The sequence below is a fragment of the Phyllobates terribilis genome, unplaced genomic scaffold (assembly GCF_046119375.1).
Source record: "Phyllobates terribilis strain yellow unplaced genomic scaffold, ASM4611937v1 Scaffold_5__5_contigs__length_657084704, whole genome shotgun sequence".
NCBI classification, from domain to species: domain Eukaryota; kingdom Metazoa; phylum Chordata; class Amphibia; order Anura; family Dendrobatidae; genus Phyllobates; species Phyllobates terribilis.
Window position 1 is genome coordinate 5,515,839 of NW_027362765.1, and position 122,761 is coordinate 5,638,599.

The window sequence follows — 122,761 nt, forward strand, 5'->3', positions numbered from 1 at the left end:
ACAATTTTTTACTGCATCTAGCCCAGTAAATCCTTTTGGGCCTGTAGCAGTGTCTGTTAGTCATTGGAGTAGCCCATCTGAACCAAGCTACATCACCTGTGTATCTAATAACAATTATTTACTGCATCTAGCCAAGTAAATCCTTTGGGGCCTGTAGCAGTGTCTGTTAGTCATTGGAGTAGCCCATCTGAACCAAGCTACACCACCTGTGTATCTAATAACAATTTTTTACTGCATCTAGCCCAGTAAATCCTTTTGGACATAGTAGCAGTGTCTCGTAGTCAGCGGAGTAGCCCACCTGTGAAGCAAGCTACACCTCCTGTGTATCTAATGAAATTGTTTTACTGCATCTAACCCAGCCAATCCTTTTGGGCTAGTACCACAGTTTGGCCACTCAGCTCTGCTCGGTTTCCATCCATCGTTTTTTGTGCAAACAACTACAGAGTTGCCAATTAGTTAACCACCAAAATGAGTGGCAAAAGGCCTGCTGCTGGTGGAAAGGGGAATAGGTGTGTTGGAAAGTGAAAAAAAACTTGTGTCCATGGGGTAGGTGTTAAAGCAACAGTAACATCTGCAGAAGAAAGACCATCTTCCAGCCAAACTAAGATGTCTACTTCTTTTCGTGGACAATGTGATACGATCCCTTTCTTACGAACACGCCCATCGCTACAAATTCCAGATGAGGCACAAAAACAGCTGGTGCTTCAACGGATATCAAGTGCTCCTTCAAGTGGGCTCTCCTCCACCTCAACTTCAACATCACAAATACTCCAGTCCTCAGAGGTGTCACCCCAATCGAACTTGCTTCCTCACAGCTCCCAAATCTACAGCTGCCCGTCTGAGTATGGGGTAACACAGATGGTTGAGTCTGCAGAGCTGTTTACTCATACTATAGCCTGGGAATCAGAGGTCTGCTCCAGAGCTTCTGTGAATCCAGACGAGGAAATGATCTGCACTGATGCCCAGAATGTTTGAGTCGGATCCAGGCCCAGATGAAGAAGGTTCTGAGCATAATGTAGACCCTCGTTCCCAAACTGTAACTCCTGTTGGTGGAGACAATGAGGGAAATGATGATGAGACTCAGATACCTGATTGGAGTGACAACTTGACTTTTCGGTCAGGGCAGGAAGAGGTTGGCTCTGAGGACGACGGGTGTGAGAACACGCAGGGTGATGATGACGAGGTTGGAGATCCCACTTACTGTCAACCCACAGTCAGCCAGTCGATGAGGTCAGCAGAGGAGGTGGAGGAGTATGCTATTGACGATGAGGTTAGGTTGCGCCTTCCTGGACAGAGACGGAGTACTGGAAGCACGTCAACAACTGCATCCTCAACCACAACTCTGCCTCTGACCTCAAGTCGTGGTGGCTCTTCAGATCGCATGAGCTCTAAGCCTTGCATAGCCTGGGCATTTTTTCAGATCGATAAGGATGACCCAACTCATGTTATCTGTAACAGTTGTCACCAAAAGCTAAGTAGAGGCCAAAAAATCCATAGTTTGAGTACTTCATGCATGAACCGTCACATGGATATGAAGCATAAGTTGCAGTGGGAAGCTCACTGTGCTACAATGCGGCCTAGCGAGCCGGGCCAACCACCGTCTGCCCCATCTTGTGCATCTGCGGCCTCTTCATCCTCTGTGACTGGGGGGACAGCAGTCACACATGTGTTTGGACGCAGACCTGCCACCTCTTTACCCGCAACATCCAGTGTGATTGGCAGGTCATCAGTTCATTTGGAAGTGGAAACACCAGCTGGTGTTGAGCCCTCTCCGACATCAAGAGCACCACCTTTGGATCAAGGCAACCTAACATGTCCGCCTGCATCTTCCTCACAGACCGGCAGTTTGCCGGGGACACCCTACTCAACCCCGTCTAATCACAACAGCCAGCCCTCGGTCCCTCATCTGTGGACAAGTAAAAGACCATTTCCTCCTAGCCATGACAAAGCTAAGAGGTTCAATTTCACCATCTGCAAGCTGTTGGCTACAGAAATACTGCCTTTCCGCCTGGTGGACACAGAGGATTTTCGAGACCTTATGTCCGTCGCAGTGCCCCAGTACCAGATGCCCAGTCGCCACTACTTCTCAAAGAAAGGTGTGCCTGTGCTACACCAGCATGTCGCACACAACATCACGGCTTCTTTGAGAAACTCTGTGTGTGACAGGGTGCATTTCACCACACACTTGGACGAGTAGGCATGGACAGGGGCGTTACATGTCGCTGACTGGGCACTGGGTAACTATGGTGACAGCAGGACAAGGGGCTGCTGTCCAAGTCTTGCCATCCCCACGAGTTGTGCGTCAATCCTTTTTCTCTAGAAGTTCCTCCACTGCTTCTGCCTCCTCAACCTCCTCTCGGTCCTCCACCTGCACCCAAAGCCTATCTGGTAATGCTGCCCGTGTTCTAACTGCGCAGAAGGAATCCTGAACACCTCCTTACTATGCTGGCAGCAGGGCTCAACGGCATCAGGCGGTGTTTACTTTGAAATGTCTGGGAAGTGTGAGTCACACAGCTGAGAGAGTTGTGGTCAGCTCTGGAGACCGAGTTTTATGAATGGTTAGCTCCACTGGACATGCAGCCAGGGAAGGCCATGTGCGACAATGCTGCAAACCTGGGTGTGGCCCTTCGCCGGGGCAATGTCACACACGTGCCTTGTATGGCTCATGTGTTGAACCTGGTTGTCCAGCAATTTTTAGCCCACTATCCCGGACTAGATGGCCTTCTGCAGAGGGCACGGTCGCTGTGTGCTCACTTCCGCCGTTCGCATCTCGCAGCTCTACAGAAGTTGTTGGGCCTGCCAGTTCACTGGCTGAAATGCAACGTGCCGACGCGGTGGAATTCAACTCTGCACATGTTGCAGCGATTGTGGCAGCACCAGCGATGAAGATGTTTAGTGCTGAGGATGCCATTATCAACATGACTATTCTGGTCATTTACATGCTGGAGAACACGTTAAACAGAATTCGGAGTCAGGTAGTGGGATAAGAGGAGGGGGAGGAAGTAGAGGAGGAGTCGTATGCGGAAGGGATAACATCTCCAAGGTCCAGACGGTCGGCAGCACCAAGGCAACAGGCATGGGAGGGTGGGGGAGAGGGATTAACGAGGGCGCATGGTAGCAGCCAAACTGTTGAGAAAGGTGCAGGAGCTGAGGAAGAAGTAGAGGACGAACTGGCGATGGGCATGGAAGACTCATCAGATGAAGGAGACCTTGATCACATTTCTGTTGTGTGAGGTTGGGGGGAGAGGGTAGAGGAAGGAAGCATGATTCTTACCTCGCCACCAACACAACAAGGACTTGGTCCTCCTGGATGCGCAAGACACATGAGTGCTTTCTTGCTGCAGTACCTGCAATATGACCCTCGGATTGTCAGAATTCGAAGTAATCCCGACTACTGGGTTGCCACACTCTTAGATCCACGGTACAAAAGTAAATTTGCCGAAATAATTCCTGCCATAGAGAGGGATTCACGCATGCAGGAGTATCAGCAGAGGCTGTTACAAAATCTTACATGCCCTTTTCCACAAAACACCAGTGGTGCACGTAGTGAATCTCACAGTTCTAACTTGCCAACCGTGGGACTGTCGAGTCTTCATCACTCAAACCGTAACAGTAACACCGTATCTGCTGGTAACAGCAATTTTGCGGAATCGTTTCACCAATTTTTTTAGACCATCCTTTGCAAGGCCACAGGAGACAAGAAGTCTGACACGTAGTCAACGCCTAGAGAGGATGGTATAGGAGTATCTCCAAGTGAACATCGAAGCCATAACTGTGTCACTGGACCCTTGCTCATTTTGGGCTTCCAATCTGGAAAAATGGCCTGAACTCGCCACTCACGCCTTGGAGATCTTGTCATGCCCCGCAGCCAGCGTTCTCTCTGAACGTGTGTTCAGCGCTGCTGGTGGTGTGCTGACAGATAAGCGCACGCGGCTGTCCACTGACAATGTAGACAGACTCACGTTCATAAAGATGAACAAATCATGGATCCGCAAGGACTTTTCTACCCCTGTGTCATCCTGTGGAGACTAAAAGCTTGAGGATTTGTGAAAATCACCTCACCAACCATTTTAAGCAACTCTGGGGCAATTGATGCCACTTAAGTGGTGTCTGTGCCACAATTTTTGGAAAAAATGGAGACTCTTTTTGGAGTCCCCTTGCTGTGTTTTACATGACGTTGGCATCGTCAATTCCAGGTGGGTCGGGTCGCCCCCCCCCCCCCTTTTAACCGTAAGAAACTACATACACTATGGCTTGTGGTAACACAGATGGTTGAGTCTGAAGAGCTGTTTACTCATACTATAGCCTGGGAATCAGAGGTCTGCTCCAAAGCTTCAGTGTCTGCTAGTCAGCGTAGTAGCCCAGCTGTGAAGCAAGCTACACCGTCTGTGTATCTAATAACAATTTTTTACTGCATCTAACCCAGCCAATCATTTTGGGATAGTAGCAGTGTCTCGTAGTCAGCGGAGTAGCCCATCTGAAGCAAGCTACACCGCCTTTGTATCTAATAACAATTTTTAACTGCATCTAGCCCAGGCAATACTTTGGGCGTAGTAGCAGTGTCTGCTAGTCAGCGGAATAGCCCAGCTGTTTTGCAAGCTACACTGCCTGTAGATCTAATTAAAATTTTTTAACTGCATCTAGCCCAGGCAATACTTTGGGCCTAGTAGCAGTGTCTGCTAGTCAGCGGATGTGATGAACCTGTAGCCGCCATCTTGGTAATGATAAATCATATCCAGGGATGGCCACACTTCAGCAGCCCCCACCCTTGGGACCTTCTGTTAACACGTCAACTAGATAGTTTCCCCCCATCCAGGCTCCTGTAAGATAAGAAGCCTACTTAACACTTGAATGCTAGGAGCTTCAAAGACTTCGAGAGGAAACACAGCCAGCAGGGGGGGGTGCTTCGTCTATCTGTACCTGACCATTTGTCCCATAGGACTAGTTTCTTTGTCTGTCACAAGCATGGAGGCATAAGATATAGAAACATGAATAGTACACGCATGTTGCGTGGGATGGGCCAATAAAAAAATATCACGGTGTCCCGGAGCCATTGCGCACACAAGCCTCCGCGGTAGACGTTTGTACGTGCTCTGGAAGCCAAGATATAGCGCTGAGCCATTCCTGAGGACCGTATGGTATCATAATTGATATCAAAAGGTCGGTTACGGCGGCCCGAATCCGTGGGAACCCCTGTGGGTATCCTGAGACCATCCCAGAAGAAGTTATTGGGTTCCTTAGAATTTGGGCTTCTGATCGAAGTTAGACCTGAGGGTGGAGACTGAGTCAGCTGACCTCACCAGCAGTGGGCGGGACAGGGCAGGTAAGATAGCAGGACAGACAAGAGACAAGTCAGTTTTTGACCCAAGAGTGGTGTGCTGAACATCTGAGCACCAGCTGAGGCCACCAAGGGGAGGAGCAGTTTGACCATGCGGTGGTAGGCCTCAGCCTGTAACAAAGAACCGTGCCTGCGACCGCAGAATCCTCTCCCTGCGTCACAAGAAAATCAAGAAACCGGTAACTGATATGCTGTGGTGATTCTGTGTGTTGTATTCCATTGTTGTATAGTTTAGCCTGACCTTATACCTGTGTATATTTAGTTGTATATCGTGTATCTAGTGTATTATTATAATCAATTACCTCAAGTAATTGTGGGCCTGCCTTTTATTCTGCATAACGAACGCACGTCCGTGTGAGCTCGGCTCAAGCCAAAAACGCTACCCAGGGTTGGTTCCTGACCCGATATAGGCCCATTCACGGACTGGGCGTATATCTAAAATAGGGACTGGTGGCAGCATACCAACTGGGGATTGGGGAAGGCTGGTAGTGACGGTCGGAGGTTCAGATATATATATTCCTGGCGCGGCCAAGGAAGATATATATACCGCCCTCACTACAGAGGGCCCCGATACCCAGTAGGTTACAGGACAGTCTCCCTGGCGACCGCTTATCCTAGGTGCAGTTCCTTGACTGACCTGAGGCTAAGAGGGCGCTAGCGAGTTGTGCGGTGTAGTGACGTTACGGTTTAGTGACGTTGAAGGGATAACACACTACCGTGTTCCCTGCGCTGGTTGCAGCTTCCTGGCACTACTTTCTCTAGGTGCAGTACCTTGACTGACCTGAGAGGTAAGGGGGCGCCAGAGAGCTGCACCCACCGGCCGGCTTTCATCACATTGGTGGCAGAGCGGTGGGATTGCAGAATAATAGTGTTGTGGGACCCCTACTCCCAGGCACTAAAGACTGCCAGTGGTAACTTCCACTGCTGGAGTCTTAAGGTCAGCCCAACGTTAGACGGTCAGGCTAAAAGTATAACAAGGTGTGTGCAAACTCAGGGTTGCAGCGGTGTCGGTTACCAAGATGGCAGACGGCACCAGGAGCAAGACCCTGCAAGAGGCTAATGCTACGGTCCGTGTGGCAGGAGGGGAGGACATTGTTACTCATGGCGAGGAGGAGTCCAGCCCGGGCACCTCAGGGAGCCAGTCCCCAGTATACGGTCCCGCAGTGGGCTGCCCACCACCTACCCAGCCCAGCCTGTCCAGATCACAAGCCCTTTTACAAGCGGCTATGGCAAGTCTCCAGTCTCATGGCGATGCCGTCTACAAAACCCTCCTGGCAGCATCAGAGAAGGCAGCGGAGGAGGAGCGTGCAGAGCGGGCTGCGGAGCGGGCTGCGGAGCGTGAAGCTGCAGAGCGCCGGGAGGCTGCGGAGCGTGAAGCTGCAGAGCGCCGGGAGGCTGCGGAGCGTGCAGAGCGAGCTGCGGAGCGCCAGCACCAACTGGACCTGGCCCAGCGGGGGCTTCCGCTAGAGCAACCAACCCATCAGGAGACCAAGTCGTCCAAAGTCCGAGCTGAGGACTTCCCTCTACTGGAGAAGGATGGGGACCTGGACTCCTTTCTGGTGGCATTTGAACGGACCTGTCTTCAGCACCATCTGGCCCGGGATCAGTGGGCCAGATACCTGACCCCCCGTTTGAGGGGTAAGTCCCTGGATGCCTTGGGGGACTTACCTGCCGGGGAGGTACAGAACTACGACTGCATCAAGCGGGCCCTGATCCGGCAGTACAACCTCACTCCCGAGTCGTACCGCCAGAAGTTCCGGAGCCTGCTGCGTGGCCCCAAGGACACCTGGACCGATCATATGCGGGCGCTGTTGAGAGCCGCAGAGCACTGGACCTCGGGTCTAGCGCTTACTACCCGCCAGGAGGTCCAGGAACTGTTCGTCACGGAGCAGTTCTTGTGGAACTGCCCAGAGGACCTCCGACAGTTCCTCCGTGACCGAAAACCAACAGGGGCTTCTGCTACAGCCGCCCTGGCAGACGAGTATGCCAATAACAGGGCGCCTGAGCTGAAGAAGTCTGCCAGCAGCACCTGGAGAGGGGGTAAGCCCAGTCATGCCCCTGTTTCCCCGGCCCCTAGAACACAAGGGGTGTATCCCCCTGTTGCCCTCTCCAGGCAAGGACCAGACGTAAGACGTTGTCATCTATGCAACAAACCAGGACACTTTAGGGCTGAGTGTCCCCAGCGCCAAAAGACCCCATCCCAGTCCCAGAGAGCGCCCAATGTTTTGTGTGTGGGAGGGGGTGGTGGTAGGTCCCTGGACAACATCCAACCCGTCACCATAGGCCGTTCTGCGGTCATGGGACTGCGGGACACGGGCGCTGAACGAACACTGGTACGGCCTGAGGTGGTGTCCCCCCAGGACTTGGTACCAGGAAAGACTCTTTCCGTCTCCGGGGTTGGAGGCGTGGAGCCGGCACTTCCCGTTGCCATGGTGTATTTGGACTGGGGTGCCGGAAGGGGGATGCGGGAGGTGGGAGTAACGCCAAATATTCCCGCAAATGTTTTATTAGGGACCGACTTGGGGCGTCTAGTATCGCAGTATGTACCCTCTGAACCCCCAAGTTCGGCCCCCCAAGAGTGTATTGATTTGTCTGCTGCTAATGCCAACCATGTTGTATGTAGTGTGTGTCCTGCTGAGGAGGAGGGAGTGAAACCTGAGGGTAACACCTGCACAGACACAACACAAACAGGGTTAGTGAAAGCAGGTGGGGAGTGTGGGGATGCCCGCAGAGGTGCTCAGCCGGCGTGCCGTGACCTCTTGTCCTCCGGTGAGGGAGGGGGCGGGCAGGATTCTGTAGAGGGAAGCTCAGGGATGGAGAGGGGGGCAGCTACCGGCAGTGTAGGGCTCCCAGGGGTATCCAGGCTGCTGAGTATAGGCCCACTGCAGGGGGAGGAACAGGCCATGGGAGGTGGGGGTGTCCCAAGAGAGGAGCCGCCAGGTAAGACCCCAGGGCAGGAGTTCCCCACATCCGAGATGTCCAAAGGCCTAGGAAGCCTGCCTGATCGGGCGGCTTGGTCAGAAACAGAGGGGATGCAGGCACTACCCACGGTCACAGCGGTCATAGCCGCTGTCACCAGGAGTGGGAGCGCCGGAGCCCAAGGAGCCTTGCAGAGGTCCGACGGCTTCCCCACTTCTGACCAAGTGTCTGCCGGGTCAGACAGCGGCCAGGTGACATGCCCGGAGGGGCTGACGGAGGATGTGGCAGTTTCGTCGATTCTGGCCACATCAAGTCAGGAATTTCAGGCTGCGTTGGAAGCAGACGACAGCCTGAAAGCTCTCAAGGAACAGGCGGCACAGCCTCCCATGGAGTCAGACTGCGAGCGTGTGGTCTGGGACCAGGGACGGCTGTACCGGGTAACGGTCCAGCAGGGTTCACCGGAGGCGTGGCCCAGGGACCGACAGTTAGTGGTACCCTATCCGTTCAGGGCGGAATTGTTGCGGATCGCACACGAGATTCCGATGGCCGGACACCTAGGGATCGCTAAAACCAAGGCCAGGATAGCTCAGCATTTCTACTGGCCTGGGATGGGAGCCGCGGTGGGTGCCTACTGCCGTTCGTGTGACACCTGTCAGAGGGTGGGGAAGGCGGGGCCGCGCCCCAAAGCCCCACTGGTAACTCTGCCAATCATCGAAGAGCCTTTCTCGAGGGTCGCTGTGGATCTTATTGGACCTCTGTCCACTCCCAGCCACTCCGGGAAATGCTTCATACTCACGGTAGTGGACTATGCCACCCGGTACCCGGAAGCGGTAGCTTTGTCGTCCATTCGGGCCGACAAGGTGGCTACCGCCTTACTGGAGATCTTCTCCAGAGTGGGTTTCCCCCAAGAAATGCTCACCGACCGAGGGACCCAGTTCATGTCGCGGCTGATGGAGTCCCTCTGTAAGCAAATGCAGGTGCAACATCTGGTGGCCAGCCCGTATCACCCACAGACTAATGGCCTGTGTGAGCGGTTCAATGGCACCTTAAAGCAGATGCTTAAGATGTTGGTCGACTCCCACGGGAGAGACTGGGAGCGTTACCTCCCACACCTCCTATTTGCTTACCGGGAGGTTCCGCAGGCCTCAACGGGGTTCTCCCCCTTTGAGCTCCTGTACGGGCGACGGGTACGGGGCCCCCTGGCTCTGGTGAAGGAAGCATGGGAAGGGGATTTGGCCACCCCCGAGGTGTCGGTCATCGAGTATGTCGTGCGCCACCGGGACAGGATGATGGCCTTGGCAAAGCTGGTGCAGGACAATATGGCCCAGGCCCAGGCCGACCAGAAGCGGTGGTACGACCAGAATGCTTGTGAGAGGACCTACCAGGTGGGTCAAAAGGTGTGGGTACTGGTCCCCGTACCACAGAACAAGCTTCAGGCAGCCTGGGAAGGTCCCTACTTCGTGCACCAGAAACTCAATGCCGTCACCTATCTGGTCACCCTGGATCACGCCCGTGGAAGGAGGAAGGCCTTCCACGTGAACATGATGAAGGCTCATCATGAGCGGGAAGCGACTGCCCACCCAGTGTGCAACCTTCCCGAGGAAGGAGAGGTAGAAACCCTCCTGGATCTGCTCACCCAAGCCAAGGCGGGTGGGTCCATCGAGGATGTGGGGGTTGGCCACCAGCTCACGGAGGACCAACGGTCCCAGCTGGGGACCACCCTGCACCCCTTCCGGGGGCTGTTCAGCAGCCTGCCCGGAAGGACTGAGATGGCTGTCCACGACGTGGACACTGGCGATCACCCGCCGATCCGGCGTTCAGCATATCGGGTCTCTTTCGAGGTGCAGGGAAACATGCGCCAAGAGATAGACGAGATGCTGAAGCTGGGGGTGATCCAGGCATCCAGCAGCGCGTGGGCCTCGCCTGTAGTCCTCGTACCAAAGAAGGACCGAACTACACGGTTCCGCGTGGACTACCGGGGGCTCAACGCTGTAACGGCCACCGATGCGTTCCCCATACCACGCATCGATGACCTGCTCGATCGGATGGCCGGGGCTAAGTACCTGACCATCATGGATCTGAGCCGGGGGTACTGGCAGATTCCTCTGACCCCCGCGGCAAGGGAACGCTCTGCCTTTATCACCCCTTTTGGACTGTACGAGTCCACAGTGATGCCATTCGGCATGAAGAATGCCCCTGCCACTTTTCAGCGGATGGTCAATACGCTGCTTGAGGGACTTGAAGGGTACGCGGCTGCGTACTTGGACGATATTGCAGTCTTCAGTCCCACTTGGGAGGATCACCTAGAGCACCTGCGGCAGGTGCTCGGTCGGATCCACCGGGCAGGCTTGACCATCAAGCCGGAAAAGTGCCAGCTGGGCATGAGTGAGGTCCTCTACCTGGGTCACCGGGTAGGCGGGGGGGTTCTGAAGCCAGAACCGGGGAAAGTGGATGCCATCGCATCCTGGCCCACTCCTAGGACCAAAAAGCAGGTGATGTCCTTCTTGGGGACCGCCGGGTACTATAGGAGGTTCGTCCCACACTATAGCACCCTGGCCAAGCCCCTGACGGACCTCACCAAGAAGAAGCTGCCCGTCGCAGTCGACTGGACAGTCGCCTGCGAGACAGCTTTCGGGGCACTCAAGGCCGCCCTAAGTAGCTCCCCTGTACTGCAAGCTGCCGACTTCGACCGGCCGTTTGTGGTACAGACCGACGCCAGTGACTTTGGCCTCGGTGCTGTGCTAAGTCAGGTCAACACGACAGGCCAGGAACATCCTGTCTTGTACCTGAGCAGGAAGCTACTGCCCCGGGAGGTGGCTTACTCCACGGTGGAAAAAGAATGCCTGGCAATTGTATGGGCCCTGCAGCGTCTGCAGCCCTACTTGTACGGGAGCCATTTCACCGTGGAGACGGACCACAACCCCCTCAGCTGGTTACACACGGTCTCTGGGTCGAATGGCAGGTTGCTACGCTGGAGCCTCGCTCTCCAGCAGTACCACTTCTCCATTCGCCACAGAAGAGGCCGTGACCACGGTAACGCTGACGGGTTATCCCGGCAAGGGGAGGGTGCAGAAGGACGCACGGGGGAACACAGGAATGTGCTACCCCCTCGCGCCCTCGTATAGGGGGAGGTGTGATGAACCTGTAGCCGCCATCTTGGTAATGATAAATCATATCCAGGGATGGCCACACTTCAGCAGCCCCCACCCTTGGGACCTTCTGTTAACACGTCAACTAGATAGTTTCCCCCCATCCAGGCTCCTGTAAGATAAGAAGCCTACTTAACACTTGAATGCTAGGAGCTTCAAAGACTTCGAGAGGAAACACAGCCAGCAGGGGGGGGTGCTTCGTCTATCTGTACCTGACCATTTGTCCCATAGGACTAGTTTCTTTGTCTGTCACAAGCATGGAGGCATAAGATATAGAAACATGAATAGTACACGCATGTTGCGTGGGATGGGCCAATAAAAAAATATCACGGTGTCCCGGAGCCATTGCGCACACAAGCCTCCGCGGTAGACGTTTGTACGTGCTCTGGAAGCCAAGATATAGCGCTGAGCCATTCCTGAGGACCGTATGGTATCATAATTGATATCAAAAGGTCGGTTACGGCGGCCCGAATCCGTGGGAACCCCTGTGGGTATCCTGAGACCATCCCAGAAGAAGTTATTGGGTTCCTTAGAATTTGGGCTTCTGATCGAAGTTAGACCTGAGGGTGGAGACTGAGTCAGCTGACCTCACCAGCAGTGGGCGGGACAGGGCAGGTAAGATAGCAGGACAGACAAGAGACAAGTCAGTTTTTGACCCAAGAGTGGTGTGCTGAACATCTGAGCACCAGCTGAGGCCACCAAGGGGAGGAGCAGTTTGACCATGCGGTGGTAGGCCTCAGCCTGTAACAAAGAACCGTGCCTGCGACCGCAGAATCCTCTCCCTGCGTCACAAGAAAATCAAGAAACCGGTAACTGATATGCTGTGGTGATTCTGTGTGTTGTATTCCATTGTTGTATAGTTTAGCCTGACCTTATACCTGTGTATATTTAGTTGTATATCGTGTATCTAGTGTATTATTATAATCAATTACCTCAAGTAATTGTGGGCCTGCCTTTTATTCTGCATAACGAACGCACGTCCGTGTGAGCTCGGCTCAAGCCAAAAACGCTACCCAGGGTTGGTTCCTGACCCGATATAGGCCCATTCACGGACTGGGCGTATATCTAAAATAGGGACTGGTGGCAGCATACCAACTGGGGATTGGGGAAGGCTGGTAGTGACGGTCGGAGGTTCAGATATATATATTCCTGGCGCGGCCAAGGAAGATATATATACCGCCCTCACTACAGAGGGCCCCGATACCCAGTAGGTTACAGGACAGTCTCCCTGGCGACCGCTTATCCTAGGTGCAGTTCCTTGACTGACCTGAGGCTAAGAGGGCGCTAGCGAGTTGTGCTGTGTAGTGACGTTACGGTTTAGTGACGTTGAAGGGATAACACACTACCGTGTTCCCTGCGCTGGTTGCAGCTTCCTGGCACTACTTTCTCTAGGTGCAGTACCTTGACTGACCTGAGAGGTAAGGGGGCGCCAGAGAGCTGCACCCACCGGCCGGCTTTCATCACAGCGGAGTAGCCCAGCTGTTAAGCAAGCTACACCACCTGTGGTTTGGACACTTAATTTTCTCAAAGGAAATGCTTCGGGCCCCGGGACACTCAGTGAAGAGCATCGGGGAGGTGCCCGAAGGAAAAGGGGCTGGGACTGGCGGTAGCATGCCTTGCGGCGGACCGCCAAGCTCGATCCTTATAAAAGCTTTTTAACTGCAGCAGCTTTAGTGGACGCTACTGGAGCTGGAATTACCGCGGTTGCTGGCACCAGACTTGCCCGCCAATAGATCCTTGTAAAAGGATTTAAAGTGTACTCATTCATATTACAGAGCTTAGACCTGCCTCCACCGCAGGGGGTCTTGACCCACCAGTGGACAGGCACCAGTATTAGGAGAGTGGGACTGGCCGTCAGGGTCCACCGCGGCTCTGGCACAAACCCAGCGACACGGAGGTCGCACGGGCAGGCGTGTCGGCTTCGCACTCCAGCGTAGTCCCTCTGCCCCCTCTTGCCCGTAACCTCAAAGGGATGCGCAAGCGGCTTTTCTTCCCAGGGCTGTTCCCCGCACAGTAGGAGGAACGTGGGGGAGCTCAGGTCGGCCTTCCACCGTACTCCCTTACCTCCTTTGCCCTCTTTCCTTCTTCCGCTCTCCATCTAACCCCTCGGCTCTGTGGTGTCCGCTCTCCCTCCAGCTCTCTCCTTCTCACAGGTGGACTACCACGTGTATTTACACTGTGGCAAATCTTTTGGGCCCAGGCACAAGAAGTCATCGAGCTAATGGATAATATATGCCCCCTTAGAAACGTCCATGACGACCCATTCGAGGAAGCAACTAAGCCCCTCAAATATTGAGCAGGTTCTGGAGCACCCCATGGGCAAACAGCGATCTATATAGTATGCTCCTTCCCAGAAGCAGCCCAATAGGCGGACACTATTCATAGGCACAGGTAGTAAGTAACCAGAACGCCCCCTCAATGTCTGTTTTGGCCATTAGGGTGCCCCTTCCCAACTTCTTGACCCACCTGATTGCCTTGTGAAAGGATGTACAGTATATACTACTGTACTTGGTTCTGCGTCGATGTTGTCGTTTACTGACCTGCCCCTTGGATATGACAAATGGTGGATTAGTCCGAATGTATTGGGTTCCGTTTTTGGCACAACTCTCAACGGGGATACCACTACGTCTTGTAAGGAAAGTGTTCTGAATGGAGCCGCCATTCTACCTAAAGATATTTATTTTTTTAATTTTCTTGTCACGACGTTTGGGTGTTGGTAGGCTGATTTTAGATTTTTAATCCAGCCTTTCTTGATTTTAGAAGGGCATGACATGCCTATATCTGTGTCACCTCCTCCTTTTACTCCTCCACCTCTTTTCTTTTCGCATGACTATATGTACTTGTCACTTTTTCATGTGTTAGTTGTGTCTTCTGAGCAGTTTGTCAGCTTTTGGAGGTGTTTTCTATGTGTTTCTATGTCTTTTTGTTTGCCTGCCATTGGGTTTAATGGTGTTCGACGAACAGTTCGGCGAACATACCGGTGTTCGACGAACCGAACCCGAACACTACAGGGGTGGCTCAACTCTAATAAAGACCCCTTAAAGTGACTTCAAATGTGTTGTGGTCCCTAAAAAAATGGTTTTGTAAATTTTGTTGGAAAAATGAGAAATCGCTGGTCAACTTTTAACCCTTATAACTCCCTAATTAAAAAAAAATTTTGGTTCCAAAATTGTGCTGATGTAAAGTAGACATGTGGGAAATGTTATTTATTAACTATTTTGTGTGACATATCTCTCTTTCTCTTATTTAAGGGCATAAAAATTAAAATTTTGAAAATTGAAAAATTTTCAAAATTTTTGCCAAATTTCTGTTTTTTTCACAAATAATCGCAAGTGATATCGAAGAAATTTTACCACAATCATGAATTACAATATGTCATGAAAAAAACAGTCTAAGAATCAGGGGGATCCGTTGAAGCATTCCAGAGTTATTGCATCATAAAGTGACAGTGGTCAGAATTGTAAAAATTGGCCTGGTCATTAACGTGCAAACCACTTTGGGTTGTAAAGGGGTTAATGAGAAAAAAAAAGAACTTTTTTGAATTTACCAAATGGCTGCAATGAAACAAAGAGTGAAAAATTTAAAGGGGTCTGAATACTTTCCCTACCCACTGTATATGTATGTCCCTTATCCTTGACCCCAACCTGGTATATGTCCTCCGTTCTGCCTCTGTTCTTTAGTGTACAGAAAAAAATAAACTATTACACTCACCAGGGGCGAACATAGAAGTGATGGGGCCCCATAACAGAAGTATAATGCACTCCCCATAATCCTCCATACAGTATAATGCACAGCCTATAGTCATCCATGTAGTATAATGCACAGCCCATAGTCATCCATGTAGTATAATGCACAGCCCATGGTCCATACATGTAGTGTAATGCACAGCCCATAGTCCATACATGTAGTGTAATGCACAGCCCATAGTCCATACATGTAGTATAATGCACAACCCATACATGTAGCATAATGCACAGCCCATACATGTAGTATAATGCACAGCCCATAGTCCACACATCTAGTATAATGCACAGCCCATAGTCATACATGTCGTATAATGCACAGCCCACAGTCATCCATGTAGTATAATGCACAGCCCATACTCTTACATGTAGTAGTGTGGCCAAGGGCAGGTGTACTCGCTGATTTAAAAAAAAACAAAAAAAACATTATACTCAGCTTCTCTCCACTCCCTCGCCTCACGGTGTCTTTTTGCTGGAGCTGCCAGCTGACTTCAGCCCCTAATGACGTACATGCCGATGTCAGCTGCTGGCCTCTGATAGGTCAGCAGCGTGTATTGTGGCACTTCAGCGGAATGTCAGTCCGAGAACACACATCCAGCTGAAGCAGGGGTTGGTGTTGGCTGGGCCCGGTCGCAGGAGCGACTGCGGTCATTAAGCCTCTCAATATAATGCTCTCATACATAGGCGGATTATAATGAGGGCAATCCAGGCTCTTCGGCCAGGCCAGCACTGCAGCAGTTAACTTCCCTGTGCTGGCCCGGCCGCGTCACAGCTAGGAGACACAGCCCTGTGCGCGGCTGTGTCTCCTAGCTGTGACGTCACGCAGTGCGCGCCCGGCCTGCACTGCTACTTACCACTGGAGAGGAGCAGGAGCCAGGAGGGCTGGAGCCGAGCCGGGGGATGGTGAGTGTGTGTGTCTGTGTGTGTGTATGTGTGTCTGTCTGTGTGTGTGTCTGTCTCTGTGTGTGTGTGTGTGTGTGTGTGTGCAGGCAGATATCATTGTGTGATGTCTGTTTATATGTATTTTTGTGTTTCAAATGTGTTTATGCGTGTATGTATATGTTTGTGTGTGTGTGTGTGCGTGACTGCGTGCGGCCTCCTGCTGAGTATAGATGGCGCCGTGCGGCCTCCTGCTGTCTCTGGGGGGGCGCCCTTGCGGCCTCCCGCCGTGTATAGATGGCTACGTGCGGCCTCCCGCCGTGTATAGATGGCTACGTGCGGCCTCCCGCCGTGTATAGATGGCTACATGCGGCCTCCCGCCGTGTATAGATGGCTACGTGCGGCTTCCCGCCGTGTATAGATGGCTACGTGCGGCCTCCCGCCGTGTATAGATGGCTACGTGCGGCCTCCCGCCGTGTATAGATGGCTACGTGCGGCCTCCCGCCGTGTATAGATGGCTACGTGCGGCCTCCCGCCGTGTATAGATGGCTACGTGCGGCCTCCCGTCGTGTATAGATGGCTACGTGTGGCCTCCCGCCGTGTATAGATGGGTACGTGCGGCCTCCCGCCGTGTATAGATGGCTATGTGCGGCCTCCTGCTGTGTATAGATGGCTACGTGTGCTCAATATTGAGACATACAATTAATGTAAGGCTATGTGCCCACGATGCAGAAATGCTCCGGATTTTTTTTGAGCATTTCTCTTCTCCCTGGCAGAAAAAACGCATGCGGATTGTACATGCTGATTGTACATGCGTTTTTCCTGCCAGGGACATGCAGATGTGAAGCGTTCTTCACATGCATTTCCGCATGCGGGTTATCAAGCGATTTTAGCATCACTTGGAAAGTGCTTGACAACTTGGTCACACTATATAAATCAATGCAACCGGCATGGATTTATATAGTGTGACCGTAAAAGAATGGTAAAACATAAATATACAATTACCTTCTGATAGCCTGCCGACGTCAGCGGTCGCGTGACCCATCACATGACTAAATGACGTCACGGCGGGTCCTTTTCAGACCATCGTGAGCTGCCGGCAAGCCAGGACACATCGGATAAAGACACCGGGGGCCATCAGAAGGTAAGTATGATATTTATTTTTTATTTTATTCTTTTTTTACAGGTTCCATGGTACCCGGGTCCAGAGGACAGTCTCCTCTTCTCCAAACCTGGGTACCATCCGCACATTGAAACGCATGGATTCTGCATGTACAGATGCAGTGATGCGGATTCCATGTGTTCCAATGCACGTCAATGGCAGTGAAAGCGCCGCGCTTCCGCAAAATAATTGGTAGTGCTGCGGATTTTTCCACAGTGATAATCCGCAGCGGAAATTTCCGCAGCATGTGCACAGCACATGTGGATTATCATTGGGGAACATGGCAGACCTTCTACCAAGCGTTTTTTAAGCATTTCTGCAGCGGAATTGCCGCTGCGGAAATGCTTGAAAAGCGCGTAGTGGGCACACAGCCTAAAAAAAATTATTGTAATTAATATTGTGCCAAATTAATTTCACGTGAACTATCACATGGGCCCTTGCTACTCTTAATCCACCCCTGCTCTCATAGTACCTCTATTTCCCCACACCGTATAATGTTCTCACAGTACCGCCATCTTCCCACATACAGTATAATGTACCCACAGTGCCGCAATCTTCCCACATACAGTATAATGTTGTCACAGTCCCGCCAACCCCCCATATACAATAATAATATTCCCATAATACCACCATCCCCCCCACATACAATATAATGATCCCACAGTACCACCATCCCCCCACATACAATATAATGATCCACAGTGCCGCCATCCCTTAATTTTATTTTATGTTTTTACACTTGGTTTTCTTTTTTTAGTGTTTTTCATGTAATATATGGAAGCCAACATAAAAATGCTAAAAGAAACATAATATCCAGGAAAAAAAACACTGTACAAGGAGACATTAGCATCAAATAACTCCTGTCTTGGTGTTCTTACAAACAAGCTCTTATAAATGAGATGTAACGTGATAAAAGATTACAACCTGGGAAAGACGGGAAACATTCATCCAGACAGCCGGTGATGATGTAGTTAGTGACGGACTCTGGTCAAATTTGTTTCTAGAGCCGTATTAGAAGATGAAGATCTCATCCTCATCATGAAGTTGTTATTTCTCATGCCATGTGTAATGTACAGTGGTGGCTAAAAGTATTGGCACCCCTGCAATTATGTCAGATAATACTCAGTTTCTTCCTGAAAATGATTGCAATCACAAATTCTTTGGCATTATTATCTTCATTTAATTTGTCTTCAATGAAAAAAACACAAAAAGAATTGTCCTAAAGCCAAATTGGATACAATTCCACACCAAACCTAACAAAAGGGGGTGGACAAAAGTATTGGCACTGTTTGAAAAATCATGTGATGCTTCTCTAATTTGTGTAATTAACAGCACCTGTAACTTACCTGTGGCACCTAACAGGTGTTGGCAATAACTAAATCACACTTGCAGCCAGTTAACATGGATTAAAGTTGACTCAACCTCTGTCCTGTGTCCTTGTGTGTATCACATTGAGCATGGAGAAAAGAAAGAAGACCAAAGAACTGTCTGAGGACTTGAGAAACCAAATTGTGAGGAAGCATGAGCAATCTCAAGGCTACAAGTCCATCTCCAAAGACCTGAATGTTCCTGTGTCTTCCGACTAAAGAACCTCGACTAACATCCAAACAAGTTCAAGCTGCCCTGCAGTCCGAGGGTACAACAGTGTCAACCCGTACTATCCGTCGGCGTCTGAATGAAAAGGGACTGTATGGTAGGATACCCAGGAAGACCCCACTTCTTACCCCGAGACATAAAAAAGCCAGGCTGGAGTTTGCCAAAACTTACCTGAGAAAGCCTAAAACGTTTTGGAAGAATGTTCTCTGGTCAGATGAGACAAAAGTAGAGCTTTTTGGCAAAAAGCATCAACATAGAGTGTACAGGAAAAAAAAAGAGGCATTCAAAGAAAAGAACACGGTCCCTACAGTCAAACATGGCGGAGGTTCCCTGATGTTTTGGGGTTGCTTTGCTGCCTCTGGCAATGGACTGCTTGACAGTGTGCATGGCATAATGAAGTCTGAAGACTACCAACAAATTTTGCAGCATAATGTAGGGCCCAGTGTGAGAAAGCTGGGTCTCCCTCAGAGGTCATGGGTCTTCCAGCAGGACAATGACCCAAAACACACTTCCAAAAGCACTATAAAATGGTTTGAGAGAAAGCACTGGAGACTTCTAAGGTGGCCAGCAATGAGTCCAGACCTGAATCCCATAGAACACCTGTGGAGAGATCTCAAAATGGCAGTTTGGAGAAGGCACCCTTCAAATATCAGGGACCTGGAGCAGTTTGCCAAAGAAGAATGGCCTACAATTCCAGCAGAGCATTGTAAGAAATTCATTGATGGTTACCAGAAGCGGTTGTTCGCAGTTATTTTGGCTAAAGGTTGTGCAACCAAGTATTAGGCTGAGGGTGCCAATACTTTTGTCTGGCCCATTTTTGGAGTTTTGTGTGAAATGATCAATGATTTGATTTTTGCTTCATTCTCTTTTGTGTTTTTCCCTTGCAAGCAAATTAAATGAAGATAATAATACCAAAGAATTTGTGATTGCAATCATTTTCAGGAAGAAACTGAGTATTATCTGACAGAATTGCAGGGGTGCCAATACTTTTGGCCACCACTGTATATGACGAGAATTAGCTTTCTGGAAGATGAGTCTATAAGAAATGTATTCAGCTGCAGACTCCGAGGAACAAACTGCTTGTTGTCTGTGGCCTAAAATATATAGGTTTTATTAGTATGTCAGGGACAAAAGCAGAATGTTGTAAAATAATAAAAATACCATTGCTGATTGGGTTTCTGGGTGATTCTTACTGAAGCAGTGGCCAACTTAGTCAGTGATTGGAAGTATGGAGGAGATGTCTAAGTCAGCCAATCAACTTATATTCCACTCCATAAAAGATTAGAGAATACAACACCTACACATTCTATCTTCTGATATATTTCCCTTATTGTCTCCAGTAATTGTATTAATACACAGAATTCTTTACGATGTTCCATCGGCTCATCTTCTCCTCATTCAGGTCTCTACAATATCGGATCCTCTCAGTGAAGATATTCTATATTAAGAGAATTTTTCTGAATCACCTATCAAGGATGGATATGGACAGAGACAAGATGGCGGAGCGGATATTACACCTCACCCTAGAGATCCTCTTCCGGCTTACTGGAGAGGTGAGAGATTCTGATGATGTCACATTACATCATTCTTATCTATGGGAATAACAGATGGACAGAACTGGAGAGGTGAGGACTCTAGAAATGTCTGGAGGGAGATTTATTAATGTGTCTCTCCATAACCAGGATTACACAGTAGTGAAGAAGACCTCTAGTGATCGCTATCAGGACCCTGTGTCTGAGGGATGGGGAAGACCCCTGAGCTCAATCACAGGGCCCCCACGTCACCCCCTGATACATGAGGACATCAATGACCAGAAGATCCTAGAACTCGCCTACAAGATGATTGAGCTGCTGACTGGAGAGGTGACACTGCTGGGAATGCTGGGACATTATACAATAACACTATGAAGGGATCGGGGGGGTGACGATATCATTGTATGTGTCAGGTTCCTATAAGGTGTCAGGATGTCGCTGTCTATTTCTCCATGGAGGAGTGGGAGTATTTAGAAGGACACAAAGATCTGTACAAGGACGTCATGATGGAGGTTCCCCAGCCCCTCACATCTCCAGGTAATAGACAGGACTAAATACACACAGCCAATAATTATCTTATCTAATTATGTGTAAAAAATTAATTCAGTCCCTGTATGTTTCCTCCAGATATATCCAGTAAGAGGACAACACCAGAGAGATGTCCCCGTCCTCTTCTTCCACAGGACTGTAAACAAGAAGATCCCAATGTTCCTCAGGATCATCAGGTAGATGGAGAGGTGTCATGAGATCTCCCCTATGATGTGTAGACGGCTGTAAAGGTCTTGTGCTCAGTCTTGTTTTATCCACCAGTATTATATGTTTTATATTTGTGTAATGAGAATGGTGGAGATGGCAGGATTAGAGCTGATCATAGATGGGACTTCTCCATCTGTCTGTGAGTTTTACAATATTTGTTTCAGGGTGAAGATCTGACCCATATTAATACTACAGAGACATATGTGAGGGGTGATGAGCGGTGTAAAGAGGAGATTCCTACATATGACTACCCAGGTGAGTAGTGACCACTAAATGCAGAGAAGTCACAGATTCTTCTCAGTCCCCGTCTGTGGCTGTTTTATCGGTGGTGTAGTCCGGCCGTTTCACAATCGTGTGACCACCATTTTACTTCTAGATCACAACATTTTAGTCCATCCAAAAATGTTCACATTACTTTGTGTAATTGTAAAAGACCTTTTCTGTAGAACTTACAACCTGGAGGATCCACCTACCCCCTGGGATTAGGAGACGCTGACCGTTACCTGCCCAGATCTGTAAACTACAAAGCCAAATGGCAGCGTACGTAGAATGTGCTGACAAAAATCACTTGAAGAAAAATTATAATGGACCTCTTAGAGAAAGCGGAGGGTAATGATGGTGTTGGCTTCCTAGATCCCTGATATCTTATTGGATGAATCTACCTTCTCTCCCTTCTGTGCTGCTGAATGTCCTCATATGGTCCCTACAAGACCAGGTCCAGTCTTTCTGGCCAAACTTCACTTTTATTATCGACAACATTAAATGTGCAGTGAGGGCCAAGTGTGAATTTCTGTACAATAACAACAGACCTTCCCTTTATTCTGACTTTTCAGTTTCTTATCAAACCAACTAACTTCAAATAGTATTGCGATAAACTACATAAAAAACATTACACCTGTGCCATGATACATATCTAAGCTGTGCGTGGCTGACGGCTGTAATATACATTTATTCACGCCTGCAGGAGATGTGTTGGCATGGCTCCAGCCCTGGTTTCATGGATTCACTTCACGCCATAAATTCCATTATGTTTTCAGTCCTAAAGAATTCAGATTACTGCACAATCTCTCCTGAAATGGGGGCGCTAATACTTTCTCTACTCCTCTGCTCAGGACTCATAGTAGCTCCAATGGTCCACCATAAATGAGTGCAATTCCGGTTTAGATCTGAAGTTCTCTCCCCTGATAAATACGTTGTTGTTAGGGATGTAACATATCTTTTATTCTGTATTTTTTTCCAGGTTCATTTTGTATGATAGCTTTAATGTGGTGGGATTGGCCTCTGTAACTCCCTGGTAGTCTTTAAAAGAAGGTCTCCATTACGTCTTCTCAATACCCGAGGGCTAAATTTAAGACACCTCGGCTCTGCACTATTATAAAAAGTTCTCCTTCAATGTCTAATATTTCTTCTTGAAACTCGTTGGCCATTATCATAGTTTAGATTGCCAAGAGCCACCAAGCCCCATACTCTAATTACCCCAGAGAGGTTTCACCACTAGTTACTCATTTTTTACTGATGGAGACTGTTGAGTTTGATCATTTCAGTAGATGTGTTATTGTCTATACTCATAGTTTTTGACTACAGTAGTTAGTGCCCAAAATACTCTGATTTAACCCCTTCCTGCAGTTTTGTGTTCCTAATCAGGCCCCATTTTTTAAATCTGACGTGTGTCACTTTATATGGTGATAACTTTGGAAATCTTCACAAAGGATAATAGGAAACAAATGGACCTTACAGATTATTTTCCAACTTCTCTTGAATCCGACAATCCCCTATATACGGTTGTACACTACTGTCTGGGCACAAGGCAGGTTAAGAAGGGAAGGAGCGACATTTAGCTATTTGAATGCAGATCTTGCTGGAATAGTTTGCGGACACAATGTATTGGGGGCACTGTTCATGGTCACCTGGCAACGCAAAAGATGGCCACCACGAACAGGCTTGGCTCTATCTACTCCAGATCCCAGGGATTGCCTTGCTCATCACCCTTTAACGTCAAGAAGAATAGTCAGATAGCCGGGTCAGAACCAGGAGGGCAGAGAAAATACAAAATCAGAAGACACCAGTAGTCAGTAAACGGGCCGATGTCACAACTGGAAACAAATACACAAGCCGGGAGCTGAGCACAGAGGACTGAACCAGAGGAGAACAAGGCTGTATCTGGCAGCCCCCGGCAATATGCTTCCAGCTTTAGTAGGGTGCGGTGCTCTCCAAATGGCTGAAGCAGGGAGCAGATTACTCCAGCTGGACAGCACACACACCCATACTGCCAGACTGGAGGGTACTACTGGTCCCAGGAACCCTAATCTTAGTGGCTGGACAGAACCTGCGCTGCCCAGAGCTTCTGATTCTGACGTCTCCTCCATCACCAGCGCCGCCTGCAGAATGAATAAGACGCTTCCTGGTGACAGAAGCAGATGTCTCAGGAGCAGATCCCACAGGAGATGGGACCCACCATTTGCGGAAGCCCTAATATAACAAAATGGTAGAAAACCAGAGCAGTAGAAATCCTCATAAAGTGACTCCATTTTGGAAATTATAACCCTCAGTGAATTAATCTATAGACGTAGCGATTATTTTGATTCCACAGGCACTTTCCAGAAATTAGCACCCAGTGGATGTTAGAGAGTGAAAATTGCACATTTGCCATTTCATTACCCTACACATAGTGCCCAGATTGTGCTCCAGGAGACACACACCGTAAATTAAGTGGGTTCTTCTCACTATAGTAATGCCAAATACATGGATGCTAAATGTGTTTTGGGCACACTGCAAGGCTCAGAAGTGAGGGGGAGATCTGACTTTGGGAGAGCGGATATTGCTGGATTGGTTTATGGAAGTGACGCGCCCCCTGGGCCGTAGGCTACTAGGTAGCCGTCCTGGTCGATGCTGGGAGAGGTCACGGTGGTGGTGACCCGGTCCGTGACCCAGGGTGGTCAATTAAAGGGGAAAAGTAAAAGGGGAATAAAGTTTTTAGAGATAATGTTCGTGACGCCACCTGTGGTATGCGGCTATATGGAGCCGCCGCTGCGGTGCAGATCCTCTGGAGCTGATGGTGACGCAGCAGAGTTGGTTCAGCTCTCCACAGGCAGAGCTTAGCTCCAGGGCAGTAGATGGGGATTTTATGAGGTAGATGTTTGTTGGTGCAGTGTAGTGCAGGGCTGGTGATGGCGCAGCAATTATTCAAGGACACAGTGGGGTGCAGTCTTCAGATTTTACTCACAGTTGTTAAGTTCCTCAGGTTGCACTTTCCGGATTATAACCGCCCATACCGTCCTGTGTCCTCCGGGGTAGTGATCCAGCAAACTCTCAGGTATTTCAGGATAACTTGCACGGGACCCCGTTCTATGTACCTTTCCCGGTTGTCTCACTGCTCTGGCTCTCACCCTCCTGCCCTGCGCCTCACAATCAGTGTCCCAAGCCAGTAGCCTCGGGTCTTGTCGGGCGACGTGCAATCCCCTGGACCCTATGTGGCCACCTTTTCGGCGATGTAATTGTGGTTGTTGGCTGCAGCACCTTGAAAATGCAGCAGCCTCCGGTTATCTAGCTGAGCCTGGTTGTTCTCTACTAGTTTAGGGGCCAGTCCCCTCTCTGCGGCCTGATCCCTCCACGTCCGTGTAGATTCGGGTGCACAGGTGGCATCCGCACTCTCCGTGCCCCTGGGATCCCCTCACTTCCTCTTGGAGCCCTCCTCACCGCTCCTCTCTTCTCTTCAGTCTCTCCTCCTGGGCCTCTCAGACTGGGCCCTGCTCCTTTCTCCACTCCTCTGACCTGAGCTCCTGCTCCCAACTCTCTCTCCTCTGAACTGGACTGACTGAACTCCTAGATGGTTCCCCTACTTCTTATACTCCTTCTGTCGGTGCTCCCTTGATCTACTTCCTCTTCCCATACCCACTACATGGTTCCACCCTCCAGCTAGGGACCAGGGACTGTACTCTCCCTTAGGAGCAATCTCGCCCTTCCCTACTGAAGTGGAGTGTATTGGATGCGTGTGTGTGGGTCCCGGGTAGTACTCCCACCTTACCTGAGAGTGGAGTACCACACCTCTGGGTGAGATTCAGTACCTCTGTGGCAACTGAACCCGCAGGGGCGCCACAGAAGCCATGTTGATTCTCAAGACCCTTTGAGAATCTAATAATGTGGAATTTTTATTGGTATCATTTTTGCCTACTGTAAGAGGGCCGCCGGACATGTCCTTGAGGGAAGATATGTGTCGCTGAAGTTGGCAGCTTCAGTGATGTGAAACCGGGAAAGCATGCTCCAGCACACATAGTGCTGATAGTTTTAATAGGGCGTATCAGGGCCTTTTTTTTCGAGCAGTCATAAGAGATGGGGGGATTGGCTGCTCACATATCCCCGCCCCAGGGCGTGTGTATAAAATGGAGACCAAGTGTCTCATTCAGTGTCTGTGGCTGGAGGTGTGGAGACCTCCAGAGTGTTTGAGGGTAAAAAGACACTGATTGTGAGCGGGTGAATCCGCCATATTGGATGGACTGTTTCCTTTCTGTTTTGTTACACTGTGCTGAACAAAGTTTTCTTTTGTTTACTTCTGGAAGTGCGGTTTATGCAGCATAATAAACCTGCCTTGGACATTTTTAAAGAGACAGTGTCCCGTGCCTACCTCTAACGTGGCTAAGTGAGTACCGAACCCTACACTACATAACATTGTTTGGCTTTTTATTCCAGATTTTGGAGGCAGAATGAGCAAACAGTTGGACACCACGCTCTACTGGTTCATCCTATGAGGTTTTCTATTAGACTGTGAAATGTCATTCGGTCAATAACTTCCCATTTCTACAGACATTTTAAGTACAATTAACACAAGAATCCCATAGAAAAATAAATAAAGATTTCATACCACTTCTAAATCAATCTAAACAAACACATCCCTGGGCTACATGCTAGTCCAGGAAAATGAAGAGATATATGCTCAAGTTTAAAAATGTATTTAATTAGACACAAATCTAAAAAATAGAGGAATATTTAAACTTGAGCATATATCTCTTCATTTCCCTGGATTAGCATGTAGCCCAGGGATGTGTTTGTTTAGACATTTTAAGTAGAAATGTTCAAAAATATAAATTTCAAGGATATTTTATTCAAAATTAATAATTGTTTTTTTTCTTGGCAGATGACTGTACCAGAAGATCAGAGGGACAGGAGATTTTTAAATCTGACGATCTTGAGATCCCACAAGATACAATTGAAGTGAATGCCATTACTCCAGATATACCATCATCCCTTCACAGCAAACATCAATCATCTAATTCTATGAAACACATCCTGTCTTCTGATTCATTACCGACTACTAAGGAAAATCAAAATAAAATAAGCATTAAAGAACAAACTGCTCCTAAAACAAAGAAATCATTTTCACGTTCAGAAAATGGAAATAGTTTTACCCTCGAAAAGTCTATTCTAAAACATAAAATACACACAGCGGACAATAGATTGTTTTGTTCCAAATGTGGAAAATGTTTTAACCAGAAATCAGTTTTTGTTAATCACCAGAGATCCCACACAGGGGAGAAGCCTTTTTCATGTTCAGAATGTGGGAAATGTTTTAACCAGAAATCAGCTTTGGTTAAGCACCACAGAACCCACACAGGGAAGAAGCCTTTTTCATGTTCAGAATGTGGGAAATGTTTTAACCAGAAAGCATATCTAAATAACCACCAGAGAACCCACACAGGGGAGAAGCCCTTTTCCTGTTCAGAATGTGGGAAATGTTTTAACCAGAAATCAACTTTGGTTAAGCACCACAGAACCCACACAGGGGAGAAGCCTTTTTCATGTTCAGAATGTGGGAAATGTTTTAACCAGAAAGCGTGTCTAAATAACCACCAGAGAACCCACACAGGGGAGAAGCCCTTTTCCTGTTCAGAATGTGGGAAATGTTTTAACCAGAAATCAGCTTTGGTTAAGCACAACAGAACCCACACAGGGAAGAAGCCTTTTTCATGTTCAGAATGTGGGAAATCTTTTAACCAGAAAGCATATCTAAATAACCACCAGAGAACCCACACTGGGGAGAAGCCTTTTTCATGTTCAGAATGTGGGAAATGTTTTAACCAGAAAGCGTATCTAAATAGCCACCAGAGAACCCACACAGGGGAGAAGCCCTTTTCCTGTTCAGAATGTGGGAAATGTTTTAACCAGAAATCAGCTTTGGTTAAGCACCACAGAACCCACACAGGGAAGAAGCCTTTTTCATGTTCAGAATGTGGGAAATGTTTTAACCTGAAAGCATATCTCAATAACCACCAGAGAACCCACACAGGGGAGAAGCCCTTTTCCTGTTCAGAATGTGGGAAATGTTTTAACCAGAAATCAACTTTGGTTAAGCACCACAGAACCCACATAGGGGAGAAGCCTTTTTCATGTTCAGAATGCGGGAAATGTTTTAACCGGAAAGCGAATCTTGATAGCCACCAGAGAACCCACACAGGGGAGAAGCCCTTTTCCTGTTCAGAATGTGGGAAATGTTTTAATCGTAAAATGATTCTTGATAGTCACAAGAGAACTCACACAGGGGAGAAGCCTTTTTCTTGTTCAGAATGTGGAAAATGTTTTAATCGTAAAATGAATCTTGATAGTCACAAGAGAATTCACACAGGGGAGAAGCCTTTTTCTTGTTCAGAATGTGGGAAATGTTTTAATCGTAAAATGATTCTTGAAAGTCACAAGAGAACCCACACAGGGGAGAAACCCTTTTCCTGTTCAGAATGTGGGAAATGTTTTAACCAGAAATCAGGCTTGATTAAGCACCAGAGAACCCACACAGGGGAGAAGCCCTTTTCCTGTTCAGAATGTGGGAAATGTTTTAATCGTAAAATGATTCTTGATAGCCACAAGAGAACTCACACAGGAGAGAAGCCTTTTCCTGTTCAGAATGTGGGAAATGTTTTAACCAAAAATCAGCTTTGATTAAGCACCAGAGAACCCACACAGGGGAGAAGCCTTTTTCATGTTCAGAATGTGGGAAATGTTTTAACCAAACACCAGCTTTGATTAAGCACCAGAGAACTCACACAGGGGAGAAGCTTTTTTCCTATTCTATTTTTTTTTTTAATCCAATAAATTTTTATTGAGATTTTTTTCATTTTTTTTTTTTACAAAACAAGAAACAAGGACATACAATAATAAAATAACATACCATAGGATGACATACATGCATCTCTCCTGTATATCCTTTCAGCTTGCCCATTACCGTCTGATAACTTGCAATTACTATATCTTACAATTAACATTCCACATTCTTGAAATCTTTTATATAACCATAATATTGTAATAAACATTATAATCCTATACACATATAGGTGTGCTATATTACCCATACCACATGTTAAGGAATTCCAATGCACATTACAATGAAACATTAGACCTCCCAATACCCCCCTCCCCCATAAGTCATTGTCTCTCCAACAATAACCCCCTTGATGGCATTCCAGGTGTATCCAATCATAAGCCCCATATTTTCTCAAATGTATTCATTCAGTTTTGTTTTTTATATGCCCCTTTTTCTAATCTAATAATATTATTTATCTTATTTTTGAGTTCACTCATTTCTGGAGGTGAGGGGTTAATCCATTTGGATGCAATATGTTTCCTAGCTTGAAATAAAATATGTGAAATCCCTATAGAAATTGGGTCAAATTCCATATCATCTTCTAATATACCTGATAGGCATTTTTTTGGGTCTGGTTGAGTATCTATTTTTATATACCCTCTTTATATTAGACAAAACTCCTTTCCAGTATTTACCGTATTTTTCGGACTATAAGACGCACCTTTTTCCTCCAAAAGTTTGGAGGAAAATGGGTGCGTCTTATAGTCCGAATGTTGCTGGGGGGTGGGGGGGGGTATAGTGTGTATGTGTGTGTGTGTATATATATATATATATATATATATATAATACTGTGGTGGAGGAGCGGGGCACAGGAGGCAGCAGCCGCCTGCTGCAGCCTGCACTGTCCCCGCTGCTGAAGAAAATGAAAATTCACTGCTCCCCACGCCCATAGGCGCTCCTTAATAGCGGCACACAGTATATCAACAGCTCAGTGTCTATTCCCCTTTTTTCTCCCTTTCCAAAGTTTTTTTCTATTTTAAGGGTCCAGATCTTATTATATGACACCACAAGTGGGTTATAAACTTTTCCCCTGTTTTTCCTTTTTGCATTTTTTTCTCTTTTGATATAATGATTCTCCGGCTCCCTATGGAGTATTTTCGGGTACACCATATTTACTTACACCTTTGCTTTTGATGAGGCTTGATCATCACGCTGCATTGTACTATATCATTGAATATTGTATTACATTGTGATTATAGTAGAGATTATCCTCCACATGCTCTAATGAAATGATTTATTGTCCGTCTTTCCTGTATGATGTTTTTGAATTCTACCCTTTCCCTTATTTTTTTATCCACATAATGTTTCTGTACATATATTTTGTTTTTTTGTATGCATTAGAGTCTGATGAAGGTCGTGGCTGAACGACCGAAACGTCACATGTTGTGGATTGCATTTTTCATGAATCTCTAAAGGAACTTTAATTATTTGATTAAGAATTATATTTCATACTACTGAATGAGTGCCGGATTCTATATTCACAGTGTATCAGCAGCCCGGCTCCTGCTGCTGAGCGATCGCGTGTGCCCGCTATTAAAGGGCATGAATATTCACCCCCTCTGCACGCCCATGATGGAAGGAGGTTTGCACTCAAAATCTCACGATACATGGTCCCATTCATTCTTTCATGTACACGGATCAGTCGTCCTTGTCCCTTGGCAGAGAAACCGCTCCAAAGCATGATGCTGCCACCCCCATGCTTCATAGTAGGTATGGTGTTATTTGGATGCAACTCAGCATTCTTTCTCCTCCAAATACGACGAGTTGTGTTTCTACCAAACAGTTCTACTTTGGTTGCATCTGACCATATGACATTCTCCCAATACTCTTCTGAATCATCCAAATGCTCTCTAGCAAACGTTAGAGGGGCCCGGACATGTAATGGCTTAAGCAGGGGGACACGTCTGGCACTGCAGGATCTGAGTCCCTGGCAGCGTAGTGTGTTACTGATGGTAGCCTGTGTAACATTGGTCCCCGCTCTCTCATTCACTAGGTCCCCCGCGTGTGGTTCTGGGATTTTTGCTCACCGTTCTTGAGATCACTTTGACCCCACGGGGAGAGATCTTGTGTGGAGCCCCAGATCGAGGGAGATTATCAGTGGTCTTGTATGTCTTCCATTTTCTAATTATTGCTCCCACAGTTGATTTCTTCACACCAAGCTGCTTGCCTATTGCAGATTCAGTCTTCCCAGCCTTGTGTGGGGCTACAATTTTGTTTCTGGTGTCATTCAACAGCTCTTTGGTCTTCACCATAGTGGAGTTTGGAGTGTGGCTGTTTGAGGTTGCAGACTGGTGTCTTTTATACTGATAACAAGTTCAAACAGGTGCCAGTACTACAGGTAATGAGTGGAGGACAGAGGAGCCCCTTAAAGAAGAAGTTACAGGTCTGTGAGAGCCAGAAATCTTGCTTGTTTGTAATTGACCAAATACTTATTTTACTCCAAAATTTGAAAAAAAATTCTTTCCAAATCAGACAATGTGATTTTCAGGATTTGTTTTCTCATTTTGTCTCTCATAGTTGAGGTCTACCTATGAAGTCAATTACAGGCCTCTCTCATCTTTTTAAGTGGGAGAACTTGCACAATTGGTGGCTGTCTAAATACTTTTTTTCCCCACTGTACATTAGTGCATTAGGAATCGCCAAAACACCAGATTCCTTGTCACTTTGTAGATACTCACATTTTATCCTAGCCTATCCATATAAGAGAACGAACTTGCTATGAATTTTCTGAAAATGGGAATTATAGATTCACATAGGGGCATTATGCAGAATGTATAAGAGTTGGGGCACCAATATCATTTTTAATAAGTTTCCCTCTTCCTACAGACGATAATGGTAATCTGCACCACACATCTATTTTCTTTTTATACTTTTCCAGAAGAAGATATAGATTCAGTGCAATGTAATCCGGAGTTCTTTTTGTTATATTTATACCAAGGTATTAGAATTTCTCAACCCTTTGTATTCGTGTATGTTCTAATATGCTCTAATTAGGGATATCATCAAATGGTAGAATAACCGATTTATCCCAAATAATGGACAGTCCTGACCATTCACCAAACTCTCCAATAATGTTCAGAATAGGATCAATAGACTTCTGGATATCACCTACTGTACATATAACGGTTTGTGTATTATACAATCACTGTATTTTATGTAGTGTGGGCCCCCGCTTCTGAGGTGCCACCATGTAACCAATTGCTTGTGAAATAAAGGTTTTTGACCAAACTCATGTTTGGTGTTTCTGATTATTCCCAAATGTTCTGCCATTCATATCCTAGTGTAGATATGTCACCATCTTATTGGTACTAGACAATTGTCTGATACTTTTGATACTTTCCTTTGGTTTAATATATATTATTTGCTCCATTTAATTTTTGTTTTTGTTGTGTTAACCCCTTTACCCCCAAAAGTGGTTTGCACGTTAATGACCAGGCCAATTTTTGCAATTTTACAATTCTGACCACTGTCACTTTATGATGTAATAACTTTGGAACGCTTCAACGGATCCCACTGATTCTGAGATTGTTTTTTCGTGACATATAGTACTTCATGATAGTGTTAAAATTTCTTCGATGTGACTTGTGTTACTTTGTGAAAAAATCTGAAATTTGGCGAAATTTTAATTTTCATTCAGTTAAATCAGAGCGATATGTCACTCAAAATAGTTAATAAATAACATTTCTCACATATCTACTTTACATAGTTCCTAAATAACAATTCCCACATGTCTACTTTACATCAGCACAATTTTTGAACCAAATTTTTTTTTTGTTAAGAAGTTATAAGGGTTAAAAGTTGACCAGCGATTTTTCATTTTTCCAACATAATTTAAAAAGAATTTTTTAGGGACCACATCACATTTGAAGTGACTTTAAGGAGCCTTTATGACAGAAAATACCCAGAAGTGACACCTTTCAGGTGCTTCACGGGAAGTTTTGGAATGTGGAAGAAAACAATAAACATTTAACTTTTTTTCACAAAAATGTTACTTTAGAAATTATTTTTTTTTATTTTTGAAAGAGTAACAGGAAAAAATGGACCACAAAATTTGTTGTGCAATTTCTCCTGAGCACACCGATACCCCATATGTGGGGGAAAACCACTGTTTGGGCACATGGCAGGGTCCGGAAGAGAAGGAGCGCCATTTGACTTTTTGAATGTAAAATTTGCTTGAATAATTAGCAGACGGCATGTCACGTTCTGGGAGCCCCTGATGTGCCTAAACAGTGAAAAAACCCCATAAGTGACATCATTTTGGAAAAAGAACCCCTCAGGAAACTTATCTAGATGTGTGGTGAACATCTTGAACCTCCAGGTGCTTCACAGAAGTTTATAACATTGAGCCATAAAAATAACATTTTCACATTTTTCGCACAAAAATGTTTTTTATCCCCCAATTTTACATTTTCATAAAGGTAACAGGAGAAATTGTACAATACCATTTGTTGTGTAATTTCTCCTGAGTAAGCTGATGCCCCATATGTGGGGCAAAACCATGGATTGAGCGCATGGCTGGGTTCGGATGGGAAGAAGCACCATTTGACTTTCTGAATGTAAAATTTGCTTGAATAATTAGCTGATGCAATGTCGTGTTTGGGGAGCCCCTGATATGCCTAAACAGTGGAAACCGCCCCATTTTGGAAACTAGACTCCTCAATGAACTTATCTAGATGTGTGGTGAGCACCCTGAACCCCTAGGTGCTTCACAGAAGTTTATAACATAGAGCCGTGAAAATAAACAAAACTTTTTCCACAAAAATGATCTTTTAGCTCCAAATTTTTTATTTTCACAAGGGTAAGAGGAGAAAATGGACCTCAAAAACTGTTGTGCAATTTCTTCTGAGTACGCTGATACCCCAAATGTGGGGAAAAACCACTGTTTGGACGCATGGAAGGTTCAGAAAGGAAGGAGCACTGTGTGACTTTATGAACGCAAAATTGGCTGGAATCGAGAGCGGACGCCATGTCGCATTTGGAGAGCTCCTGATGTGCCTAAACAGCGGAAACCCCGCACAAGTGACCCCATTTTGGAAACTAGACCCCTCAGGGATTTTATCAAGGGGTATAGTGAACATTTTGAACCCAGACATGCGACACAGAATTTTGATAACATTAGGTCATCATATTGAATAAGTTGTCATTAGTCTTGAGCACAAGTACTTGCTACTAGAGTTTGCATCGGGTACCTGGGTATGCACCAAGTATTGTGGGTGCGCAAGTGACATGATCGAATCCTCGCCCCGCATGTTTCACGGTTGTTAAACACCCAAATAAAACATGCGGGGATTGCTCATGTATGGCAGGCACCCACGATACTCGGAGCATACCCAAGCACCCGATGCAAACTCAAGTAGCGAGCACTTGCGCTCAACACTAGTCGCTATATCGTCATCATATTTTTCTTTACTTTTGAAAAAATCCCAGCCCTAACACAACCCTAACCTTAAAACAACCCTAATCCTAACTGTAACTCTAATCCTAACCCTAACCCTACCCCGAAGTATCCATTCACTATAAAGAGGCAGCAGAGTTACTCTGGACTCTATCTGGCCTCTGTTTAGCGGTGTCCTTTTTTTCAGAGGTTCACAAAACTGTGGCTAACGGCACTTTTATGCACATCTAATTAAAAGACAGACACCGTGGGATCACAGGCCAGACTGCGTCCACGGTGCCTCCATCTCACTCATTACAGGGAGTCTTCCGCCGGGGGTTCCGTCTCACATATTTCAGAGATTTACACAGAAACCCCAGTGTAAGAACTCAGTGCGGAAAGCAGGATAAATGTGAGCCGAGCCTTACTTCGATCTTTGGGAGGCAGAATGAACAAATCAGCAGCAGGTGAAGAATTGATTTTATTTATTTTTTATGCCGTTCTTCATGATTAGACTACTTTATTCTTTGGGTCGGTGCGATTACAGTGATACCAGACTTATATCGGGTTTTTATGTTTGGCTGCTGTCACACACTAAAATACACTTATTTTTGCAAAGACTAGTTTTTGCATCGCCATATTTTGATGGCTATAATTTTTCCATATTTCGACCGACAAAGTCATGTGAAGGTTTGTTTTTTGCACGACAAGTTGACGTTTTCATTGGTACCATTTTCGGGCACACGACATTGTTTGATTGCTTTCTATTCCAATTTTTGGGAGGCAGAATAAACAAAAACTAACAGCTCAGGAATTGTTTTTTTTTGCACTGTTCCGCATGTAGGGTAACACCACTGAATTTAAATTTTTGGTGATACTGAACTTTTTTTGATATATTAATTATTTCTGTTGTTACAGAGTGTCCAAGTAAAAAATTGTTTGATTAAATCCAAAATGGATCATAACCCCTTAACAACATCTGATGTACTAATACGCGTCTGTGCCCTGGGACTTAAGAGCCAGACCCGTATTAGTACGTCATGGCGATCGCGCACGCACACAGGCTGTGCGGGCGCCATCGCCGCCGGGTGTCAGCTGATTGTCACAGCTGACACCCGATACTATGTGCAGGGAGCGATCCTGCACCGCTCCCAGCACATTAACCCCCTCAATGCTGCGATCGAAGTCAATCGAAGTCGATCGCAGCATTGCGGGGGCAAGGGGAGGTGATCGCAGATACTCACCTCCTCTTCCGGCTTCCAGCGCTGTCTGCAAAGGCTTCCCGGGTGTTGCCATGACGACCCGATGTCATCATGACAACATCCGGGTCACCAGACAGCAGGAAGATTGTTTGGACATGCGCAGTGCATCTCCAAACAATCATCTCCCTGTCCAACGCTGATAGCCTGCATGGCACAGGGATGGTGCTGCATTCCTGTGCCATGCAGGCGATCAGAGAAAAAAAAGTGAAAGTCCCAGAGTGGGACAGAGTAAAAAAGTGTAAAAAGTGTCAGAAAGTGAAAAAAAAAAATAAAAAAAAAATTGCAAAAATATAAAAAAAAAATAAAAAAAAATAATCCACCAAAAATAAAAATATAATGTACCCATCAATAAATATTATTATTAAAAAAAAACAAAAAAAACAATAAAAGTACACATATTTGGTATCGCCGCGTCCGGAACAACCTGACCTATAAAACTGTCCCACTAGTTAACCCCTTCAGTGAACACGGTAAAAAAAAAAAAAAAAAAACGAAGCAAAAAACAATGCTTTATCACCATACCGCCAAACAAAAAATGGAATAACACGCGATCAAAAAGACAAATATAAATAAAAATGGTACCGCTGAAAACGTCATCTCGTCCCGCAAAAAACAAACCAACATACAGCTCCATCAGCCGAAAAATAAAAAAGTTATAGCTCTCAGAATAAAGCTATGCTAAAAAATAATTTTTTCTATAAAATTGCTTTTATTATGTAAAAGTGCAAAACATAGAAAAACGATATAAATGTGGTACCGCTGTAAACGTACTGACCCGAAGAATAAAGCTGCCTTATCAATTTTACCACACGTGGAACAGAATAAAAAAAAAAAAATTCCTGAATTGTTGGTTTTTGTTTATTCTGCCTCCCAAAAATCGGAATAGAAAGCGATCAAAAAATGTCACGTGCCTGAAAATGGCACCAATAACAACGTCAACTCATCCCGCAAAAAACGAGCCGTCAAGTGACTGTCTGCCAAAATCTGGAAAAATTATAGCTCTCAAAATATGGCGATGCAAAAACTAGATTTTACAAAAAATGCGTCTTTTAGTGTGTGACAGCTGTCAGTCATAAAAACCCCATATGATTCTGGTATTGCTGTAATCACACCGACCCGAAGAATAAAGTCGTCTAATCACTTATACCGCACGAGGAACGGCATCAAAAATAAACTCTTGGGTTAGGATTGGGCTAGGGTTAGGGCTGGGTTTGGGGTTAGGGTTGTGCTAGGGTTAGGGTTGTGCTAGGGTTAGGGTTGTGCTACGGTTAGGGTTGTGCTACGGTTTGGGTTGTGCTACGGTTAGGGCTGGGGTTGGGGTTGTGATGGGGTTGTGATTTTTTTCAAAAGTAAGAAAAAAAGATGACGATATGGCAACCAGTGTTGAGCGCAAGTGCTCGCTACTTGAGTTTGCATCGGTGCTCTGGTATGCATTGAGTATCGTGGGTATTTGAGTGACATGCTCGAGTCTCTGCCCCATATGCTTCGCGGCCAAAAAAACTTTACGGGGATTGCCTGCCATGCACGAGTGATCCCCGCATGTTTTTTTGGGGGTGTCTAATAACCGTGAAACATGCGGAGCAGGGACTCGAGCATGTCACTCGAGCACACGCTGTACATGGTGCATACCTGAATACCCGATGCAAACTCAAGTAGCGAGCACTTGCGCTCAAGACTAATGACAACTTATTCAATATGATGACCTAATGTAAACAAATTCTGTGTCGTACCTCTGGGTTCAAAATGTTCACTATACACCTTAATAAAATCCTTGAGGGGTATAGTTTCCAAAATGGGGTCACTTGTGGGGGAGCTCCACTGTTTAGGCACATCACGGGCTCTCCAAACGCGACATGGTGTCCGCTAACAAATTGAATGGAAAATCGGCTCAAATTGTTAGCGGACGCCATGTTGCGTTTGGAGAGCTACTGCGTGCCCAAACATTGGAGCTCCCCCACAAGTGACCCCATTTTGGAAACTAGACCCCCAAAGGCATCTATCTAGATGCATAGTGAGCACTTGGAACCCCCAGGTGCTTCACAAATTGATTCATAAAAATGAAAAAGTGCTTTTTTTTTCACTTTTTCATTTTTACGAATCAATTTGTGAAGCACCTGGGGGTTCCAAGTGCTCACTATGCATCTAGATAGGTGCCTGTGGGGGGTCTAGTTTCCAAAATGGGGTCACTTGTGGGGGAGCTCCAATGTTTGGGCACACAGGGGCTCTCCAAACGCAACATGATGTCCGCTAACAATTTGAGCCAACAATTTGTTAGCGGATACCATGTTGCATTTGGAGAGTCCCTGTGTGCCCAAACATTGGAGATCCCCCACAAGTGACCCCATTTTGGAAACTAGACCCCCCAAGGCACCTATCTAGATGCATAATGAGCACTTGGAACCCCCAGGTGTTTCACAAATTGATTCATAAATATGAAAAAGTGTTTTTTTTCACTTTTTCATTTTTACGAATCAATTTGTGAAGCACCTGGGGGTTCCAAGTGCTCACTATGCATCTAGATAGGTGCCTTGGGGTGTCCAGTTTCCAAAATGGGGTCACTTGTGGGGGAGCTCCAATGTTTGGGCACACAGAGGCTCTCCAAACGTGACATGGTGTCCGCTAACAAATTGAATGGAAAATCGGCTCAAATTGTTAGCGGACGCCATGTTGCATTTGGAGAGCTACTGTGTGCCCAAACATTGGAGCTCCCCCACAAGTGACCCCATTTTGGAAACTAGACCCACAAGGCACCTATCTAGATGCACAGTGAGCACTTGGAACCCCCAGGTGCTTCACAAATTGATTCATAAAAATGAAAAAGTGGGGTTTTTTTTCACTTTTTCATTTTTACGAATCAATTTGTGAAGCACCTGGGGGTTCCAAGTGCTCACTATGCATCTAGATAGGTGCCTTGGGGGGTCTAGTTTCCAAAATGGGGTCACTTGTGGGGGAGCTCCAATGTTTGGGCACACAGGGGCTCTCCAAACACAACATGGCGTCCGCTAATTATTCAAGCAAATTTTACAATCAAAAAGTCAAATGGCGCTCCTTCCCTTCCGAGCCCTGCCGTGCGCCCAAACAGTGTTTTTTCCCCACATATTGGGTATCTGTGTGCCCAGGGGAAATTGCACAACAAATTTTGGGGTCCATTTTTTCTTGTTACCCCTGTGAAAATAAAAACAATTGGGTCTAAAGTAACATTTTTGTGAAAAAAGTTAAATGTTCATTTTTTTCTTCCACATTCAAAAAATTCCTGTGAAGCACCTGAAGGGTTAATAAACTTCTTGAATGTGGTTTTGAGCACCTTGAGGGGTGCAGTTTTTAGAATGGTGTCACTTTTGGGTATTTTCTGTCATAAAGACCTCTCAAAGTGACTTCAAATGTGATGTGGTCCCTAAAAAAATGGTTTTGTAAATTTTGTTGGAAAAATGAGAAATCGCTGGTCAACTTTTAACCCTTATAGCTTCCTAACAAAAAAAAATTTTGGTTCCAAAATTGTGCTGATGTAAAGTAGACATGTGGGAAATGTTATTTATTAACTCTTTTGTGTGACATATCTCTCTGATTTAAGGGCATAAAAATAAAAATTTTGAAAATTGCAAAATTTTCAAAATTTTCGCCAAATTTCCATTTTTTTCACAAATAAACGCAAGTGATATCAAAGAAATTTTACCACAATCATGAAGTACAATATGTCACGAAAAAACAGTCTCAGAATCAGGGGGATCCGTTGAAGCATTCCAGAGTAATTACCTCATAAAGTGACAGTGGTCAGAATTGTAAAAATTGGCCTGGTCATTAACATGCAAACCACCCTCGGGGCTTAAGGGGCTAAAGCCAGAGAACTGGTCTGGCAATCTAAGGCTATAGAAATTTTTTAAGAAGGTAGTACATGTGGTTTTAGTGACACCTCCACTTCAAATAAAGAAACCATACGTCAATACAAAAATCTATTATTCAAGAAAACCAAACTTTGGTGGACCAAAACTTCACTTGAGATCTAGATCAAAAAATAATTCCTAGGAGTCTGAGAATCCAGCTTTTTCCCACTTTTGAACTTGAAGATGAAACCCTTGTTAGTAAATGGATCACAGTAGCAACTACATGTTCCATTTTGTTCATTAAGATCAAAGTGGACAAAAATACCTCTCTATTGGTGGAAATGGATAATGAGATTGAAAAAATAGAAAAAGTCATGCATAAAGATATGTCAACTAAGAATCTTGAAAAATGCCAAAAAGATACTGAGAAGGACTTGGAAAAATGGGAACATAATATAAGTCAAGGCAAATTGAAAAAATTCGCCAGAGATCAGGCGGATTATGAATCCAATAAAGTATACAGATGGCAATTCAAGAAATTGAATAGAAAAACATCCTTGACGCGAAGTATATCCTCAAATTCGCTGTCCTCAGCAGCAGAAAGCACATCATCCAATAGGGACTAGGATGGACCGGATGGTGCCAGTTATAATGGTCAGAAAACGAGATTTTTTGATAAGAAAAAGAAATTTGGAGCACCTACCTAGGAGGAGGTAGAAACCAAAGGAATGATAAACTTAAGGTGATTAATCTCTTGACCTATATTCTCACAGAGGCACAAATAAATGTGTTAGAAAAATGATTAACCTTTTCTCCGTCTCAACCCTTAGACCCATTTCTAGCAATCAAAGATGTTCATTTCTTCGCCAGAAAACTTATATTGAAAAAACTTCATCATAAAACCAATAATGAAGAAATTTTTACCACTAAAGAAGAAATTGAGGCTTTATGTATCTTGGAATCACTAGCAGAAGAAAACACGACTATTGCAGCAGAGGTAAGTACTTTCCCCATACAACTTTTCAATAAATCCAAAAAATTTTCGGCTCTAAATTTATGTCCAGCAGTAGACATTTTCACCAAACTTGTATCAGCAGAAATTAGGCAACTTAACACTAAAAATACTTTCTCAAATTTGAGCAATGCAGACAGAACAGCATTAAAAGAAATGCAAGATTGGAGAGATGTTGTATTTAAGGGGGCAGATAAAGGTGGTAACTTAGTTATCTGGCCTAATACTGTGCATGAAAAACAGGCATATAAATTGTTGAATGATACCAACTGTTACAGGAAATTACCAGCTGAACCTATGTCGGCCTTTCAGATGGAATTGATCAACATTCTAGAGAGATCTTACCAAGAAGGAATGATCCCTAAAAAAATGGCCGATGTGATCAAAAAACTAAATCCCAGATTGCCAACTCTATATCTAACTCCGAAAATTCATAAGGATCCAATGGATCCCCCTGGAAAACCCATTGTAGCGGGCAGTGGAGGCCTTTGTGATCTAATTGGGCAAACCATTGATTATTTTTAAAACCTCTGGTAACCACTTTACCGTCTTATATTAAAGACACCACAGCGGCTTTACGGAGATTAGACAACATGCATCTGACTGAGAACATGATTATGGTAACAGCAGATATTGAATCTCTGTATACCTCCATTAGGCATACCGACGGGCTAACTGCAGTTACTTAGTTTCTGAGAGGGAGTAACATTGAATCTGACATGGCGGAACTAATCTTGATTCTCATTGATTTCGTTTTAACCCATAAATGTTTCATTTTTAATAATAAAGTGCATTTAAAACTGCAAGGAATAGCTACGGGGGCCACATGTGCCCCTTCATATGTGAACTTATTTTTAGGGGCATGGGAGCGAGAGATTTTTTTGGACGACTTGATACCGTGAATAGAAAATATACATCACTGGATGCGTTTTATTGACGATGTGTGGTTTATTTGGGAAGGGTCATTGTCCGCCCTGATTGAAGTAATGTCCAGACTCAACAAAAACAAATTTAAATTTAAAACTTTACTTTTAAAACAGGTCGAGATGTGGAGTTTCTGGACATCAAAATCCACACTGAATCAGATGGAAATTTGTCAACGGAAGATTACAGAAAGAGTACTGCTACAAATTCATTACTTCGTGCCAGTTCATCTCATCCTAGTTCTACCATTAGGGGAATCCCAGTAGGCCAGTTTTTACGGATTAAAAGAATTTGTTCTGAAGAGAAAGCCTTTAAGGAAAAATCAAGATATCTACGATGTAGATTCCAGGCGAGAGGTTAAAGTCGGAGAAAAATTAACCAAGGCTATTTAAGAGCTAAGAAAATCTCTAGAAACTAACTTTTGTACCAAAATCAGAAAGTTAAGGATAGTGACATGGACAAAAAACAGGTACGATTGATTGCTAACTATAGTAAGAAATGGTTTGAATTTGTAGTAATTATTATAGGGAAAATATATATTCTTGTACTGTGTTAGCCAGTAGATAGAAAAATATTTAGATTTGAGAGTCCTCAGTGGTTGATACCTTTTAATGGCTAACTGAAAAGATGGTAACAAATTGCAAGCTTTCGAGACTACTCAGGTCTCTTCATCAGGCATAGTATACCACAAAATCTGAAGAGTCACATATCTTTACGCAATATTTTGTATAAATATGTGACTCTTCAGATTTTGTGGTATACTATGCCTGATGAAGAGACCTGAGTAGTCTCGAAAGCTTGCAATTTGTTACCATCTTTTCAGTTAGCCATTAAAAGGCATCAACCACTGAGGACTCTCAAATCTAAATATTTTAGTGATTATTAAAAAACATTGGCGAGTACTACAAGTTGATCCCGTTCTGAAGAATTAATTACCTGCAAACCCTGCAATAACAGCACGACGTTCCAAGAACTTGAGAGACCTACTAGTACACAGCCATTATGAGAGGGATCAGAGGAAAAAGAGTGCAACCGGCATGGATTTATATAGCGTGACCAAGTAATAGTTAAAAAAAAAAGAATAAGAATGGTAAAAAATAAATATTATACTCACCTTCCGATGGCCCCCGGTGTTTTTTCCGGTGCGTCCGGTGTTTTTTACTGCTCGCGGTAGTCTAAAAGGACCTGCGGTGACGGCATTTAGTCATGTGACAGGTCACGCGAGCGCTGACGTCGGCAGTCAAATGACGTCACCGCAGGTCCTTTTAGACCACCGCGAGCCGTACAAAAGACCAGACGCACTGGAGAAAACACCGGGGGGCATCGGAAGGTGAGTATATGTTTCTTTTTTATTTTAAATTCTTTTTTTACTGGTACTAAGGTACCTGGGTCTGGAGGAGAGTCTCCTCTTCTCCAGACCCAGGTACCATCCGCACATTGAATCGCTTAATATCCGCATGTGCACATGTAGTCATGCGGATATTAAGCGATTCAATGCAAGTCAATGGCGGCAATTACGTTGCGTGTCCGCAAAATTTATGGACATGCTGCGTATTTTTCCGCAATGATAATCAACAGCAGAAATTTCTGCAGCATGTGCACAGCACATGCGGATTATCATTGGGGACTATGGGGCACATATTACCAAGCATTTTTTAAGCGTTTTTGCAACGGAAATTCCGCGGCAAAAAAGCTTGAAAAACGCATAGTGGGCACACAGCCTTAGGGTAAATAAAATGCCAAATTTGGTATTGATTTATTATTTCTAATGCAGGCTACATAAATTTGATTGAAAGACTCTGACTGTGTGTACAAACAAAGAGGAGCACAATTATGATAATATAGTACATTTTTATATTTTTTCAGTTTTTTTTGTGTTTTATAACAATTCTTAATGATGACATTTACTCACTATATGGCATCAAAATACACAAGACCGGTAATCTAACAATAGACTGCAATGCATACAAAACAGAGGTTTAGACAATGATTCAAAATCAGCGGGATAAGAAAAAACTCCTATTAGAACAACATGTGTGGAAGCCGCACGCTAACAATCGCTGGGTATCTAAGGTGGAGACAAGTTGGCGTGTTAGCCATATGCTGGGAAGGAGAACAGATCATTCGGGGAGAGACAGACTTGTCACAGCGTGGATTTACGGGCCGTCTTTTCAGTAAACTTGTATACGGCCCCCATAAAGAACTGAGTTTTTCCGTATATAAAGATCCGAGGCCGCAGTGTTTCAAGGCAGATGGAGAGACTAATGGAGGCTCTAATCCTGGTGATCAAGAGATGGAGAACAGCAAATGATGATAAGAAGTGTGAGAGGAAGAGCAGGGTGGAGATGGAGATGTAATGGAAAAGCATGATGTCCCTTCTCAGATTTACACCATGCGGTACCCCGGTGTTTCGCTGACAGACCACCATGCCTCCCTGGTTCTCAGTATCTTCTCCGTATCACTACCTCTAAGGGGTTCATGTGTTTTCTCAATTACATAAATGATTAATGTGCCGAGATGACTTTGATGTTCCTGTATAAAATGTTTGGAGATTTGTGATATATTTCTATTTGTACCTTTGTTCTCGATATCATTAATACGCTCTCTGATTCCAGCCTGTAACCGGCGTTTTGTGCTGCCGACATATTGTAGATTGCAGGCCGTGCGTCCATCATGTATATTACACTGCTCGTGTTGCAATTAAGAACATTTTGATCTGATCGGTGTTTTTGTTACTTGAGGCAGTAAAATTCTGACGTTTGTGGGAGTATTTGCATGTTTTGCCGGATGTTGTTCCACACTTGATAAAACCCTTAAAGTGTAGAAAACTAGAGGAAGCGGCTTGTGTAGTTGTCAAAACTAGAGGAGAGGCTCGATCCAAAGATGGTGCTTTTCTGGATACTACTACACCCACCTTTGATTATTTTAGCTATATCTGGGACCTCTTTCAAAATGGATAAATTATTATAATATATTCTTTTAATTGTGAAAACTGACTGCTGTATTGCAGGACAAGTGTAGCGGAGACGTCCTTTTGATTTTGTCCTCAACTATTTTTTCGGCTCTATTTAGCCTCTAATTCCTATAACCTCTCTCGGATAGTCTATTTCTGATGTTTCTTACTTCTCTAATAGTCGCTTTCCATGCTACAATTACGTTTTGTCCGGATTATCTCCCCTACAGGTATACCTCTAGTTGTGTGTCTTCTATGATGACTCTTTGTGTGCAGGATTGTATTACCTGCTGTACTTTTCTGAAAGTTGAGGTGATCACAGTTTTATAGGGAATGCCAACCAGATTTAAATCTAAAAAATCTATGTGTGTTCGTTCTTGATGGAAAGTAAATCTTAAGTTAAATGGGTTGCAATTGAAATTATCAAATTTTGTATGGCAGATACATCGGAATTCCATATGATAATCATATCATCAATGTATCTGCCGCACCACCATATAAAGTCTCTATATGGATTGTCCACGCTGTATACATACGACTCCTCCCACCAGCTCATAACTAAGTTGGCTAAAGAGGGGGAGTATTTTGCCCCCATTGAAACTCCATTGATTTGCATGTAATGTTTCATTAAATGAAAAATAATTGTTTTGTATGAGCAAATGTACAACATCCAAAACAAATAATTGTAAATCTGGTGAAAAATTACTGTATTTTTTCATGTGAAAAGTGAAAATTTAGAGCATAAGGAGCTATTTTGTGGGGGATCGATGTATACAGTGAGAAGCTAACCAAGAGAGAAAGTCCGCACCTGTGCAACTGGTGAACAAATACCCTGGACCGCAATCCAAATGAGAGACAAAGAGAGTCCACAACTTCCAACAAGACCAGGTGCTTACCAATAGTAGAGTAAATATCCAAAGCAATGAAAAAAGAAAAAAAGGTAGCACTCACCGGTCTTCTTGTTAAAAAGCCATAAATTTATTATTCCATTAAAAATGGTACAGGGGGAGAATGGAATAATACATTTATGGCCTTTTAACAAGAAGACCGGTGAGTGCTACGTTTTTTTCTTTTTTCATTGCTTTAGCTATCCAAGAAATATTTGGACCGCTCCTTCACTGTGTCTTTTGCCGCCTCATCTTCCCTTCCCCTTATTGTCGGGGTCCCTCAAGGATCAGTCCTAGGCCCCATTCTTTTCCCCTTATACACTGCTCCTATTGGACAATCAACAGATTCGGTTTTCAGTAGCATTTCTATTCTGATGACACCCAATTATACACCTCTTCTCCAGACATCACCCCCACTCTAATACAAAATACCAGTGAATGTCTTTCCGCTGTCTCTAACATTATGTCCTCCCTCTATCTAAAATTGAGTCTGTCAAAAACTGAACTGCTCATATTTCCTCCCTCCACTAACCTACCTGTGCCCGATATTGCCATCTCCGTTTCTGTCTCTATCATTACTCGCCAGCAACATGCCCGCTGTCTTGGGGTCATACTCGATTCAGATATTTGCTTCACTCCTCACATCAAATCACTCGCTCGTGTCTTCTACACCTCAAAAACATCTCTAGAATCAGAACTTTGCTTACCTTTGACTCGGCAAAAACTCTTACTGTAGCTCTTATTCTTTCTGTCTGGACTATTGCAACTCTTTACTTATCGGTCTCCCTCTTTCTAAACTTTCCCCTCTCCAATCTATCCTGAATGCAGCAGCCAGAATCATATTCGTCTCCGATACACCGATGCCTCTTCCCTGTGCCAGTCATTGCACTGGTTGCCCATCCAATACATAGTTCAATATAAACTTATCACTCTTACCCACAAAGCTCTCCACGATTCAGCACCACTCTACATCTCCTCCCTCAGCTCAGTCTACCACCCTTCCCATGCCCTCCATTCTGCCAATGACTTAAAGCTAAAATCCTCCTTAAACCGAACCTCCCACTCCCGTCTCAAAAATTTCTCACGTGCTGCGCCAATTCTTTGGAATGCACTACCCAGGACAATTCAATTAATTCCCAATACCCACAGTTTTATGCGTGCCCTAAAAACCCATTTCTTTAGACTGGTCTATCGTATTATCACACTTGTCTAACTGTCCCAGTTTGGCCCATATCAAAATTTTCTTCAAAATCATGTTCATACCATCCATGCACTGATTAGCCTCTGTCTGTACTGTACACATACTGGCTGGCGACCAGTTCATGTAGTGTTATGTATTTACCCTACTTAGCATCTAATGGCTGTATTATACGAAGTATGTACATTTTACCTTTTGTGTCTCCCCTATTTCCTCATAGACTGTAAGCTTGCGAGCAGGGCCCTCACTCCTTTTAATATCTGAGTTATGCTTATTTGGTAATGTCTTTTTGTCTGTTCAAGCCCCCCCTAAAATTGTAAAGTGCTGCGGAATATGTTGGCGCTATAAAAATAAAAATTATTATGGTTGCCATATGATGTCACTCATGCCCTGCAACATGTCAGTACTATCCTGAAGGAAACCAGGTGCCCTCTGGACGAGGGACTGGAGGAGCCAGTCAACCCACTCCTCAAACCTCTCACCCAGAGAGACAATGCCAGACACGATTGGTCTCATGGGGGGTGGATATATTTCTTTGTGGGCTTTGGGCAGAGCATACAATATTGGCATGACAGGAGTTTCTATTTTGAGATACTCCATTTTCTTTCTTTGAAAAAAACCCTAAACTGAAACCTTGTTCCAACAAAGTAAAAAGTTTAGTTTTAACAGACTGAGTTGGATTACCTGATAAACGCCTTTACACATTATTGTCAAACAGCATATCTTCAACCCAGTTCACATAATCCTTTTATCCGTGACAACCACTGATCCTCCTCTCTGAGGTTTTGATAAGTTGTTCTTGGTTCTGAGTTGTTGTAAGGCGCACTGTAAACTGGGTTGGATATTGCTGGTATAAATTCATCCATCTTGGAATTTTTCAGAAAGCGTCTTCAGCTCTGATTCTCTTATTTTGTAATTGATCCACAGCTGGTTTTACGTTTTTGTACTGGATATAAATTTGGATTTGGTACACTGGTGACATCTTGTTGAGATTATCAGCAGTACTGTTATGAGTATTTTCTTTTTTCCAAGCAGAACAGTGAAAGTTGCTCCGTAAAGCGTAAAGACCTGAAGGCGTTTTCTGGATTCAATTCACCACAATGTACATTAATTCGATCATTGTCAGAATGCTTTCTAACAGGGATATTCCTGATGAATTTGTTGACATCACAAATTGTGGAAAAAAGGTCGAAATTGTAAGTGGGTACACAGTTCATACCATATGACGAGAGTCTGTGTTAGTCATCAGTTAAGGCTGTAGTAGATAAGTTACAGGGAATCTGTCACCCGCTGGGACTTATCTGACCTCTAAAATGGTGTAAAGGTGATAGAAATGTAAATCTATACCTACCTGTATGCCTCATATTAGAGGTCTTGTTGTAGTAATAAAAAAACATTTCACAGCAAGTTTCTGATGCGTTCCCGTCCCGGGGCCCGCAAGAAATCCTTTCTCCTGCGTGAATTACAATGTCCCCCCCTGCACGTCCGTGCCCTCTGACGTGCAGTTGCCGCGACCAAATCCAGCGCCTGCGCACTTCTTCTTTCACCCAAGGTGCACTTCTTCCTGCCATCTATGTTTACTGTACTGCAGGGATCTTGTGCGCAGGCGCCATGAAGTCAGAGTGACTCGTTAAATGGCGCCTACGTATTATTACGACATGGCGATCAAGATCGCATAGAGGCTGTGGGGGCGCGATCACGCCCTATGGGAAAAGGTAGTTGAACTGTATAACACAGGAAAGGGATACAAAAAAATATCCAAGGAATTAATAATGCCAGTCAGCAGCGTTCAAACTGTGATTAACAAATGGAAAATCAGATGCTCTGTAAAAACCAAACCACGGTCTGGTAAACCAACAAAAATTTCGGCCACAATTGCCAGGAAAACTGTTCGAGATGCGAAGAAAAACCCACAAATAGCATCAGCTGAAATTCAGGAGTCGCTGAAAACTAGCAGTGTGGCTGTTTCAAGATGCACAATAAGGAAGCACTTGAAGAAAAATGGGCTGCATGGTCGAGTCGCCAGAAGAAAGCCATTACTGCACAAATGCCACAAAGTATCTTGTCTACAATACGCCAAACTGCACAGAGACAAGCCTCAAAACTTCTGGGGCAAGGTAATTTGGAGTGATGAGACCAAAATTGAACTTTTTGGCCACAACCATAAACGTTACATTTGGAGAGAGGTCAACAAGGCCTATGATGTATAGGAACACCATTCCTACTGTAAAGCACGGAGAATGCCAAGAGTGTGCAAAGCAGTCATCAAAGCAAAAGGTGGCTACTTTGAAGAACCTAGAATATAAGACATATTTTCAGTTGTTTCACACTTTTTTGTTAAGTATATAATTCCATATGTGTTAATTCATAGTTTTGATGCCTTCAGTGTGAATGTACTATTTTCATAGTCATGAAAATACAGAAAAATCTTAAAATGAGAAGGTGTGTCCAAACTTTTGGTCTGTACTGTATATTGTACCCATAAATAAATATTTTTTATGAGAAAAAAATATAGAAAAAGTACACACATTTGGTATCGTCGCGTCCAGAACGACCCGACCTATAAAACTGTCCCACTAGTTAACACCTTCAGTGAACATCGTAAAAAAAATACTAAAAAAACAAGGTACTGGCTGTGGCCTGAGGCTTTATGTGAGCTCCCGCTCATAATCCTGTAATCCCAGCCTGTACCGACTAAAAGATTTATACCGCTAATCCTACCTCCTAACACACTCCGCTACCTGTGAGGAGTTGATATCGGGGGTCCCCAAGGAGACTGACCCGTCAAAAGAGCCGCACTGGCAAGGAGGACAGCCAGTCCAACATGGCGCCGGCCGAAGAAGCACAACAGGGGAGATAAGATGTCGGAGGCCGCATCTCATCTGAGATGCTTTGCCTGTGTGACAAAGGCAGCCGTAGAGGATTCTCTTTTAGGCTGCGTGCACACGATGCGTTTTTCATGCGTTTCCGCTGCGGAATTTCCGCAGCGGAAACGCATCAAAAACGCATGGTAATCCGCACCCCATGGTCCCCAATGGCATTCCACAATGTCAATGCACATGCTGCGGATTTTTCCGCAGCGTTTCTGCAGCGCTCATAAATCCGCAGTATGTTCATTAATTTTGCGGAATTGCCGCCATTGACTTGCATTGAGACGCATAGAATCCGTGTCTGTACATTTGTACAAGCGGATAATATGCGTTTCAATGTGCGGATGGTACCCAGTTCTGGAGGAGAGAAGACTCTCATCCAGACCTGGGTACCATTGTACCTGTAAAAAAAAGAACAAAATAATAAATAAAGTTTATATTCACCTGTCCGGCGGCCCCTGCAGCGCTTCTCCTTCCAGGACCTGAGATGACGTCTCGGTCATGTGACCGCAGGCTGTCTCGCGAGATGCCGGCAACCTGGAAGAAGCCAGGAAGGAGCGCGACAGCTCACGCGGCGGGGCATTGGAGGTGAGTATAGCTTTATTTTTTTATTTTTACGGTCACACTGTTTAAATCCATGCCGTTTGCATGGATTTATACAGTGTGACCTAGTTGTCAAGCACTTTCCAAGTGATTCTATCGCCTGGAAAGTGCTTGTCAGTCCGCATGCGGAAACACATGCGTTAACGCATGTGAATCCGCATGTATTCTGCAGGAAAAACACATGCACAATCTGCATGCGTTTTTTCTGCCAGGGAGATGCAGAAATGCTGCAGAAATTTTCTGCTTCATTTCTGCATCGTGGACACATAGCCTAAGGTCAGCCGGGGGAGGAACAGGAGGAGCAGGGAGAACCGTGTGCTCCTGATAAAGAGCAAATGATGCAGCAAAAATATTCAGCAGCAACTGTCCTGGGCATAAAGTGAAGGAATTTACTTGGTGCCGGCAGTAAACCTAGAGCATACCACAGACCAGGAACCCACCATGAGGGATGTGCTAACTGTGGTCAATATGTCCAACAAGTCCCTGCAAAGGGCGTTTGAAAGAATTAAAGAAACAGAGGGCAGAATTAGTAATATTGAGGATCAATTGTCTCCTATGCAAAGGATATGAAAACATACAAGCAAAATCTGATTACCCTGCTTAATAAAACAGATGATTGGAGAAGAGACCCTGTAGAAAAAATCTACTCCTATAAGGAGTCCCAGAAAGAGCTGAAGGCAAAAACCCAGTTGAATATATGGCGACCTGGCTCAGGGATGTGTTTGGAAGAGAGGTTCTGTCTCCCATGTTGGCAATAGAGCGTGCTCATAGGGTGCCTTTCAGACCCCCTCCACCAGGAGCTCCGCCAAGGCCCTTTGTATTGAAGTTACTGCACTATAGAGACACAATCCTTCGCAAAGCACGTGACTGTCCTAACTTATCCATTGAAAAGACCAAGGTGGCCATCTTTCCTGACTTCTCTGCTGAAGTGCAGAAACGCAGAGCACAATTTACACCTGTAAAGAAAAGACTGCGAGACTTACTACTCCCATATTCTGTGATGTATCCGGCACACCTGAGGATCGTTGTCTCAGGAAAGGTGCTCATCCATGAATCTCCCCGGGAAACTACACAATGGCTGGACATCAACGACGCCAAATTGAAAGCGGAAAAATCCGGACCTCCATAAACATCAACACTTTCGCTTTGGCCTTAATGCCATTTGATATGGACAGCGGGAATCTCTGAAAAGGTTTTGAAGAAGAGCTTTTCTTTTTATGTCAGGTTTTGGACTTATAAAGGCTCCCAATCTCCTCTCCGGTAAGAAATGTCTGGAATGTTTGATTGGTTGTATTGCAATGTTAGAAGTTATTTATGTTATGTGTTAAAAAGGGGTGCATGCAAAAAAGAAGGGAGGGTGGAGGAACAGCTCAAAACGGTCTACTGGTTATTCTGTTTCCTTGCGCACATAAGGCTAAGCATGTAAATATTATAGTGTGGAAGGTGCGGGGCATGAGAGACCCAACCAAGAGGTGGCTGTATATACTTGTTACATCAATACCAACCAGCTATTGTCTGCTTGTTAGAAACACATTTGACCTATGAAACAAAACAAATTCATAGGTCGTGGATAGGCTATGCTTTTCATTCGGTATTTTCTTCTCATGCCAGAGCGGTATCTGTTTTAATTCATAAATCAATCCCATTTAAATGCCTTAAAACTGTCATGGATACTGAAGGGGGGTATATTGGTATAATAGGCTATATATACTGAATTAAAATAATTTTAGAAGCTTTATATAAACCTCCTACATATAAGGATAAAATTATTAAAAACGTATTATACTTTACATTGGAATCTCCTACGACTCCAGTTTTGTTGATGGGAGATTTCAATAATTATTTCCACCCGCATTGGGATAGGCTGCATATGGGTAACATACCTGACTCGGCCTCCTCTACGGGGATGGCTAGATTATTTTCAGAAATTGGGTACGTGGATATTTGGAGACAGAGAAATCCTTCAATTAGACAATATTCATGCTACTCAATGTCACACCATTCCTTGTCAAGGATTGACTTGGCAATTGGAACAGAATCTCTGAACCCATTAATTCATGAAGTGAAATAGTTACCCAGGGGAATCTCAGACCATTCTCCAATATGTGCGCAATTGAGAACGGGGGAATAGAGGGGGCAATGAAATGCCCGTGATAATTGAACCATATTGGCTAATGTTGGTGGGTAATTCTTCAAAAGAGGATATCATAGACTTTTTTTAAATAAACGAGGGATCGACATCAAAAATCAAGATGGATGAGTGAATTGAGAAATTTCATCTAAGCCCTAATCAGACATTACAATTGGAACAAATTAGACACTATCATGAGTCATCTGAAAGACACCTCCCTAGAAATTACTACTAATGACTTTGATTGCTTTGTGAGGGCCACGGGGACGTCATCATCTATCTCTTTCTTATACAATGCAATGAGGGATGTGATGCTGGGAGTAAATACTGAATTTTTTTTCAAACACTGGGAGAAACAATTTAATGATCAAGACATTGGAGTTAAGGATAAGAGAAGGTTGGGGAAAACCTGTAAAGCAATAACTAATGAGATGTGGAGGGAAACCCAATTTAAGATCATTCATAAAGCAAGATACCTTTGATCTCCCCAAAACGCACATTAAACCTGATAGAATTACTTATTGTCCTAAATGTAAAACCCCTTCTACGGACTTGTTACATGGACTTTTGGCTGTGTCCAAAACTACGCATCTTCTGGGGGCTATTCTAGATTGCATTAAAGAAATGTGGAACTTTAAAACACAACTCCCTCTTACGATGATATTGTTTTACTACTGGCCTAGAGAGAAAACGAAAGTAGGAAGTTCCTCGTTTAAGAACCCTCCATTATTCTATGCTTTGGTTCTATTGGCAAAGCGTATGTTACTAGGCTGCTAGTTAGAACCTTCAATCCCAACTTTACAGGATTTCACCTTACAATTAAAAAATCTATTATATTTAGAAAGAATAGAAGCAGAAAAAATAAACTCATGAGCAAATACTTTGTTAAATGGAAAACTTTTATTGAAAAACACTGTAATCAAGGAGAAATCACATATTGATTTCCTACAAGACCCAACAGATGATTCATAGAATCATAGAATGGTAGAGTTGGAAGGGACCTCCTAGGTCATCTGGTCCAACCCCCTGCTCATAGCAGGATTAACTAAATCATCTCAGACAGATGTACAGTACAGACCAAAGGTTTGGACACACCTTCTCATTTAAAGATTTTTCTGTATTTTCATGACTATGAAAATTGTACATTCACACTGAAGGCATCAAAACTATGAATTAACAAATGTGGAATTACATACTTAACAAAAAAGTGTGAAACAACTGAAAATATGTTATATTCTAGGTTCTTCAAAGTAGCCACCTTTTCCTTTGATGACTGCTTTGCACACTCTTGGCATTCTCTTGATGAGCTTCAAGAGGTAGTCACCGGAAATGGTCTTCCGACAATCTTGAAGGAGTTCTCAGAGATGCTTAGCACTTGTTGGCCCTTTTGCCTTCACTCTGCGGTCCAGCTCACCCCAAACAATCTCGATTGGGTTCAGGTCTGGTGACTGTGGAGGCCAGGTCATCTAGCGTAGCACCCCATCACTCTCCTTCTTGGTCAAATAGCCCTTACACAGCCTGGAGGTGTGTTTGGGGTCATTGTCCTGTTGAAAAATAAATGATGGTCCAACTAAACGCAAACCGGATGGAATAGCATGCCGCTGCAAGATGCTGTGGTAGCCAAGCTGGTTCAGTATGCCTTCAATTTTGAATAAATCCCCAACAGTGTCACCAGCAAAGCACCCCCACACCATCACACCTCCTCTTCCATGCTTCACGGTGGGAACCAGGCATGTAGAGTCCATCCGTTCACCTTTTCTGCGTCGCACAAAGACATGGTGGTTGGAACCAAAGATCTCAAATTTGAACTCATCAGTAGTGTTGAGCCACCCCCGTAGTGTTCGGGTTCGGTTCGGTTCGTCGAACACCGGGATGTTCGAGGAACTGTTCGTCGAACTGTTCGTCGAACACCTTAGAACACCGTCGAACACCGTTAAAACCAATGGCAGGCAAAAAAAAACACATAGAAACACATAGAAAACACCTGCAAAGGTGTCCAAAAGCTGACAAACTGCTCAGAAGACACTCTCTTTAAAAAAGCCGGCCGGCAAATTCAGCAGCGGCATACACCGGTACCCGACAATTTAGACAAGAAGGAATAGAGCATCACACATAGATTAGATAGATAGAAACATGTCAGTCACACATATAAGAAGCACAGTGACAGTGTTGGTTACTGCACTTGTCATTTAGTGTAAAGGATTTATTAAAAAAAATATTAGTGTTTTCATGCACCGTCTCTTTAAAAAAGCCGGCCGGCAATTCAGCATCTGTACCCGACAATTTAGAACAGAAAGAATAGAGCATCACACATAGATTAGATAGATAGAAACATGTCAGTCACATATATAATAAGTACAGTGATAGTGTTGCTTACTGTACTTGTCATTTAGTGTAAAGGATTTATTTAAAAAAATAATAGTGTTTTCATGCACTGTCTCTTTAAAAAAGCCGGCCGGCAATTCAGCAGCGGTACCCGACAATTTAGAACAGAAAGATAGAGCATCACACATAGATTAGATAGATAGAAACATGTCAGTCACATATATATGAAGTACAGTGATAGTGTTGGTTACTGTACTTGTCATTTAGTATTAAAATAAAGGATTTATTATTAAAAAAATTGGCGTGGGGTTCCCCTTAATTTTAGGCTCTAGCGGAGGTTAAGCAGACGGCTGGGGCAGATGTTTGAAGCCTGGGAAGGGGGTAATACCCACGGAGCTTCCCAGGCTGGGGGCTGGAATCCGCTGGGGGCTGGAATCCGCAGCGCAGGGAGGCCCAAGCTTTCTGGGCCACCCCCGCTGCAAATTGCAGTCCGCAGCCACCCCGGAAAATGGCGCGTTCATAGAAGCGCCATCTTCTGGCGCTGTACCCAACTCATCCAGGGCCCTGATGCGGTGGCTCACTGGGTAATAAAGGGGTTAGGGCCAGCTTGGCATTATCAGCTGGCCCTAAGCCCGAAATTCATGGGGTCACGCCAATATTAGACATGACCACCATGAATTTCTAGTAAAGTATTTAAAAAAAACACAACACCCAGAAAAAAGTCCTTTAATTGAAATAAACACACAATTCTGTATTGTTCTAAATTAAACCATACTTACCATCACGCCCATTCCAGCTGAAGCCAACGATCTCCTGAAATAAAAGAAAAATAATAAAGCAACATCATCCTTACCTTTCCATGGTTCCCACGACAGCTTCAGCTCTGCTACATCGAGATGACTGGCTGGACCGCAGCAGAACGCTGCCATCCAGTCTGTCATCCCGCAGACACTGAGAAGCGCAGGCTTGCTTGCGCTCCACAGTGTCTCTCTGTGAGGGCATCCAGATGAGCCGAGTTAATGTCCAATGAACTCGGCTCACCTCATGCACGTCACTGACAGCGTGGGAAAATTCTCCTGCACTCAGCGCTTCAGCGTGGGAGAATTCTCACACTGAAGCGCTGAGTGCAAGAGAATTCTCCCACGCTGTCAGTGACGTGCAGGAGGTGAGCTGAGTTCATTGGACATGAGCTCACCTTATGCACGTCACTGACAGCGTGGGAAAATTCTCCTGCACTCAGCGCTTCAGCGTGGGAGAATTCTCACGCTGAAGCGCTGAGTGCAGGAGAATTCTCCCACGCTGTCAGTGACGTGCAGGAGGTGAGCTGAGTTCATTGGACATGAGCTCACCTTATGCACGTCACTGACAGCGTGGGAGAATTCTCCTGCACTCACCGCTTCAGCGTGAGAATTTTCCCACGCTGTCAGTGACGTGCATGAGGTGAGCCGAGTTCATTGGACATGAACTCGGCTCATCTGGATGTCGTCACAGAGAGACGCTGAGCAGCGCAAGCAAGCCTGCGCTTCTCAGTGTCTGCGGGATGAGAGGCTGGATGGCAGCGTTCTGCTGCGGTCCAGCCTGTCATCTCGATGTAGCAGAGCTGAAGCTGTCGTGGGAACCATGGAAAGGTAAGGATGATGTTGCTTTATTATTTTTCTTTTATTTCAGGAGATCGTTGGCTTCAGCTGGAATGGGCGTGACGGTAAGTATGGTTTAATTTAGAACAATAAAGGATTGTGTCTTTATTTCAATTAAAGGACTTTATTCTGGGTGTTTGTGTTTTTTTTAACTTTGACTATGGGGTTAGTAATGGGGGTGTCTTATAGACGCCTCTCCATTACTAACCTGGGCTTGATGTCAGCTGGCATTATAAGCTGACATCAACCCCAACCCTATTACCCCCTGCCACCGCACCAGGGCAGCGTGGAAGAGCGAGGCTAAGTGCCAGAATTGGCGCATCCTATGAATGCGCCATTTCTGGGGCGGCTGACGGCTGGTGTTTCTAGCCTGGGAGGGGGCCAATATTCATGGCTCCCTTCCTGGGCTATTAATATCAGCCCCCAGCTGTCTGCCTAGCCTTTGCTAGCTATTAAATTAAGGGGGACCCCACGTCATCTTTTTGGGGGGGTCCCCCATTTTAATAGCTAGTAAAGGCTATGTATTCAGCTGGGGGCTGATATTAGTAGCCTGGGAAGCTCCGTGGGTATTACCCCCTTCCCAGGCTTCAAACATCTGCCCCAGCCGTCTGCTTAACCTCCGCTAGAGCCTAAAATTAAGGGGAACCCCACGCCAATTTTTTTAATAATAAATCCTTTATTTTAACACTAAATGACAAGTACAGTAATCAACACTATCACTGTACTTCATATATATGTGACTGACATGTTTCTATCTATCTAATCTATGTGTGAAGCTCTATTCTGTCTGTTATAAATTGTCGGGTACCGCTGCTGAATTGCCGGCTGGCTTTTTTAAAGAGACGGTGCATGAAAACACTATTATTTTTTTTGATAAATCCTTTACGCTAAATGACAAGTACAGTAAGCAACACTGTCACTGTACTTCTTATATATGTGGCTGACATGTTTCTATCTATCTAATCTATGTGTGATGCTCTATTCTTTCTGTTATAAATTGTCGGGTACCGCTGCTGAATTGCCGGCCGGCTTTTTTAAAGAGACGGTGCATGAAAACACTATTATTTTTTTTGATAAATCCTTTACACTAAATGACAAGTACAGTAAGCAGCACTTTCACTGTACTTCGTATATATGTGGCTGACATGTTTCTATCTATCTAATCTACGTGTGAAGCTCTATTCTTTTGGTTCTAAATTGTCGGGTACAGGTGTATGCCGCTGCTGAATTGCCGGCTTTTCATGTTTCACTGTGAGCACTGTTCCCATCGATTTGGGCAATCACTGTAATGCCACAACCACCATGGCTGTGGCATTACAGTGAGTGGCAGACAATCCCTGCATGATTGGTGTTCTAAATAGCGCCAGACATGCAGGACACGCTTTTGGTGCACGAACAGTTATCGAACATAACCTCGAACAGCCGAATTTTTTGCAAATCGTTCGGGTTCGTCGAACAACTCGAACACCGCCCAAAACAGCTCGAATTTGAGATTGGCGAACAGTTCTAGTCGAACACCGCTCATCTCTACTCATCAGACCAAAGCACAGATTTCCACTGGTCTAATGTCCATTCCTTGTGTTCTTTAGCCCAAACAAGTCTCTTCTGCTTGTTGCCTGTCCTTACAAGGAATTATATCATCGTACACTCGTAGATTTAGTTGCAGTGTTCATTTATTAATATAGGCATAACATCAAACCAGTATCATGTAGTGGCGACAGTAAGTAGACGTTTCGGCCTAATCCAGGCCTTATTCATTAAGTCGCGCTACTTATATAGGTTGAGATGTGGATATGTGCCGGAAGGAATTTAGTGGAAGGATTATAAGAAATCCTAAATGACACTGTAATGGCAAGGGATGTGCATTAGAAACATGCCAGAGTCCCAAGTAGGAGGGGGAAGTTTTGAAGACCAGTACCTCATTCATATGCCTTGTGCTTAACAGCCTATAGGGGACTTCACTTATGGTGCGGTGCAGTGCTCCTGCGTTTCCGTTTGGTGCTGTGGTCCCAGGTATGGCCGTTCATATGGAGGCGGAGGACAGCGTGTCTAACTCCCTGTTGCCTGTCCTTAGCAGTGGTTTCCTAGCAGCTATTTTACCATGAAGACCTGCTGCACAAAGTCTCCTCTTAACAGTTGTTATAGAGATGTGTCTGCTGCTAGAACTCTGTGTGGCATTGACCTGGTCTCTAATCTGAGCTGCTGTTAACCTGCGATTTCTGAGGCTGGTGACTCGGATAAACTTATCCTCAGAAGCAGAGGTGACTCTTGGTCTTCCTTTCCTGGGCGGTCCTCATGTGAGCCAGTTTCTTTGTAGTGCTTGATGGTTTTTGCAACTGCACTTGGGGACACTTTCAAAGTTTGCCCAATTTTTCGGACTGACTGACCTTCACTTCTTAAAGTAATGATGGCCACTCGTTTTTCTTTACTTAGAATTTGTATTATGGCAAGAAAAAAGCAGCTAACTGTCTATTCAGTAGGACTATCAGCTGTGTATCCACCTGACTTCTGCACAACACAACTGATGGTCCCAACCTGAAATTCCACTTATTAAACCTGACAGGGCACACCTGTGAAGTGAAAACCATTTCCGGTGACTACATCTTGAAGCTCATCAAGAGAATGCCAAGAGTGTACAAAGCAGTTATCAAAGCAAAAGGTGGCTACTTTGAATAACCTAGAATATAAGACATATTTTCAGTTGTTTCACACTTTTTTGTTAAGTATATAATTCCACATGTGTTAATTCATAGTTTTGATGCCTTCAGTGTGAATGTACAATTTTCAAAGTCATGAAAATACAGAAAAATCTTTAAATGAGAAGGTGTGTCCAAACTTTTGGTCTGTACTGTATGTCCAGCCTCTGTTTGAAGACGTCCATTGAAGGAGAACTCACCACCTCTCGTGGCAGCCTGTTCCACTCATTGATCACCCTAACTGTCAAAAAGTTTTTTCTAATATCTAATCTGTGTCTCCTCCCATTCAGTTTCCTCCCATTGCTTCTAGTCTTTCCTTGTGCAAATGACAATAAAGATGATCCTTCTACAATGTGACAGCCCTTGAGATATTTGTAGACAGCTATTAAGTCTCCTCTCAGTCTTCTTTTTTGCAAGCTAAACATTCCCAAATCCTGTAACCATTCCTCATAGGACATGGTTTGCAGACCGGTCACCATTCTGGTCGCTCTTCTCTGAACTTGCTCCAGTTTGTCAATGTCTTTTTTAAAATGTGGTGCCCAAAACTGGACACAGTATTCCAGATGAGGTCTGACCAAAGAGGAGTAAAGTGCGATAATGACTTCACGTGATCTAGACTGTATGCTTCTGTTAATACATCCCAGAATTGTAATTGCCTTTTTTGCTGCTGCATCACACTGTTGACTCATGTTCAGTCTATGATCTATTAGTATACCTAAGTCTTTTTGTATTCTTGTTCTGCAAATATTGTTTGATACATAAGAATCTATTGGGAAAAGTAACAGATATTAGAACATAATGAGAAACCAACTTGCATAAAGGTGTGAAATGGTTAGACAAAGATTAATAATCAATAGCATGTAGATCAGGGAAAGGAAGGAGGATGAGAATAAGAACAAATTAGAAAGGAAGGATTGGTCTATGCCACAACGTATGGCTGAAAGCTCAAGAATCAACAGCAAGACCCATTTGGATTGATTTCTTCTTGTGTTTATGTTTGGATGTGTTTTGTATTATCTTTACAATAAAACCATTAAAATGTTAAAAAAATAATAATAATAATAATAATACTATGGGATACCATGAAGGCCTATGGTAGAGGAACACTTATAAGAGATATTATTAGATACAAAGCTAAAATTAAAGAATTCACACAAGATCTCCAAAATGGGGTACAACAGGCTGAGGTGCAATACACCCTAAACCCGTCAGATGGTAATGGGTGGGAGTAAGAGGCAGCTCAGAGATTATTTCATGATCACTTTATCTCTAAGGTGGAAAACAAGCAGTTCTTTACAAAGCAAAAATATTTTGAACAGGGGGAAAGTGTGAGGCATCTTCTCTCTACCGTAGATAAATCACAGGAGGGTCCATCTTATGTCACGGAAAATGGAGACACCACAACAGGAAACAATAATGTGCTAAATGCCTTTCATACTTACTATTCTAGTATTTATGAATCAAGATTTAGAGGAAATGAGGACGAACTTGGATTGTTTCTTGAGGATATAAAATTACCTAAGTTTAAAGAGGAAAGTAGCTCCTACCTAGGAAACCCACTGACAATGCCTGATCTTGAGGATACATTACAGTCCCTTGCCTATGAAAAGGCACCGGCTCTGATCGACTGCTATGTAAGAATATAAGGATCTCCTAATCCCTAAACTATTAGATACTTTTAATGAAGCTTTAGAATCTGGTCACATGCCAAAATCTATACTGTCATATCGTCCCATTTTTCTTCTATCGGTAGACACTAAAATTATTGCAAAGGCCCTGGCAAATAGATTATTTCACATTATTAGGTAGATTATTCATCAGGATCAATCAGGATTTATGCCAAACTTGTCCACAGCAATAAATTTACAAAGGCTTTTTTTGAATATTCAGAAATCAGATGTAATAATAGGACATAAAGCTATTCTTTCTTTCTTTCTCTCGATGCAGCTAAAGTATTCAATGGCGTAGAATGGAAATACCTGTGGGAGGTTCTGAAAAGGTTTGGGTGGGTCCCAAATTCCTATCATACATACAGGTTTTGTACTCTGTACCTCAGACTAAAATAAGAACTAACGGTCTCTTATCTGCTACAATCACGTTGGGGAGGGGCACACGGCAGGGATGCCCCCTGTATCCCCTCCTTTCCGCGATGGCCATTGAACTTGTGGCCTGTATGTTGAGTGCTAGTCCGGATATTGGAGGCTTTAAATATGGTATCTTAGATGAACGAGTTTCACTCTATGCTGACGATTTACTGATATATACAGGGTGGGCCATTTATTTGGATACACCTAAATTTAATGGGAATGGTTGGTGATATCAACCTCCTGTTTGTGGCACATTAGTATATGGGAGGGGGAAAACTTTTCCAGATGGGTGGTGACCATGGCGGCCAGTTTGAATTCTGCCATTTTGGATCCAACTTTATTTTTTTCAATGGGAAGAGGGTCATGTGACACATCAAACTTATTGATAATTTCATAAGAAAAACAATGGTGAGCTTGGTTTTAACATAACTTTATTCTTTCATGAATTTTTTACAAGTTTATGACCACTTATAAAATGTGTTCAAAGTGCTGCCCATTGTGTTGGAATGTCAATGCAACCCTCTTATCCCACTCTTGACACACTGACAGCAACACCGCAGAAGAAATGCTAGCACAGGCTTCCAGTATCCGTTGTTTCAAATGCTGCATATTTTATTTCAAGCTGGGAAACATATTGCATCCAAATGGATTGCACCCCTCACCTCCAGAAATTAGTGAACTCAAAAATAGGATAAATAATATTATCAGATTAGAAAAAGGGGTATATAAAAAACATAACTGAATGAATACGTTTGAGAAAATATGGGGCTTATGGTTGGATAAACCTGGAATACCATCAAGGGGGTTATTGTTGGAGAGACAATGACTTTTGGGAGAAGTATTGGCGAGGTCTAATGTTTCATTGTAATGTTAAGGAATTCCAATATACATGTGGTATGGGTAATATAGCACACCTATATGTGTATAGGATTATAATGTTTATTACAATACTATGGTTATATAAGAGATTTCAAGAATGTGGAATGTTAATTGTAAGATATAGTGACTGAAAGTTATCAGACGGTAATGGGCAAGCTGAAAGGATATACAGGAGAGATGCATGTATGTCATCCCTATGGTATGTTATTTTATTATTGTATGAACTGGTTTCTTGTTTTGTAAAAAAAAAAAAAGCTAATGAAAAAAATCTCAAATGTATTGGATTAAAAAGAAAAAGATTAGGAAAAAGGCTTCTCCCCTGTGTGAGTTCTCTGGTGATTAACCAAAGCTGATTTCTGATTAAAACATTTCCCACATTCTGAACATGAAAAAGGCTTCTCCCCTGTGTGGGTTCTCTGGTGCTTAATCAAATCTGATTTCTGGTTACAACATTTCCCACATTCTGAACATGAAAAAGGCTTCTCCCCTGTGTGAATTCTCTGGTGATTAACCAAAGTTGATTTCTGGATAAAACATTTCCCACATTCTGAACATGAAAAAGGCTTCTCCCCTGTGTGGGTTCTCTGGTGATTAACCAAAGCTGATTTATGGTTAAAACATTTCCCACATTCTGAACATGAAAAAGGCTTCTCACCTGTGTGGGTTCTCTGGTGATTAACCAAAGCTGATTTATGGTTAAAACATTTCCCACATTCTGAACATGAAAAAGGCTTCTCCCCTGTGTGAGTTCTCTGGTGCTTAATAAAATCTGATTTATGGTTAAAACATTTCCCACATTCTGAACATGAAAAAGGCTTCTCCCCTGTGTGGGTTCTCTGGTGGTTAATCAAATCTGATTTCTGGTTACAACATTTCCCACATTCTGAACATGAAAAAGGCTTCTCCCCTGTGTGGGTTCTCTGGTGATTAACCAAAACCGATTTATTGTTAAAACATTTCCCACATTCTGAACAAGAAAAAGGCTTCTCCCCTGTGTGGGTTCTCTGGTGGTTAACCAAAACTGATTTATGGCTAAAACATTTCCCACATTCTGAACATGAAAAAGGCTTCTCCCCTGTGTGGGTTCTCAGGTGTATAACAACAGCTGATTTCTGGTTAAAACATTTCCCACATTCTGAACATGAAAAAGGCTTCTCCCCTGTGTGAGTTCTCTTGTGGCTATCAAGAATCATTTTACGATTAAAATATTTTCCACATTCTGAACATGAAAAAGGCTTCTCCCCTGTGTGAGTTCTCTGGTGCTTAACCAAAGCTGATTTCTGGTTTAAACATTTCCCATATTCTGAACAGGAAAAAGGCTTCTCCCCTGTGTGAAGTCTCTGGTGTGTAACAAGACTTGTTTTATGGTTAAAATATTTCCCACATTCTGAACATGAAAAAGGCTTCTCCCCTGTGTGGGTTTTCTGGTGCTTCACAAAATTTGATTTCTGGTTAAAACATCTCCCACATTTGGAACAAAAAAATCTATTGTCCACTGTGTGAATTTTTTGATGTTTAAGAATAGACTTTTCGAGGGTAAAACTATTTCCATTTTCTGAAAATGTCTTCTTTGCTTTAGGAGCAGCTCGTTTTTTAATGCTTATTTTTTTATTTTGACTTTCCTTAGTAGTCGGAAATGAATCAGAAGATAGGACCTGTTTCATAGGATCAGATGACAGATCTTTGCTGTGAAGGGATGATGGTAAACCTGGAGTAATGATATTCACTTCAATTGTATCCTGTGGGATCTCAAGATCATCCGATTTAAAAATCTCCTGTCCCTCTGATCTCCTGGTACAGTCGTCTGCCAAGAAAAAAAAACAATTATTAACTTTGAATAAAATATCCTTGAAATTTATATTTTTTACCATTTCTACTTAAAATTGTTGGTAGAAATGACAAGTTATTGACAGAATGACAGTTCACAGTCTAATAGAAAACCTCATAGAATAAACCAGTGGAGCGTAGTGTTGAACTGTTTGTTCATTCAGCCTCCAAAATATGGAATAAGAAGCCACCAAAAAATGTTATGTAGGTGAAAATTATACCAATAAAAACTTCTACTCATCAATAAACCAATCCAGCAATATCCGCTCTGCCAAAGTCAAATCTCCCGCTCGTTCTGAGCCTTGCAGTGCGCCCAAAACACATTCAGCCTCCATGTATTTGGCATTACTATAGTGAGAAGAACCCACTTAATTTACGGTGTGTGTCTCCTGGAGCACAATCTGGACACTATGTGTTGGGTATTAAAATAGTATATTTGCAATTTTCACTCTCCACCATCCACTGCGTGCTAATTTCCAGAAGGTGCCTGAAGTCAATATAATCGCTACTCCTATAGATTAATTCACTCACGGTTATAATTTCCAAAATGAAGTCAATTTATGGTGATTTCTATTGCTCTGGTTTTCTGACATTTTGTCATATTAAGGTTTCTGTAAATGGTGGGTCCCATCTCCTCTGGGACCTGCTCCTGGGACATCTGCTTCTGTCACCAGGCGCCGCCTTATTCATCCTGCAGGCGGCGCTGGTGATGGAGGAGACGTCAGAAGCTCTGGGCAGCGCTGGTTCTGTCCAGCCACTAAGATTAGGTAGCCTGGGACCTGTAGTACCATCCAGTCTGGCAGTATGGGTGTGTGTGCTGTCCAGCTGGAGTAATCTGCTCCCTGCATCAGCCAACTGGAAAGCACCGCACCCTACTAAAGCTGGAAGCATATTGCCGGAAGCTGCCAGATACAGCCTTGTTCTCCTCTGGTTCAGTCCTCTGTGCTCAGCTCCCGGCTTGTGTATTTGTTTCCTGTTGTGACCTCGGCCCGTTTACTGACTACTCTTGTGTCTTCTGATTTTGTATTTTCTCTGACCTCCATGTTCTGACCCGGCTACCTGACTATTCTTCTTCCCATCTCACACTACAGAGCAGCAGGTAACTCCATGGCCCAAGCCTAGGGGACTCTGTGTAAGAACAGATCCATGTAGTGGGGTTAAATGGTGATGAGCAAGGCAATCCCTGGGATCTGGAAAATGGAGTAGATAGCGCCAAGCCTGTTCGTGGTAGCCATCTTTTGAGCTGCCAGGTGACCATGAACAGTGCCCCCAATACATTGTGTCTGCAAACTATTCCAGCAAGATCTGCATTCAAATAGCTAAATGTCGCTCCTGCCCTTCTTAACCTGCCATGCGCCCAGATAGTAGTGTACAACCGTATATAGGGGTTTGTCAGATTCAAAAAAAGATTGAAAATAATTTGTAAGGTCCATTTGTTTCCTATTATCATTTGAGAAGAATTCCAAAGTTATCACCACAAAGTGACACACGTCAGAATTGAAAATGGGTCCTGATTAGCAACAGAAAACTGGCTGCAGTAAGGGGTTAAATCAGAGTATTTTGGGCACTAACTACTGTAGTCAAAAACTGACTATAGATAATAACACATCTACTGAAATGATCAAACTCAACAGTCTTCATCAGTAAAAAATGAGTAACTAGTGGTGAAACCTCTCTGGGGTAATAATAATAATAATAATAATGTTTATTTTTATAGCGCCAACATATTCCGCAGCACTTTACAAATTTTAGGGGGGACTTATACAACAATACAAAATAAGCATATCTCATATCGAAAGGAGTGAGGGCCCTGCTCGCAAGCTTACAGTCTATGAGGAAATGGGGGAGACACAAAAGGTAGAATGTACATATATTGTATAATGCAGCCTTAATATACTAAATAGGATAAATAATACATGGACTGGTCGCCTGCCAGTATGTGTGCAGTCCTGACCGAGGCTATTAAGCGCATGGTTGGTATGATCCTGAAATTGAAGAAGATTTTAATATGGGGGAAAACTGGGACGGACAAGTGGGATGGACAGATAGTGTGTGGAGGCGATACGCCAGTCCAATGAAATGGGTTTTTAGGGTCCACTTGAAACTGTGGGTATTGGGAATTATAGTATGGGACTCGGTGGTTCTTCATTATTTAAACTATGATAAGGGCCAATATTTTCTGTCAGATGACTTTCAAGAAAAAATATTAGACATTGAAAGAGAACTTTTCATAATAGTGCAGAGCTGAGGTGTCTTAAATTTAGACCTCGGGCACTGGGAAGAGGTAATGGAGACCTACTTTTAAAGACTAACAAGGAGTTACAGAGAAACATAAGTGAGTCAGGCCAATCCCACCACAATAAAGCTATCATACAAAATGAACATGGAAAAAAATACAGAATAAAAGATATGTTACATCCCTAACAACAACGTATTTATCAGGGGAGAGAACTTCAGATCTAAACCGGAGTCGCACTCATTTATGGTGGACCACTGGAGCTACTATGAGTCCTGAGCAGAAGAGTAAAGAAAGTATTAGCGCCCCCATTTCAGGAGAGATTGTGCAGTAATCTGAATTCCTTAGGATTGAAAACATAATGGAATTTATGACGCGGAGTGAAGCCATGAAACCAGGACTCGAGCCAACACATCTCCTGTAGGCGTGAATAAATGTATATTACAGCCATCAGCCACGCACAGCTTAGAGATATATCATGGCACAGGTGTAATGTTTTCTGTATAGTTTATCACAATCCTGTTTGAAGTTAGTCGGTTTGAAAAGAAATTGAAAACTCAGGATAAAGGGAAACTCTGTTGTTATTGGACAGAAATTCACACTTGGCCTCACTGCACATTTAATGTTGTCGATCATAAAAGTGAAGTTTGGTCAGAAAGACTGGACCTGGTCTTGTAGGGACCATATGAGCACATTCAGCAGCACAGAAGGGAGAGAAGGGAGATTCATCCAAGAAGATATCAGGGTTCTAGGAAGCCAACACCATCATTACCCTCCGCTTTCTCTTACAGGTCCATCATAATTTTTCTTCAAGTAATTTTCTCACTTGTCAGCACATTCTACGTATGCTGTCATTTGGCTTTGTAGTTTACAGATCTGGGCAGGTAATGGTCAGCGTTTACTAAACCCAGGGGGTAGGTGGATCCTCCAGGTTGTAAATTCTACAGAAAAGTTCTTTCACAATTACACAAAGTAATGTGAACATTTTTGGATGGCGGAAAATGTTGTGGTCTAGAGGTAAAATGGTGATCACACGATTATAACAAGGCTGGACTACACCACCGATAAAGCAGCCACAGCCGGTGACTGAGAAGAATCTGTGACTTCTCTGTATTTAGTGGTTACTACTCACCTGGGTAGTCATATGTAGGAATCTCCTCTTTACACCACTCATCACCCCTCACATATGTCTCTGTAGTATTAATATGGGTCATATGTTCACCCTGAAACAAATATTGTAAAAGTCACAGACGGAGAAGTCACATCTATGATCAGCTCTAATCCTGCCATCTCCACTGTTCTCATTACACAAGTATAAAACACATAATACTGGTGGATAAAACAAGACTGAACACAAGACCTTCACAGCCGTCTACACATCATAGGGCTAGATCTCATGACACCTTCAATCCATCTACCTGATGATCCTGAGGAACATTGGGGTCTTCTTGTTTACAGTCCTGTGGAAGAAGAGGATGGGGACATCTCTCTGGTGTTGTCCTCTTACCGGATAGATCTGGAGGAAACACATACAGGGACTGAATTCATTCTTTACATACAGATTGTAATGCACACGCCCGGGCTGAGTGGCGTGTGCGTGTGATTGTAGTGATTCCACTGGACCGTGCCGGAGAGTGAATGCCTGGAGGGGCTTAACTAGGTATTCACCCGATCCGACCAGGGTCGCACGACGGCATACGACGCCAGTGCACCAAGGAGGAACCGAGCAGAGGGACCAGGTGCTACTCCAGGACAGACCCCGGACACAGCTGTTGACCCACACAGGGGAATACAGGAACAGACTGGTAGGCTGGCACACAGACTGGTGGGTATAGGCAGGCACGACTGGTATGCAGGCAGGCGGGTATGCAGGCAGGGGGGTACAGGCAAGCACAGCTAGAGTGCAGACAGGGAGGCACTAGCAGGTAGGAACACAGGCGGGATAGGACCCAGTACACACTGGGACTCAGGAACAATACAGGCAGAGGGGTACAGGCAAGCACAGCTAGAGTGCAGACAGGGAGGCACTAGCAGGTAGGGACACTGGCGGGATAGGACCCAGTACACACTGGGACTCAGGAACAGAACCACAGATGTGGCGGACAAACACAGCAGAGTGAGGCCGCCCAGAGAGGTGAGCGAGAACAGGGCAGGACAAGACCGCCTGGAGCGGTGAGCAAGAGTAGAGCAGGACAAGGCCGCCAGGAGCGGTGAACAAAGGATCAGAGCTGAGCGAGACTGCCGGAGCAGTGAGCAAGAGTAAAGCAGGACGAGGCCGCCTGGAGCGGTGAGCAAGAGTGGAGCGAGACTGCCGGAGCAGCGAGCAAAAGGGTCAGAGCGGAGCAAGGCTGCCGGAGCAGCGAGCAAAGGAGTCAGAGCAGGCTAGAACCGCCGGAGCGGTAAGCAAAGGAGTCAGAGCAGACTAGAACCGCCAGAGCGGTGAGCAAAGGAGTCAGAGCAGGCTAGAACCGCCGGAGCGGTGAGCAAAGGAGTCAGAGCAGGCTAGAACCGCCGGAGCAGTGAGCAAAGGAGTCAGAGCAGGCAAGGCTGAGTAGGGGGGACAGGGCTCTGTTCACACGAAACAGACAGGAAGGGAAAGGCAGAGCCAGACACCCACAGGGTACTTGCAGTGAAGTAGCGAGTGGACCACAAACTCACAAACGGGAGTACAGAGACAACAGGCAGGAATTAGGTACGAGTTCAGACTCTGCAGAAAAAGGAAAGGAACGGACATAGAGAAAAGACAGATGAAAGATAGGAGAGAGTACAGACTGGAACTGAGTGTACGGACGAGACCGACACTGCAGCGGGACACAGGAGCGGGTCTGGGAATACGGCCCCCAGAGAGGCGGGACGAACAGGCAAGGAGCGTGTTCAGACAGAACAGACAAGATACAGGAGCAGGTCTGGGTAATCGGCCCCCAGAGAGGCGGGACGAACAGGCAAGGAGCGTGTTCAGAGAGGACAGACAAGATACAGGAACGGATCTAGGTAATCGGCCCCTAGAAGGCGGGAGGAACAGGCAAGGAGCGTGTTCAGACAGGCCTGGAAATACAGCCTCCAGGAAAGGCAGCAGGCAAGAGTACACAGACAGGACTCAGTTCAGACACGGGAACTGATACCGCAAGGCAGGAGACAAAGACAGGACTCAGCTCAGACATGGGAACTGATACCGCAAGGCAGGAGACATAGACAGGACTCAGTTCAGACACGGGAACTGATACCGCAAGACAGGAGACAAAGAATGGGACCTGGCACCTTCAGAGTGCAAGCACACACTGAATGAAACACTATGCTCAGGCAGGGATAGATGGGAGCAGCTGAGCTATATACCAGGTGACAGACAGCAATAGGCTGAGGACGCACAAGGGGTGTGACCCACAGCAGGTACAAAAAGCAGGAAGTGATCGGGCGCCGCCCTTAAGCAGCAGAAACAGACACAAACAGACAGCATGGAGGGAAGCCAGAGAGACATTCTGGACTGGAGATCAAGTGCGCGCTCTTGCACAGTGGGAGATGGACCACCATGCAAGGACGCCGCCAGGTATGTTACAGTACCCCCCCCCCTTACGCCCCCTCTTCTTCAGGCCTGCCAGAATCTTCCGCAGGGAATTCGAGGACCAGTCGTTCACTTCAAGGAGATCACTTCCACTGTCCACAGGAAAAACTGATCTCATCTGGTTAGCTAGGATGCTACCTCCTATCCAGCCATCCTCAGCAACAGACGAAACGGGTGGAGTACCAGGAACAGCAGACAAGGAAGTCTCTCTCCACATATTTTCAGGTGGCACCCCAGAGGGTACAGGAGACAACTGGAAGTCCTTCACCGGGTTGGAGGGGGACAGAGACTTGGGGGTAATCTCTGCTTCGAGGTACATCTTGTCAAGCTCACAGGAAGAAATAGACGGGTTATCAGGTACATAATGAGGAAAAGTCACTGTCTCTTTGTTATCTGGTGGTACCCCGGAGGATTCAGGAAACAACTGGAGGTCCTCCGCCGGGTCAGAAGAGTGCAGAGGCTCAGAGAAAACATCTGCTTCAGAGTACACTAGGTCGGACTCACTGGACGAAGCAGGCGAGGTATCGGGTACCGAGTATAGGAAAGTCTCTGTCCATTCACCACCAGGTGGCACCCCGAAGGGTTCTGGAGACAACTGGCGGTCCTCCGCCTGGTCAGAGGGGTGTAGAGACTCACGGGTAACCTCTGCTTCAGAGTACACTAGGTCGGACTCACTGGACGAAGCAAGCGAGGTATCAGATCTAGGATATAGGAAAGTCTCTGTCCATTCACCACCAGGTGGCACCCAGAAGTGTTCTGGAGACAACTGGAGGTCCTCCGCCTGGTCGGAGGGGTGTAGAGACTCGGGAGTAACCACTGCTTCGGAGTACACTAGGTTGGACTCAGTGGACGAAGCGAGCGAGGTATCAGGTACAGAGTATAGGAGAGTCTCTGTCCTTTCGCTACCAGGTAGCACCCCGAAGGGTTCAGGAGACAACTGGAGGTCCTCCGCCTGGTCGGAGGGGTGTAGAGACTCGGGGGTAACTACCACTTTGGGGTACCCATTGTCAGGCTCACAGGACGAAGCGGACAAAGTATCGAGTACTGGGTGTAGAGAAGTCTCTCTCCATTTGTCATCGAGTGGTATCCCGGAGGATTCAGGAGGCAACAGGGGGTCCTCCACCAGGTAGTAGAGGTGCACAGACTCTGAGGTAACCACAGCTTTGGAGCATCCTTGGACATGCACACCGGTTAAAGTGGGTGAAGCATCTGATGCCGGGTGCAGGAAGTTCTCCTGTGTGGAGTCTGGATGGGCAGAAGTCTCTTCGGGCAGGAGAACTGGTGCACTACCCACGCACATTACCCGTTGGGGCTTCTCCGGGATACAGGGAGATGAAGCTTCAGTAGGGACTTCAAGGTTGGGGTCAGGAGGTCTCAGGGAGGACAGACCCTGGCGTGACAGCTTGCCTCTACGTCTAGCATGTCTGGACTGCCTCTTGAGGTTGGGAGAAGTATTCCGGAAAGCGTAGTCACCCTGTGAGGATTCTGGGTGGGCAGTAGTCTCATTGGGCTGGAGGACTATTGCGCTACCCACACACATTACACGTCGGGGCTGCTCCGGGATATTGGGAAGTGAAGCTTCAGCAGGGGCTTCAGGGTTAGGGTCCTCGAAGACCATACGAAAGGCCACCAGGAAGGCCTGCAGGTCAAGGACGACAGGATCCCATGCTTCCCATAGGGGGGTGACCCATTTCAAGGCATCACCCGCTAGGTAGTCAATCATAAAGACCACTTTAGCCCAATCGGAAGGAAAATAGAGAGGGTAGGCCTTAAAGTGTAGCATGCATTGCTCCACAAATGCACGACACTGTCTTGGATCCCCATAGTAACGTGGCGGATCCGCAGGAATGAGAGCTGATAGATCCATCTGGACGGTTCGTAATTCGCCTGGAACTCAGCTAAGGAAAAAAAAAAAAATTATTTATTTATTTTAATGCATGTATTCGCTGGAAAACTTCTCAGAGAGCGAAGGCCGTGGGGCTCAATGGGAACCATGGCCTGAGCATGCTGTAATGCACACGCCCGGGCTGAGTGGCGTGTGCGTGTGATTGTAGTGATTCCACTGGACCGTGCCGGAGAGTGAATGCCTGGAGGGGCTTAACTAGGTATTCACCCGATCCGACCAGGGTCGCACGACGGCATACGACGCCAGTGCACCAAGGAGGAACCGAGCAGAGGGACCAGGTGCTACTCCAGGACAGACCCCGGACACAGCTGTTGACCCACACAGGGGAATACAGGAACAGACTGGTAGGCTGGCACACAGACTGGTGGGTATAGGCAGGCACGACTGGTATGCAGGCAGGCGGGTATGCAGGCAGGGGGGTACAGGCAAGCACAGCTAGAGTGCAGACAGGGAGGCACTAGCAGGTAGGAACACAGGCGGGATAGGACCCAGTACACACTGGGACTCAGGAACAATACAGGCAGAGGGGTACAGGCAAGCACAGCTAGAGTGCAGACAGGGAGGCACTAGCAGGTAGGGACACTGGCGGGATAGGACCCAGTACACACTGGGACTCAGGAACAGAACCACAGATGTGGCGGACAAACACAGCAGAGTGAGGCCGCCCAGAGAGGTGAGCGAGAACAGGGCAGGACAAGACCGCCTGGAGCGGTGAGCAAGAGTAGAGCAGGACAAGGCCGCCAGGAGCGGTGAACAAAGGATCAGAGCTGAGCGAGACTGCCGGAGCAGTGAGCAAGAGTAAAGCAGGACGAGGCCGCCTGGAGCGGTGAGCAAGAGTGGAGCGAGACTGCCGGAGCAGCGAGCAAAAGGGTCAGAGCGGAGCAAGGCTGCCGGAGCAGCGAGCAAAGGAGTCAGAGCAGGCTAGAACCGCCGGAGCGGTAAGCAAAGGAGTCAGAGCAGACTAGAACCGCCAGAGCGGTGAGCAAAGGAGTCAGAGCAGGCTAGAACCGCCGGAGCGGTGAGCAAAGGAGTCAGAGCAGGCTAGAACCGCCGGAGCAGTGAGCAAAGGAGTCAGAGCAGGCAAGGCTGAGTAGGGGGGACAGGGCTCTGTTCACACGGAACAGACAGGAAGGGAAAGGCAGAGCCAGACACCCACAGGGTACTTGCAGTGAAGTAGCGAGTGGACCACAAACTCACAAACGGGAGTACAGAGACAACAGGCAGGAATTAGGTACGAGTTCAGACTCTGCAGAAAAAGGAAAGGAACGGACATAGAGAAAAGACAGATGAAAGATAGGAGAGAGTACAGACTGGAACTGAGTGTACGGACGAGACCGACACTGCAGCGGGACACAGGAGCGGGTCTGGGAATACGGCCCCCAGAGAGGCGGGACGAACAGGCAAGGAGCGTGTTCAGACAGGACAGACAAGATACAGGAGCAGGTCTGGGTAATCGGCCCCCAGAGAGGCGGGACGAACAGGCAAGGAGCGTGTTCAGAGAGGACAGACAAGATACAGGAACGGATCTAGGTAATCGGCCCCTAGAAGGCGGGAGGAACAGGCAAGGAGCGTGTTCAGACAGGCCTGGAAATACAGCCTCCAGGAAAGGCAGCAGGCAAGAGTACACAGACAGGACTCAGTTCAGACACGGGAACTGATACCGCAAGGCAGGAGACAAAGACAGGACTCAGCTCAGACATGGGAACTGATACCGCAAGGCAGGAGACATAGACAGGACTCAGTTCAGACACGGGAACTGATACCGCAAGACAGGAGACAAAGAACGGGACCTGGCACCTTCAGAGTGCAAGCACACACTGAATGAAACACTATGCTCAGGCAGGGATAGATGGGAGCAGCTGAGCTATATACCAGGTGACAGACAGCAATAGGCTGAGGACGCACAAGGGGTGTGACCCACAGCAGGTACAAAAAGCAGGAAGTGATCGGGCGCCGCCCTTAAGCAGCAGAAACAGACACAAACAGACAGCATGGAGGGAAGCCAGAGAGACATTCTGGACTGGAGATCAAGTGCGCGCTCTTGCACAGTGGGAGATGGACCACCATGCAAGGACGCCGCCAGGTATGTTACACAGATAATTATAGGCCGTGTGTATTTAGTCCTGTCTATTACCTGGTGATGTGAGGGGCTGGGGAACCTCCATCATGACGTCCTTGTATAGATCTTTGTGTTCTTCTAAATACTCCCACTCCTCCATGGAGAAATAGACAGCGACATCCTGACACCTGATAGGAACCTGACACATACAATGATACCGTCACCCCCCGATCCCTCCATAACGTTACTGTATAATGTCCCAGCATTCCCAGCAGTGTCACCTCTCCAGTCAGCAGCTCAATCATCTTGTAGGTGAGTTCTAGGATCTTCTGGTCATTGATGTCCTCATGTATCAGGGGGTGAGGTGGAGGCCCCGTGATTGGGCTTAGGGGTCTTTCCCATCCCTCAGACACATGGTCCTGACAGCGCCCACTAGAGGTCTTCTTCACTACTGTGTAATCCTGGTCATGGAGAGACACATTAATAAATCTCACTACAGACATTTCCAGAGTCCTCACCTCTCCAGTTCTGTCCATCTGTTATTCCCATAGATAAGAATGATGTAATGTGACATCATCAGAATCTCTCACCTCTCCAGTAATACGGAAGAGGATCTCTAGGGTGAGGTGTAATATCCTCTCCACCATCTTCTTTCTGTCTCTAACCATTCTTCTCTAGGAAAATTATATAGATAAATTATTAGTATCTCATATTGTGGGAATCTGAGTGGATTGAAGATGAGTTGGTTTAAAATATATAAAATTCTGTGTAATAAAAATAATTAATAGCATTGTGATGCCTGTATAAAGCAATAATGTGGTAGAGCACTTCATACATCTTCAGGTCATACAGAGATACTGATGTGCTATTGACGTGGGGTACTCGGTGCCGGGCCAGTTGTTGCTATGAGAGATGTCACAGTGGCGGTGACCCGGTCCGTGACCCAGGGCGGTCATTCAATAAGGGAATATTTATAGGGGATTAATGTACAAAGTTCGTGACGCCACCTGGTTTATTTGTATACATCTCACTACTCCACGATAAGTTCTGGAAAGTGCTTCTATCTCCACCGGCTACTCTACACTGTGTGCACAATTATTAGGCAATTTCTATTTTTGATCGTTACTTTTATTATTTAGGCTATGTGCCCACGGTGCAGAAATGCTCTGGATTTTTCCTGAGCATTTCTGCATCTCCCTAGCAGAAAAAACACATGCGGATTGTACATGCGGATTGTACATGCGGATTGTACATGCGTTTTTCCTGCCAGGGACAAGCGGATGTGAAGCGTTCTTCACATGCATTTTCACATGCGGGTTGCCAAGCGCTTTCCAGGCGATTTTAGCATCACTTGGAAAGTGCTTGACAACTTGGTCACACTATATAAATCCATGCAAACGGCATGGATTTATATAGTGTGACCGAAAGAATGTTAAATTAAAAAAATAAATCTATACTTACCTTCTGATGGCCCAGCAGTCTTGCTTCGCTCCATCCTGGCTGCAGGCAGATCGCGGTACACTGAAGGACCTGCCGTCACATGACTATGACGTCAGCGCAGGTCCTCCAGTCCACCGTGAGTTGCCGGCATGGGAGGACGAGCACAGCAGGGGCCGTCAGAAGGTAAGTATAACATTTATTTTTTATTTTATTCTTTTTTTTTTTTTTCCTGTCCTCCACACCCGGGTACCATCCGCACATTGAACGCATGTGCTTATCTAGTGAAGCGGAATACATGCATTCCAGTGCAAGTCAATGGCGGCGAAAACGCAGCACTTCCGCAAAATAATTGGTAGTGCTGCATTTTATTCCGCAATGATAATCCGCAGCGGAAATTTCTGCAGCATGTGCACAGCACATGCGGATTATCATTTGGGAACATGGCAGGCCTTCTACCATGCGTTTTTTAAGTGTTTCTGCAGCGTTTTTGCCACTGCGGAAACGCTTAAAAAACGCATTGTGGGCACACAGCCTTAACATCTCCAGTGTTGTTGGTCAATCCAAAGGGTAATAAACCTGAAACCTGAATATTTAAGAAAGTAAAAGTGAGGTGTTGTCTTAGCAGAATATCTCTGTGTCCAGAATTATTATGCAACTATATGAAAAATGTAAATTTTCCATCTTAATTGTTTATTTTCATCTGTTATAGTATACATTTCTGACATTTAATAAATATATATCAGTGACCAATATAGCCACCATTCTTCTCAACACCAGTGATAAGCCATCCATCCATGGAGTCCATTCGTTTCTTACTCTGTTGACATTCATCTTTGTGGGCAGCACCAACCATAGTCCCAGACACTGATCAGAGAGGGGACTGTTCTCCTTCACTATAAATCTCGAGTTTAAGAAAAGCTCGAAAGTTCTCAGGAAGGTTTAGGTCCAGAGAGGAAAAAGTCATGTCATTAGTCTTTCATCTTTAAGACCTTTCCAGGTACTGAGCAGTGAAGACTTTGATGCTGCGATTGAGCATTGTCCTGCAGAACAATCCTGTTTTTTTTTAAAGATGAAGATTTTTTCTGTACCTCTGTTTAAAGAAAGTGTCTTCTAAAAATTGGCAGAAGGTTTGGGAGTTGATTTTGCATCTATCTTCAACTTGAATAGGTCCAATTAGCTCATCTGTAATAATACCAGCCCATAGCAGTTCCCACCTCCACGTCGGTAGCATCTGAGTCGAAGTCGAGGTCTGTGCCCATTACTGATCCAGCCACGGGCCCATCCATCTGGTCCGTCAAAAGTCACTATCATCAGTCCATAAAACCTTTGAAAAATCTGTCTTCCGATATTTCTTGGACAAGTCTTTTCTTGTGTCTTATTCAGTGGTGGTCGGTATTCAGCCTCGGCCTTGTCTCTGAGCACTGAACATCTTGCACTTCTGGGCCTCCAGGGAGGCTGCAGTTCTGGAATATGACAGCACAAGAGGATAATATCTTCCTGGTCGCTTCACATTTGAGTCTTCTGAAATCTTTTGCAGCTAATGCTATTCTTTTTTTCCTTTTGTGACCCTATACACTTTTGAAGGTTCTGTGATCACACCCAACATCTGAGCAATTTAAGGAGTGCTGCATCACTCTGTAAGACTTAACTATTATTGAGTTTTTATAGTCAGTTAAAACAGTTTTTGGCCCATTTTGCCGGAGAAAAATAAGCTGCCTAATAATTGTACCCCCCTGACAAAGGATTTCAATATCCATAGGCAACACACCCCTCATTACAATACACATCACCTGATCTACTTCATCCACTAAACATTTAAGTTTATACAGCTTGTATTTGGAAAATCTACATAAAAATGATCATATGGTCAAAATATTCACTTGCCTAATAATTGCGCGCACAGTGTATGTTTCAAAGTGATCAAGAAAACTATTTTTTATTCTCACCTGCTATAAGCTATGGGTGCAATGTTCAGGAATCATCCCTCAATCCATAGAACGTGGATTCCACATCTCACCCCTGACAAAGCCAAAAAGTGAAAATAGTTGGGCAATATTCTGAAGCTTGTCTCCATTGTGATTATGATATGTTATAAGCAAGTTTAAATCTCTCAGTTATTTCAATGTGTATTAGGGGTGCACTGTTTTTTTATGGTAATACAAAAAGAAACACTGGCATGGTGGCACCTAGCACGGTGAAGTGAATGCTCAGGTGTTACAAAAAATAAATGATTACAACCATATCCTGTAGAATACAGCAAAAGAGGAGAAGAAACCTATTAGTGGTGTGGGGCACTAAAACTATGGGGTAACAAAGATGAGGATCATTACTGTATAAGGCAATGAGAAGGGGGGGGGCTATTACTTTATAGGGCACTATAGATGGTTATAGCACTATGTGTAAGTGGGAAAAATAGGCAGGACACCTAAGGAGAGTAATGAAAATAAAAATATATATATATTTATTTATTGTGAGGGGTCAGCTCTACGGTAGGCGCTGGTTCACACAGGGATGCAGTCCATAGGTTCAAACAAACTGGTGGTTTATTAAATGTCCATAAACCAGGCAGGAGACAAAAATATCACAGCCTCTTTCAGGTTCCAAAAAGGTATAACAGAACAAAACATAAAATAGCAGGTCCATATAGAGCATGGCCTCAGCCGTTTAAATGCAGATGCTTTTCTCTGCCTCCAGCAGACTCTGAGCAGCACATGCAAGGTCTGCTCACCTTGCACAACACACAGCACACTGAGACAGGCGCAGCTGTCTTAAATCAGGCCTTCCAAGACCTGGACTGGAGGTAAGTGAGCAGCTGATCCCCCAGCTCTTTCAGCTGCTCATAAAACCCAGCCCTTTAATCCGGGCCCATTAACTCCCTCTCAGCACTATGTGTGCTGGAGCCTGCTTCTCCGGGTCCTACATCACCGAAGCTTGGTACCTCGGGGACACATACCTCCCCTCATCCACAACGTGTCCAGCTGCAACCTTACCTAACCCCCCACTTCCTCTGCCCATATATATATATATATATATATATATATATATATATATATATATATATATATATATATATATATATATATATATATATATATATATATATATATATATATATATATTATATTATATATAGTACAGACCAAAGGTTTGGACACACCTTCTCATTTAAAGATTTTTCTGTATTTTCATGACTATGAAAATTGTACATTCACACTGAAGGCATCAAAACTATGAACTAACACATGTTGAATTATATACTTAACAAAAAAGTGTGAAACAACTGAAAATATGTCTTATATTCTAGGTTCTTCAAAAGTAGCCACCTTTTGCTTTGATGACTGCTTTGCACACTCTTGGCATTCTCTTGGTGAGCTTCAAGAGGTAGTCACTGGAAATGGTCTTCCAACAATCTTGAAGGAGTTCCCAGAGATGCTTAGCACTAGTTGGCCCTTTTACCTTCACTCTGCGGTCCAGCTCACCCCAAACCATCTCGATTGGATTCAGATCTGGTGACTGAGGAGGCCAGGACATCTGGCGTAGCACCCCATCACTCTCCCTCTTGGTCAAATAGCCCTTACAGAGCCTGGAGGTGTGTTTGGGGTCATTGTCCTGTTGAAAAATAAATGATGGTCTAACTAAACGCAAACCGGATGGAATGGCATGCCGCTGCAAGATGCTGTGGTAGCTATGCTGGTTCAGTATGCCTTCAATTTTGAATAAATCCCCAACAGTGTCACCAACAAAGCACCGTCACACCATCACACCTCCTACTCCATGCTTCACGGTTGGAACCAGGCATGTAGAGTCCATCCGTTCACATTTTCTGCTTCGCACAAAGACACGGTGATGAGTCCAAATTTGAGATCTTTGGTTCCAACCACCGTGTCTTTGTGCGACGCAGAAAAGGTGAACAGATGGACTCTACATGCCTGGTTCCCACCGTGGAGCATGGAGGAAGAAGTGTGATGGTGTGGGGGTGCTTTGCTGGTGACACTGTTGGGGATTTATTCAAAATTGAAGGCATACTGAACCAGCATGGCTACCATAGCATCTTGTAGCGGCATGCTATTCCATCCAGTTTGCATTTAGTTGGACCATCATTTATTTTTCAACAGGACAATGACCCCAAACACACCTCCAGGCTGTGTAAGGGCTATTTGATCAAGAAGGAGAGTGATGGGGTGCTACGCCAGATGACCTGGCCTCCACAGTCACCAGACCTGAACCCAATCGAGATGGTTTGGGGTGAGCTGGACCGCAGAGTGAAGGCAAAAGGGCCAACAAGTGCTAAGCATCTCTGGGAACTCCTTCAAGATTGTTGGAAGACCATTTCCAGTGACTACCTCTTGAAGCTCATCAAGAGAATGCGAAGAGTGTGCAAAGCAGTCATCAAAGCAAAAGGTGGCTACTTTGAAGAACCTAGAATATAAGACATATTTTCAGCTGTTTCACACTTTTTTGTTAAGTATATAATTCCACATGTGTTAATTCCTAGTTTTGATGCCTTCAGTGTGAATGTACAATTTTCATAGTCATGAAAATACAGAAAAATCTTTAAATGAGAAGGTGTGTCCAAACTTTTGGTCTGTACTGTATAAGACAAAATATAAAAAAACACAAGCAATAAATGTTTATATGATTCTGCCCCCCCCCCAAAGTAAATAGCAAAATGTAATACATAATAATAATAAGAATCTTTATTTTTATATAGCGCAAACATATTCTGCAGCTCTTTACATACATAATTATTGCTGTCCCCATCAGGGCTCACAATCTCAATTCCCTATCAGTTGTCTTTGGAGTGTGGGAGGAAACTGGAGAACCCGGAGGAAACCCACGCAAACACGGAGAGAACATACAAACTCCTTGCAGATGTTGTACTTGGTGGGATTTGAACCCTGGACCCCAGCGCTGCAAGGCTGCAGTGCTAACCACTGAGCCACCGTGCTGCCCAGTACATTAAAAAAATATTCGGTATTGCCATGCACATAACTGCCTGAATTAATAACATTTTGAAATATTTTTTCGCATATGGTACAAATCGAAAAACTAGGAATAATGTTTTTGGCCACCACAATTCCACATAAAAATGTAATTAAAAGCTACTAAAATGTCATATTTCCTCCAAAATTGTATCAACAAAAAGAAGAAAACAATAAATAATCATTGAAACGGTTCATCGATGGAAGAATGAAAATAGTTACAGGTCTCAGAAAATGGCGACACGGAAAAATTGTTAGATACTAAATTTTCCGCCCTGGTGACATCACACCTGTAGCGCATTAGACCGCTGCAGTCAACCACTGATCTCAGAACTGATGCCAATATATTCAGTATGAACAGTTGAGCTCAGTGATTGGCTGCGGTTGTCACACACGCTAAAGACATGACATCACCACTGCAGCCTATAAAGAAGACCCGAGCAGCAGAGAGCCGGCACTGGAGCAGGGGAAGGTGAGTGATGCTGATTATAGTATTTGTTACACAGGCTCGTAGATTGTGTACAGAAGATTGAAAGGGGAAACCTCTTCTATGATACTCTTCTCTGCTGTTGGTCCAGGGCACATTGTGATGTTCAGAGTTGTAATGAACCTCAGACAGGAATAATGTTGAGATGGCCTGAGAGCAGAGAGGAACGCTGAGGAGAAGGTCTGAGGGAAGAGAGGAATGCTGAGGAGATGGTCTGAGGGAAGAGAGGAGCGCTGAGGAGACAGCCGTAAAGTGGAGAAGAGTGTTGAGGGGATGGCCTGAGGTTAGATATGAGCACTAAGGAGGTATCCAGAGAGCAGAGAAGAAAGGAGATGGCCCGAATACAGAGAGGAGCACTGAGGAGACGGCCTGAGAGCAGAGCACAGAGTAGAGGTTCTGAAAGCAGAGAGAAGCGCTGAAGAGATGACCTGAGTGTAAAGAGGAGAGCTGAGGAGACAGCCTGAGGATAGAGAGAAGCACTCAGGAGACAGCCTGAAGGAAGAGATGAGTGGTAAGGAGACAGCCTGAGGTTAGAGATGAGTGCAAAGGAGGCAGCTTGAAAGCAGAGAGGAACACTGAGGAGACAGCCTATGTGTAGAGAGAAGCACTGAGGAGACTGCCTGGGAGCATAGAAAAGCGATGAGGAGACAGACTGAGGGCAGAGAGGAGTCCCGAGGAGATGGCCTGAGAGTAAAGAGGAGTGCTGAGGAGATGGCCTGAGTAAAGAGGAGCGCTGAGGAGATGGCCTGAGAGTAAAGGAGAGCGCTGAGGAGATGGCCTGAGTAAAGAGGAGCGCTAAGGAGATGGCCTGATAGTAAAGAGGAGCGCCGAGGAGATGGCCTGAGCGTAAAGAGGAGCGCCGAGGAGATGGCCTGAGCGTAAAGAGGAGCGCCGAGGAGATGGCCTGAACGTAAAGAAGAGCGCCGAGGAGATGGCCTGAGCGTAAAGAGGAGCGCCGAGGAGATGGCCTGAGAGTAAAGAGGAGCGCCGAGGAGATGGCCTGAGTAAAGAGGAGCGCCGAGGAGATGGCCTGAGCATAAAGAGGAGCGCTGAGGAGATGGCCTGAGAGTAAAGGAGAGCGCTGAGGAGATGGCCTGAGAGTAAAGGAGAGCGCTGAGGAGATGGCCTGAGAGTAAAGGAGAGCGCTGAGGAGATGGCCTGAGTAAAGAGGAGCGCTAAGGAGATTGGCCTGATAGTAAAGAGGAGCGCCGAAGAGATGGCCTGAGAGTAAAGAGGAGCGCTGAGGAGATGGCCTGAGAGTAAAGGAGAGCGCTGAGGAGATGGCCTGAGTAAAGAGGAGCGCTAAGGAGATGGCCTGATAGTAAAGAGGAGCGCCGAGGAGATGGCCTGAGAGTAAAGAGGAGCGCCGAGGAGATGGCCTGAGAGTAAAGAGGAGTGCTGAGGAGATGGCCTGAGAGTATAGGAGAGCGCTGAGGAGATGGCCTGAGTAAAGAGGAGCGCTAAGGAGATGGCCTGATAGTAAAGAGGAGCGCCGAGGAGATGGCCTGAGCGTAAAGAGGAGCGCCGAGGAGATGGCCTGAGAGTAAAGAGGAGCGACGAGGAGATGGCCTGAGAGTAAAGAGGAGCGACGAGGAGATGGCCTGAGAGTAAAGAGGAGCGCTGAGGAGATGGCCTGAGAGTAAAGAGAAGCGCTGAGGAGATGGCCTGAGTAAAGAGGAGCGCTGAGGAGATGGCCTGAGTAAAGAGGAGCGCTGAGGAGATGGCCTGAGAGTAAAGAGGAGCGCCGAGGAGATGGCCTGAGAGTAAAGAGGAGTGCTGAGGAGATGGCCTGAGAGTATAGGAGAGCGCTGAGGAGATGGCCTGAGTAAAGAGGAGCGCTAAGGAGATGGCCTGATAGTAAAGAGGAGCGCCGAGGAGATGGCCTGAGCGTAAAGAGGAGCGCCGAGGAGATGGCCTGAGAGTAAAGAGGAGCGACGAGGAGATGGCCTGAGAGTAAAGAGGAGCGACGAGGAGATGGCCTGAGAGTAAAGAGGAGCGCTGAGGAGATGGCCTGAGAGTAAAGAGAAGCGCTGAGGAGATGGCCTGAGAGTAAAGAGGAGCGCTGAGGAGATGGCCTGAGTAAAGAGGAGCGCTGAGGAGATGGCCTGAGAGTAAAGAGGAGCACTGAGGAGATGGCCTGAGAGTAAAGAGGAGCGCTGAGGAGATGGCTTGAGAGTAAAGAGGAGAACTGAGGAGATGGCCTGAGAGTAAAGAGGAGCGCTGAGGAGATGGCCTGAGAGTAAAGAGGAGTGCTGATGAGATGGCCTGAGTGTGGAGAGAAGCACTGAGGAGACCAGATGAGAATAAAGAGGAGCGCTGAGGAGATGGCCTGAGAGTAAAGAGGAGCGCTGAGGAGATGGCCTGAGAGTAAAGAGGAGCGCTGAGGAGATGGCCTGAGAGTAAAGAGGAGCGCTGAGGAGACGGCCTGAGAGTAAAGAGGAGCGCTGATGAGATGGCCTGAGAGTGAAGAGGAGTGCTGAGGAGATGGCCTGAGAGTAAAGAGGAGCGCTGAGGAGACGGCCTGAGAGTAAAGAGGAGCGCTGAGGAGATGGCCTGAGAGTAAAGAGGAGCGCTGAGGAGATGGCCTGAGATTAAAGAGGAGCGCTGAGGAGATGGCCTGAGATTAAAGAGGAGCGCTGAGGCGATGGCCTGAGAGTAAAGAGGAGCGCTGAGGCGATGGCCTGAGAGTAAAGAGGAGCGCTGAGGAGATGGCCCGAGAATAAAGAGGAGCGCTGAGGAGATGGCCTGAGTAAAGAGGAGCGCTGAGGGGATGGCCTGAGAGTAAAGAGGAGTGCTGAGGAGATGGCCTGAGAGTAAAGAGGAGCGCCGAGGAGACGGCCTGAGAGTAAAGGGGAGCGCTGAGGAGACGGCCTGAGAGGAAAGAGGAGCGCTGAGGAGATGGCCTGAGAGTAAAGAGGAGCGCTGAGAAGACCGACAAGAAATGCAGAGGAGATGGTCTGAGGATAGAAAGGAACACCGAGGAGACGGCCTAAGTGTAAAGGGGTCGTCCATTTACTTTATGTGTTCAGGGTAGAATTAAATGGTAATGGGTGTGGTTAGGGGTTGGAGGAATGGTTATGGACGTGGACTAAGATGTCATGATGTGCAATCTATCCCTCTTTATATTCCCTGACAGTTGGGAGGTCAGACAAATGTAAAAATCTAATTGTTTTTGTAGCTGCAAAATGCAATGTGTGAATAAAGTCTATAGAGAGTGTGAGCCCCAATGGGGATGGTGATATTAATGTGTGTACGTGCTGCGGAGTATGGAGGCGATATAGAGAATAATGGGGAATCTCCACATACCTCCACCTGCAGAGCCGCCACCACATAAATGGCTGTTCTGTGCGCACAGGACCTGTGATGAGGTCACAGGAGGGGAGGAGTCAGGGGTCACATGATCAGGGGTCTCAGTGTATACAGGACTCTGCTGTACCCTGCAGGATGGAGCCTGTATAAGTGTTAAGTGTGTGGTGAGCGTCTCTATTAGGTTATAGGCCAGACACTATGTACCACACTTATAAGTGCAGATGGATAAGGCCGATATAGGGCGCCAGTCACACAGATAATACTACGCAGCCGCCCTTCCATGAACCGTCGGTGTAAGTGGTTGTTTCATCTATTTTCACCTGTGCTGCCTCCGCCTTTATCATGGGGACTGTTGTGTCCTGCAGTGTAGTTAATATTGTGTCTGTCACGATTCCTCCGCTCAGTGTGTCTTGGACGCAGTGAGTGACAGCTCAGTCATCCAATCTAGTGCAGGGACGTGCTGAGCTGTCGGTACTTTGATTGACAGCTCAGCCGCCCAATCTGAGACTGGGAGGTGCTGAGTTTACTTCAGGTGTTCCCTGTTCCTAGTGATTACCCAGCTAGTTAGCCGAGCTGTAAGTCCCCGATAGCTGCTGGTCGTAGCTTTCAGCTCAATGTGGTCTGTTCCCTCTGCACTTTATGCTCTGAATTCAGACATTCTGATCTTCTGTTGCCGGACCCTGGCTTTCCCTACTGACTTCCAGTTTGTATTACCCCTTTTGCCTTGACACATGCTGACCTTGGAATTCTGACTCTGGACTGTGACTCTCCTGGCTGTTGACCTCGAACTCCTTGACTATCCTGACTCACGGCTTGTCCGTGAGAAGTGAGTCAGTGTAACAGCATCTTGGTTTTGGTAAATATGGCCGCCTTTTTTCCATGAGGTTTTTTGAATATGTGGTGGGAGAAAAAATAAATATTTCTAATACTGTGAGCTCTATTGGTATCACGTGCTAAGCGTCTCTGCTCTATGAGGACTGACGAAAGTTCAGTCTGAACTGTGTCCTATACATTACAGCAAAGAGGATAAAAACAACCTCGTTACAGCTCATTCTAATGTCCAAGTACAGACTACAATGCATGGGCTGGCCGCGAGTCTCCTGACCGGAGCGTGACAGCCTCATATATTTCTATAATTGTGAGGTAAAAAATGAGAAAAGAAGCTTTATGGTGGGCGCTGTGATGCTGAAGACAAGGATGAGAAGGTGTAGAAAAACAACAAACATATTAAAAGATAGCAATGTGTTTCAAAATCGATCTGACATCTTCCTAGGACCATCATAAAGCTTTTTTTCCTCATTTTTTGTCTCCTTCTGTTGACTTCAACAGTGGAGAAGCAGTCTATATGAGGAATACCATTGTGCTACTTCTCTCATCACAGTTGGGCCTGACCGGCTCAACTCCACCAGGTGGTGGGAACATTGCATCGACCCTTCCCTGTTTCTTATCACCGGGACTTCACCATGGAGCTGTATATACTTCTATGAAGTCGTCATGCTCAGGTCAGGAGATCCACGGTCATACATTGCACAGACGTCTAAATGAGCCCTCAGTATTGTTAAGCACAATAACTGTGGAGGGGAACAAAGTTGAGCATTATTATTGTCTATGGTAATTGGGGAGGCGGGTGTATTACTATTACCGCAGGGCTGGGATGGGCAGGGGGGCATCTGTGTTGGCTCCCTCACAAGTGCTGACCCTCTGTGTGGCTACATATACTGTAAGCCTGTCTATATGTGGGTGTATGTATGATAAGATCTGCACATACACTATATGTGCTTTTATATATTTATGTGTCTACTACAAAAAAGGATACAACTTTGTCAATTATGTGCTGTTTATATGGAATCATTTTTTTAAAGGAAAAAAACAATGATGTGGATATACGTATTGTGTCTTATGTAAGAAATCACAGGTTATGCAGACATAATGTTTTCATATGTTTGTCATTAAACTCATCTCCACTCGATCATGTCAGGTTCCCCAGACTTCCCAAATTATCCCCATTATGATTCAGAGACTTATGTACACATAACCTTCCTATCAGTTTTTTTAGGTGAATTAAAAAAATAATTGGTGTGTGGGGACTTTACTGTATGATCGTCGTGTAATGTTCACTATTGTTATCACAATGCTGCTTGAATGCAGCACAATTAGGACGGCAGTTTCCAAGCCACACATTTTTTATTATATAATCGTTGTGGTATCAATGTAGCAAGCTTGATTGTGTTACTGTATCTACATAGCGAGTATGGATCTGTTATTATTTCTATGCGGTAAGTTTTCTCTGATACAATATATACAGTGAGTACGGAAAGTATTCCGACCCCTTTACATTTTTCACTCTTTGTTTCATTGCAGCCATTTAGTAAATTTTAAAAAGTTCATTTTTTTCTCATTAACCCCTTAATAACATCTGACGTACTAATACGCGTCTGTGCCCTAGGACTTAAGAGCCAGACCCGTATTAGTACGTCATCGCGATCGCGCGCGCACACAGGCTGTGCGGGCGCGATCGCCGCCGGGTGTCAGCTGATTGTCACAGCTGACACCCGGTACTATGTGCAGGGAGCGGTCCTGCACCGTTCCCAGCACATTAACCCCCGCGATGCTGCGATCGAAGTCGATCGCGGCATTGCGGGGGCAAGGGGAGGTGATCGGCGATACTCACCTCCTCTTCCGGCTTCCAGCGCAGTCTGCAAAGGCTTCCCGGGTGTTGCCATGACGACCCGATGTCGTCATGACAACATCCGGGTCACCAGAGAGCAGGAAGATTGCTTGGACATGCGCAGTGCATCTCCAAGCAATCTTCACACTGTGAACTTCTGACAGCCTGCATGGCATAGGGATGGTGCTCCATTCCTGTGCCATGCAGGCGATCAGAAAAAAAAAAGTGAAAGTCCCAGAGTGGGACAAAGTAATAAAGTGTATAAACTGTGTGAAAGTGGAAAAAAAAAAAAAAAAAATGTGCAAAAATATTATAAAAAAATAAAAAAATTAATACACCAAAAATAAAAATATAATGTACCCATCAATAAATATTATTATAAAAAAAAAACAATAAAAGTACACATATTTGGTATCGCCGCGTCCGGAACAACCTGACCTATAAAACTGTCCCACTAGTTAACCCCTTCAGTGAACACGGTAAAAAAAAAAAAAACGAAGCAAAAAACAATGCTTTATCACCATACCGCCAAACAAAAAGTGGAATAACACGCGATCAAAAAGACGCATATAAATAAAAATGATACCGCTGAAAACGTCATCTCGTCCCGCAAAAAACAAGCCACCATACAGCTCCAACAGCCGAAAAATAAAAAAGTTATAGCTCTCAGAATAAAGCGATACAAAAAAATATTTTTTTCTATAAAATAGCTTTTATTGTGTATAAGCGCCAAAACATAGAAAAATGATACAAATGTGGTACCGCTGTAAACGTACTGACCCGAAGAATAAAACTACCTCATCAATTTTACCACACACGGAACAGAATAAAAAAAAAATAAAAAAACAATTCCTGAGTTGTTGGTTTTTGTTTATTCTGCCTCCCAAAAATCGGAATAGAAAGCGATCAAAAAATGTCACGTGCCTGAAAATGGCACCAATAACAACGTCAAGTCATCCCGCAAAAAACGAGCCGTCACATGACTGTCTGCCAAAATCTGGAAAATTATAGCTCACAAAATATGGCGATGCAAAAACTAGATTTTACAAAAAATGCGTCTTTTAGTGTGTGACAGCTGTCAGTCATAAAAACCCCATATGATTCTGGCATTGCTGTAATCACACCGACCCGAAGAATAAAGTCGTCTAATCACTTATACCGCACAAGGAACGGCGTCAAAAATAAACTCTTGGGTTAGGATTGGGCTAGGGTTAGGGCTGGGTTTGGGGCTAGGGTTGTGCTGGGGCTAGGGTTGTGCTGGGGCTAGGGTTGTGCTGGGGTTAGGGCTGGGGTTGGGATTTTTTTCAAAAGTAAGAAAAAAAGATGACGATATGGCGACTAGTGTTGAGAGCAAGTGCTCGCTACTTGAGTTTGCATCGGGTGCTCTGGTATGCATTGAGTATCGTGGGTATTTGAGTGACATGCTCGAGTCTCTGCCCCATATGCTTCGCAGCCAAAAAACTTTACGGGGATTGCCTGCCATGCACGAGCGATCCCCGCATGTTTTTTTTTGGGTGTCTAATAACCGTGAAACATGCGGAGCAGGGACTCGAGCATGTCACTCGAGCACACGCTGTACATGGTGCATACCTGAGTACCCGATGCAAACTCAAGTAGCGAGCACTTGCGCTCAAGAATAATGACAACTTATTCAATATGATGACCTAATGTAAACAAATTCTGTGCCGTACCTCTGGGTTCAAAATGTTCACTATACACCTTAATAAAATCCTTGAGGGGTATAGTTTCCAAAATGGGGACACTTGTGGGGGAGCTCCACTGTTTAGGCACATCACGGGCTCTCCAAACGCGACATGGTGTCCGCTAACAGATTGAATGGAAAATCGGCTCAAATTGTTAGCGGACGCCATGTTGCTTTTGGAGAGCCCCTGTGTGCCCAAACATTGGAGCTCCCCCACAAGTGACCCCATTTTGGAAACTAGACCCCCCAAGGCACCTATCTAGATGCATAGTGAGCACTTGGAATCCCCAGGTGCTTCACAAATTGATTCGTAAAAATGAAAAAGTGAAAAAAAAAACACTTTTTCATTTTTATGAATCAATTTGTGAAGCACCTGGGGTTCCAAGTGCTCACTATGAATCTAGATAGGTGCCTTGGGGGGTCTAGTTTCCAAAATGGGGTCACTTGTGGGGGAGCTCCAATGTTTGGGCACGCAGGGACTCTCTAAATGCAACATGGTATCCGCTAACAAATTGAATGGAAAATCGGCTCAAATTGTTAGCAGACACCACATTGCGTTTGGAGAGCCCCTCTGTGCCCAAACTTTGGAGCTCCCCCACAAGTGACCCCATTTTGGAAACTAGACCCCCCAAGGCACCTATCTAGATGCATAGTGAGCACTTGGAATCCCCAGGTGCTTCACAAATTGATTCATAAAAATGAAAAAGTGAAAAAAAAACCACTTTTTCATTTTTATGAATCAATTTGTGAAGCACCTGGGGTTCCAAGTGCTCACTATGAATCTAGATAAGTGCCTTGGGGGGTCTAGTTTCCAAAATGGGGTCACTTGTGGGGGAGCTCCAATGTTTGGGCACACAGGGACTCTCCAAATGCAACATGATATCCGCTAACAAATTGTCGGCTCAAATTGTTAGCGGATATCATGTTGCATTTGGAGAGTCCCTGTGTGCCCAAACATTGGAGCTCCCCCACAAGTGACCCCATTTTGGAAACTAGACCCCCCAAGGCACCTATCTAGATGAATAGTGAGCACTTGGAACCCCTAGGTGCTTCACAAATTGATTCGTAAAAATGAAAAAGTGTTTTTTTTTTTCACTTTTTCATTATTACGAATCAATTTGTGAAGCACCTGGGGGTTCCAAGTGCTCACTATGCATCTAGAAAGGTGCCTTGGTGGGTCTAGTTTCCAAAATGGGGTCACTTGTGGGGGAGCTCCAAAGTTTGGGCACAGAGGGGGTCTCCAAACGCAATGTGGTGTCAGCTAACAATTTGAGCCGATTTTCCATTCAATTTGTTAGCGGATACCATGTTGCATTTAAAGAGTCCCTGTGTGCCCAAACATTGGAACTCCCCCACAAGTGACCCCATTTTGGAAACTAGACCCCCCAAGGCACCTATCTAGATGCATAGTGAGCACTTGGAACCCCTAGGTGATTCACAAATTGATTCGTAAAAATGAAAAAGTGTTTTTTTTTTCACTTTTTCATTATTACGAATCAATTTGTGAAGCACCTGGGGGTTCCAAGTGCTCACTATGCATCTAGAAAGGTGTCTTGGGGGGTCTAGTTTCCAAAATGGGGTCACTTGTGGGGGAGCTCCAAAGTTTGGGCACAGAGGGGCTCTCCAAACGCAATGTGGTGTCCGCTAACAATTTGAGCCGATTTTCCATTCAATTTGTTAGCGGATACCATGTTGCATTTAGAGAGTCCCTGTGTGCCCAAACATTGGAGCTCCCCCACAAGTGACCCCATTTTGGAAACTAGACCCCCCAAGGCACCTATCTAGATGCATAGTGAGCACTTGGAACCCCTAGGTGCTTCACAAATTGATTCGTAAAAATGAAAAAGTGTTTTTTTTTTTCACTTTTTCATTATTACGAATCAATTTGTGAAGCACCTGGGGGTTCCAAGTGCTCACTATGCATCTAGAAAGGTGCCTTGGGGGGTCTAGTTTCCAAAATGGGGTCACTTGTGGGGGAGCTCCAAAGTTTGGGCACAGAGGGGCTCTCCAAACGCAATGTGGTGTCCGCTAACAATTTGAGCCGATTTTCCATTCAATTTGTTAGCGGATACCATGTTGCGTTTAGAGAGTCCCTGTGTGCCCAAACATTGGAGCTCCCCCACAAGTGTCCCCATTTTGGAAACTAGACCCCCCAAGGCACCTATCTAGATGCATAGTGAGCACTTGGAACCCCTAGGTGCTTCACAAATTGATTCGTAACAATGAAAAAGTGTTTTTTTTTTCACTTTTTCATTTTTACGAATCAATTTGTGAAGCACCTGGGGGTTGCAAGTGCTCACTATGCATCTAGATAGGTGCCTTGGGGGGTCTAGTTTCCAAAATGGGGTCACTTGTGGGGGAGCTCCAATGTTTGGGCACACAGGGGCTCTCTAAACGCAACATGGTGTCCGCTAATTATTTAAGCAAATTTTACAATCAAAAAGTCAAATGGCGCTCCTTCCCTTCCGAGCCCTACAGTGCGCCCAAACAGTGTTTTTTCCCCAAATATTGGGTATCTGCGTGCCCAGGGGAAATTGCACAACAAATTTTGCGGTCCATTTTTTCTTGTTACCCCTGTGAAAATAAAAAGAATTGGGTCTAAAGTAACATTTTTGTGAAAAAAGTTAAATGTTCATTTTTTTCTTCCACATTCAAAAAATTCCTGTGAAGCACCTGAAGGGTTAATAAAGTTCTTGAATGTGGTTTTGAGCACCTTGAGGGGTGCAGTTTTTAGAATGGTGTCACTTTTGGGTATTTTCTGTCATAAAGACCTCTCAAAGTGACTTCAAATGTGATGTGGTCCCTAAAAAAAATGGTTTTGTAAATTTTGTTGAAAAAATGAGAAATCGCTGGTCAACTTTTAACCCTTATAGCTCCCTAACAAAAAAAAATTTTGGTTCCAAAATTGTGCTGATGTAAAGTAGACATGTGGGAAATGTTATTTATTAACTCTTTTGTGTGACATATCGCTCTGATTTCAGGGCTTAAAAATTCAAATTTTGAAAATTGCAAAATTTTCAAAATTTTCGCCAAATTTCTGTTTTTTTCACAAATAAACGCAAGTGATATCGAAGAAATTTTTCCACAATCATGAAGTACAATATGTCACGAAAAAACAATCTCAGAATCAGGGGGATCCGTTGAAGTGTTCCAGAGTAATTACCTCATAAAGTGACAGTGGTCAGAATTGTAAAAATTGGCCCGGTCATTAACGTGCAAACCACCCGCGGGGCTTAAGGGGTTAAAGTCCACTCAGCACCCCATCTTGACTGAAAGAAAACAGAAATGTAGAATTTTTTGCAAATTATAAAAGAAAAACTGAAATATCACATGGTCATAAGTATTCAGACCCTTTGCTCAGACACTCATATTTAAGTCACATGCTGTCCATTTCCTTGTGATCCTCCTTGAGATGGTTCTACTACTTCATTGGAGTCCAGCTGTGTTTAATTAAACTGATAGGACTTGATTTGGAAAGGCACACACCTGTCTATATAAGACCTCACAGCTCACAGTGCATGTCAGATCAAATGAGAATCATGAGCTCAAAGGAACTGCTCAAGGAGCTCAGAGACAGAATTGTGGCAAGGCACAGATCTGGCCAAGGTTACAAAACAATTTCTGCATTACTCAAGGTTACTAATAGCACAGTGGCCTCCATAATCCTTAAATGGAAGAAGTTTGGGACCACCAAAAGTCTTCCTAGACCTGGCCGTCCAGCGAAGCTGAGCAATCGTGGGAAAAGAGCCAGCTCCAGAGATGCTGTATGGAGATAGGAGAAAGTTCCACAAAGTCAACTATCACTGAAGCCCTCCACCAGTCGGGCCTTTATGGCAGAGTGGTCCAACGGAAGCCTCTCCTCGGTGCAAGACTTATGAAAGCCTGCATAGAGTTTGCTCAAAAACATATGACGGACTCCCAAACTATGAGAAATAAGATTCTCTGGTCTGATGAGACGAAGATAGAACTTTTTTTGTGATAATTCTAAGCGGTATGTGTGGAGAACACCAGGCACTGCTCATCACTGTCCAATACTATTCCAACAGCGAAACATGGTTGTGGCAGCATCATGCTATGAGATTGTTTTTCAGCTGCAGGGACAGGGCGAATGGTTGCAATTGAAGGAAATATGAGTGCGGCCAAGTACAGAGATATCCTGGATGAAAACCTCTTCCAGAGTGCTATGGACCTCAGACTTGGCCGAAGGTTAACCTTCCAAACAAGACAATGACCCTAAGCACACAGCTAAAATAACAAAGGAGTGGCTTCAGAACAATTCTGTGACCATTCCTGACTGGCCCAGCCAGAGCCCTGACCTAAACCCAATTGAGCATCTCTGGAGAGATCTGAAAATGGCTGTCGACCAACGTTCACCATCCAACCTGACGAGACTGGGGAGGATCTGCAAGGAAGAATGGCAGAGGATCCCCAAATCCAGGTGTGAAAAACTTGTTGCAACATTCCCAAGAAGACTCATGGCTGTACTAGCTCAAAAGGGGGCTTCTACTCAATACTGAGCAAAGGGTTTGAATACTTATGACCATGTGATATTTCAGTTTTTCTTTTTTAATAAATTTGCAAAAATTTCTACATTTCTGTTTTTTTTTCAGTCAAGATTGGATTAATTTATTTTATATCTTGATCTGATTTTTACGAACGTAGCGATATCAACCAAATAGGTGTTGTTGTTTTTTATTTCCTAATTTTTAATTAGGCAAAAAGGGGTGTGATTTGAACACACACACACATAAATATTTTAAAAAATGTTTTATTCCCCCTGAGATCATCTGATCGCTTGAGCTATATACAGCAATGCCACAGTATTGCTGTGTATAGCAAAAATCATAAATGATAAGTCTCCTATCAATGGCAGGCACAGGTCACAGGTTGACTTTCACAAGAGTACTGTCATGACAGGCACAGGGTCTTCAGCTGACCCTTGGCTGTCACGACGACCCATCGGTGTTACACGATCGCATCGGGGGAGGGCCGATGAACAGTTAGAACAGTGCGCCCCCTTGTTGACGTGCTGTAAATGCCACTGTCACAGATTAACAGCGGCATTTAACAGTGGGTCAGATGATGGCTGATTATCACAGCCATCATCTGCTGGCAAACACGCGGGCTTGTCTTACGAGCCTGCATGAATGTCAGGGAGCTAGCATTTGACATACCTAGTACTTCATATTTCATCAAGGGGTTAATAGTGGCTGCTTTAAAGTCTAATAACTCAGTTACCTTTATAAGGCAGCCAAAGGAAAATAGATAAAGGCCCCAAACACATCAGATACATCCAAAATCTATCTTCCGTGACTCCCCCATACACTAGAACATTGGTCTCTGCTCCGAGCTTCTGTGTTCTCTATGAGAGAGCTGCTCCGGCATTCGCTTATCTCCCTGAGAACAAAAGAATCGGCCTCCGGAAATACAAAGCTTCGGATCCTTTTCTCTCCAACATCATCTTCTTCATAGGAATAGGAAAGCGCCCATACACATTAGACTGCTGGCGGATCCCATCGAATCACCTCACTATAGTCCTATGTGGATGGTGGCCATTAGGGATGGACCGCTTCTCATGGGCTAGGGCTTGTAACCCTGGGATATAATGTGCCGGCTAGCCCCTGGATCTAGGCCGCCATAGATGGTATAGCACTATGGAGGTGGGAGGGGGGATGCGCAGGGGCCGAATGGGGAATAACTGAAAATCTATAAAAATATATATAAAAACAATAAACATTATAAATCCTTCCCCTTCTTCCCCAAATTCAGAATTTTATTTTAACCAATAAATAATAATAAATTCTTCTTAATTTCGGTATCGCACCGACCGGGAGGAAAACATCGCCGCTCATTCACACCGGACATTTCATGAAGGGTTTTCTCTTTTTTCAGTGCATTTTAAAGTGAATTCAGTTCTAAAGCACAAAATCTTTAAATCACCCGATGCCAAGGGGTTAAATATTCCTAAAAATGGATGAAAACCATCATTACACAGATGGAGAAGGCGGCAAATGTGAACACGTGTGAAGAAAGACTAAGGAGAGAGTGAGGCCCGATGGGGACGGTGATAATGTGTGTACAGCGCTGCAGAGTATGGAGGCGACATAGAAGGAAGAGGAAGAAATAATAGAGAATAATGGGGAATCTCCACATACCTCCACCTGCAGAGCCGCCACCACATATATGGCTGCTCTGTGCGCACAGGAGCTGTGATGAGGTCACAGGAGGGGAGGAGTCAGGGGTCACATGATCAGGGGCCTCAGTGGATGCAGGACTCTGCTGTGCTGGTTGTCATGGTGCTGGATGAGCTGAAGTTTATGTGTGGGGTCAGGAGGGGTTTACAGTGTGGATGTAGCAGAGCCGTGTGTGTACGAGGTGTACGGAGCAGAGCCGCGTGTGTACGAGGCGTACGGAGCGGAGCCGCGCGTGTACGAGGTGTACGGAGCGGAGCCGCGCGTGTACGAGGCGTACGGAGCGGAGCCGCGCGTGTACGAGGCGTACGGAGCGGAGCCGCGCGCGTACGAGGCGTACGGAGCGGAGCCGCGCGCGTACGAGGCGTACGGAGCGGAGCCGCGCGCGTACGAGGCGTACGGAGCGGAGCCGCGCGCGTACGAGGCGTACGGAGCGGAGCCGCGTGTGTACAAGATGTACGGAGCGGATCCGCGCGTGTATCAGGCCTACGGAGCGGATCCGGGCGTATATGAGCCGTACAGAGCGGAGCCGCGCGTGTACGAGGCGTACGGAGCGGAGCAGCGCGTGTACGAGGCGGAGTCGAAGTTGAAGTCGCTATAAAATGGACCGACTCCAACTCCTAAAATATATAATACATTGGGTACAGTAGTTCAATGCAGGATGTGGGGAATATTTTTCATAAGTGTTAAATAATACTCATTTCTGTATTATTTTTTCTACTGAGGACTTCTCAAAGTATCAATATCACGATATTCTTATAAAAAAAGTATCGATTTATTCTTGGATTGTCCATTAAAAAGAATCAGATTGCAGCAGGTACATACAATAATTAGTTATAAAGTAATTGTCCATTTGTCCATAATTAGCTTAATTGTTGAGATTCACCCATCTTTCCTTGGATCCTGGCTGGTAAATCACATCTTTGTCCAGCACGTGTCCGGGCCTACATGTCAGCAGCTTCCTCAGCATACAGATCCTTCTTCTGTGTTCTGTGGAATGGGAAGAGCAAGAGAGCCCCCTTTCTGCACCATGGGCTTTTATAGCCGGTCGTATGGCACACCTGTTCTACATATGGTAGTGAACCAAAAATACACACACAAATAGCGCATGTCAACTAGACACGATGGCTGATGTATAGAACTCAGATTTAAGAATAAAATGAATATCCATAATTAACTATTTAACACTTACTAGGTCAGTAATGGGGTTGTCTGATAGACACATCTCCATTACTAACACTAGGGCCTGATGCCAGCTGTGATTTTTGACAAACTACAGCTTACATCAATCCCAAGACACTTTACACCGATTGTCAACGCATGAGGGCAATCAGGAAGAGCAAAGACAAAAAGACATAATCGTAGGTAATTTTAGGTTGAGGAGGGACCAATAACCAGAGACCTTCCCAATCTGATAATATCAGATCTCAGCTGTCTGCTTTTCCTTTGCTGGCTACAAAAATAAGGGGACCCCATGTCGTTTTTTTTAATTATTTATTAGGCTAAACACCCTTTAGTTCCACATGAAAGGCTCTAAAGGGTGCACATTTATAACATACTAGATGGTGGCCCGATTCTAACGCATCGGGTATTCTAGAATATGTCTCCCGACGGTGGCGTACTTATTTTAAATCTGCCGCCAATTGGCCGGAGAAGTGTCCATGGCGGAGCAGGGTCATTGTGCCAGTAGTGAGGGGCAAATAATGCCGGAAATGTCACTGACTGTGGAGACGTCTCCATGTAGCGTCTTCACTCCGGATATCACTGTACAGGAGCCGCACAGTTCACACTGTGCATCCACTGAGGCCCCTGATCATGTGACCCCTGACTCCTCCCCTCCTGTGACCTCATCACAGGTCCTGTACGCACAGAGCAGCCATATATGTGGTGGTGGCTCTGCAGGTGGAGGTATGTGGAGATCCCCCATTACACGGAGACTCTTTTAGGGGGTCTGTGTGGTGTGAACAGTGACGTAATAGCTGTGGACAAAATGCGGCTTAGCTGGTTCCCGTCCACATAAATTGTTTAATGAAATGTTTTTATTTAATGTGATTAAATCTATTTCTTGTGTTCGGCATATTTACATGGTGGACATTTATCAATGCCGCATTTGTGAAAACCCAGAGGTGTAAGCCAGGTTCTCGTTATGTGTTTCTCTTGCGATTAAACCAGGAGACAGGAGTTGTGAAAGGGTCGGGCCGAGAACAAACAACCATCTCATAAAACCATCAAACCACCATCTTGTGAAAAAAGTTTTCAGCTACAGACTCCAAGAAGAAACTGCTTGTTGTCTGTGGCCTAAAATATATAGGTTTTATTACTAGATGTAAAGAAAAAAGCTAAATACTGTAAAATAATAAATCTCCTCATATGTTTCCCTTATTATCTCCAGTAATTGTATTATTACACAGGATTTTTATGATGTTACATCGGCTCATCATCTTCTCATTCAGATCTCTACAATATCAGATCCTCTCAGTGAAGATCTTCTATATTAAGAGAATTTTGCTGATTATCCCATCAAAGATGGATATGGACAGAGACAAGATGGCGGAGAGGATATTACACCTCACCCTAGAGATCCTCTTCCGGCTTACTGGAGAGGTGAGAGATTCTGATGACGTCACATTACATCATTCTTATCTATGGGAATAACAGATGGACAGAACTGGAGAGGTGAGGACTCTGGAAATGTCTGGAGTGAGATTTATTAATGTGTCTCTCCATAACCAGGATTACACAGTAGTGAAGAAGACCTCTAGAGAGCGCTGTGAGGACCCTGTGTCTGAGGGATGGGGAAGACCCCTGAGCCCAATCACAGGGCCTCCACCTCACCCCCTGATACATGAGGACATCAATGACCAGAAGATCCTAGAACTCGCCTACAAGATGATTGAGCTGCTGACTGGAGAGGTGACACTGCTGGGAATGCTGGGACATTATACAGTAACGCTATGAAGGGATCAGGGGATGACGATATCATTGTATGTGTCAGGTTCCTATAAGGTGTCAGGATGTCGCTGTCTATTTCTCCATGGAGGAGTGGGAGTATTTAGAAGGACACAAAGATCTGTACAAGGACGTCATGATGGAGGTTCCCCAGCCCCTCACATCACCAGGTAATAGACAGGACTTAATACACACGGCCTATAATTATCTGTATGTAAAGAATGAATTCAGCCCCTGTATGTGTTTCCTCCAGATCTATCCAGTAAGAGGACAACACCAGAGAGATATCCCCGTCCTCTTCTTCCACAGGACTGTAAACAAGAAGAGCCCAATGTTCCTCAGGATCATCAGGTAGATGGAGAGAAGGTGTCATGAGATCTCCCCTATGATGTGTAGACGGCCGTGAAACTTTTGTGTTGAGTCTTGTTTTATCCACCAGTATTATATGTTTTATACTTGTGTAATGAGGACGGTGGAGATGGCAGGATTAGAGCTGATCATAGATGTGACTTCTCCATCTGTCTGTGACTTTTACAATATTTGTTTCAGGGTGAAGATCTGACCCATATTAATACTACAGAGACATATGTGAGAGGTGATGAGCGGTGTAAAGAGGATATTCCTACAGATAACCGTCCAGGTGAGTAGTAACCACTGAATACAGAGAAGTCATAGATTCTTCTCAGTCACAGGCTGTGGCTGCTTTATCGGTGGTGTAGTCCGGCCGTATCACAATCGTGTGATCACCATTTTGCTTCTAAACCAAAACTTTCTCCTCCACCCAAAGCAAAACTGTTCAAATGACTTTGGGCATTGAAAGTCCTTTCTGTGCTGCTGAATGTCCTCATATGGTCCTTACAAGACCAGTTCCAGTCTTTCTGACCAAACTTTACTTTTATGATCGACAACATTAAATGTGCAGTGAGGCCAAGTGTGAATTTCTGCACAATAACAACAGAGTTTCCCTTTATACTTTTCAATTTCTTTTAAAACTGACTAACTTCAAAGAGGATTGTGATAAGACTTCATAAAAAATAAAAAGGGCAGCACAGTGGCTCAGTGGTTAGCATTGTTGCTTTGCAGCGCTGTGGTCCCGGGTTCAAGTCCCACCAAGGACAAAATCTGCAAGGAGTTTGTATGTTCTCCCTGTGTTTGCGTGGGTTTCCTCCTTGTTCTCCAGTTTCCTCCCCACTCCAAAGACCATACTGATAGGGAATTTAGATTATGAGCCCCATTGGGGACAGCGATGATAATGTCTGTAAAGCGCTGTGGAATATGTTGGCGCTATATAAAAATAAAAATTATTATTATAAAAAACATTACACCTGTGCCATGATATATCTCTAAGCTGTGCATGGCTGATGGCTGTAATATACATTTATTCACGCCTGCAGGAGATGTGTTGGCATGGCTCGAGCCCTGGTTTCATGGAATCACTCCACGTCATAAATTACATTATGTTTTTTATTCTAAGGAATTCAGATTACTGCACAATCTCTCCTGAAATGGGGGCGCTAATACTCTCTCTACTCTTCTGGTCAGGACTCATGGTAGCTCCAATGGTCCAGCTCATGCAATGGTTGAGGCAACTCCAGTTTAGTGTTGGAGCTCTCCCTTCATACATATGTTCTTGTTGAGGATGTTTTTTCTTTATTGTCATTTTGTATGATAGTTTGATTGTGGTGGGATCGGCCTGCCTCAATTATGTGAGTCTGTAACTCCCTCGTTGTCTTTAAAAGAAGGTCTCCATTACGTCTTCCCAATGCCCGAGGGCTAAATTTAAGACACCTCAGCTCTGCAGTATTAGAAAAAGTTCTCTTTGAATGTCTAATATTTCTTCTTGAGGCTATGTGCCCACGTTGCAGAAATGAAGCAGAAAATTTCTGCTTCATTTCTGCAAGTAAAACGCATGCGGAATTCCGCACGCGTTTATCGCGCGATTTCCACATGCGGAATTGCCTTGCGTTTTTTAATGCATTGGAAATGGCAATTCCGCTTGCGGAAACGTAAAAAGAATGAACATGCTGCGGATTTTTGTACGCAGCATAAACGCTGCAGAAAAATCTGCAGCATGTGCATAGAAGTTGCGGAATCCCCTTGGGGACCATGGGGTGCGGATGACCTAGCGTTTCACAAGTGTTTACGCTGCGGAAATTCCGCAGCATAAACGCTTGAAAAACACTACGTGGGCACACAGCCTGAAACTCATCTGACAGAAAATATTGTTCCTTACGATAGTTTAGATTGCCAAGAGCCACCGAGCCCCATACTCTAATTACCCCAGAGAGGTTTCACCACTAGTTACTCATTTTTTACTGATGAAGTGTTGAGTTTGATCATTTCAGTAGATGTGATATTGTCTACAGTCACAGTTTTTGACTACAGTAGTTAGTTCCCCAAATACTCTGATTTAACCCCTTCCTGCAGCCAGTTTTCTGTTCCTAATTAGGCCCCATTTTTCAAATCTGACGTGTGTCACTTTATGTGGTGATAACTTTGGAATTCTTCTCAAATGATAATAGGAAACAAATGGACCTTACAAATTATTTACCAACTTCTCTTGAATCCGACAATCCCCTATATATGGTTGTACACTACTGTCTGGGCACATGGCAGGTTAAGAAGGGAAGGAGCGCCATTTTGCTATTTGAATGCAGATCTTGCTTGAATAGTTTGCAGGCACAATGTATTGGGGGCACTGTTCATGGTCACCTGGCAGTTCAAAAGATGGCCCCCACAAACAGGCTTGGTGCTATCTACTTCATTTTCCAGATCCCACGAATTGCCTTGCTCATCACCCTTTAACCCCTCTACATGGATCTGGACTTACACAGAGACCCCCTAAGCTTGGGCCACAGTGTTATCTAATGTTCTGTGGTGTAAGATGACAAGAAGAATAGTCAGGTAGCCGTGTCAGAACCAGGAGGCAGAGAAAATACAAAATCAGAAGACACGAGTAGTCAGTAAACGGGCCGAGATCACAACAGGAAACAAATACACAAGCTGGGAGCTGAGCACAGAGGACTGAACCAGAGGAGAACAAGGCTGTATCTGGCAGCTTCCGGCAATATGCTTCCAGCTTTAGTAGGGTGTGGTGCTTTCCAATTGGCAGAAGCAGGGAGCAGATTAATCCAGTTGGACAGCACACACCCATACTGCTAGACTGGATAGTACTACAGGTACCAGGCACCCTAATCTTAGTGGCTGGGCAGAGCCTGTGCCGCCCAGAGCTTCTGGTTCTGACGTCTCCTCCATCACCAGCGCAGCCTACAGAATGAATAAGGCTCCTGGTGAGAGAAGCAGACGTCGCTGGAGCAGGTCCCAGAGGAGATGGGACCCACCATTTGCAGAAGCCCTAATGTGACAAAATGGCAGAAAACCAGAGCAGTAGAAATCCCCATAAAGTGACTCCATTTTCGATATTATAACGTCAGCGAATTAACCACTTTACAACCCAAGGTGGTTTCCACTTTAATGACCAGTCCAATTTTTACAATTCTGACCACTGTCAATTTATGAGGTAATTACTCTGGAACGCTTCAACGGATCCCCCTGATTCTGAGATTGTTTTTTCGTGACATATTGTACTTCATGATTGTGGTAAAATTTCTTCGATATCACTTGCGTTTATTTGTGAAAAAAAACGGAAATTTGGCAAAAATTTTGAAAATTTTGCAATTTTCAAAATTTTAACTTTTATGCCCTTAAATCAGAGAGATATGTCACACAAAATTGTTAATAAATAACATTTCCCACATGTGTACTTTACATCAGCACAATTTTGGAACCAAAATTTTTTTTTGTTAGGGAGCTATAAGGGTTAAAAGTTGACCAGCGATTTCTCATTTTTCCAATAAAATTTACAAAACCTATTTTTTTAGGGACCACATCACATTTGAAGTGGCTTTGAGAGGTCTTTATGACAGAAAATACCCAAAAGTGACACCATTCTAAAAACTGCACCCCTCAAGGTGCTCAAAACCACATTCAAGAACTTTATTAACCCTTCAGGTGCTTCACAGGAATTTTTGGGATGTGGAAGAAAAAAATGAACATTTAACTTTTTTCACAAAAATGTTACTTTAGACCCAATTTTTTTTATTTTCGCAGGGGTAACAGGAAAAAATGGACCCCAAAATTTGTTGTGCAATTTCCCCTGGGCACGCAGATACCCCATATGTGGGTAAAAACCACTGTTTGGGCGCACGGCAGGGCTCGGAAGGGAAGGAGCGCCATTTGACTTTTTGATTGTAAAATTTGCTTGAAACTAGACCCCCCAAGGCACCTATCTAGATGCATAGTGAGCACTTGGAACCCTAGGTGCTTCACAAATTGATTGAAAAAGTTTTTTTTTTCCAATTTTTCATTTTTACTAATCAATTTGTGAAGCACCTGAGGGTTCCAAGTGCTCACTATGCATCTAGATAGGTGCCTTGGGGGGTCTAGTTTCCAAAATGGGGTCACTTGTGGGGGAGCTCCACTGTTTAGGCACATCAGGGGCTCTCCAAACGCAACATGGTGTCCTCTAACAAATTGAATGGAAAATCGGCTCAAATTGTTAGCGGACACCATGTTGCGTTTGGAGAGCCCCTGATGTGCCTAAACAGTGGAGCTCCCCCACAAGTGACCCCATTTTGGAAACTAGACCCCCCAAGGCACCTATCTAGATGCATAGTGAGCACTTGGAACCCTCAGGTGCTTCACAAATTGATTCGTAAAAATTAAAAAGTGGAAAAAAAAATACTTTTTCATTTTTACGAATCAATTTGTGAAGCACCTAGGGGTTCCAAGTTCTCACTATGCATCTAGATAGGTGCCTTGGGGAGTCTAGTTTCCAAAATGGGGTCACTTGTGGGGGAGCTCCACTGTTTAGGCACATCAGGAGCTCTCCAAACGCAACATGGTGTCCGCTAACAATTTGAGCCGATTTTCCATTCAATTTGTTAGCGGACACCATGTTTCGTTTGGAGAGCCCCTGATGTGCCTAAACAGTGAAGCTCCCCCACAAGTGACCCCATTTTGGAAACTATACCCCTCAAGGATTTTATTAAGGGGTATAGTGAACATTTTGAACCCAGAAGTACGACACAGAATTTGATAACATTAGGTCATCATATTGAATAAGTTGTCATTACTTTTGAGCGCAAGTGCTCGCTACTTGAGTTTGCATCGGGTACTCAGGTATGCACCATGTATCACGGGTGCTCAAGTGAAATGCTCGAGTCCCCGCCCCCATGTTTCACGGTTATTAGACACCCCAAAAAAAACATGCGGGGATCGCTCGTGCATGGCAGGCAATCACCGCAAGGTTTTTTTGGTTGCGAAGCATATGGGGCAGAGACTCGATCACCCGCGATGCTCAGTGCATACCCGAGCACCCGATGCAAACCCAAGTAGCGAGCACTTGCGCTCAACACTAGTTGCCATATCGTCATCTTTTTTTTTTTTTTTTTTACTTTTGAAAAAAAAAACAACCCCAACCCTAACATTAGCACAACCCCTACCCCAGCCCTAGCATTTATTTTTTACGCCGTTCCTCGTGCGGTATAAGTGATGAGATTACTTTATTCTTCGGGTCGGTGCGATTACAGCGATACCAGAATCATATTGGGTTTTTATGATTCACATCTGTCACACACTAAAAGACACATTTTGTAAAATCTAGTTTTTACATCGCCATATTTTGGCCGACAGAGTCATTTGATGGCTTGTTTTTTGCAGGATGAGTCGACATTTTTATTGGTGCCATTTTCAGGCATGTGACATATTTTGAACGCTTTCTATTCCAGCTTTTGGGAGGCAGAATAAGCAAAAACCTACAATTCAGGAATTGTTTTTTTTTTTTTTTTAATTCTGTTCCGCGTGTGGTAAAATTGATGAGGTAGCTTTATTCTTCTGGTTAGTACGTTTACAGCGTTACCACATTTATATAGTTTTTTATGTTTTGGCGCTTTTACACAATAAAAGCTATTTTATAGAAAAAATTATTTTTTTGCATCGCTTTATTCTGAGAGCTGTAACTTTTAAATTTTTCGGATGATGAAGCTGTATGGCGGCTTGTTTTTTGCGGGACAAGATGACGTTTTCAGCGGTACCATTTTTATTTATATTTGTCTTTTTGATCGCGTGTTATTCCATTTTTTGTTTGGCGGTATGATGATAAAGCATTGTTTTTTGCTCTGTTTTTTTTTTTTTTTTTACCGTGTTCACTGAAGGGGTTAACTAGTGGAAAAGTTTTATAGGCCAGGTCGTTATGGACGTGGCAATACCAAATATGTCTACTTTTAATGTTTGTTTGTTTTTTTTCATAATAATATTTATTGATGGGTACATTATATTTTTATTTTTAGTGGATTATTTATTTATTTATTTTTTTAAATATTTTTACTATTTTTTTTCACTTTCTGGGAGTTTTTACACTTTTTTACTTCGTCCCACTGTGGGACTTTCACTTTTTTTATTCTGATCGCCTGCACAGCATAGGGATGGAGCACCATCCCTGTGCCATGCAGGCAGTCAGCGCTGGACAGGGAGAAGATAGTTTGGAGATGCACTGCGCATGTCCAAACAATCTTACTGCTGTCTGGTGACCCGGATGTTGTCATGACGACATTGGGTCGTCATGGCAACACCCGGGAAGCCGCGGCAGACAGCGCTGGAGGCCGGAAGAGGAGGTGAGTATACCGATCACCTCCCCTTGCCTCCGCAATGCTGCGATCAACTTTGATCGCAGCATTGCGGGGGTTAATGTGCCGGGAGAGGTGCGGGACCGCTCCCTGCACATAGTACCGGGTGTCAGCTGTGACAATCAGCTGACACCTGGCGGCGATCGCGCCCGCACAGCCTGTGTGCGCGCCCGATGACGTACTAATATGGGTCAGGCTCTTAAAGCCCAGGGCACTGACGCGTATTAGTACGTCATGGGCTTTAAAGGGGTTAATAATAATAAATCTTTTTATTTATATAGCGTCAACATATTCCGCAGCGCTTTACAATTCAGAAAATTTACAAACAATATTGGCACTGTCCCCATTGGGGCACACAATCTACTTTCCCTATCAGTATGTCTTTGGAGTGTGGAATCTATAGGAGTAGTGACTATTTTGACTCCACAGTCACTTTCCGGAAATTAGTGTGACACCCCAGGGGTCTGGTTGCCACAGTAACGTAATGTTATGTCTGAGAGCAGGTGGGAGGTCCTTTGGTCAGGGATCCTGTGCATGCCACACCTCCTGCCCAGTCTTGGGAGGGGAAGAACTTCCCCTATATAAACCTGGGGCTGAGGCAGGGTGAGTGAGTAGAAGAAGAGAAGAAGTAGAGACAGCATAGGAAGAAACAGCAGTTACAAGGAGTCAGGGGCTGGCAGCTGCAGAGCTCGCCCTGACTAAGAAGACTTTTTACCGGACCCGGAGTCCGAGGCTGTGGGGGCTAATTTCTACCCAGCAGCAGAATCCGGCGGGCAGGGGATTTCAGGTCCTCTGGCCCAGAAGCCCGAAGGCACGGTCACACGCGTGGGACCAGCACCGCCATCGTGGAGCGGAAGCCATTAGAAGGCCCCGAGTCACCGGCCATACGGGTGAGCACCACACGGTACACTCAGGGACGTGGGCTACTTACATCAGCTTCTAGCAAGGTAGCCAGAAGAGAACAGTCAGTTTGGGAGGCCTACAACTACGCCTGGCCAGGGGAGATCCCATCTGCTCAAGGACTGACCAGGCCCCGTTCGCTAGCAAGTACTCCGGGAGGGTCTATCGTTGTTACCAGTAAAGACCCTGAACTACACCGCACCGTCTCTGAGTGGTTCCTGTTACCCCCATCATCCACGTCGGCTGCCCTGAGGCCATACCCCTCCCGTTGGGGGTTATACTATCCCGCTGCACAATCCCACCATCGGCCTCAGCGGTCTGCCCTGCAGCAGCAGCCCCTGGCTGCACTCAACGGGTGGTGTAGTCATCAACCATTTACTACTAATAGACTGCCGTCCAGTTTGACTCCCTGGGCACGGACCGGGTCACCGCCACGAGACTACAACCCTCAACAGATCCGGCTCCGGGTAAGCTCCCGTCTGCGCAACGCAGCGCGACACAGGCCCAGGGGCGCGTCAACTTTGGCGTAGTCGGCAGGATCTCGTGCCCGCAACCACCGGGTACTGCGTGCCTGAAAAAGAGACTTTTCAAACTTACCAGTGGTGAAGATTCCCGCCATCCGGCGCCATCTTCAGCCTTCTTCCCGCCATCGGTGAAGTTTTCCGCCATCCGGCGCCATCTTCGGCCTTCTTCCCGCCATCCGTGGAGTTTTCCCGCCGTTGGACGCCATCTTGAGGACGCCGCGCGGGAAGAAGAGGGGCGTGGACTCCGAAAGCGCGCGAGAACTGAAGCCCCGCCTCACGTCCGGACGTTGCGTAAGGTCCTGGAAGGAGCCCAGCAGACGCCGACGTCACAGGAGCGCGACGGAAGGTCCTCAACCCTGACGATCCACTGCGGAGCCGCGGCCTACGGAAGAGGATCATCGCAAGGTAGGCCACGGTCCACTAGGGGGGAGGAAGATGTCGGATACGGAGGAGAGCTTCACTACCTCGACCCCCGCCAGCGCCACCGCTGCTGCAGTTATGCCCTTCACCATGCCATATATCCCGGGAGCAGCTTGGCTACCCCAGTACTCAGGGGAGTCACATACCCTGCATGACTTTAGAGAAAAGCTGGATAGCCTCTTCCAGGTGTACCCCCTCACAGAAGAGCAAAAAGTGAGCATCCTGGTGGCCCAACTAACCGGGGCAGCCAAAAGGGAAGTAAAATCTTGGCCACCTGGGAGGAGGACTGTCGCAGAGATACTAACCCGGCTGAGGGACACCTTTCATACCCGCACCTCAGCCGAGATCAAGCTTAGATTCTACGGGTGCAAGCAGCGAGCGCATGAGAGTATAAGGGACTATGCACTAAACCTACAAGAGGCCCTGAGGGCCATAAAGCAGACCGACCCTGATGGGGTGGGAAACGAGGACAGGCTGTTGACTGAACAATTTATAGAGGGTTTATATTGCAATGCCCACCGAACCCAGTTGCGGGCAATGGCCTTACAGGATCCCCATCTGGACTTTGCACAGTTCAAGGACAGAGCTATCCGGGTGCTCCGAGAACCGGCACCGGGTGGCGTTGTGACCCACAGGCGCCCAGCTATCACTTACCACCAGGAGGCGGCGCCCTTGTCGGCAGGGCCTGTGGGAGCTGATGCGCAGGCTTTGGACAATGACGCGGCTCCAGACCTACACCATCAGGTCCAAGAGCTAGCTAAGAGCGTTGCTGCGCTAACCCGAACTGTGCAGTCTTTACAGGTTTCCACCCCAGGGAAGATCCAGCTGGCATCCGGACCGGAGGACATCCCGTGGCGTCGACCAAGGAGGACCCCACCGGCCAGAGGAAGACCCAGTGACCGATACAGCGAGGACGGACGACCCATCTGCCGCCGCTGCAATCAACCCAGACATATGGAAAGGTACTGTTCTTTAAACGGGCACAACCTGGGGTAGAGGGCCAACCCCCAGGAAAAAGATCACCAGGCCCATCGAACTGGCGCGACAGATATGTGGGAGGACGTCCAGTCTTGCCTGTGGTACTGGATGGCATTCCCATGAGTGCCCTACTGGATACCGGGTCACAGGTCACCACCATCCCGTACGTGCTCTTCAAGCAGTACTGGAATGACTCGGATATTACCCGCTACCCTGACGACGACTTGAGTATCATCGCCAGCAATGGCCAGCCCGTGCCACAGATCGGATTTAAAGAGGTGACCCTCAAAATCGGTAGAGTCGAACTGGCCGCACAGGGACTGATCATTGTAGATATTGATAAACATGAGAGTCACCCAAAAATAACTCTAGGAACTAACGTAATTGAAAATTGTCTTGCAGAGGTGATTTTCCTTTTACAGCAGGTTGCCAAGAACGCCAGCTCCGGCGAGCAGCGGGTGCTCCAGAAAGAGATCCGGGCACTGATGCAACGGCAACAAGTGGAACTCTCCGGCGGTGAGATTGGTAGCGTAAGAATGTGTGACCCTTTTCCTATTGCCATGCCCCCAAAAAGTGAAATGATGATTTGGTGCCGGGCAGCTATTGGTCTGAGAGGTAGAGATTACCAGGCAATGGTAGAACCAGTTTACTCAGACAGTAGGCCCACCATTTTGACAGCACGGGGGGTGGTCAATGTACGCCATGGGAGGGTGCCCGTTCGCATAATAAATATCGGGGAGAGGGAAGTGTACCTGCCCCGGTATGCCACGCTAGCCAAATTATATACCACTAATCAAAATTCTATACAATCTGTGGAACCCTTGCCTCCATCTCACCCGGAGGAAGGTAACGGCTCTAAGAAAGACATGGAGGACTGGTGTCAGCAACTACATCTGGGTACTGACTCCACTCCCTCACACCAGAAACAAGGAGTCTATCGGGTGGTTCAAGAGTATGAGAGAGTGTTTAGTAAACACCCGTTAGACTTCGGGCGAGTCAAGGGGGTAGAACACCGCATCCCCACGGGAGATCATCCTCCCATAAAAGAGAGGTATCGACCCGTACCCCCTGCACATTACCAACACGCCAAGGGGATGCTTAGAGACATGAAGGAGGCTGGGGTAATCCGGGATAGCTGTAGCCCCTGGGCAGCCCCACTAGTTTTAGTCAAAAAGAAAGACAACACCATGAGGATGTGTGTAGATTACCGGAAAATCAACCGTATCACACACAAGGATGCGTACCCCTTACCAAGGATAGAGGAGTCATTAGCTGCTTTAAGATCTGCTAACTTCTTCTCTACCTTGGATCTCCTAGCGGGTACTGGCAGGTTCCTGTAGCAGAGGCGGACCGGGAGAAGACCGCATTCACCACCCCGATGGGACTTAGCGAGTTCACCTGCATGCCGTTCGGACTCTGCAACGCCCCAGGAACCTTCCAACGATTAATGGAGTGCTGTCTGGGCCACAGAAACTTCGAGACGGTCCTGTTGTACCTGGACGATGTCATCGTATACTCCAAAACTTATGAGGACCACCTGAAACACCTGGCGGAGGTGTTCGAAGCTCTGGCGAGTTACGGCCTAAAGGTGAAACCCTCCAAGTGTCACCTCCTGAAACCAAAGGTGCAATACCTGGGACACGTGGTGAGCGCTGACGGAGTGGCTCCCGACCCCGATAAGATCACCGCAATTAAGGGATGGCCAAGCCCCTCCAGCGTAAAAGAAGTGCGGCAGTTCCTAGGGTTGGTAGGCTACTACCGAAGGTTTATTCCCGGTTTCACCAAAAAGGCAGCGCCTATGCAGGACCTCCTGATAGGCCAGTCCCGGAAGGCCAAGAACCAGAAGCCGCCCTTCAAGTGGGAAGAGCTAGAAGAAGAGTCCTTCCGCCAGCTGAAGATGGCCCTCACGGGGGATGAAATCTTGGCGTATCCGGACTATAGCCAGCCCTTCATCCTCTACACCGACGCCAGTAACATCGGGCTAGGAGCCGTACTGTCCCAGATTCAGCAGGGGAAAGAACGAGTAATCGCCTATGCCAGCCGAAAACTGCGACCCACCGAAAGGAACCCCGAGAATTACAGCTCATTTAAGCTAGAGTTCCTGGCCGTGGTATGGGCAGTCACCGAGCGCTTTAAGCATTACCTCGCTTCTTCCCGGTTCACCGTATACACGGATAACAACCCGTTGACACACCTGGACACGGCAAGACTCGGTGCCCTGGAGCAGAGGTGGATGGCCCGTCTGTCCAACTACGAGTTCACAATCAAATACCGGGCAGGACGCTCCAATACTAACGCGGACGCCCTGTCCAGGATGCCCAACCTGCCGGACGAAGGAGAAGATCCGGAGGGACTGGAAGAAGTTGAACTCCCTGCGTTCCACCGTCATGGGACTATCCAGTATTCCCACCGGGTAAGGAGTAAGCAGGCTGCTACGTTGAACCCCTTACCCCACTACAACTGGGCGGAAACGCAAGACAGCGACCCTGCCGTCCGACTGGTGAAGGAGATGCTGACTCGGCCGGAGGCTCGCCTTGAACCAGACGCTCCGGAGGAAGCCAAACAACTATGGGCGGAGAAGAGTCGACTATTCCTTTACAAGGGGAAGTTGTGCCGCAGAATGGTCAACTCCCGGACGCATGAACTACTCTGGCAAGTAGTGGTGCCACGAAGAGACGCAGCCATGGTGATGGAGGCGTACCACGACGGAGCTGGACACTTCGGGTGGAAAAAGCTGGAGTTCCTGCTGCGCGAGCGGTTCCACTGGGTAGGCATGAGGGGAACCATCGAGAAGTGGTGCAGAGACTGTGGCCCGTGCAATCTGAGAAGGAAGGACCGGGCCAACCAGAAGACTCCCCTGCAGTCCATCGTCACCCGGCAACCGTTGGAACTGGTAGCCTTGGATCACGTAAAACTGACCCCAAGCAGAAGTGGCTACGTCTACGCGTTAACCATCGTGGATCATTACTCCCGGTTCTTGGTTGTCGTCCCCGTCAAGGACTTAACGGCTCAAACGGCAGCTAGAGCCTTCCAGCAGCACTTCTGCCGTCCACACGGGTACCCGGACCAAGTGCTGACGGACCAGGGACCTGCCTTTGAAGCGGAGGTCTTCCAGGAATTCTGCAATCTGTATGGCTGCCGGAAGATAAGGACGACACCCTACCATCCGCAAACTAATGGACTTTGTGAAAAAATGAACCAGGTGGTAATGGATCTTCTAAAAACGTTGCCCCTGGAAGAACGCAGTCTGTGGCCTGAGAAGTTGCCCGATCTGGTGGACCTATACAACCACATCCCGGTAGGTTCCACCAACTGTACCCCGGCTTACCTAATGAGGGCGAGACCTGGTAAGTTACCTGTTGACCTGGAAATGGGAGTCCTGACACCTGAGGACACTTCACCAGAAACAGACTGGGACACAGAGAGGCAGCAGCAGTACCGGAGAGTACAGGAGAGCGTGGAGCGAAGTCTCTGTCAGGCTAGGGAAAGACAAGAGAAGACTTACAACCAGTATGCTCCCGCTGTTCCCCTGGTACCCGGAGAGCAGGTCTTGAAGAGGAAGAGACGGCTCCACAAGTTGGACGACCAGTGGGAGAAGGACCCGTACACCGTACTGCCCTCAAGCCACGAGAACCCGAAGGTCTGTACCATCAGTAAAGACGGAGGGGAAACCACAGCCATTGTATCCCGGGACCACCTGAAGAAGTGTCCCGAACAACTGAGGAACCCTGAAGAGGAACAAGAAGACCATCGACCCGTGGAAGAAAGGGAAGATATGGTTAGTACCGTGCTCGGGGACTTCCCTCGGTCTTGGACTCAAGTCAATGGTGCAGTTGTGGTACCCGTACTCACCTTCCTCCAACCATCATCCCAAGAACCTACGGAGCAACGGGTAGAGCTGGAAGAACAGCCGGTCCAGGAGGCAGAAGACTCCACACAAGCAGAACAGGAGAATCAACCCTCTGCTTATAGTGAGCCTGCCGTACCCCTAGTGAGACAAAGAGCCGGTAGACAGCTGCCCAGTTTACCCTTGACAGCTCCTACACCCTGTAGTTCAGGGCCAGACAGTCAGCTCCGTAGGTCCACTAGGGCCACTAGAGGCCAGTTACCCGCACGTTGGAGGATCTAAATGTTTAAGCTATTTTATATGTTTACCTGTCTATAGTTGCTTGTGTGTAATTTTGTGTTTCTAGTTGTTTTTAGGAATCCTTGGTGGATTTACCGGGAATCCTTGTATATAGTTGGAGCGTAACCCAGGATGGACTAAAGACTGTCAAGGACTCGGGGTAGAACAGACCCCTACCTGGTTACGTCTCCCTGTGTTGGTGAAATGGACACCTTGCTTTCTTCAGAGACTGCACCCGGTTGCGGACACGCCGTAACCATCTTTATATGTTTTCTTATTGTATTATTAATGTTTTTACCTTGTTATGTTTTTCTAAATGTGTTTAGTCCCGGAGTACTAAATTTTACTAGGGGGGAATGTGACACCCCAGGGGTCTGGTTGCCACAGTAACGTAATGTTATGTCTGAGAGCAGGTGGGAGGTCCTTTGGTCAGGGATCCTGTGCATGCCACACCTCCTGCCCAGTCTTGGGAGGGGAAGAACTTCCCCTATATAAACCTGGGGCTGAGGCAGGGTGAGTGAGTAGAAGAAGAGAAGAAGTAGAGACAGCATAGGAAGAAACAGCAGTTACAAGGAGTCAGGGGCTGGCAGCTGCAGAGCTCGCCCTGACTAAGAAGACTTTTTACCGGACCCGGAGTCCGAGGCTGTGGGGGCTAATTTCTACCCAGCAGCAGAATCCGGCGGGCAGGGGATTTCAGGTCCTCTGGCCCAGAAGCCCGAAGGCACGGTCACACGCGTGGGACCAGCACCGCCATCGTGGAGCGGAAGCCATTAGAAGGCCCCGAGTCACCGGCCATACGGGTGAGCACCACACGGTACACTCAGGGACGTGGGCTACTTACATCAGCTTCTAGCAAGGTAGCCAGAAGAGAACAGTCAGTTTGGGAGGCCTACAACTACGCCTGGCCAGGGGAGATCCCATCTGCTCAAGGACTGACCAGGCCCCGTTCGCTAGCAAGTACTCCGGGAGGGTCTATCGTTGTTACCAGTAAAGACCCTGAACTACACCGCACCGTCTCTGAGTGGTTCCTGTTACCCCCATCATCCACGTCGGCTGCCCTGAGGCCATACCCCTCCCGTTGGGGGTTATACTATCCCGCTGCACAATCCCACAATCGGCCTCAGCGGTCTGCCCTGCAGCAGCAGCCCCTGGCTGCACTCAACGGGTGGCGTAGTCATCAACCATTTACTACTAATAGACTGCCGTCCAGTTTGACTCCCTGGGCACGGACCGGGTCACCGCCACGAGACTACAACCCTCAACAGATCCGGCTCCGGGTAAGCTCCCGTCTGCGCAACGCAGCGCGACACAGGCCCAGGGGCGCGTCATTAGCATGCAGTGGATGTTGGAGAGTGAAAAGTGCAAATATGACATTTTATTACCCAACACATAGTGCCCAGATTGTGCTCCAGGAGACACACACACATCTTAAATTATAGTGGCATGTAAAAGTTTAGGTACCCCTGGTCAAAATTACTGTTATTGTGATCAGTTAAGCAAGTTGAAGATGAAGTGATCTCTAAAAGACCTAAAGTTAAAGATGACACATTTCCTTTGTATTTTAGGCAATATATGTATGTGTGTATATATGTATACATACAGTACAGACCAAAAGTTTGGACACATCTTCTCATTTAAAGATTTTTCTGTATTTTCATGACTATGAAAATTGTACATTCACACTGAAGGCATCAAAACTATGAATTAACACATGTGGAATTATATAATTAACAAAAAAGTGTGAAACAACTGAAAATATGTCTTATATTCTAGGTTCTTCAAAGTAGCCACCTTTTGCTTTGATGACTGCTTTGCACACTCTTGGCATTCTTTTGATGAGCTTCATAAATATTAATACGGACATGAATTTATGATTAGGCTGCGTGCCCACTATGCGTTTTTAAGCGTTTTGCCGCGAAATTTCCGCAGAAAAAACACTTAACCGCTTCCCGACCGCCCACTGTACATAAATTTCGGCGCTGCCTGGGCTTTGAACAGCGCCGACGTTTATGAACGGTCGGCGGTCCCGCAGCTCTCAGGGCCCCCAGGGTCCTGCAAGTGCTGCGGTTGCGGTTCAGAGCGACAGCTCTGACAGGGGACATCATCGGGACCTGATTGGATCAGGTCCCAATGATGTTAACCCTTTCCTGTCTTCTATATTCCACGATCTATAGTGATCGCGGCATATAGAAGATAGTGAGAGGAGAGGAGGTCGTCCACTTATCTCTCCGACGGCCCCCTGATGCCTTCCAGGACCTGCCGTTGTTATGGCAGCTGGAGGTCACATGACCACCTCCAGATCTGCCATATATGGTGTCCAGCAGGAGACAGACAGTGTGAAATTGTCAGCAAAGTTCTCATGCAATGTAATACATGTCTATTACATTGCAAGAGAACAGTGATTAGAAAAATAAAAATTAATGTCCCATACAGGGACTAAGTAAAAATGTAAAAAAAAGTCTAAAAAATGTTTTCAAACTGTTAAAAAAAATCACAAAATAAATAAAAATAAATAGATAAAATATTAAACCAATAAATCCTTATATTTATGCAAAAACAAAAAGAGTACACATATTTGGTATCGCCGTGTCTGAAACAACCTGATCTATAAAACTGTCACACTAATTAACTCCTTCTGTGCGCACTGTAATAAAAATAAATTAAAAACGGAGCAAAAAACTATGCTTTTTCATGATATCGCCAAACAAAAAGTGGAAAAAAATGCGATCAAAATGGAAATAAAAATGGTACCGCTGAAAACGTCATCTTGTTCCGCAAAAAAAAGCCGCCATACAGCTTCATCAGCCAAAAAATAAAAAAGTTATAGCTCTCAGAATAAAGCGATGCAAAAAAAAAATGTTTCTAGAAAATTGTTTTATTGTGTAAAAGCGCCAAAACATAAAAAAATATACAGTAATTGTAGTATCGCTGTAAACGTACTGACCCGAAGAATAACGCTGCCTGATCACTTTTACCACACGCAGTACGGCATAAAAAAAACCCTCAAAAAACAATTCCTGAATTGTTGGTTTTTGTTAATTTTACCTCCCAAAAAACGGAATAGAAAGCGATCAAAAAATGTCACGTACCCAAAAATGGTACCAATAAAAATGTCAACTCGTCCCGCAAAAAACAAGCCAGCACATGACTCTGTCGGCCGAAATATGGAAAATTTATAGCTCTCAAAATATGGCGATGGGAAAATTAGATTTTGCAAAAAATGCGTCTTTTAGTGTGTGACAGCTGTCAATCATAAAAACCCGATATAAATCTGGTATGTCTGTAATTGCACTAACCCGAAGAATAAAGTAATCTCATCACTTATACTGCATGAGAAACGGCGTAAAAAATAAAGAAAACCAATTCTTCACCTGCTACTGATTTGTTTATTATGTCTCCCAAAGATCGCAGTAAGGCTCTGCTCACATTTATCCTGCGCTCTGCGCTGAGCACTTACACCAGAGTTTCCGTGTAAATCTCAGACGGAACCCATGACGGAAGATTCCCTGTAATGAGGCAGATATAGGCCACTGTGGATGCCGTCTGGCCTGTGATCCCACGGTGTCATTTTTTTTAGGCGTGCATAAAAGTGCGGTTGGCCACAGTTTTGTGCACTTCTGAAAAAAAGGACACCGCTAAACAGAGGCCAGACGGAGTCCAGAGTAACTCTGCTGCCTCATTATAGTGAATGGATCCTGCAGGGGTTTCATCTGAATTACATCACTTGGAAATTTAGATGGAAACCCCGATGTAAGTGCTCAGCCTAGAGCGCCGGATAAATGTTACGTAAAATGTTCCCAATAAAAGCTTCAACTCGGTCCTCAAAAAAAGCTAGTCCCCACTCAGGTCCGTCATCTGTTAAAAATATAAGGAACTTCCAAGTTACTGGTAGCAGAAAGGCTCTGGAAAAGCGAAATGGCCCTTGCCCCCCTAAAGAAATTCAGAAAATTTTGTGCTCCCAAATCCAAATGCCTATTCTACAATAATTTGTTCTCCAATTGTCAAATAGCGCCTCGTCCCCCCCAGATCTCGCCGTATGGCTAAGTGGTACGATACAGCCACATATGGGGTATTGCCACTTTTAGAAGAATTGTGTGACACATTTCGGCACCATTTTTACCCATTGCCCTGTGTGAAAATGTAAAATCTGAGGGTAAAACATTTTTTTGTGGTAAAAATATAATTATGTTTTCTTCACTGCCCAATGGTATCGCGGTGGTGTGAAGGACCTGCCACGACGTCATTTAGTCATGTGACAGGTCACGTGACCTGTCACATGACTCAATGACGTCACCACAGGTCCTTCTCACCACCGCGACCCATACAATAGACCAGACGGAGCGGAGAAAACACCGGGGGACATCGGAAGGTAAGTATAATCTTTATTTTTAATTTTTTACCATTCTTATTCTTTTTTTTTAACTATTTACTTGGTCACACTATATAAATCCATGCCGGTTGCATGGATTTATATAGTGTGACCAAGTTGTCAAGCACTTTCCAAGTGATGCTAAAATCGCCTGGAAAGCGCTTGTCAATCCGCATGCGGAAACGCATGCAAAAACTTTTCACAAACGCTTCTACCTGGCAGGAAAAGTACATGTAAAAACCGCATTCGTTTTTCCTGCCAGGGTGAAGCGAAAAAAATTTGCAGCATTTCTGCATCGTGGGCACTTAGCCTTAGGTAAACAACATTTCTATATATGGGGCAGGTGGTATTGTGCCATTCTTCTTTTTTTTTTACTTATTTTTTATACATTTTTTTTTATATTTTTTTTTATTTTTATATAAACAGGATCAATGTTATATTAAAATACATTCCTATTTTTTGTGTCCTAATTTATTACCAAATGGCGTGCAGGAACATACTTCCTTTTATATCCACATTATATTTCACTAAGCTGTGTGTTAGAGTGGTTTATTGTCCAATTGTTTGGAAAAATGCTATTTGTTTGGAAATGAACTCACTGATAAGTGTTGAAAATGTTCCCAAATCCCGCATTGTGTCTGCAACCCACTCATCCACCCGATAAGGGGAAGTAGCTTCAGAAACTGAGGAGTGTTACCTGCCAAATTAATGTTAGAACCTTTTGGAGGATCCTCCATGGTATATCAAGGTGGCAGCAGACCGCTATCAAGTATTAATACAGATTATATATTATCCTGGAGTTGTGCCTGTATGCATAACCCCATAAGGTGAGCAACATTCCTCATCTGCTACCAATTATGACACAATCTAATACTATGCTTAGTAGGTTAGGTAACACCCTGCAGCAATTGTCCAACAGTAATCTGGAAGCATTGATGGATTCCATTTTCCTTGATATCTTTTCTCCATAGCCGCAGTATTTTAGTGGAATCTATCACTCGTCGCTCACTGCTCCGCAGTTTGGTGGAAAAGAAGTTTAGATGCAAATGTATAATCTTTAATGACTTGTTACAGCCAAGATTCTTATATGTTTTGAGGCGATTTTCCACCAACTCTTCATAGTTATTTACTCTTGAGTTTCCCCAAAAAGTTGTTACCACTGATGTGAATGCTACCCATGGAGCCTTTTCCTTGCACTGCAACAAACAGGGAAACTCCTCATCTTGAAGAAGCTTACAAATCTGAGGTCCAATAAAGACTCCTATCTTTTCTTTTGCTTCACTTAACCTTGTAAATTTGTCAATGAGATACTTGAATGTTTTTACATTTTTATCCATTGCCTTTACATTGTTCTTCATTAGGCCCAATGTGATATGCAATGGTGGTAAAAAAATCTTAGGTGGGTCAACAACCTCTGGATGCAGGACATTTTTACTCCCTGGCTGAAGTGAATGTCTGGGAGGCCAGTCTCTGTTATAGTAGTGATATTCTCTTGCAAGACTATCCCATTCACACAGAAAGCAGCAGTACTTTGTTTATCCACCTTGGAGACCAAGTAAAAGGAGAACCACCTTGACGGCATGTGAGAATAAGGAGATGGAGGAGGTCCTGCAGAACATCTAGCTATGTATCTGATATAGGACCTGGATATCATCCTGAAAATTGCCATTCATCTACCGGATATCTTGTTTAGTGTGTAGGTACTTTGCTGCGGGGGATAAAAATGACAAGGAAAAGCTACAGAAAGATGGTGGGAGAAGCAGGCTCTCAGCTCCAAGATGACACCATGGTTAAGGTAATCTGGAGACAGATTGAGCAGGGGAGATGAGGAGGAGGGAAGTGGTGGTCAGGCTGGAGCAATTTGCCCCCACAGAAACACAGGTCTCAGCAGGTGACAATGATCTTCTTATAGCAGCTACCCCATAGCTGTGCATGGGCTCCGGAGCAGAGGAGTCGGGTGAGGAGGATATGGGAGAGGCAGCCACATTAATGAAGGGGCGAAAAGACAGAAAAACTGCATGTGGCACAACATTCTCTGCCCCACAGCCTAAAGGCACCGTCACACTAAGTGAGATCGCTAGCGAGATCGCTGCTGAGTCACAAGTTCTGTGACGCAACTGCGACCTCAGTAGCGATCTCGCTTAGTGTGACACGTAGCAGCGACCAGGCCCCTGCTGTGAAATCGCTGGTCGTGTCGGAAAGGTCTGGACCTTTTTTTGATCGTTGAAATCCCGCTGGGTAGCATGCATCGGTGCGTTTGACACCTTACCAACGACCTAGTAAGCGACTCAGAATTGAGACACATAGGCGTGCATTTGCGTTGCCTTTTCCGCACCCCTCAACTCCGATTGGTGGTCGCTACTGCGTTCTGATTGGGCGGCCTTGTCTTAAACAGAAGGGAACATAGTAGCGCTTCCGTCCTTTGTTCCTGACTGCGTGGTGGATTGCAGATTGTAGTAGAGTTCTCTGGGCTGCGCTCCACATCGATTCTTCAACGGTTCTTCTGACATCTATCTCTGTGCACGATAGGTATCGTTTGGGGTCTCAAATGCGTTCCCATTACCTTCTTAATTTATAGGACACCTACTAATTATCTGCTATCATTGCTCTGGAGGGATGGAGGGCTTGGCTTCTATCTGTGTACATATGCTTTTGCATGGGCAGCCACTTTAGGGGGTCTCGTGTGCGCACACCCGTACAGCATGTTTTCTGGCATGCGCGCTAACGGAATGGAATGCATTTATTGCTTTATTTTTTTTTAAACTTTTCTCATGTTTTCATTTTATATTTTTCAGTTTGCAGCATCATGAACAATGTGCAGTGTGCTGTTGTGTCTGCTGCATTGCTGGTTGAGGAAGCTCAGCGTCAAGATGAGGCACGGATGGTGGCCAGGAAACGGGCAAATCCATGGGGGGATGCAGAGGTGCGCTACCTGATAGCAGAGCTGGATGCCAGGGACTATGAGTGCCATGAGCACCCAGGACATCCAGTGCTCCATAAGCAGGCGGTGCTGTGGAGGATAAGTCGGGGCCTGGCCCAAAGATTTGGGGTTCAGCGCTCCACTACCCAGATCCGAAAGAAGCTGGCGGATCTGAGGTTCAGATCTAGTGACCGCATCACCAGCATCCGGTCACAGACCCTGCCCCATCGTGGTGAGTGGTGTTAACATAGGTTAGCACAGTATATGGCAGCACATTGGTTACAACTGTAATTACAGTTCAGTACCTCAGGTATGTAATAAGTTATTTTTTCTCCAGCACCTGCAGACCCGGAGCCCCAGCAGGAGTCACCTGCTGACCCAGAGCCCCAGCAGGAGTCACCTGCTGACCCGAAACCCCAGCAGGAGTCACCTGTTGACCCGGAGCCCCAGCAGGAGTCACCTGTTGACCCGGAGCCCCAGCAGGAGTCACCTGTTGACCCGGAGCCCCAGCAGGAGTCACCTGCTGACCCGGAGCCCCAGCAGGAGTCACCTGCTGACCCGGAGCCCCAGCAGGAGTCACCTGCTGACCCGAAGCCCCAGCAGGAGTCACCTGCTGACCCGAAGCCCCAGCAGGAGTCACCTGCTGAACCAGAGCCCCAGCAGGAGTCACCTGCTGACCCAGAGCCCCAGCAGGAGTCACCTGCTGACCCAGAGCCCCAGCAGGAGTCACCTGCTGACCCGGAGCCCCAGCAGGAGTCACCTGCTGACCCGGAGCCCCAGCAGGAGTCACCTACAGGCTCGCCAGCATCACTCCGTGATATGGGTGTAGCTTTGACTTCCGGTAATACTTTCACATAAAATAAGGTCCATACAACTTGGAAAGTATAGGGCTGTCATGTACTATGAACTGTTGTGTCTTTCCCTAGCCGGTGATGCCAGAGGATCCCGGTGGTCCATCAGCTCATCATCACCTGAGCAAACCGAAAACCGTAAGTGTTAAATAACAAACATGTACCTGTTAATCAGATGAATGTACAGAATTATTCGTCTTAAGTTTTACCATTCCCTCCGTAGAAATCCCTACATTAGACGACCTCCTGGCGTCACAGCGGACACTAGCAGAAGCAGTCCAACAGCACGGAGTGATGCTGGCAAGGTTTGTGGCGGCCCAACAGCGGCGCGGCAGCCACTAGGCAGCCACTAACTTTTTTGTTTTTTGTTGTTACTATATTTTTGTTTTTTGTTGTTGTTATATTTATTTTGTTTTTATAAAAAACGTTAAAGTTTATATCCACTGTTGTGTAAGCTTTGTTACAAATAACATGTTTCATCACTCACACCCATTATATCTATTCATCTGTATAGATGCACCCTGCCCATTCCCCCGCCTAGTAGACCTGCTAATAACTATATGCTGAATTCAGTAAAGCAGGCTGCAAGTTTTAATCCAAAAAACATTTTTATTACGAACAAATATTTTAATAAATAAACAATTAAATTAACTATTAAATAAACAATAACTTAACAATTTAAACATTTTACTTAAACCCTAAAAGTAAAATGTCACTAAAGATCTTGATATTGGTTTTCTGCATTCAAAAATCCTTGCCTGGGCGGAGAAGATAGTTCTGCAAGGAAAGAATGAGGAAACCTGGGATATTGTGTGTGTGTGTGTGGGGGGGGGGTGGCAAGTGGCAGGTTTTGCTGAGGTACAATCCGTCGTACTGGTGTGCTACGCAGTAGCTCCGGCATTTGGGTCCATGGCTGCCTTGCACAAGGATCACGGTCGATCCTACTATGTACAGTTGACGTTTCATCCAGTTGACCGGCTGCCGCTTTAATTAAAGTCTCGAAAATGACCCTTTCGGCATGGATCCTCTGTGTGTCATCCAGCTTCTGAAGTCGATCAGCGGCAAAGTTGGCAAAGCTGTCCATGCCGGTGTTGGTCTGCTGGCTTAAAATTTGCTTTGCCAAAGAGACTAGCTCTGTTGATGGCGACAAGGTGGCCTTTCTCTTATGTGAATTGATTATTCGCCGAGGTACAGTAGCTGAGTTGAGGGTGGAGGGTCTTCACTCGACCCCTTAGTAGCCTCCGCCAGGCTAGGTTCATCGCCCAGGATGTCATCACTTGTTGTGGTTGACAGATCTTGCTGATGTTGCTGCGGGAACAGAAAATTAATGTTAAAGCTAAACCCAAAAATTATTTTACAACATCCAGCACCACACCACAGAAATGTGTTGGCATTGGATATATCATGACCAGCATGGGTAAACGTGCACTGGAAACAAATGTGAGGGGAGGCACTAGCAGTACAGGATATGAAATGGCATTCAACAATATGAGAAGTGAGTGTGGCGAAAATAGTAAAGGAATGTACTTATCTGAACTGGAAGGGATAACTTTTGTAAACTGCAGAATTAAGCAGGTAAAACATTAGTTAATATTTTCTATTCAACTATGGCATGTACATACCAAGTTTAAATGCTATTTAAAGGGAAGCAAGCAAAGAAGCTACTTACATCTCCAACAGGGGTGTCAGTCGGGATCACAGGGTCTTGATCCAGGGTCTGCCGTATCGAAGATACCATTGTGTGCAGCAGCTCCTGATCACGGGTGAAGCCAAGCAAGTCACAGTACCATAACGAGGGCACATAAACCTCATCTGTGCCGGCACCAGACTTCATTGACTTCTCCACCTTGTCCAGCTCTTTTTTATAGACTGTGCGAAGACCCTGGATCTTTTTCCGAACAACAGTCTCATCGACCTTCTCGCAGGGATTATGCTGCTTAAAGAGAGCAACTAGTTTCCCATATGCCTCCCTTTTTTTATTTCGGTTACTGTACTTGGCAGACTTAATCTGCCAAAGGCAGGGCAGGGACCGATACATCTCGATTAGTTCACGGACAAATTCCTCGCTATTGTAAGACATCTGAAATAAAAAATAGCATACAGTGAGCATACATGGAACATTTGAAAAAAATACTGTTTGAACCACACTACCGTGTACACACGAGACCCCCTAAAATGGCTGCCCATGCAAAAGCATATGTACACAGATGGAAGCCAAGCCCTCCCTCCCTCCAGAGCAATGATTACAGATGCATTAAGCATGTCCTATTCTAATCCTCAAAATTGCACCAGAACAGGACATTCTCTGACCCTCACAGATCTCATTCTCAGATACGTGATTTTCATGGATGTGTGAATGGATCTATAAAACTGTACGAGTCCATGGACCATCCGATAAAAAAATCTGGCAGCACACGAACATTTCACACAAATGTGAAAATTCAGCCTAAGGGATTTTAAGATCACGCCTAGTCACACAGTGCAGATGCAGAATAATATTTACATCCAGGCACTTACCGCTGACGTGATCAGAGTCGGTTTCTGCTGCTTCTTCTCCATCTGGTCAGACCTTCATGTCGACATCTCCCAGCCACGACTCGTCTTGTCATGATGCTCTTCAGCCTAGAAAATAACAAGGTCACATATATTGTATACATACATGTCTCCCCCGCACTGCGCTCCTGAATACAGATATGTACCCCCCCATTAATATACTATTAGCCACTTAGTAATCAAAATATAAAGTGATAAGCAGCACTGTGCCCCCCCATTAACTATAATCTCCACCGGCCAATAATATTAATTATTCAGTCTCTGTGACTCTCCCCAATTAACTGTAAGGCTATGTGCACATGGAAAATATACAAGACTTTACAGTACAAGCAAAGTGAAACCCCCGTCATTGCTCTCTCCCAGCACCCCCATCATTGCTCTCTCCCAGCACCCCCTGTCATTGCTCTCTCCCTCCATCCCCATCATTGCTCTCCCCAGCCCCAGCATTGCTCTCCCCAGCCTTCTCTCATTGCTCTCCCCAGCCTCTTCCCATTGCTCTCCACAGCCTCCTCTCATTGTTCTCCCCAGCCTCCTGTCATTGCTCTCCCCAGCCTTCCCTCATTGCTCTTTCCAGCCCCTCATTGCTTTCCCCAGCCTTCTCTTATTGCTCTCCCCAGCCTCCTCTCATTGCTCTCCCCTGCCCCCTTTCATTGCTCTCCCCAGCCTCCTCTCATTGCTCTCCCCAGCCTTCTCTCATTGCTCTCTCCAGCCTCCTCTCATTGCTCTTCCCAGCCTCCCCTCAATGCTCTCCCCAGCCTCCTCTCATTGCTCTCCCCAGCTTCCCCAGTTTGTTAAAAAAATAAAAAACACAACTTACCTCAGCTCGCTCCCCTGCACCTCCTAGTCTCCGGTAACTTCCTCCCTGACACACAGGCTCGCACCAAATGATGACGTCATCAAGCAGCATGGGCCTGTGTCAGGGAGGAAGCACAGGGCAGGAAGCAGAAAACGGATCTCTGCAGCTCTGCTGCCATTTTCCTCCTGTCAGCAGCGGAGCTGCAGGGATCGCTCCATGCCCACCACATATGATGATGGCAATCTGGCCATGGGGCTCCGAGAAGCAGGCCAGATTACCCTCATTATCAGCCGCCCGGCAAGGGCCCCCCTGCACCGTCGGGCCCCGGTGCAGTTGCACCGGCTGCACCAGCAGTAGGTGCACACCTGGTCAGGACTGTCCATTAATTGAGGTAAGTCGGTTATTCTACCATTTGATGATATCCCTAATTTGAGCATTTTAGAACATACACGAATACAAACGGTTGAGAAATTCAAATACCGGGTACAAGAATAACAAAAAGATCTCAGGATTACATTCCACTGAATCTGTATCTTCTTCTGGAAAAGTTTAACCCTTTCGCGCCAGAGCCGGTTTTCGCCTTCGTGACCGGGCCAATTTTTTCAATTCTGACCACTGTCACTTTATGAGGTAATAGCTCTGGAACTCTTCAACGGATTCCCCTGATTCTGAGATTGTTTTTTCGTGACATCTTGTACTTCATGATAGTGGCAAAATTTCTTCGATATGACTTGCGTTTATTTGTGAAAAAATCTGAAATTTGGCGAAAATTTAGAAAATTTAGCAATTTTCAAACTTTGAATTTTCATGCCCTTAAATCAGAGAGATATGTCACACAAAATAGTTAATAAATAACATTTACCACATGTCTACTTTACATCAGCACCAATTTTTTTTTATTAGGAAGTTATAAGGTTTAAAAGTTAACAACTGATTTCTCATTTTTCCAACAAAATTTACAAAACCATTTTTTCAGGGACCACATCTTATTTGAAGTGACTTTGAGAGGCCTTTATGACAGAAAATACCCAAAAGTTGACACCATTCTAACAACTTCACCCCTCAAGGTGCTCAAAACCACATTCAAGAAGTTTATTAACCATTTAGGTGCTTCACAGGAATTTTTGGAATGTGGAAGAAAACAATGAACATTTAACTTTTTTTCACACAAATGTTACTTTAGACGCAAATTTTTTTATTTTCGCATGGGTAACAGGAAAAATGGACTACCAATTTGTAGTGCTATTTCTCCTGAGCACGCCAATACCCCATGTGAGGGAAAACCACTGTTTGGGTGCACGGCAAGAATCGGTAGGGAAGGAGCGCCATTTGACTTTTTGCTCCTCAGGGAACTTATCTAGATGTGTTGTTAGCACATTGAACCCCCAGGTGCTTCACAGAAGTTTATAATATTGAGCCATAAAAATAAAATTTTCAAATTTTTCCCACAAAAATGTTTTT

The 122,761-nt window shown here is 45.5% G+C and overlaps 2 protein-coding genes across 2 annotated transcripts; one reads left to right on the forward strand and one right to left on the reverse strand.

The window, feature by feature from the left end:
• Positions 1–60,427: 60,427 nt before the first annotated feature.
• Positions 60,428–82,717, reverse strand: LOC141271714 (uncharacterized). The gene is made up of 7 exons (XM_073681805.1): positions 82,665–82,717; positions 73,040–73,123; positions 72,731–72,910; positions 72,525–72,648; positions 66,344–66,441; positions 66,058–66,148; positions 60,428–62,666 (listed from the first exon to the last, which is right to left on the reverse strand). Exons 2-7 carry the CDS (start codon positions 73,115–73,117, stop codon positions 61,162–61,164), a joined length of 2,076 nt encoding a protein of 691 aa, XP_073537906.1. The 5' UTR covers positions 73,118–73,123; positions 82,665–82,717; the 3' UTR covers positions 60,428–61,161.
• A 12,343-nt stretch (positions 82,718–95,060) lies between these two features.
• LOC141270817 (uncharacterized) lies at positions 95,061–117,346 on the forward strand. The gene is made up of 7 exons (XM_073680923.1): positions 95,061–95,136; positions 95,682–95,832; positions 95,962–96,141; positions 96,224–96,347; positions 96,431–96,528; positions 96,727–96,817; positions 116,976–117,346. Exons 1-7 carry the CDS (start codon positions 95,111–95,113, stop codon positions 117,344–117,346), a joined length of 1,041 nt encoding a protein of 346 aa, XP_073537024.1. The 5' UTR covers positions 95,061–95,110.
• The last annotated feature ends 5,415 nt before the right edge of the window (positions 117,347–122,761 follow it).

Bases quoted from the DNA above. Each gene is read 5' to 3' on its own strand.
- LOC141270817 (XM_073680923.1), top strand. From the start codon at position 95,111: ATGTGGTGGTGGCTCTGCAGGTGGAG. The intron at 95,833-95,961 runs GTGAGAGATTCT...CTCCATAACCAG, and splicing joins TCTTCCGGCTTACTGGAGAG to GATTACACAGTAGTGAAGAA. The intron at 96,529-96,726 runs GTAGATGGAGAG...TATTTGTTTCAG, and splicing joins ATGTTCCTCAGGATCATCAG to GGTGAAGATCTGACCCATAT.
- LOC141271714 (XM_073681805.1), bottom strand. From the start codon at position 73,117: ATGGTTAGAGACAGAAAGAAGATGGTGGAGAGGATATTACACCTCACC. The intron at 72,911-73,039 runs GTGAGAGATTCT...CTCCATGACCAG, and splicing joins TCTTCCGTATTACTGGAGAG to GATTACACAGTAGTGAAGAA. The intron at 66,442-72,524 runs GTAATAGACAGG...TGTTTCCTCCAG, and splicing joins CCAGCCCCTCACATCACCAG to ATCTATCCGGTAAGAGGACA.